The sequence below is a fragment of the Rhamphochromis longiceps genome, linkage group LG1 (genome assembly GCF_057381845.1).
Source record: "Rhamphochromis longiceps isolate RC_006_pf linkage group LG1, R_longiceps_female_GT1.1, whole genome shotgun sequence".
NCBI lineage: Eukaryota > Metazoa > Chordata > Actinopteri > Cichliformes > Cichlidae > Rhamphochromis > Rhamphochromis longiceps.
Genome location: NC_140557.1, coordinates 33,125,240 through 33,269,418, shown reverse-complemented (window position 1 = coordinate 33,269,418; position 144,179 = coordinate 33,125,240). Strand labels below are relative to the sequence as shown.

The following is a 144,179-nucleotide window of genomic DNA, read 5'->3' as shown; positions in this document are numbered from 1 at the left end:
AGCAGCAGCTCTTGCTCTGGGCCCTCTTCTTCTCTTAATCCTTTCACTCAGGCCTCACTTTGGGTTTTTTTTGTTTTGTTTTGTTTTTTTGCCTGCTCTGACTTTGCCGATATAAACGTAATAAACTTCTTGTGCTTTGAAAAAAAAAACAAAAAAAACCCCCAAAAACCTGTTTGCATCCACAAATGCAATTATTTTCTCTAAACTTTAGATATGCTAATGCTTTAGAGAATGTGCTTTAAATCCAATCATTTGTCTATTTGTAGAATGCTTGCACAGGGAAAAGGGTGTGTGTGTTCTCTGCTTTATGAATACTTTACTGTGTTGTAGTGGGTTTGGTTTTCAAATGTCTTTCAGGGGGAATAGAGAACATAAGAGCAGCAAGCCTGGACCTGAAGCTTAGGAGAAAACTGGGTGATGCAACAAGACAATGAACCAAAGCACACAAGTAAATCAATGGCAGGATGGTTGGAAAAATTTTCAACCCAGCTGAGATGCTATAGCATGACTTAACAAGGGCTGTTTAATCAAGACATCCCAGAAATATGATGATGAAATAAAACATTTTTGCAGGGAAGAATACTCTGAAATTTCTCTTCACCCTATGTTCAAGTTGCATAAGAAGCAACAGGAAATGTCTGATGAAGGCTGTTGCTAATACAGGAGTTAAGCAGTTTATTTTTTTCTTCTTCCTCTCATTATTTATTTATTTTTTTTGTATTTAAACACATAAAAAAGTACTGTTTGACTGAGTTAGATCACATTTTAGGCAGAATCATTAGAGAAATCAAAGCAAAACAGCTTCAGCTAGCCAGGCAGAGCCAGTGGTGTGTGCAGTCTGAGCTTGGCATTATCAAAGATTACCAAAAAACAGTAGGGAATATTTAATATAAAGTTACATAATCTCCCAAAAGCCTGGACCTCTTTTTCCTGTCTTTCTTTTTATTTGCTACTTGGTTGGGTTAAAGTACAAAACTACATTGTGCTTGTTGGGTTAATTGGTGACTGCATGGCAACTTGCTAATTGTGTCTAGAATGCAGAACGACATATTGCCATATTTTACCCACACAGCCGATATTTATGAGGAAGAAGCAACTGTGAAATGGTTGGTGGAAACAATTAAAATAGTCGATATCCGATTTAAAATTTCAATGCAGTATACTTCCACTAAAAAAAGATTTCTATTGAGTCATAAAAGTCTATACAATATCCACCAACTGTTTTTATACAGTATAATTTTATATTTGAGCTTACACTTTCATTTAACAAGTAAAAGATCCCTGGTTCAGTCCTGGGAGGAGACGAATCCCTTTTTGGTTGCGGCAGGAAGGGCATCCGGTCTAAAACCTGCCAATTCATACATACAGGCTACTCCACTGTGGCAACCCCTTGTGAATAAGTTGGGGGGTTTTTTTGTGGGGGGGGGGGCGTTTTTTGCAGCTAGAGAAGATAGCTGCACGTCTGTGCGGACTTCATTATAACTTTGGCTTTGAGAACACTGCTTTGACTCTTCTTTTGTTTTCTCTTCAGTTAAGGTTCTTTTCCCCGAGGCTCTGAAAACCTCCTCAAACGGGAAAGATTGGACTAGAAATATCATCAATAAAAATACTGAATTTATTATAACTTTCATGTGCTAATAGAAATCCATAGCTGCCTTTTATTTTTATTACATACAGCAACACCTGTCCCTTATTTCATGGATAATTAGAATGTGCCTAAACAGGGGGAAGAAATGAGCACAGATTACGAGTCACACTTATCATTAATTGATAATGTTATTACGAAATGCCAAAGCCCTATTGGCAGGTCATGGACAGCACAAATTCATCAACTGGATTTTTTCAGGGTCCAAAGCATCAACCTGTTCTATTCTAAATCTAAGCTGGAAATATACATTTGAACAAAGAAAAGCCCATAAATAATACTGCTAAATGCAGCTTGTGCTTTGTTCCAGAAGCAGCTCATGAAGGAAAAAAAAAGTGCTAATCTCATAAAGTGCTTGCTATATAAAACTGCAAGCTGGTTTATAATGTAAATCTGACAGGGCATTATACCAGGTCCATCTTATTGACTTTATGAAGACCCTAAAGCCAAAGTTATGATGTTGAATTCTCCTTGAAAGTGCTGAGGCACACTGCACAATATGTCTTACCTACATTATTATCATTAATTCAATTAATGCATCCTCTCCCATCTCTTTTACAAGAGTAGCAATGTTCCTCTGCAGTTTACTCTTTCCCTGTACTGATCAGCATGTTTAATAAATGCACATAGAATTACAGAGTAAAAGACAGCCAAACACTTCGGATCAAGTCTTGTCTTGACTTGCAAGTCAAACAATAGCCTTAGTCCTTTGTTTTGTTTTGTTTTCTGGAATATATACATGTTGTCAGAAAAAAGAAAATCAGGTGGTTGGTGCTGATTGAAAAAAGAAGCACGTTAAAGCCCCAAATACTATGCTTCAGTACATTCATGAATTACCTAACAGTTTGTTTGTGTGTCTGTGGTTTGGGGTGTGTATTGCAACATGTGTTGTCTATATGATCAAGTTAGTTTGATAGCAGAGGCAGCAAATTCACAATGCCCTCACTCTCTGTCTTTGTCAGGGACACATGTTTTAGCAAATACACCGTTGTTGACAAGAGATTCAGCAGTAGCAACCATGACTGGAGTGGGTCTTTCCGCCAGCTATAATAATATAATATAGTAGTTGGGGTCAGATGCAGCAACAAAACTCTAGCACAAACCTGTCGCCCATTAAGCAAAGATGCTCTAACTCTTTAACCCTGGGTACTTGGCTTTCCAAAGTTATGAAAGTGGTTGACCTATTGGACTATTTCTGCTACCTTATGTTATAGAGCTGATTTGCTTTGGAGCAGGTTATGTTCGAGTCAAGACACAAAAGTACCTCTTCCTGGCTAATCAGGTGTCTGGAACACAGCGTCACCATTCCAGAGTGATTCTTCAGGCCTTGGATACAGAACCAAGCAAGTCTGTAGTTTTTATAAACCCTTCACCTGTCTCTGAGCATGAATGACAAATACAAGCTATTGGCAGATGGTGACTTAATTCTTCACATTTATTTTTTTCTGCTGGCTCCAAGCAGTTTTCAGGCTATTCCACTGTAGTTTTGCTGTATAGCAATATCATTCTAAAAAAAAACCCTTGTGACCTATTTGGGGAGGTTTGAAATTTGCAAGTCAGCAAGTTACTGGTTTTAAATATGGTTCTTTTTTTGTTGTTCTTTACTCGGTCTAAGACAGTTTATTATCACCAGGGTTGCAGTTGAAAGAAGGCGGGTGGAAATGTCTTACAACACATTTATTTAAAGACATTCACAGCTGTAATTACAGTCGGAGCCATGGCCATCAATAAATAGACTTTGAAGAAAGTGCTGTTTAAATAGTGTTTCTTACTATTCGAAGGACTTTACACAACAAGCAGTCATCTTAGTTTTCAAATTTTATGCTTTGCTCTTTGCTTGTAAAAATCTGCTGTTCTGCTGCATCTAGATTTTTCTATGTTTGCTATCATAAACGGCAAACACTGCTTCTTTGTCACCATAGCTAGATTGGGAAACCACGGTTGATAACCACCTTTGTGTAACTGCTTAACATGCTGCTACTTGGTTCAGTGAAGAAAGACAAGGAAAGGATACCCTATGTGTACTGAAAAGCATGGCCCCACTTGCCTGTTGAATTTTCTAAAATAAATTATCACAGTGCATTAGTTGATTTTTAGCATAGTACAGAATAGCAGAATGCAGAATTGCATAGAACAGCTACTATTCAAGCTATACTTGCATACTGTACCTTAATTATTATTTTCTTGCATTCTGCCACTCCGTGTATTTAGTGTACACTACACAACAAATGCTGGCTATGTCCTTGTTGAATAAACTGCCATTTCAAAATGAGGGATTAAATTTAATAACCAAGTGTATTGTATGAACACTGGGAATCCTCCTCCTGACTCATTTAGCTTCCTGGGCATGTGCGTCATTTGCCTCCCCCTCATCACCTCCCCCAATTGAAGCTCAAGGTTCTGTCATGCAAACTACTTTTTGCCAAATCAAATTTGAATGGATTGGAGGGATGACAACCATTCCCAGTGAATGGATTTGCAAGGGACTCAGATCCTTCTTGGCGCACATCCCTGCTTCAAGAAGCAGCCACAAGACAGAGTGCCTATGCAGCTGCCGCCACACATCTCAGCTATCACTAGTGAAATATTCTGTATTCCCGCAGTGTATTTCATACATAATGTGATTGGATACATCCAGCGGAGATTTGGCAGGCTTGCCTCTAATCTTGTTATTTCCACATCTGGGTTAAATGAGCTGCAAGCCAAGTAGATGTTGGATGATACATTGTTTTACACATATTTTATTATCAAAGCAAAACTGGGTTTATCTGACATCTGAGGAATGGAGATTGTTTTCTCTGGTGAAATGATTGGGATGTCTTACATTATTACATTACTTCTTACATTGAACCTTAAAGGTAAAATGCTGTGTCCTTGTATATAGTCGTGGAAGAGCTGCAGACTAGCACATCTGTTCTTTGCAAATTCCTGATGTTTAAACCTTTCTGTTGGAGATGGGGCATTAAACGAACGAGCTATCAACTTGGGTCCGGTTCCACATCATTTCAGTCTCCGAATTCTTTTAATTGATCCCCGATGAAAAATAAAATATTTTTTCCTGAATTTCCAAAGATTTCTCCAAATTGAGTTTATATCAGCATTTTTAAAAATACTGAAAAATTCTGTCGTATGCTGTGATATGGCTTTATTTTTCCAATTTAATTGTTTTGTTTTTATTCAGTAACTTAGATAAATTTCCAGACTGCAAAATTGTGCAACAAAATAACTAGTAAGTAGGGGCAGGCAGACGAATGGGGCAATATACAAAAGCACAGACATGCTTACCTTTTTTTTAATTTATTTTTTAAACAGTACTTCTTTTGTTTAGAATGTGAATGTGTCAGTGTTCCATGGGAAGGGTGTAAAAAGGTCAAGATTGATCATTTTCACAATGACGCTGAAGATGAGTAAAGGTCAAGTGATGACGAATAAAAACAAAAATCCTGTCAGCAAAGGCATTGTCAGCGTCATTTGCTCTGACTTAAAAGTCTCTGCCTCTGCTTTAACAGAAGAACTGCTTCAATAGAAATGCTTTTCTAGTTTTCACTCAGTCACGTATACAGTACTGTGCAAGAGTTGCGCCACCCGTCATTTCTTTATATTTTGCTAGGAAAAAGGGAAATGGACATTTATACCAATTTATTGAAACGTGCAAACATTAATGGAAATACAGCATTTGTACAAATCTAACAAGCTTGAAAGTCAATATTTGATGTGACCACCTTTATTCCTCAACACAGCCTGAACTCTCTTATGCAAGCATTCTTATCATTTCTTTAAGTAGTCTTCATGAATAGCTCTCCAGCTAGCATTCAAAGTTCTTTTTTGGATGTCTGTCTCAAGATGATCCCACGCTGCTTTAATAATATTGAGGTCCAGGCTCTGGGGAGACCAATCCATGACTGATAGCGTCTAGAGACTGTTGGGACCCTAGAGAAAAATTGATAAGAAGCCCTTTCAACCAATTTTCATCACCGTGTGTTATAAGTACTCTGACAGCGCCACAAACTGCATCAGCAGTCTTATAAAACAAGAAGTAAACCATTATTCTAGAAATACCAGATACTATGTTTATTATTTTAGTAACATTGGCCAAGACAAGACAAGAATTGATTGATTATGAAGTGTTAATACTAACAACACAGCACTAACAAGCTGACTGCCAGTGTCCAGACTCTGACTTCAGTAGCACCCGCTCAACCCACACAAATCCTAGATATCAGATTTAAGCACTGTAGGCTTTTGTAAGCTAAGATAACTAAAGTTGAATTAAAGTAAGTAAAAGAAATGATCCTATGTTAGTTGAAGTTACATTATTCAACTGTCTGTCATCCAGATAGTTTAGCAGCATTTAGTCTTTTAGCATTAAAATGAATTGCTGTTATTTGCGCCACTCACCACTGTCTCATTTTTTGAATCATTTTCTTATTTTATTTTTTTTTCTTCCTCTTTTAGATGAATAACTAAATTTTGGTTGAGGGGCTTTCATTGCTGTGATTAGGTTTGTTTAAACAGAATGTGCATTGCCACTGATGTAGCTTGAAGTTTGTCAGCCTTCTGAGGCTTCCCACTGGCCTTGGGAGCCCAAACTGTTGCCTGACTTGCCTGGCGGCATGTGGGAATCCCGGTGTTACAGTGTTTTTTTTTTCTATCCAAGTATCCTTTTACTGCATTGGCAGCGTGTTTGGGATCATTACCATGCTGAAAAATGACACCTTTTCCAATAAGACACTTTCAAGAAGGTACTGCATGGTGAATCAAAGTCTGATAGTATTTTTCTGCTTTCATATTTCTATTCATTTTGACTTTTCCTCAACAATGTTGGCTGAAATGCCACACCAATTCATGCCAGAGCTAAGATATAATTTCAAATTGAATCTTTGCTAAGTTGCCTGTTATGTGTAGACACTGGTTCATCCCTCAAATTAGGTTCCTTTTTGTCCTTGAATTATTCACAGGTCAGTGTTAAATGGCTTAACAAGAAACAATTCCTCTGAAAATGGTCAGGTACAAGATCTCGGCTAAAAAACAAGCCAATGTCCAAAGAAAACTTTTGAAAGACCTTCAAATATCCTGAAGAACTATTGTTTCAAGACCCAAAAAAAGCTCAGGAAAATCCACCTGGAAGCAAAATAATAAAATAAAAAATTTAAATGAGGTGTGGCTCAAGACTTTTGTAGAGTACTCTAGCCCCACAAACATTCTCACTTTTCCATTAATATTACATGGTGTATTTCCAATAATTTCTTTTTCAGTTAAATTCATGTTGTCACGCTTAAGTATGCAATGTATTAGCAAGTGTTTCTCATGGTCCAAGTCGAAATTATAGATTACACTGTTGTTATTGCTTGTTAAGTTGAAATTGTAAATGCTACAATTTTAAAAGTATGTGCAGAAATTATTTTGAAAACCTGAACAAATGTTACAAATATGCATTGTGCATGTTTTTGCGAAAAAAAAATGTGATAGTCTGCCATTTCCTATGTAACTAGAAAGTTACTTCATTGCTTGTGCCATTATTTGTTAATTTAAAACAAAAAAAGTTTCAGTTTTGTTTTTTTTACAGTGTTGCCTTAAATCAATGTGCCTCAGCAATGTACCAAATTCCCCCTCAAATTTATTGAAATGTGGTAATTAAAGGTTTTTTTTTGAGAGAGATTAAAAAACAGAAACTAACAAACAGCTGTAAAGCATAAACAACTCAACTGCTTCTGAAGTTTGTGCTTTTGTGAAAGCCAGCACAGTCCAGTTGTGCACTGCTGGTGCGTTTAGATTTAAGCAAACTGACAGCTCTACTACTGCGCACAATATTGCAGCAATATGTTTGCCTTGCTTAACTGTCAGATGCAGGTCCCATATGCATGTGGCTGCCTCACATTGTTTACTTATTTTTCTTCTTCTTTTCTTCCTGGCTGACTCCAGTGCATCCGTTTTATAAAGTGTAGCTGCTGGAGGTGCCCTAAATGGGAGACTGGGAAGATGATGATTTTTTGTTGCCCTCTGCTGGTTCCTTGTTGTTGCTAATTGCTTATGGGATGGTATTTATAACGATGCTGTAATCTATTTCAGTTCAGTTTAAAAACGAATAGAAGAAAACTATTTCTTGCATTATCACAAGCACTGCAGTGGATTTTTTTTTTCTATTTTATAAAATGCTCTCATTTTATTCAACTAGGCTGAAATTGATATCCTCTGAGCTGTTACCATAAAGCTGCTTTCTCTGTAGTGTCATCACGAGACACATTGAGGCAGACTAGTTTAAGTCTCCGGCCTCCAGAGGTGTGCTTATAAGATGCCTGAAGAATCATTTCATATATGAAAGTGAACATGAGAGGCATTAGACACTTTAATACAAATGCCATTTAATGTATTGAATTTAATGTTCATATTGAGGTTAGACCATTTATGCTGGGGAAAAAAAACACCACTCAGCCTGCATGATTGGACCATTGCACCACCTGCACCATTGGGATTTCCAAACCAGTAAGTGTGGACAGGAATAAAATATTAATACCTAAGTGCTGAAATATCTTGATGGGAAATATATGTATTATCCTTGTTGCTAATATCCTTGTTGTTGGCTGTTTTATGTTAATGATAGCTAGTGATTCCCCATAGTTATCTATTAAACAATTGATTTCTCAACAGCAAATGTTACTGCATGCCAGATCGATGTTTTGTTAATCACATAGCTGCTGTTAATGTGAAAGAAGGCACTACTGACCAAATGAAACCAATGTGGAAATGCCAAAACTGCAGGTCCTCAAATGTGCACTTTAGATTGAAAGCAAGTAAGTCCCCAAAGACCTGTGTTTGCAAATGCTTTGCAACAAAAACCTGATTCAGTTCTTTATTGCATAGCCTCCTCTGGGATTGGGGGATATACACTGTGGGATGGGTTTGGTTGCTCTGAGTGACACCAGGGCGCTGATACAGACTGCTATAGTTGCTCACTTCAGCTGAGTCACCTAACTGAACCTCTCAGCTGTAATTGTAGTGTCTGTACATTCTTTTCAAAGTATTTTCAAAGCAGTTATCTGGCAATATTATGGCCTCCTGTCCTGTTAAGTATGCTAGCACATCTTCCAAGACATCTGTGACTGAAATTCTAGTTATGTTTTATCCTTACATAAACTAAATTACGCATGCAGTCTGCCTTTGCAAGTATTTGTGAAAGAGTCAGTCGTTTCAAAGAGCTCACTGAATTCAGTGGAGGTAATAGTAAATAAACTGATCTTTTGCAATAAGTAAGTTTGTGAAATTTCCTCCCATCTGGATATTAGACAGTCATTGACAAAAATGGTATTATGGCAAAGTCCTGTCTCGGCCACAAAGTGCCAGACAATGTAAAGTTACAAACTGGGTTTACCAACAGGTTCCAAAGCTCCTTTGGCATTAACATCAGCACAAAAAGTGTGCCCTGGGAACTTCATGGCATAGGTTTCTATGGCTGAGGAGCTTCTGTAGGCAGTGGTGGCTCCAGTGTCTGTTGGAGCTCTAGACAAAAATTCACAGAAAGCTCTTCCAACTAGTATTCATCATCATTATTTTATAAATAATTTGACACCAAAAAAAACCCCCCAAACTGCACATTCATCTAGGTCAGGTCTCGGCCAGCAAGGCTGGACACACTAGGTTGCTCTGCTAGCTAAGTTAATTAATGTTAAATGTCAAAGTAAACAAAGGAAATCATGTGTTGCTAGTAGTAATTGCATTATTCAAGTGTTTCTCTCACACAGTTAAAGCTAGACAAGCAGCATTTAGTTATCTGCACCACTCTTGATTGGCTTTTCCCCCCTTCTCTTCTTCTTGGTTCTTTTTTCCCACTCTCAGAAGGATATATATTCGCTCTTCATTTGCACTGAGTGGCTTTTGTTGTCAGTAGATTTGTTCAAACAGAATCATGCACACCATTTGCAGCAGGAGTGGGTGGAGTTAGGTGGGGTTGTCTCCTCCCTGCGATCACTCCAAAGTTAACACATTGCATGGCTTGTCAGCCCTCGGTCACATCTGTATGTGCCTCAGCACTTTTGTCCATATAGAGTATATTAGCACGTTTTAGCCGTTACAGCCGTTCCTTCATGACTTATCTTTAACAACTATATTAACTGGGGTGTTTATTACTAATATAACCTTTAGGGTTAAATGTATTTTTTTAAAAACCCAAAAAAACAGTGAGCTTCAAATATCTTTTAGTCCACCTGAAAACTGAAAAAGGAAACTTAGCTGTCAAAGCAGATGTGCCCATAATGATAAATATTTCTCAATAAAGTGTTTATATTAAAGGAAAAACAAAACAAACAATCATCCTCCTACAATTGTTATGATATGAAAATATGGCAGCAATATTTTTTTTGTACCGAGCCTACTGTAAAGTTGGTCATTTTCACACAGTTGGCGAAAGTAAACTTTATAATGAAGGTTTCATGAAAATGTGCGAAAACGTCCCACGACACGCAAGTGTAAAACCTCTCTCAGAGTTTCAAAGGTAGGATATAAATGGGTGGAGGAAAATCCATGGTTTCGGGACAGACACGCACAAAACCCGTGTAAGACTGCAGAGATTGTTCAGTGTTATGTACTATTTAACCTTTTTCAGATCAGCCTGGGTAATTAAAGAAAATAAAGTCACCATGTAAAAGACAGCCAGTGAGAGCAGATATTTCGTATGAAAGAGCGCAGAGGTGTAGGACATCATTTACACCTTTAATGAAAGAAAGCAGAGGCTTTATTTTCTTACACTTCAAGTTTTCACAGATTTGCGGCCATTCTCTTCATCCTCTTTCTAAATATTTCATTGTGTAGTGAAAGAATCATATCATCTTGAACACTGTGCTGAATATGTACAAAGCACCTCTGGAAACACGCCTCACTTACACAAAGCTTCCACGTGCCCAGTTAAAACAGATCCTGGCTGAAATCTGCATTTCCGCAATTTGTTTTGAAATTTCTTGGCGACTGTGATACCGCAGATGTGCCATGGGCTCGCAGCAAAGCCGCACTTGCTATAACAATGACTTGTTGTCGCCATTTAGTTTGCAAATATATGCAAATCTTTTTGACAGTTTACATTTGTGTAATTTCTCAGCAAAAAGAGAGGCCCACTTTGTTGTATTTTGGACAGCATTGTGCGCTCTATTTTCTCCCACATCAACTTGGCACGCTGAAGCTCCTACTCAGCACCGGCACACAGTGTCTGGCAGATACGTGCGTCTAGCTCACATTTCTGTGAGCGTCCTTGCCAGTTGTACTGTCTAGGGCCACAGTCGCACGTTCGACGGATCGGGGCCCTTCGCTATCCAAGCTCCCGGCAAGAGAGTCTGCCTTCAAGCAGCAGATCACACTCCATGCATGTTTTTATTTATTTCACTTAGATTTTTTTTCAGTAAACTCTTGAATTAATGAGTGTGCAGGAGGATTCATCATTAAAGCTTGTTTGTGTCAAGCATTCTATAATAGTGACGTTGGCTTGAGACCAGCTCTTCAAAGAGCACGAACATTTGCTTTACATACCACTTCTTCATCTGCTGAATCCATATCGCAATGCATCTTGGCAAGTGATGGTAAAATATCTTGAAATATATATGCTTATCATTGGCACCAGAGCAGAAATGGAAAAATAGATGACTTGGGCATCCGAATTTTCACTGAACCTGTGTACAAACAACAACAAAAAAGCACTGCCTTTAATGCTTCGTATTAACTCATCACTTTAGATAAACCTTCAAATGTGCAACTAACATCACAGAAAATAGAAATTGACAGATTTTGTTAAAGAGCAAGAGCCATTCAGAGGAGTGTTGTTCCCTGTAGGTAAATGTTAATTAAAAAAAGGAGAAAGAAAGCTCTCAAGCCTAGAAAACCTAAAGGTCTGCAGCTTTGCTTGAATAACACAAGACCAGGGCTGAACGCTACAAACGGCAGAGAAGCTGAGGTAATAATTTAGACGTGCCGCCAGAAGACAGGTCTTACTGAGCTCTTAGGAAACCATGACGGCACCTCATCCGTCATCTGTCATCCTCCCTTCAGCCCATCTCCTGGGCCCGGCTGGAGAGCATCCTCCGTCTCTCCTTGCCCACATAGACAAGACACGCACACCCTCAAATATGATGGATGAGGCGAACGAACACACAAGCCTTACTCTTTCAACAGAGCATGACTCCATTTACACCTACACCATTACCAGTGAGCGCTCTCTGGCTGGTGGATCCCAGCGTTGTCCTTATCCTGACCAGCCTTGTGAACAAATTCAGACAGATGTAGGGCACACTCGGCTCCATTTTTACTCTTATTCTGTGACTCTAATCTTAGCCCCTGCCATTCTAATTGCAAGTGGATGCATCGGTATCAAAGAGCTGGTGCCATTAAGTGGGAAAAACATGTATTAGCATATTAAAATGTTGCTTCCGGCATCAAAATAAAAAATAAGTTTGAAAAAGCTAAAAATAGTGGCTCACTGTGGGATCCTGGGTTTTGACTGTAATAGGTCATGAAAGCATCTTTTAAAGTGTGTTTCCTAATCTTTGCCTGATTCTGTGTATTTCACCTGAGTTTAAGCCAATGACTGTCAAATTATTCTTTTTTGATCTTTTGCTCAAAGTTTTAAAGATGCCAGACTTTAATTTGATACTTTTGAGCTACTTTAACTTAATGTCCTCCTCACCATTGAGACTGTCAGACTTTTGTGAGGCAGACATGTTGTGAATCAGTCTTCCCATCTCACTTAATTTTAAATATTTTTGTGCCGCTGGCAGCTGTAATGATCTCACTCTTTTAAGAAGCCGTGAGATGCACAGTGCTTTCACAATTATTATTTTTTTGGAGTCTTTGTGATTGCCCACCTGTCACAGACAGGTTTGCTTCACTTTTCCTTTTCCTGAAAACTGCAGATTGTTAAGTGACTTGCAAATCATTCTACTTCGAGTGTTTAATTGCCGTGCCTGTGCTTCTCGTGGCCTTACTGAACTAAAGAGTTCATTTAGTGAGAACAGAGAAAAAATACTTATTTGATTCTAAAACAGCTGTAGTATTTTTATGTTGTGCTTTATAACCAAATCCAGTCATTGCTAACGTGCAAAAAGAAAACAATCATGGGTCTTTGCTCCTGTACTATGTTGTGTGCATTTGTTGTTGATTTACTTTTTATCTAATGCCTTGTGTTGCTTCAGTCTGAGAACAAACTGGGCGATAAAGGGGAACATCTTTCCTTTGTATATATCCTCCATACTGTCTTGTGGAAAATGACTGAGGAATGAATTTGTTGCCATCTGGAGCAAATTAAACAATTTCATGGTGTTCTATTTAGTGCAGTATAACAAAATCATACTTTTTGCTGCATTATGTATCATTGAGGTTTTTTGGGGTTTTTTTAAACTGGTGGTCATTTTTTTCTCTCTCTCTCTCTCTCTATCGCAAATGGTTTGTACCCCTCGAGAACATATGAATCATAGCAACCATGACAGCAATGTCACTGTATTTATAGCACAGGTGGTTTGAGGGGAATCTCATGTCCTCAAATTATTAAACACTGCCAAATCTGTGGGTTTATTAATCCACAAGCAAAAGAGACACCGTTGCACTGAGACTGTGTGTCATCAACAGAAGGCACTAAAACCAAAATAGCACCAAGTCAACAGCACACACAGGGCTAATCGAGGAGCTACCAACATCATGGTAGGCCGTGTCCAAGTGCAGACAAACTATAAGTGAAGCAGTGCAATAAAAAAAAAAAAAAAGAAATAAAAACTGTAGTCACCTGTTTATTTATTTATTGCCAGTATCGAATGACTAGTGCAATTTAATGAATAATGGATATCAATGGTTTTTTAAAATCAGTGTTGTCAAATGAGTAAAACACACGTTTGACTACGACTGAGTGAAAAGAGACGTCTCCCTTCCAAGACAACATGTAAATACTGAACTGAGACCTCCAGCGTGGCCGTGAAGAGACTTCTAAAGCTTTAACGTACTCAACAGTTTCCCCAGGTTTATGTGCTGCTGATTTTAAGATATCTGTGCTGATTATATCTGCTAGAAGCGGGAACAGCGGGAGTAATGTGCTGTGACGTGAATGAGGACTGTCAGGTGGTGCAGTTATGTAATGTTGACTCTTGGTTAATTCTTCAGGTATTCCAGTAAAGCTCCATGTGCCTATAAAAAAACACCTTATTTACCAATGAGAGTCATTTCAGTCACATAATAACAACCGAGGCTTGAAAGGCTGCTATAAAAGCTCTGAAAATGTAAAGCGCTCTGCTCTCGCTAAAATATACTTTTATATACTCAAAATCTGTCAGTACACAGCAGTAACCGGACTGATTAAGTCCTCCCAATTCATGTGTGTACCCATTTTACCTCCTACCCATAATGTGATGTCATAATTCCTTCCCATGCTTTCTAATAATCCATTGTGCATATTTTTGTTACCTCCTGAGTGAGTTAAACTAATCCCCCAATTTTGCTTTATTAATTCGAAGCTGGAGGGTCGTGGTTATTTAATTTGAAGATCTGCCTTTCCCTTTCTCTCATGTCAGGAATACACAGAGGTTAGCTCTAAAGACATCTGTGGTTCTAGTCTCTTTGTCTCGCACAACGCAGACTCCCCTGGTTACATAATACTCATAAAAATGCAAAATCAGTCTTACAGGGATCAATTAAAATTCACCTGACCTCATTAATAACAAATTTTTTATGTTTATTTATTTGGCTTGGAAGGAATATAAAAAACATAAGATTTTAGCATTTTACTGTCATAGATTCGAGTAATTTGTGATACAATTTCTTGTTTTCTTAACTGCTGCCCCCCTGTTTATTCACATATTTACTCCTTTAATATTATTTATTTATTTGTTTTTGCTGATCCTGCTTCTATCGATTGGCTGCACTCTGTTGCGGCTGAAAAGGGATGGGTAGGTGTGCGTGGGCGTTTTATGATCCGTCCTCATCCTCTTTCCATCCTGCAAAGTGCTTAACAACAATCAATCTCAACTCCCCTCCTTAGGAGATAACGTCAACCATGAGGTTGGTATCGATTGGTGAAGAGGCCTCCAGGTGGTCTTTAGTCATTCCGTAAACCTCGCGTATCTGAGGACAGAGAAAAATACTGATTTAGAAGGAATCGTTATTAGTGATGAATTGGGCACAGTAGTAACATAAGATCTGCAAAAAAAACCAAAACAAGAATGTATATCTGATAACCAAGGAGACGTAACTTTCATTAATTAAATGAGTTGGCTGCTGGAAAGAGCAGCTAGATTAGTTTGTTACATAATGAATTGTGTCGCCTGTCTAATTGTCACATAGATTTATGCCTCAGTCACCATTTGAAGGTGAGTATAGCCTTCTGCTTTGACATCTGAATAGGGCTGCTGTGTGGGTGCTCAGTCTGGATTATACCACAAAAGACTGTAACACAAGATCCTGTGTAGTGATTAATACAACCACCTGATCATATCTGTCATCCGGCAGCGGTTTGATAGGATTTCAGGATAGAAAAAGTCACAAAAAAGGCCTTTTTAAGGTGAAATTTTTATTGTTAAAACAGTTAAAGAATGCTCATGAGTTCCATATATCCATGCCCTCTAGGCATTGATTATTCAATACAATTTTTTTTTTATTCAGAGACATTTTTGCTAAGATATAAAATTCAGTACAGAGAGATCAATGATGCAGAAGACTTGCAAGGGCTTGCAAGAAGCAATCGCACAAATGGAAGGTCACTGCTTCAGTCCTTCACAGCACCCACTGTCCATTCTGATTAAGAGAAGCATTGAACTGCTACAGCAGTAAGACAACCAGTATATCAACCTGCAGTTCCATCTACACTGATAACTAAAAACATCTGCGATTTCCTGATCATCAGAGGGTGAACAATTTTCCTATACTTTGGTGAATAGAATTTTCTAACTCTTGAATCTAAAGCAAACCCATCACATTAAAATATTATAACTTCCATCTGAAGGTTATCAAATCATAAAATCCATTATTCATCCGCAATTCTGTTTCACTCCTAATGATTTTAACTCTTGAGAGCATTTCTCAGTATAGAGATGTTTTATGCATAGGACTGCAAACCTGCACATCACATATGACAACATGCATGAGCCGGTATTTTGATTTCTCATTGCTTCATGGGCTGCATATGCAGGAGAGCGTCATTATTCACAAGGCACTGGTTTGCTTTATTGTGGCATGGTATGATGTTTATGGCAAAAAAGAAGAGCACACTAAATTTCCCTTAACCACCATCTTTATGCCTTCCTGTGCAACGCGTAAAGCATTTGCATTAATCACCCTCCTCATGTGTTCAGCATTTTTCTTTTTTTGGATGATTTTGTTGTCTTTTTTTCCGAGCTGTATCTCCGTGTGAGGTGGTAAAACTGTTGAAAGTTGCCAGATAAAAGATATAACACCTTGGCCAGTTTTAGAAGCCTTTCTCTGTCTTCACATTTATGCTAATAAGGCTCCTTATCATTCTTTATAGAAATCTGGGCACCGTACAGGAAGTCACATGACCAGGACTTTGTGCACTCTTTTGGAGGTCATTCAAATTCAATGGGGACCTGGTGTAATTAATCACAATAATGTATTCTGGAGAAACAAGGACTGTTGGACAGCGCTGTTCAGCAATGATGTGGGCACGTACCATTTTTGACTACATGCCAACACATTGCATTACTTTTTTTCCCCTCTCAGTTCTTAATATAAACTTGCTTGCAACCTATGAGAAGAGCTAATATATATATTTTTTATCCTTACCTTTTTCTTCTCTTATGCTCTCTTGCAACATGTGTCACAAAACTCACTTTTATGATTGGCCTGTTGCTTCTTATAACACACTTTGAAAGACCTGTGGCTTCAGATATTTATGCATTTAAGTGCTAAGGTGTCTTAGAAAGAAATGACAAACTCAAATCTGATGGCACCGTATTTTATTTTAAACCTTGTTTTTTATTCAGCTTTTCTTTAAATTTTTTAATCGAATTAAAAAACACTCAACACCAAAGGATCTAATTTAAAAAAATTGGGGGTTTTGTGGCCCAGCATCCAAAGGTCAAAATGACCATTATACATACCATGTCCCATTTTCATGAGAAAAAAAATTATAAATAAAATGTGAACAGGCTATTCTGTCTGACCTACATACTGATAATATTGGAGCCTTTATGAACCATAAAAAAGCAGAACTCATTTTTTTTTTTTAAACTTAGAGTATTTCACTTGCATACTAGATACAATAACCATTGTCTTTATTGACTGGGCACTAACTTGAATCAACCTAATTTTGACATTGGTTTCCTCAAGATTGCTTGACCTTATATTAAAACTGGATGTACCTTTGTTGCCCCCAGGAGCTGCTGACGCTGGCAGCTTTCTATTCACTTTAGAGTTCATTTACATTTACAGTCTGCACACTCATTTCACCAGCTGATTTTTTTTATTCTCCTTCCACAAAGGGGCTTTAGTGTAATATGCATGCACAGAAATGCCACTTTAATTATCTGGAACTGCTGTAATGGTCCATTAATGTTCATCCTCCTACACTGCTCACTGTGATCACTGAATACTAACAAAATAAAATGAAATAAATAAAGCAGAATCCCTTGGAGGTTTTATTTCTGGGGAGTTTTTACTGAGTCGCATGACAAAAAAAGTCAAAGAAGAAAGGCAAGGCTCACCGCTGGACACCAGTCTTAACAACCTTAACCACTGCATTTATAATACAGGTAATATTATACTAAAACCAGAGAGTAAAACAAAAGTAAGTCTGCGTGTTCCTCAGGATCACACTGGCTGTTTCTGTTCATCCAAAGGACACATTTTTGTTGTGTTACAATTTCCTCAAAAGTAATTATCACATACGTATAAAGTTGACCCCTGAAATTCGCAGCAAAAATTAAACAGCAAAAGATAACAAAATGAAAAACAAAGAAGGCTAGGTGAGATAGCTACACAGTTTGTAAACAGCAAAGAATGCTGGACTGCATCTGCTGGAGATCCAAGAAGGAAAGATGAATAATGTTCTCGGATTGGCTACTTTGAAACTTCCCGCCTTGAGTGCAGGAGTATCACGTTTTCCTCCATGTTTGCTTTGTGTTCTCTCTACAGTGCTAAAAAATGTATACATATTATATTTTATATGGAATATTTAGCTGAATTTACATTAATATTTATTAAGTACATTTAAATTTGTAATTTATTTATGAATAATATTGTTCTTAATAATTTAGTGTTAAAATTCATGGAAATTTATATATTGCCACAAAAAAGCTATAAAACAATTACAGAGGATATTTGCCGTTTCCGCAAAGTTCCTGGAGCTACTCAGGAACAATTATTAGAACAATTATTAGTCTAGGTTCTAAAGAAAATTCAAACTTTCAACTGCGACTTTGCGGGAGTGGAAAAAGTTGAATTAAACCATTAACCCCACCACAAAGAAGTAATGGTACTTAAATCATTTTTAAACTACTGTTTGGTCAAATATTTGTAATTGACCTTGTTTGTGTTTTTGACATTTTTTTTTACCACTTTTGCAGGTTTGCAGCTTTTAAGACGATGAGGTGGTTACTTAGCATTCGTATGCCTTGTTCCTCCCTCACACAGTGTTGTGCATCTTGATTGGTGCTAGTATCCAAAAAAGCAACACTGCAGGTGACACACTTTTAACATCTGGCCTCCAGGAGGCTGCCACCATGGGTCATGTTTGCTGTGCCAAGAGATTTTGAGGCACTACAAAGTCACAAACTATGCAGATTTCTGAAAATATGATGGAAACAACAATGTAAAGGATTTATTAGGAAACGACTTAAAACTGGTTGATGTCATGAGACAGCAAGTCTCAGAGTTTTTCCTTTTTACCCTTATTTTCAGGCTTATTGTAATACCTCCCTTAGTTTATTTGCTTTTAAATAAAATACCTGACATTTGTTCTTGGTAAACACTAAAATTACAGACTAGCCTAGTGACATGTATCCCCAAATTGTTCTACAGGAAATTACTCTTTTTGACTTTTTGACAGAAAAAAACAAAAATTGCTCACTGCACTGAGAAAATGCTCATCACATCGATAAGGGCCATAATATTAGTATAATGAATACTTGTGCATTTTTTAAACTAATACATTTTGTTGTAATTTCCTTAAGAATTAGTATGCAAGACTTGAGTCAATGACTTTCTTTTCTTTTTAAAAGATATGAGCTAGCATCGCTGCCATCCCTAAGGTGATTGGCTATTAACTGAGTGCCACAGTAGGTGTGTGGGTTTTCACCAGCTGCTCCTGTTTCCTCCCACAGTCTAAAGATGTGTTAGTTGAAATAGTGATTCTAAATTGCCCCCAGGTGTAGATGTGAATGTGAGTGGTTGCCTATAGCTCACAACCAGAGATTTGGACACCACAATATAACGATGGATGGATGGATGGATGGATGGATGGTCAGATGGTCACTTCATTCTTTATCATGTGATGGTGTTTTTCACAACATATTCAGATGTGTGGTGTAATCAGAAAGCTCTACGACACCCCAAAAGGCAGATACCTCACTGAAACATGGCTGATTCTTTGTGTCAGTCTCCTTGTACGCCTGGGGACCACTACAAAGGTTCTTACTACTCCCTGTTCAGATCATTTGCAAGTGTGCACAGCACCACCTCCATTGTGTCAAAACAGCCTTGAGATCCTTTAATGTGAACCTGTAGTTGTTGGGCACCAGACCTGGCATTTATGGAGAGCAGCAAGCTGTCTTTTTCAGTTTGGGGTTTTTTATCTGACATAACTTGATCTTATATTTGTTAGCAACCTTGGCTAAAATTAAAGTGAAATAAAGTTATTGTGCTGTCAACACTGAGTGTGAGGAGAATCTTTAGACTTTCCTGTTCATGTCACAAAGTCCCACCAGACTATTCTGACCAGGTCAACCCCTCAAAGAAAATACCAGGGACTTCAGTTTGCACGAATGAGCAGAGAGGGCTTTTCCTGTCTGTTGGGATACAGGTAGCATGCTCTACTTGATGCTAATAAGGCAGTCCCTGAGCCTGTCTTTAATAGAATTTAGTCTATACGTGACAAGAATTTGTCACTCTTCAAAGTCATGCATTTAGTTGCAAAGATAGTCTCCTGTTCATCAACTGCTATGGCAGAGATGCAAAAAAGTCAAGCACACTCAGCCTTTGCTCTCTGCGTGGGCTTCATCTTGTGGATATCTGTCTCTTTGGGGGCGGCCATTTTAATATTCAAACCAAGCAGAGAGAACAAGTGCAGAGGGACAGCGGCCATTTGAATAATTGAAGAGGCTCCGTAGAGCTAGAGGATCCTCTCTCTCTTTCTTTCTCTTTCTCTCACCATATTTCCCCTTCCGTGTTTTTTTCTTCCAGCCCAGCTTCTTGAAGTTTGTCCCAGAAAGCAGTCTGGGACTTGTGCTACCACAGCAGCCGAGCCAACATCCCAATAGACTGATGGGAAAAGATAGAAAGGAAGGAAGATGAGGGAAAAAAAGAGATGTCTCACAGAGGGAAAGAAATATAGAGGCCAAACTTGTTTTGACAGATAAGTGGCTATGGACCAAAATGAGGGATAAAAAGAATCAACTAAAGCCATCTCTGCCCATAATTTGTTAAACACTTTCACATAGCTTTTCCCATCTGTGTCCTTCAATTTGTCTGACAGACTTTAAAGCCAGTATCTCTAAATAAGCCAGTGAGCAGTATCCTCTTTCTCTTCCCCCAAAAAAGAAAGAAAGAAAAAGTCTCTGTGAAGCTCTACGAAGCACATTTAGATTCTTACTGTCCTTTATCGTTTCATCATATCTCAAGCAGAAACTCGGAAATTTCATTCAACTAAATTGTTCTCTCAATTATGTGTTTGTAGCAAAAGGGCTGTCAGGATTACCTTCAGAAGCAATTTTTATTTATTTATTACTGGATGAAGCTCCACATTTAAAATATGTGTCACACATCTTTTTCTGTGTTAGACAAGAGCTTTCCATGACTTTAACCAAGTGCTGTGACTGACTAAAAAGGTCCATAAAAAGGCACCGAAGGAAGATATACTGTATAATCAGATATTTTAGTTGAAAGAAACTGCACATTACAACTTGTCAAATACCTGAATGTAAGTATTTAATGGGACTCTGTGCAATGCCTATTTATTCAAAAGCTTTTAGAACCACCTTTAGCACCAATCATTTTAAGCAATCATTTTCTGTATGATTTATTAGTCTCTCACATCAGTGTGGAGGAATTTTGGAGTCGTCTTCTTTACAATTTTGATTCAGTCCATTTAGATTTCTATGCATTCATTCATACACAGTTCTCTTAAGGTTCTGCCATAACCTGTCAACTGGGTTGAGGATTGGACTTTGACTGGTGCTATTGCAACAACTATATTCTTTTATTTTTTAGTACTGATTTGCTGCTGTGCTTGATTGTTGTCCTGCTGCATGGCACATTTTTGACCAAGCTTCAGCTGTCAGATCCGTGGCTTCACATTTGAATACTTTGGAATACAGAGGGATTCATGGAAGACTGAAAATCATCCCAAAGCATTACCTCTCCACCACCATGGTTGACAGGTGCTATTTTTGCTGATAAACTTTGATTTTCATCAGATGTGACCCTATGCATTATGACCAAACATCTCCACTTTGATCTCATCGGTCTAAATGACATTGCTCCAGAAGTCTTGTGTTTTATTCTGATGCAACATTACAATCCTACACTGTGCTGCCATTTTCTCTTCAGAGAGAAACAAATCATACTTCATCTATTTTCTTCTTTCTGAAATCAGGGTTGTTAGCTGCCATAAGGTGAGAGGCAGATGAGAGCTTCTTTTTTTCCAACTGGACTGTCATGACATTTAACATGCTAACTGAGGCTTATAAAGTGTGACTTGTAGCTTTTGGGTTTTTTGCAGCTTCTCCGAGCACTGACGGTCCGACCTTGGTTTGAATTTGCTGGATCGTTAATTCCTGCCTGGAAAGATTATGGCACTGTATTAACATATACCCGAATGCTCCAGACCAGCAAACTGCCAAAACTTCTGCTTTTTTAGTGGCGATCACACTAGCTGATGATCACTTAATCAAGAGCATTTGATTAGCAGCACTCGGTTGTACTTACCCTCTGAACTCTTACGGGAGCAGCTATGGTGTGTTTTTCATAGAACTGCAGAGAGTTGCATAAAGACTTCGTTTTTCATATGGCTGCAATTATCAAAGTGTCCAATACATAATTATGGAAAGTTTGATAATTATTTTCATAGAAATAATTAGATAATTAGCTGCAAAGAAGTTATATTTATATGAGAGACAGGGTTGTACTTTACATTAATACTGTTTCAAATGCCAGAAAAATGATACCTATTGTGATATTGTGTAAGTAAGAGCCCTTTTGGAATGAATATGTTACATTTTGAAAGCTACAGATTATAGAACGCTCAAATTACATGTACTGACATATAGTATCCCAGCTGTTTTAGGCTGATTAGTTTGTCTGAAAAAAGGCTAAAAGAAGGATGACAGATTTACATTTCTTTAAATCCTTCAGAAAAATATAAAGTCATATACACCTGGTCTCAGAAGTCTCCAACCATGCCTTTTGCATGGAAAATAGAAGTAAGAGAAGCTGTCAAACTGTCAAATAGGCTTCTAACGCAGTATGTTGATTTACCACCCAGAAGCCATTTGTGGGCTGAAAGTCTTTGGCACTGACACTAAGTATTGCTGTTGTTCAGATTTAAATAAGACATACAGTATATTTATATTGTCCTTGTATGAAAAACATTCTAATGAGGGAGTACATAGTTAAGGCAGCATGTGGTTGACATTGATTTGATTGTACAGATCTGCTGAGGTTTTGTTTTTAGCAACAAAGGTTGTGCACCCCACCTCCCCACCCCAGTTCCCTCCACCTTTATTTTTAATTTTTTCTGCTCAAGAGAGCTCAAGGAATTAAAATTCATATTTCATCAAAGCGTGAACAAAATGCTGATAACAGAAAATATTTCTGAATGCATCTTTAGTTAGAAGACTGAAATGTCTCTGAGTTTTATGATTGTTGCCAGTTTGGTATTACTGCAGTGCTGTGTAGGAGAATTATACTAAAGTAAGTCGCAATTGTGGCTCAGTATATGTAATGCGAAACTAAAAGGTCCAGTTTTGTGCACCTGGATCTGACTTTACATGAGGCTATGAAAATGAACTAAGGTAAGAGTCCCACTAATTTAGCTCCTCAGAACAGGATTATGTTTAATCAAAGTGAAATTGGCATGTGTTCTAACAAGCTACCGTTTTAGTTATGCATGAAGAGGCAAGTTCTGACTTTCACAGATGTGGAAACTAAAATGTTTTATGAGAGTGCTGAAAATGTTTCTGGTTCACCGACTAAAGTCAGATAGATGTTAACAGATTCAAAAATAGCGCATATGGAACCAGTAATTTTAAATTGTTTTCTAAATTAAGACTTACTGTGGCTAATTATGTCTGACACATTCATTCATGGTTACCGTGTACACTGATGGCTGCTAGATAATTGTTTCCAGCCCTTTTCAGTCACATAAGAAATAAAAGATGTAGTATGATTTAGCTAACACAACTAGTACATGACAAATTAGCTAAATTACAAAATTCCAAAGGTTATAAAAATCATGGATCCAACAAGATGTATGAATAAGGTGCTGGGTACTATGATCCAGTGTTATGAAATGACTCGGTTATCACTGGCATAGACTGTAGAAGTAAAAAAATATGCTGGTTATGCTGGTTAGTCCAACATTTAGACTGAAACATCTTAACATTTAATGGACTGTCATGAATATTTTACAGATATTGAGGTTCCAAAGATGATAGATTGATCTGACTTTGGTGATTCACTGTCTTTTCCTGTAGCAGCACGCAGTGTTACAGTGCAGGATGGACTGCATCAGCAGCTGTTGGATGGATCGCCATATAAGTAAGTAAGATAACCTTTATTAGTCCCACACGTGGGAAATTTGTTTTGTCACAGCAGGAAGTGGACAGTGCAAAAGTATATATATATATATATATATATACTCTGGTGCAGAAATGTCCAGTACCCCAATCTGATTATAGCACCATTATCAGCTCAAACTTTTAATGTGTCTAATTTCTTGGTTCATCTAACAGTTTATTTTTCTTCACAAGCGCTAACACACCATCACAGAACCTTAATGACGATATTGCAGAAATGCAAGCAGTTCACCTGCTCTGACTGGATTTTTTAAAAATATTTTCAAGAATCGAAATCATTATGTTCAGGTTTGAACTGGACAATTGGTTTGATTAATCAATAAAGAACTGAGTATTTATCAATAAGGAAGCTGAACTCATAGAGTGCAACTGTGACTTGTATAATAGCAGTTGAGAGCAATGCCTAAAATACCAGTCCAAAATCCCTTTTAGTTACTCTTTTGATGTGCTGACAGTGAAGACCGTAGCACACAATTCACCTCATTTTCATACCCATCAAGCCGTTCAGTTATGCTTTATGAAAGTGTCACTGTTTTGTGTTTCTTTAAAAATGCATCCATGTTTTTCCCCCGCAACCACCACCACCACCTCTCTGTAGATAAGCTGTCACTATTTACTTTAAACATAGATTCTCTCACAGCTCTCATTCGATTTGTTGTGTGATCAAAACAACATGTAATACAATACCATTATGACTAATTTATATTCATCTTTGTTCTTTCTCCCGCTCTCTCTCTCTCTCTCTCTCCCTGTCTTTCTCAATCTCATAAAACAGCCTGGCTTCAGTGACCAGGAGCCGCTCTGTCACGTAGCTGACTTGTGGTTCATTATGTCATCTAATGAGACAGGCGGTTCATCTCAGATCAAATGAAACCACACTCACTTCTGTCTGTCTGTAGGTCTGAAAGTCACTAAAGCTCCTTGCCTACTATCCTAGCCTATATTTCATCTTATCACTATTGGCAGTTAGGACTCAGTAAATCAGTAAGAAGATGACATTGATGGGAATGATGAAAAGATATATATGTGTGTGTGTAGATATGTGTACTGACTTTAACATGGTGGTCAATTCAGATTCTTTCTGCACTTTTTATGTGGAAGAAAGCTGGTAGGATGTGCACATGTTGAACGGTTGAATGTGGGTTTATTTGTGGATGCAGACCGTTTTGGATGACTGAATAGAGCATAACGCCTGTAGGTGGCAACCATAGGCTACCTCATCAACAACTGAATCACACGTGCGCGCGTACCGACGCGCGCACACACACACACACACACACACACGCAGAGACACACAAACACACACACGTACACGGAGACATTAGACCTGGGCTTGCGTTAATGCTATTGATCCCTGATAATTAACGACCGCTGTGTGATTTAAATGGGCAGATGGACGCGCAGGCAAAGTGGTCAAAGTTAAAGTGGTCCCTAGGCGATTTTTGGGAACACGCTCTCGCCCACACGTGCCCGCACCTGCATACACTTAGTAGCCTAGCTACACGCGCACACACGTGATTCGCTCACACGCACGCGCGCGAGCCAGATCTGTGCCTGGAGACCGTGATCTCAACGTGCTCACTATTCCAGTCATGGACTGCAGCGAGCGGGGGGACCATTAGGAGACGGTGGGCAAGAAAAAAAAAAGGCGCTTTATTTGCAACACACGGAGGATGTTGGTGCTGTCTCACCACCCGGATCGGACACATGCTCCCTGACAAGCGGAATTATTACTAATAGCTGCGCTTATGTAATCAATGCGCCGGGTTGCTGTGTGTGTGTATGTGGGGAGGGGGAAATAGCACCCTGTAGAATCTTCCCATTTGACTTAATAGAGAATACTGTATGCCATATGCTCTTAGAGGAGCCTATGACAACCCATTTGTCCTGATGCGACGCCTGTGATGGTCGCGGTGGGACGGATATCCTTAATTTTATCCAATAGGCGTCCTCAGGTTTTCTTTTTTCTTTTTTCTTTTTTTTTTTTGTAGGACGGTTCTGCACCCCGTTCGTTCTGCGCTGACCTTATCAGCAACGCTTTAAATGGGTAATTGTTAACTGTCAGGTGTTTCCACTGGTTTTGTTCATCTTTATTAAAAATTCACAGCCAAACAGGCATATCTGTAAGAATCAGTCCACTTTTTTCTTTTCTCTCTCTCTCTCTCTTTTGTGCGTTTCCCCCCTTTCTCCCCCCCCCCCCCTCTCTCTCTCTTTTGGTCGAATTTGGTTTGGCGATTTTCAAAGAGGAAACCACCGGTGGGAGTCAGTTTTGGACTGTGACTCGTCTGGAGAGGAAGAGGGGGCCTATTCGGACTTGACCATCTAAAACTCTGCAGGATTTCCTCCTCTCAAGTCCAGAGGAATACCTTCAAGTCCAGGGGGCTACTGCTGGTCCTCTTGAGCGTTTTTCCCCCGCTCGCTCATTGGCGCTCGTTGCATCCGAGGGAATGGTAGCCGCACCGCAGATCCACGCAACTCTTTCTGAATGTTTGGCATTTTTCGCTGGCGAACATTTTGACTTGTGATCGAGAAAAGACGCGGACTGCAGCAGCCTCTAATCCCTTTCACATGGAGATTTGTGCCTCGGTCGTACTGCAAATCTTGAAAACGGGGACCAGGGCCCTGCTGCTTTTTCATTCGATCAACCTCAATTTCTTTTATTCGAGAAAATGCGTAAGTATTTCACTGAATTCACTCCAATACAGCCCGTTTGGTGTGATGTGGTGCTGTGCATCCCCATGTAGACTAATCTCCCATCGCCATTTAACCCGCAATTTGGTTTGCTGGCAGACTTCAATGTAAGGAAAGCTACTTTTTAAATATTCGTTCATACGTCCTTCTTTTCTTTCTTTCTCTATGGGTTACGGTAGCTGTCGCATTCTCTTTCGGGTGTGAGCGATTGTGTGCGTTCTGGATTTGTGTGTGTGTCTGTGTGTGTGAGACATATGGGCTATATAGAGAGAGGGATAAAGATAGATAGGAAAGGGGGTTGAGGAGATGTGGGGGTAACTGATGCACCAAATCGTGTGTTTGAGCGCTCGGTAGACACCGTGAGTCTGTGTAGTCTCCGTTGCCAATAGGACATTAAAGCTAGAAAAAGGCCGACGTCATATGGTAATTCAAATTCAGTTCAGGTATTCTCAGCATACACGTTTGCAGCAAAAACGGCGCCGGATTGGCCAGGTGGGCTGGCTGGTCCAGTCGAAGGGCGCTTTGAGTTGGAGGTTTGAGTCATGCTTTATTGTATAAAATATGCTCGTTTATGTTTTTTGTTCTTTTCCCTGTGCTTATACTGGTGACCCAGTGTATCTCAAACCAAGCAACTCGTGAGTGATACAGCTCGAGCAGAAAATAGGTTTTGATTCTCCCCCTAACACAGCCTGAGCAGGTCAGAGAAAGTATAGAGCAGCATTTTAAAATCTAAGCTGTCAAATCTTGAAGGACTTGTTGGGTTTAAGTAGCTTTAGTAATGCAGTCTTCAAAGAGAAAGCAAATTGAATAGGAGCTGTCCATCAGTGGGAGGTGCTGAAAATGCCCTGATGCTGAAAATACATGTGTGTTGGTTGAAATAGGCACATGGAGCTGGCATTGTTGGTGCAGGCATCAGCTAAAAGCAGTCCACTTAAACCTGAACCGGTTCCCTCTCAACTACACTCATCCACATTCACTTCTGGCGATTTTACAGCATGCCTGTAAAATGAAGGACACGGGCTGAGTGTGAATGAGTCTGTGATTCAGGGTTGGTTAACACAAATTTGCATGCACATATAGGCAGAGCCTTCCCATTATACGATACCTCATATGTGCTGTTGTTTGATGTAACATTTTTCACGAGTAGACACTTAAATAGGCTTTTCTGGTAAGCACTGGTGCAGTTGTTCTTTATGATCAGTAGGTTGCTAAAGAGTCAGGTTGTTGCAAGTGTACTTCCCAGCATGTAGTTTATACAAACCTGCTTACCAGAAAGTTGACTCAGTGTTGAAGTATAAGCAAAAAGGAACACCTATACTTAGCATAAAGACAACATGTCATGTCTTGAAATCATTACAATGCAACTACCTCGTTGCAAGAAACATGGGTCAGGCAAATGTTAATTTTTTTTTCTGTCACCCTTTTTCTTAAAGTTACTAAAGTTTTGAAAGCAAAGTGTTTCTTTCTTTGTTGTATTTTTCCATTTCATAATTTGTTAGTTGTTTTCAGTGAGCCACAGGAATGCAGTTCGCCCTGTTTAGCACCTGAAATACAGAGCTGTGCAACTATTACATTTGAAGAATGGGGTTTGACATTGTATTGCTGAATTAAGCAAGAACTGTCCTAGAAGGCATATGTTGCTCTAACACCTGTATGTATCCTTCACTGATAAAATGCATTTCCAGATGTGCACATTAACCATGCCATCGCAACTTGATTGTGATGGTATTTGTTCATTCAGTACAAGTTTTTTTTTCTTTGTAAATTCCAGTTTTAACTTGGCGTTGTAGATGAAACAACACCACATTCATCGACAGCATTTTTTTTTAATCTGAAATTTGAAATCTCTCCTGCCATTTTTAATATTTCTCAGTTTCAATATTTGACATGTCATGTTTTACTATTGCCAGTCAAATGGGGTTCAGATGATTTCCAAATCCCTCCTTTCTTTTCCCATCTGTTCTTCAAACAGCGTTCCCAACTATTTTGAAATCTGGGTTATTGTAGAGTATACAGTTTGCCCTCTATACTTTAAATATATATATACATACCGTACTCCTTTCTAAGTGATTTGCAACAGTTGTTTTACAGTTTTAAAATTCAAGTTCCTCCATGTGTAGTTCTGTTTGTGAAATCTGGAGATACCCTGTTATTGGAGTGTGCTGTAAGTGCTAAAATTAAGGCCACACACAAGTAAGTGTCTCAATAGGGCATTGGGCCACCTGAGGAGTAACAGCGAGCTCTTAGTTTCTGAAAAAAAAGGAAACCTGAAGCTCAGCTGGAGAGTTGTATTTCCCACCAGAAGTTCATATGAACCTTAAAGATGGTCAGCATCATTTTTATGGGAAAAGCTGTAGTGCTGTGTTTGGTTTCAGTGCTCGAAAGCAATGAATGGGGGGGGGGTCTTAGGTTGTCCTGCAGATTTGGGTTTATCACCTTGTGTATTCCTCGGTTATGAGGCCAGAAACACCCAAAGCACGAGAAATATGATCACCCCGACAAGCATTGTCAGTTCTGGCATTTACCTGCCTACTAAGGGACCAAATGGACATAAAGCATGCCAAGACCAGTCACCAGAGCAGCTCTGACAGAAGCCTTCGCTGTAGGAAATAAGCACTTGGGTGAATAAATTTCTTTTCATGCATGTCACGCATGCATGAAACCACTGGTTCAAAACAGGGTGAACGGTGACTCATCTAACCACCTCAGATCTTTTTTTTTCTCTCCTCGTTAAAGCGATGCATTTGTTCTCATCCAACCTGCTGCATAAAAGAGCTTGTTTGTAATAAGGAGTTTACGTGATTCAGATTCACCGTCACTTCCCTCCTTAAATATCGTTTTGCTAAGCTGCCTCCTTACTCCCCCAACAAACATTTGCAGCAGGTTGAATCATGTTGCCTCGCCTGTGTGGGGTTTTTTTTCTCTCCTTGCTTTTGGAAACGGTGGACACAGCGGAGGCACGCGTGTCTCTGTTTTGCTCAGGCGCTTGTGTTGTTTCACAGTTTTCTCTTTGCATTTTCCAATTTTCAAACTTCATTAAGTCAACTAATGTACATTACAGAAACTCCACAATCTATCCACTGATTAAATGTTTTTTTCTTTAAGCCACAGGAACCAAAATAATGAGCAACTGGGTCTGCCCATGGTTGCTACACGCAGCACTAAGCATGGTAGGATGTTAATCACGGAGTAATTTGAAGGACCAGTCGCACACACCCAAAAACACACAAACACGTGTGGAATAAATGTCTTCTTTTTTTTTTCTCCAGTCTTTTAGATGTTAAATGTCCAGTCATCCAAACTAGGATTCCTAATTAATTCCCCCAAATCCTCAGGTTATGGGTCAACCCCACAAAGTTCAATCTGATTTCAGCATGACATTTTCAAGACATTTTCAAGACTCTGAAGCTGAAGCTACTGCGGTAGATTAATGCCTGTTTTTAAAGCCTTTTTCTTTCAACTTGACAACGGCAAGAAAATAAAAAAAAAAAATTGCTGATTCATTTTCAAATGACTATCTTCTCCATTACACTTAAGCTTCTGGCAATTGATGGAGTCAGTCAGTGTTTTTGAGGAATACGTTTTGTTGTTTCATCAATTTATATCGTCGCCTTGCCCGTCTGCATATATCTCTGCTTGATATGGGAATCATTTATGGCTGAGCTCCTGTCTGGGTAAAGTGAAAAAAACACACACACAGCACAGTCCGCCCCAGGGCTTTGTGTTATATCTTAAATAATACAGAAGGATTGTTTGCTTTTCTATATGTATATTTAAAGCACGTATCCGTGTGACGTAAATATGTAAGTGGGTCGCGGCTGGAGATTAGAATGACTTCCAGCCAGCTCCATTTTGATAGATTGCACTCTGTATCTTTCCAGTAGTACCTCCACAAAACATGTGTTTGTGTCGAGTCAAGAGACAAGGCTGATCTGAGCGAGTTGGACTGCTCGGGTGTGAAAGAGTCCAACGCATGCCAGGCTGGAGAGAGACTTAGTATTCACTGTAGCAGCTTAAGTTATGCCTTTGTGCACCAGAAAGGGGATTATTCAGCGAATCCTGCTCTGTGTCATTCACAAGTCTGCATTTCTAAATCAACAAATATTAGTGTGGTGATGTATGAAGACGCTGCATCTGCGTGTGTGCCTGTAGAACTAACTGCCTGCTCATTACGGCTGCTTGTGGCTTATGTAGAACGGCGGCGTTGAGGCCTGCAAAAAATAAAAAAATTAAAAATCATAACTTATGGCACAAATGTTGTAATTGTTTTGACTGTGGCTGTCGGTGCCTTATTTCACCATCTGTGTTGTGTGCCATGTGTCTGCAGTGGCCTGCAGCAGGAGCCAGCCATCAACTCCATTGAGAGCCTCTGATAGAAAGAGTATGTTCGGGCTACGGGTACCATGTTTCTGCCTGCTAGCAGCAATGAGCCGCTTTCTCGAAATGACATAATGACCTTTACAGATTCTGCTACAGGTTTCTAACAATCTACATATATACAGGTAAAGCTTAAGTCAACATTGTTTTCTGTCATATGAGACGCAGCTGAATTCCACCTCCTGCTGCTGAAGAATACATAATCACCGTAAATAATGCCCTAAAGGCAATTATGGCTTTTATTCAGCTACTTTACTGCTTTATTTATTTATTCATTTAAAAAAAATGTTTCATAAGTATATGTAATTCTGTACAAATCAAGTAAAGGCACATCACAGCAGCCTACAAGAAAGCACAGAACTCTGGAAGTCATTGGAGATGTTTATGGGAATTTGCAGCGATGTTCTCATTAGTGTGTTTATTTCACATCTAGTCCCAAGATGATGAAATTAACCAGTTCGTCAAATTAATTTTTTTTTAATACTCTGTATTTTATTACACTACCAGTTAGCATAGCGTAAAACGTTTTATTGTTCAAACAGCTCTCCCTCAGCACACAGCAGGTAACTTTAAGACCAACCGTAGTCATTAAAATTTGAAAGAGAACCATACATCTAAGAAAATCCAGCTACATTTGGGCCAGTTTTGTTCAAGATATCTGGGCCTCTACAGACTTGAAAACTGCTGAATGAATACTTCATGTTATTTGTCTGGAAAACCTTGAGACTGTTGGAGTGTGATTTTATGTGTGTGTTTATGTCTCATAGTAAAGGTAACTTTATTTTACCTTTTTATTGCTGAAATTGAAACTGGTTATTAGATGTGATAATAGATTTAAAATAGTAATGAACTGCAAGAGTATTCAGAGGACACACCTTCTTCTAAAGATTACAAAGTTTTTGGCAATTTTAAGGAAAGTGATTGGATTTAGCACCAAATTCTAATGGGTGCTATTAAGGATGACCAAACTAAATCCAATCCAGAGAGCGTACACGTTAATGTTCCCAGCTTGTATGTTAAGTAAAAACATGTGCTAGAGTCTGTTTCTATGATGCTGATGCAATATTCAGTGTCGATCTTTTTAAAAATGAAATTAAAAAATGTAAACCTTCTAATAGTCTATAGTCATTCCAAATGGACTAAAATATTTCATTCTCATTTCAGTTTTACTTTTGATGATAAGGGCTACTAAAAATCAAAAATCCTCTATCTGGAATTATTAGAATATTTCCTAAAATCAACCACAGAAGGACTTACAAAACAGAAATGTCCACCTCGTAGAAACTATGCTCATTTATACTTGGTTGGGGTTCCTTTACCATGAGTTACTGCATCAGTGAGATGCAGCATTGAGGCAATCAGCTTGTGGCACTGCTGTGGCTCTACTGAAGCCCACTAGGCTGGCAAATCAAGCGCAATAACAACATGGTCAGCAAAACATTTTCGGCCCCGTGGGCAGCAGCAGAGTCCTGCAGGAAGAGGGAACCAGGCATCTTCATGAAGTTTATCAGCAGATGGAAGCATGAAGTGCTGCATTGACTTTGGACTTGAGAAAACACAGTGAACAACCACCACCAACACCAGCAGATGACATCGCGCCCCAACTCATCACAGACTGCGGAAACCTCCCACTGGACTTGAGACGCCTTGGATTCGGTTCCTCTCCATTCTTCCTACAGAATTCTAGGCCCTTCATTTCAAAATGAGACACAAAATTTACTTTTCATCTGACAAGAGGACTTCCTTTCTGTAACTATTTAACCCACGTAACGCACTTCTGATGTTGTCTCTTGTTCAGGAGTGGTACAGCAATCAGACTTTTGTCTCTTGAAGATACCAGTGCGTGGTGACTTTCAATGAACTGAACCTGTCACTCGTCATGACTCTCTCCCAGGTTCTTGAATTGACTTTTGTGACTGCGGTCACACCTCTTGTTTGTGCACGTTTTCCCACCACATTCAACTTTCCATTACTATGCTTTGATACAGCGCTCGCTGAACAGTCAACCTTTTCAGCCATGACCTTCTGTGACTTAACCTCCTTGTGGAGGGTGTTGGCGATCAGGACAACTCCCACATGAGTGTGGTTGCATGTATTGAAGTAGACAAATATTTTCAGAGAGGGAATTTTTGATTTTCTTGCGCTATGAGACACACTCATCAAAATTAAAATAAAAGCCTTTTTTAGGGCTTAAATATGATGTGCAACCCAACATAACCTGGCCACCCCACTGCTGTTTCCTCCATCAAGTTTCATTCATTTCAGCCGAGTAGTTTGCAAATAATCTTGCAGCCAGATGGAAAATCATCACATAATAAAATAAAATACAGTATTCAGAAAGAGAACAACTCATTTGTTAATGTGATTGAGGTGATGTAGTGTTGTAATCTGTTTAAATTGCTAGTGCTAATCTATAAAGAATTCATTAACTCCTTTGTCTTTTGAAGCTTTATTGGAAGCGGTTGAGCAAAAAAAATAAATAAATAAGGAGAAACACATCAGGACACCAGCTGAAAATTAAATCAGGGACTCTATGTTTTTGCTTATTTGACATGTGCCCTAAGGAGTTAACTGTTAGGTCAACCTAAAACCTATGTTCTGAATATTAAACACTATTCTAGGATGTGTTTGAAGGTAAGGCTTAGTAGAAGACAGCAGCTGTAATTTGAAAAACTAGAGTCATGGGAGGGGGGAAAAGTGTGGAAATATTTAGAATCTTGTAAATTTTGGCCATATTTTTGGCAGTAAATGATGCTAAGAGGAGTCTGGAACATAGTGAGAATATGAAGTGCATGCACTGCATATTTCTGGCCTGAAGTGAAGCAAAAGCTTTTTCTATTACTACATGGTATCTATGAATACATGAAGTATGACTACATGAAGTATTGCACCAGTGAAGACCTTTGCCTCACTATCAGTCATTTTTCTCCCCAGTGTTCATCACACTGCAATCTGTATGTCAACACATTGTACAAAAAGCCAAACAATCACATATGTTGGTCCTAAAAGAAAAGTCTGAGTTTATTATGATTGAACCGCTGGAGATTATTAATGGTTATTCATCCTGATAGTTGCCAGGATCTTTCAGTCTCAGGCCAAAGTGATGCAGCCCAAAAAAATCTTCTGTGTTAAGCAAAGGTATTTAGTCAGAGCCCATCGTTTTATGTCATAAGAAATTTGTGGTTTGGCTCATAGTGCTAATTAGACTGAAAATCACAGAGGTCAGAGAAGACAGACTCAAGTCCCACGCACAAGTTTGTACCTGGATCCATGCTTCAAAACACAGCTAGATAGCAGAAGCCAAAGTAGACCAAAGCGAGCCGTTGGAGTATTCTGCCATTTGATGTATCAAGTTTAGACCAAGTGGAGGTGAAAGCAAGCCCTTGGAAGGGCTTTGCCTCAAAGTGCGGGCAAATCTCATTGTCTGCTTATCAGCCTCAAATTTACTCCGCCTTACTGAGATATTGCCTTGGAGAATTAGGGATAATAGCTGAAGTGATGACTGTCATGATGAGTCTCTATCTCTCTCATGTCTAATACACCCTCGTCTTTCCGGCTCCGTCTTTCAAACTTTCCCTTATTTATCTAATTCCCCACATATTAATATACATTTTATCTCCTGCCAGTTCTTTTGGCTCAGATGTACTTGATGAAAATAGCTGAGCGTTACTTAATTCATGCGTGCCTGGGTTTTCATGTTACAACTCACAAGGAGCAGACAGTGATTCATGATACAATAAGGGGGTGTAAGAATTAAATCAATATCTAGTTCATTAATGCTTTGGCAAAAGGCTCAGATTGTAGTTGCTGGAATACACTAGATTGGCTTAATTGGCAAAACTGAAACCCCAGTAACTGGCGCCAAGTCAAACACTACTAAACTGAGAAGGGAATCTTGTTTATTGTGTCGCTTGGAGTTGCCTCTCCAACCCCTCCCCACCAATCCCACCACTTTTGTTTTTTACGACAACACTTCTTTTCACCAACACGGTTTTCCAGGGTTGAACAAAGCTGGGAGAACATCATGTTCCCTTGTTGCCTCGCACTAATGCATTATTGGTGAACCTCATTGTTTGCGACAAGAGCATTTTGTCCTTCACATTCAAAGGAAAGGAAAGAGAAAAGCCTCTCATGTTGCTTTTCTTTGTGTCTTGTATCCTCAATTATAACACAAAGTCTCTTTCATTTGTTATGAAATGTATTAAGACTTGGCTAAGTATCCAAAGGATACTTAGGATAAAGGATAGTTGTAAAACAATTTGATCTTTTCCTCGTTCCATGTGTCCTGTAATCTTTTTACATCAGTACAGATGGGGACATCCCAGTCATTTTTCTTGCTGTTTTTATTCCAATAGTGTGTTTCCAGTGTTCCTTTGACATTCAGCACAAGTGCATGCATAGCTCATATCAGCTCATATCGCTGCGCAATTGGTCAAATTTGTCATTAAATGTAGTAAATCTGCTTATTGTAACTATGCAATTAGTAAATATCTTTCATTTTCAACAAAAAAAAACAAGTATCCTACAAATGTTTTGTATCACTTTCAGTGGAAAGAGAACTGACAGTCTGACCTTGACGTGGTTTAGAATTAAGCCCCTCCTTTGCTCCGGTTTGATTAAAATTTTCTCAGCACCAGCAGCAAGTAGCACCACTCTTGGTGACCACCTATAAATCACGGTGAAATATAGCACTGAGCAGTAAATGTATGCGCCAAAACCATAGCACAGGTGCTCTCAGAAATAATGTCACCGGCAGCTTTGGTTACTCCCTTAATCCAAATGAGTATTTTGTGTGAGCTGCTTCAGAAGGTGGTTGTCAGGCAGGTTGTTATGAGCAACTTTCCATGGTTCCTGTGTAGTGTTGGGCATGTCAGTTGTGTTTGCCTCTTCATGTAATCTCAAACTGACTCCATGTTGAGAGCGGGGCTCTGTGGGGGTAGTGCCATCTGTTGCAGGACTCCTTGGTCTTGTCAGTGAATGTTTAAAATGTGTATTTCTTTTAACATTATGGCTTTAATTTGGAGTTACCAGGACACCAAAATAAATTGGGACCTCACTGTATTCCTCCAATAAAAGAGGAATACAGGAAAAAAATCTCCGAAATATAATCATTGCTGACCGCTCTGAAAATACTGAGATTAGTGAAGGACATTTTGACAGCAACACTACGTGTGCACTCCTTCATGAGAGTCTACCTTAATTTTCTGCCTGTGTGTGGATGTAAAAGAACAAAAACCAAAATGCATGACAGATAAAATTAAAACTATCCACTCTCTATTTTTCAGGGCGATCACAGAGATCTCAAACACTGGCATCTTGTCAGCATTTAGGCGATATACAAAATGATGTGCACGGGTTATTACTACTTGGGTTAAGCGAAAACAGTATTCTTCATGTGAACCTTTTAGATACATTGCCAAGAATCTACTTCTAAGTGCTTCTCAGCTGCTTCTGTCGCTGCAAATGTGTGTTACACAGTTGAAGCAAAAACACTGCAAGCTCGCCCAACCAGCTCCCGCTGTACGGACTTCAATTATCCGTGCTGGAAAAATAGTGACACGAGCTGAGGTGGAGACCCGAGTCTTTATCGTTTTCACACCTCAGTTATGAATATGATCAACAACGCGAGCCAATTAATTTTGTAAAGGAAGAAGGCACTGCTTGACTACAGTACCTACCACATGTTTTGCAGTTATTTTACTTAACAAGTCCTCTTAGCCCCTGTGATATAAAGACTGGGATCGGCTCCAAGTCCCCCTCCTCATGACCCTGAGCTGGATAAGCGGTTAAGAAAATTGGTGGAAGGATGGCAGTCCTCTAATCTGATTGGGTAAAAATGCTTCTTTGCGCCAAGATACAATGTCTGTTCTGACACGAAAAGTAAGCAGAGTAAACAACTAGATCATCAAGTCAGGTCTGAAAATATCTGATCATGTTTTCTTGTAAATCAAAATCAAAAGGAATGCGAAGGTTGTGTAGGTTGGTTCACGCCATTAACTGAGTGAGCAGTTTCTGTGATAAATGCCAAAGGAGACTGAATTTCAGTTTCACGCGTTTCTTTGGGAACATATGGTAGTAAATTGAATGTTTTTCAGATAAAATAAGCAAACGGGCAAAGAAAAAGACAAAGCTCTAGTCTCTTAAATTTGCGTTTGGTAATTTCCACAATCCCATATTGCTATAAGTTTATCACACAGACAACTCGTATAATGATATATAATGACAGAAATGCACCAAGACCAAAACTAGGATGCAATTTACTTCACGGTAACTGTTGCTATGAGCCAGGCAAACTCTACCAGTATCCCCCATTCCTGTTTCTCATTCTTGTGTAGTGAGGATATGTAGACTATGTATCATGAGTCATTTAATATAGCGTAGAGCAGCTAGGCTAAGGGGCATATGGCCATGTTGGAGCACAGCCATCCGGCTTAAGGCGGGGTAAACGGATGGGCAGGGATTGCTGGTGCATTAGCATTTCAGCTCTGCATCGTGTTTCAGTGTTGTTTCTCCAGTGAGCTTGCTGTTTATCCAACAGCAGTAAATAAAACATTACAATCATATTTTTGCTCCGTGATCATCAAAGTTGGTGGTAAGGAATTGGGACTGTCACACACTGCAAAAGCCACTTGTCTGTGACTGCAGATGAGACAGACAGAAAGGAGAGACAAATGGAGTGGGGAGAGTGCTTGCGTTCCTCTAAAATATCCCTGGTCGACAACGGATGCTGTGTTCACACGTTATTCGCAGACAGTTTGTACCAGCACTAACATTCTGCTGAAGCTGTGATCGGCCACGATTGGCTAAACGCGGTGGAGAAAATGCTTCCGCAGAGCTCGAGAGCCGACGACGGACTATGTGTGTGTCGACTGTTGATTATGGGGAGAGCCTGTGGTTCCATCTATTTCATATTCATGAGCCAAATGGTGCGCGTTGTAATATTCATGGACAAATTAGACGTTCAAAACACCAGTGTGAGCGAGGCCGTATGCAGAATGCTCTCACTTGAACTTCTTCCACCTTATCCTGACCCATCGATTTCCATTTCGCTCCTTTCCATCACCGATCCTGGTGCTGGGTGCTGGGTTCCTCTCAAGAATGTGCTGAACATATTCCATAGATTATTTTTATTGTAGTACAAAATTCCAGGCCGTTGTCTTCACAGAGATACGTTTCCATTGTCTACTAGCACTGGCGAAGCAAAACCACTCTTTTTCTTTTAAGGAATAATATATCCTGTTTACTGTACGATAGGTTGAGAGCGGACTGGCTTGTAAGAGACCAGCTTTGTTCTGCCTCTCTGATCAGCTGGCTTGCTAGCAGTTGGGAGGGAGCAACAGAAGTGTGTCCAATCAAGCTGAGCCCTGTTTTAAAAGGCCCTGCAGTCCTTCGGCAGAGGCCGCATTTATGACCCAAAATCGAGGAGACGAGCCTGGCCCTCTTCCAAGCCCCTCGAGCTCGTGTATATTGTTTGAGCATATCCAGAGGAAAGTGCAACACTGCAAGGAGGCCTCATGAGACACCTGTGCATGTGTAACTGGCTGTGCGTGTGTGTGCGTGTGTGGATAACGAATCTCAGTCTCAAACCTTATAACGATAGCAGTCACATCGCTAAAGTCTAATGATAAAAGCGGGTGAAGAGTGCAAATAGTACCAGGGTTCATTTTTTACCAAGAGCTATTTTACAAGGTCAAGAGAAAGGAAAAAAGTGCACATCCAAAGTGACAAGAAAAAAAAACATTATTGCCATTCCCTAATAAATACAGTCTGCTCACTGTTGATAGAAATTGCATTTGACTTGACAATCAAATTATAAAGCCACTCATTTGCATCAGCTTAATGGGAACCTACAGTCATTTTGTGATTACAGTCCAGTTAGTCTATTACTGTAATGGTGCGGATTTATAGCAGATTTTGCCCATTAGGTGATCAGAGCATTTCATACCACGGTGGGTCTCATCTAATTTAGGGCAGATCCCTAAACTGAGGGTCAAGATCACAACTCAGTTGATTGTGTGCCTGAAATCTATTTTCACTGACCTGTCTGTACATAGATTAGGTCAGTAGTGATTATAAACTTAACCATACTAACGGAGACCAGAAATAATACCTGAAGAGCACTTAGTGTCCTTAAAGTTCTAAATTTTACTCGAGAAATTCTTCTGCTTCACATCATCATTCCTCAAGATTCACCTTTTTAAACACGATACAAGAAATGCGGCTGCCAAAATAGCACAGATTTACCTAAAGTGTTTTTGTGTTGTGTGTGTCTGTGTGTGTGTTGTTGTACTGTAATAGTTTGTTTTCCTTAGGGTGGATTCATGCCAACGTGCCCCACAATTTTATCTTGCTCATGGTGATCAATAGGCATTAGCTTGAGACAAGTGTTTTCTCAAGCAGGTTGTTCACTGAGTGATTGGCATGTCTCTGCTCCTTCACCTACACATCATCATGAACCCTTCTACATCTGACTGAGCAAACACACTTCTCAACCTGAATGAATGAGCGTAACACTCACCGAGCTGTCAGTGCACTTTGCTTCTGGAGTTTAGACTCAAAAATCATTGCAGCTGTTCCGGAGCTTGAAAATTATCCATCAAGGTCTGCTTCTGGATCGGTCTGAGGTGGACTAAAAAGCCCCACTGTTACCTCGCAGGCACAAAGTCCTGGGATCAGTACTCCTAAATAGCAGAGATTAATCAAAGGTAGACTCACGCCCTCCAGAGATAAAGTTTCTGTAATGTGGTACTGCAGCAGCTCACAAAGTTTGGAATTTTCCAGAGTAGGATCAGGCTGTGATCAATTTTATCCAATCCATACCAGCAACATATATTTGATAGCCTATACGTTTTTGCACCCTATTTTACTGGAGCTGCTTTATCTTTACAGACACATCATGGTCTGATTCATAAATGTGAGTTTATTAGCTCAACCTGTCAGTGTGACGTTCATAAAAGAAACTATACCAGGCAACAAAGAAACAGTTGCTGTAATTGTACTGTATTAACCTGAGAGAAGGTATTAAATATTTTTGCTAATAAAAAGAGCTGAGAAAAAGAGCTACTTTTAATATGAAATCCTAAGCTAACAGCACAGTTATATCAACAATCAGTTACCACAAACAATCTGTGGTTCTAACCCAGCCCAGTTTTGACATGCCTTGACTCACACCATTATGTAAACACAATTTTGCAGCATATCTGATGTTTGACACGTTAATCTGCTCATTGCATTCATCATTTTTGATGTGTTTTATAGAAATCCATTACCATTGCTCCATTATAGTCTGTGTGCTCCAGTCTTTTCTCTCTTCTCAATTGCCTGCCTTATCTTGGTTGGGCTGAGTTAGGTGTTTTTCAGTCTTAAATCTTTTAGCAAAAACTAGGACTGCAAGATAGAATCTGGCTTTGTGGAGCTAGATCAAATACTAGCTCGGGTGCTCTCAGTAACAAAGGTGTTTTTTGTCATTCCAAATACAGCATATGATGCAAATGCAGCTCTATCTGAAATTATTTTCTTTCATGCCTCTTTTGCCGTTTTCTTTTTGCAATGACATGTAATAAGTCTCAAACCAATTTGCACCCGTCTTTATCCTTAAGTCTCAAGCTACAGACTTTAATCAAACAAGCATATGCTGCCTATGCGGTTGCCTTTGCTGCATCAGATAGTAGAATAATTCAGTGATTCCCAACAAGGGGTACAAGGATCCCAAGAGCTACTGCTTCAGTAGCTGGGGAATACGTGGAAAGATAATTAATGATCTGAACAAGTTTGAGTGGAAAAGTTAACAATTAACAGAGAACCAAAAGGAAAGAAATGGCATTATTAGCTCCTAATAATGGTTGTTATTGTCAGATCATAGGATAGAGAATACATAATTTGTTGAATAAGCATAATATTTAATTGCTGAAATGCAGTATCTAGCTAAAATTCTGAATTTGCTACTTTGCTGGGGTTTTGTCAAAAATATGACCAACAGCTGAATTGTTAGCTAACAATGCAAATTATTAGCTAAATGTTAAATGGGTTCGCCAGTTTAAGTGTCTTGAAATAAGAAGCTGTTAAGAGCCTTGTAAAAACACTACGGCTGTAGAATGAGTAACCTGAAATCAGTGCAGATCCAGGATGAAAATGTATTCGGTTGAAACACGTGAACACGAAAGATAGCGGAAACATGAAAGATAGTTTGGGTGCGTTACATGAAATAAGGTTCAGAACCAATTTCACAATGGAAAACAACTCACTTAATGCATCCAATTTATTAAATTATAGAGTAGAGGCATTTTCATATGCATCTTTGAATGGACACAGTCTCTGAATTGCAAGATAGAGATGTTGTAAGATACAGCGAATTGGATTTTACACAACAAAGACCTAATCTATCATAGGCAGAGGATGTGGCAGTGGACTAAAAGATGTGCAACAGGAGGGATAATTCAATTATTGAAAATCTTGTGGGCTCTTCCCTCTGCTTTTCCCCACGGTGTTCAAGGTTAATTGTCATAAGTTCAGGCCGGTCTTCCACCAAAGCACGAGGGAGGGGACCAGAGGATAGACAGTAGACCAAAATTCAATTTTATTAGGACGATTGCGCATTCAAGCAATATTTTCCATTAGGCATTGATTGTTCAGTGCAGACTACCTCTAGGCAGCTTCAAAGAGTTTCTCCAATTTTCTACATAAGTTACTGCTTGTTCCCTCGTCTCGCTGACATCACAGCTAATAGGAAAACCAATGTGACACATTTACTGAAGAACTAAGCGTTAGTAAAAGGTTATATGAAATGTCTTCTGAACCTCAGCTTAGGCTTTTGGCTGTGAGATTAACAAAGGTGTTTGGCATTGCAAAGGCACTGTAGATAGATAAAGGCCATTTCAGACACATGCATGTTAGCTTGTCTCAGTCATTTAGAGGATTGCTTGTGTAATGCCATCTGTATTCTGGGGATGAACATCCACTTTTACACCACGATGGGGAGAGGAGCAATATCGACTTCGGCCAACATCTTTTGCTTTCCCTTTATCTTACATTCACTCACCCACTAGTTAGTTCAAATTATGACAGACGTCTGGGTACATTCATTGTAGAAACAGCGGACATACAGTAAAACAACATTAAGCATTTGTGAACGCAGAATGTCAACTGCTATAAAGCAGACAATAGCAGGCCGCAAACACTTTGTTTTTTCTCAGTTATGGACTGAGGTGTACAATTAAAGAAAAAAGAAGACAAATAAAAATAAATCCAAAATGCGTCAGTGCAATGTGTCAGGCAGAAACAGTACTTTAATTATTACATAACCCTAAAGCTGCTTTCACACAGGACGTGGCATGCCTTGCTCTGCTTTTGCTTGGTTCAGTGAGGAAGGCAATCAGAACCATGCAAAATAAGCAGCGTTTGCAAAACTTTCAGTGGGCTGTCATTCTGCTTTTTGTGCCTCTTTCCCTCAGTACTTTCAGAGCTTTAATATAGAGGAAGGTACTGTAAAGAACACATAACAAATCTAAGCTGCATTTATACAAACTGTCTGCTTTCAGCAAGTGATACGAGTGGCAAAACACCTGAAGTGTCTACTTGGATGGAAACCTATTTCCGAGAAAGGTTTTTCCTTCTGAAGTCTTGATAGAAATTCAGGCTTATTTTGTTTATTACAGTAAGTTGCGACAGATGAAATTATCCTTTGTTTTATATTTGTGCTCCATTTTGCATTTTCTTCCTGCTGGAGTTTTGATGCTACCTTCTCTTGTCTGTGCATGCAGTCAAAACGATGGGCAGCAGTCCAGTACAGCTGTGTTGAGCTTTAGCAGTACAGCCCAAGAGCTGCTGAACTCTTGGAATACAAAAAGGTGAATTTTCTTCCTGAAACATTTTCTTAATCTAGTATGTTTTTTTTTTCTTAGACTTCAGACACGCAGAGACTGACTGGTTGGCAACCATGTACCAGTCACTATCACAAGGAAAAATTATATATTCTTTGACTGACTGGCGAATGGTTATTGGGGATTGCTTGATTGTAAAATTAATTGCAAAGACGTATATCGTGCAACACTAAATCCTCCTTGCAGTTGCTTTAGTCACTAGCAAAATGCCACAGTCCCCTGTAGTTTTCATGGAAGATGCCAACTATTCTCCCAGCAGTAGTGAAACTGTAAAAAGTCTGACACAAACCAAAAGCTGAAAGGAGTTAGCAAGTATTTTCAGGCAAGTAGTTGTCTTCCACACAAACTACAGGCAACTGCAGTAACCTGGTAGTGACCAAAGCAATCATACCGAGGTGTTTGGTGCCCCACTTTCTTTGAGACTAGTTGCACTTAGCAACTGCCTGCAATCTCCAGCAAAACATATTTCATACACAGGTCTTCCTACTGGTCCCTTGCCCTTATATATGCATCAATTTAAACAACTGTGGGCAGCTGTTTTGATAAAACAAAACAAAAAATATGATCTATAAATAATAGTGCTGTCAGTGGTAATCTCGTTAAAATGACGTTAATGAGCTAACCATGCTAACGCGTTTTGACGCCATGCAGCCCCACGCATGGGGCAATCCGCGCTAACTCGCTTAATGCTGACAGCACTAATAAATAAACATTAAAAAATCTTCAGATTAATTGATAATTATATTTGAAAAGTATGGGGAATCGTGCACATCATGATGTTTTACCTGTTTTTCTGTGGTAACATATTTGTGTACCGTAAGACACAGCCAGCCGTTTCCATCCAAGCTTTGAAACTACACAATTCCCCAGTCTATTATTGCTATTAGTGGCTACTGATGATGTACAATATGACCTATTATCTGCATATATTAACTAACATTAATTATTTCACATGTTCAGAAAACGCATGTTTGCTAACATTTTCTGCATTCAGTAGGGTTCACAGCGACCAGCACAAACCTGTTTCCAAAAATATACAAATAGAAACCAGACAGCCTTTTAAAATCCCACGAAAGGTTCATAAAAGGAAAAAAAAAACAGGTTTGCAAATTTTGCACAGTATAATAAGTAATTTTCTGCTTTGAGCAGTCAAAGCAGTTTCTCTGTGCTCATATTAGCAGCTTTTTGTTAGCCACAGCCACTTTTTGTTAGTAGAACTTGGGATTGCCATCAAGCTCCGTATTAGGCTTTTTTCCCATTTAGCCAGTCTTAAAAATACATTTACAGCTAAACAAGAGCAATTGTATTGTTTGTTTTATCGACAGCATACTGGAAATGCTGTATCACATCGCTAAAAGGCTCTGACCATTAGATTTGTACAGATCCTGACTTTTTTGTGATTTCATCTTGACCTTCTCTATTATCATGTCATCAGATACACGACGAAGACATTCTGCGTGGCAGTCATATCCTCACTCCAGAACAATTTGTAAAGAGCAGAATTGAGCAGTTTGTAAAAGTGCGTTCACAAACACACACACACATGCACAGCACAAACAAACAAAGGTCTGCTGTGTCTCTGGTGCCTGTCAGGTCGAGTGGTGGTGGTGATGACACTAATGACAGCGGTGAAGGTTGGAGGCTGCTCAGGATTTAAGATGTGACACCTGTCATCACTGTAATGATGAAGTAGTACGGTCCATGATACAGATCTATGATGCCTCCATGTACAAACTGCTGTTATTGATGCTAAATTGTTTCTGAAACACTTTATGTGTCTATATGTGATGACTTTTTTTTTGGGGGGGGGGGGGGGGGGGTTCCTTCCATTTTATTTTGGCAGCAGCTTGGTGATAAATGATCATGGCTTTGTCCAAAAAAACAAAAGGGACTAGCCTTGTTTGTTCCTCAATGTCCTGTCTCATCCTCAAGTGCTTTTCATCTACGAAACTCAATGCGAGTCCTCCACTTTTGGATTCCACACAGTCATTTCCATGTTTAGCAACTCATGTATCTCCATCATTATCCTTTGTAACGTTGCCGCAGGTGCTCGGTCTTTCTGCCTGTTCCAAACTAGCTGCTGCTTCTGGTCTGAGGGAAGCATAAGCTTGTAATTTTTATAATTTGTGTTTTTTTTTTTTTTTTACATGAACTGTGGCTCAATAGACACTTTTTCTTCCACCAATCTGATTTATTATTTCAGGTGACCGGTTTACCTGGGATATGATTAACTGTTGTCTGGTGTTTACTTGGATGGATAGACATGCACTACAGCGGAAAGGTGTGATGTGCGGAAAAGTGATGAATATGTTCTGATTCATTTTCATCTTCTTATCACTGTCTGGTCAACTCCCTAAAGATATCTATCGCCCCTTGAGTGCAGTCGTTGTCGCTCTCGTGTCACTTTTAATTTGATGAGAGTTTGTATTTAAAACTCAACAGAGGAGCAGTTTAGATAAGAAGCTACTACTTTTGAGTAAAGGGCAGAAGCATGCATCCCTGCAGCATGTACAACAAGGCAGCAAGGATGTACATTTGAGCCTAAACTGTCCCTATTCTGACTGAGGTTTTTCTTTTGGGGCACTTTTATTGTGTTTGGGCTTTTAACGTGATTAGAAACTAATTATTAGGACCTATAGCGAATCACTACTAAGTGCTTTTAACACCAAATGTTAATGTTTTCATGACCCGGATATATAGTGAATCACTAATGTATGCATAAGGTGTCAGTAGAAAACAGCACACACTGAAATTACTTTAAATTCTGTTATCTTTTAACAAGTGCTGGGGTTCAAAGAAATATTGCATTACACACATTACCTGTTTTTTACTTTTTTTTACTAACAAAAGTAATTTATTACACTAGTTATATTACTTTTGCATTACTTAGCATCTTCATTTCTGTGATTGCCAATTAACAGTCTAACAGTGCTTTTCATATGCCCACACATCTGCATAAATCCCTCTCCTCATAAGGAAAACATTCAAAAGATAGTTCTTTTAGTAGCCTTCAAGTTCAAGTACTAACATAAAGCTGACAGCAAAGACAGTGGTAAACAGCCAATAGGGCACTTCACAGGAAAAAAAGTGGCTCTGCAGCAAGGGTGAGTATGGGCTGTCTTCTCTGCAGTAGTGACCTGTTGCACACCAGGACTAATCTGCTTGCTTTGTTGGCAGGTTGGGCAGCAGACCATATGAACTAAACAGATAACCAAACAGGGCATTCAGCTCAAGTTACTTTGCTATTCCCAAAAAATAAAATAAATAAAACACTTACGGTACACTTGTACACGCTATGCGAAATTAAAACCATGCACTCATAGTGCACTCCCCGATAAATCTAGGCAGAATTATAAAAGTGCATAAATATCTTCCTTAGATTACAGCGGCAAAGCAGGAAGCAAACAGAAGAGAGATTTTCTCTAAGTGCAGAAGTGGAATAACCACACACTACTGCAGTTGACTGTGAGTGCATGATATCCTCAATACGTTTTTGTTATGCAGTGTTCCAGCAGGGTCATTTTTAAAACTAGCTGCACAAGCTGATGAATGACCTCCTTTTAGTTTCAGAGAGACATGAGGGGTACTTCCCAAAGTCTGACCTGCACAGGCCCATCTGCTAAGTGTCCTCATCAGTCATGCTGGTTACCACAATGGCTGCAGAAGCGCTAAACTACTGTGTGCTGATTAATTAAATTGAGCATGTACTACAGTAACTTACAGGTGATATGGATGTTCAAGTTTTTTAATAGCAAATTGTATCAATTAGTGTAACTTACAGTTAAGGTATATCAGTTAGATGTCCGCTGAGGGGGCACAGTAATGCTGTTGGTTGGGCCCAGCTTGAGCATTACTGTCATGGTGCCATGGTGTCTCACTGCTAGCTTTGCAACAGAGTGTATAAAAGAAATTACAATGTTGCTTTTTACAGACCATATTTTCTAGGGGTGCAACGATACACAAAATTCACGGTTCGGTTCGGTTCGATACTTTGGTGTCACGGTTCGATATTTTTTCGATACAAAAAAATGTTCATGCATTTTTTATTTGTCATTTATTAAAATTATAAATATATATTTTAACTCAAAAGTACAGTTTTTAAATTTAACCCTAACCCTTGTGCGTGTTTTTTATTTTGACAGCGAATGCGCACCTGCGGACGACTTATGTGCAGCCCTGGTTATTTAGCTCATCATATTGCAGCCACAGAAATTCTTTTGTCCATGAAACCATAAAGCTGCACTTTCTTTTTGCCTTATAGTCTGATTTGTCATAACTTCTCCGTTTTGTGGTAAGCTTTTCTTTGGCTGTCACTTCTTCACCCTGACCTGTCTTATTTGGCTCAGCAGAACTGAAATGCTTTTACACACGCACTCACATAAGCTCAGCGATTCTCTGCGCGATCAACCTCTCACATGTTTAAGCTTGCTGCTGGAGATTTCACTTGTCATGTTTGCATAGTAAGCTAACGATTAATAAGACGATGTCAGAGGAATTGGTGCACAAATTATCATCACTCACAGATCAGTGCTGTCGCTCTCTATACACAGTTCGCACGATTGCAAAGTGAAAGCAAAAAAACAAGCGCAAATTCAAACGCGACTTCAATATGTCACATATTGACAGTGGCTCACCGATGCCAATGACATAATTACCCAGCTACATTTCCGAAAGAATGCAAAAGCATTGATATATATTTTTCCTACAATAGCCCGACGGGCAGGGCAGAGATAGATTTTGGTAGCCCGACTGAAAAATCGCTAGCTCCGGGACGTCGGGCTAGCGATATTGCAAGCCCTGTATCTGATTGAGGAATCACTCATCTTTGGAAAAGAGAGTTTATTACAGAGAAATGTCTCTTTCCAAAATAAAAGCTATACTATCCGCTTCTTCTGGGCTATATTCTCAGCAGCATAAGGAGAATCATGTGCTAACAGCTGTCTAAATGACTCGGCTAAAGTTAGCATGCTTGCTTTTTTTTTGTCTGCTTCCACTTGTCTTTGCACTAGGATGATGTCGGCGTAAATGTGCAGTCATATTCGTTGTGTTCCCACTAGTGCTTTCAGGTTAATCTTGTTGAAATGACCTTAACGCCACAACACAGCAAATCTCCGTTAACGAGCTACCGCCGATAGCCCCGTGCATGGGGCTAGACGGCCAACACGTTAACGAGCTAACTGCGCTAACACACTAGTTCACACCAATGTAATTGAGCATTGCGTGGCACATCCAACATACTGTTTTACTTTAGTCCATGACTCGCTTACCTTCAGGGTCATACGTCACATGAAAACCAAAATAATTCCAAACGCCAGATCTGAATGAGGTTCAATTTGCCTGTTGCAAGGAGAGCTTAACTTCTGTCTCGCTAGCTTGCCCTGCGCTCTTCCTTCTGACTATGCTGTCTGTGTTGAGCGCTCAGTGGATCTGCGCTCGACAGTGCAGCCTAGGCGGAGTAGTCGAACGCAGATTCACTGAGCGCTCAACACAGACAGCATCGTCAGAAGGAAAATTGATAAAATAAATTACAAATGTTGTATTGTTCGATACATATGCGTACCGAACCGAAAGCACTGTATCGAACGGTTCAATATTGATACGAATATCGTTGCACCCCTAATATTTTCATAGCACATAATTGTTGATTGTTTCTGGACTGAGCCTCACAGTTTGGTCTTCACCGACAGAATCTTGTCCCTTCATGCAATGAATTAGAATTAACGCCGTAACGCTGTCACTCCTCCGCAGTTGTAGATTGCTCGGTCAAGCAAATGATCTGCAAGTGGGCATAAACAGGCATGTGAGATCATTTGTTTCTATCCCGCATCATAGAGATAATTGAAGAACTTATCTAGTTCAAGTAGCAACATATTTGTGGTTGGAGCATTAAATGACTGCATTTCTAACAAATGTAACGTGATTACAGAAATGCATCACTTTGGAATGTAATACACGCAAAAGTTGCTGAGCAGTCAGAGATTGTTGATCACTTTCATTTAGAATGGATTTGTGGTAAGTTATTATCAATTTCTGTCATTATTACTGATTTACAAACACACAGTATGCATGGATATAGATACACAGACTTTAGCAATGGTATGGGGCTTGCGCATTAATATTCTGATAAGACTCTGCATCGATTGTCACAGTCGATCAGTCTGGTCTCATAATTGAGGAGTTTGAGGAATGCACACGCATACACTTGCACGAGCTACCCACAGCAAGGTTTTTAAATGTAGTCAACAGCTAATAATAAGAAAAAAGAAGCTCGAGGTCATGCCCGCTGATCTTAAACACCTGCCAGAGAGACAATTAGTCTTAAGCTTGGAATAAACAGGCACTTCACAGACCCACACGTACTGTAGAATTATTTTGACATCAACCTTTACCACTGCTGTCAGAACGAGGCCAAAACAAGCAACTTTGTTGTTCAAATATAGCTCAAACTTTTTTTTTCTTTTTCCACTCCCACGCAGACTGAGCTGGGGAATGATCAGCATGCCCTATTTCAGTCTGCTATTAATTGACATGAGATTATTTTGATCTTGCAGCGCTTTCAACGTCCAAAAAACACAAAAAAAGAAAAAAAGAAAAGTTGTTTTTTAATGGAGTTTTTAATGTGTTTTCTATCGAGTCTTGAGAAATGTTGAATTTATAACTCAAACGCAGTAAATAATCGTCTGTTCATATATAAACATTTTTTTTCTGGGTATCTTATGCAACACATTTACATATTTCTATTTTGGATGCATTCTCACCTCAGACAGATGTCACCCTGTGTCCTTAAATGCACCAAGAGAGTCCTGACACCTAGTCGCAGCCTGCACCTAAGCATGATTTATAAAAGCCTGAAGCCACCAGTACTAAAAAACAGTGCTTTTAAATATTGTACATAGAAAACCAGTCTATCATGGTTCTTTCCATTTTGGAGCGGGCTCTGATTTTAATTACTATACATGGTGAATTAGCTAATGAATAATGAATGGATTCCTCACACTAAGTGCTCTGACTGCTAATGCACTTGCGGTTCGCTCACTCTACAACCCCCTCACACACGGCCAATGTTGCTTTCTGATTCTGTCTCTCTCTTTTTTCTTTCCTTTTTTTTTTCTACCCCCTTCTCCCAAGTCTGATTCACACACACACAATTTCTTCCCATCTCTGCTTTTCTCACTCTCACTGAGATTTGATTAGATTTTCTTCTGTAAGGAATTATTTAGTGATGAGAGTAGAGAATGAGAAGGAGACAGAGAAATGCTTCAGGATAGAGGGAGGCAGATAGTGGTTCTCAGGGGAGTGTGGGAGAAGGAGAAAGGTGCTTCGAGGAAAGAGAGTGAAAAAACACTAGGATTAAGGTGCACTGGAGCTGCAGATATGCAGACAGAGACCAAGAAAGACAATGTCCTCCATGTGCTCTTTTGGTAAGAAGAAAAAAACACAAATATGTGTCTTAAATAGTAGGAAAATGGATGTAACACTGAGTCATACAAGCAGAGGATTACTGTGTGCTATTTTTACACTGATGGTGATAATACATAAACTGCATTTTTGTGTGTTTTCCACATGTCTGCATGAGCTTCTTCCATGTGCTTCAGTTTCCGCATGCAGTCCAAAGGCGTTAGGTCATGTTAGGTGACCTAGAGACTCTAAAGTGCCTGTAGGTGCGAATGTGTTTCTCTGTCTATATGTGTTAGCACTGTGATAGACTGGCAGCCTGTCCATCATGGTTCTCACCCATGCATGATGGGACTCACTTCAACTCCCTTAGGCACTTAATGCAACAAGTGTACAGAAAATGGCGTCATCTGTTTCATGGTTTTGCCCCCCCCCCCGCATAACAAAATATTCCCTAGAACGTTTGGTTATAAAAAGTTTCTGACGCTGTTTCAAAAGACTGGGCACAATGGAAACACACAAAAAGGCAAAAAAGAGTCAATAGTTTTAGTAACACATGGTCTTGTCATTACAGCTTCATCTAGTGCCTGTTGTTGTAATAGGTTACGGTGTTGCTGACTGATATCAGAATTAATTCTCTGAGTTTTGATTTTCCATCTCGAAGATAGTTTTGAATCACAGCTGGCATCTGTTTTAGACACACACACAAAATCAAACAATAACACTGACCTACCAAGTACAACAAAAACAAGTAATGAATTTTAGCAGCTATGTGGACATAAAAGCTAAAAGGAAAAACATTATATGCAGGAAACCAAAAGCAACAGCAGATAACCAGAAACACAACCACACAGAATGCTTAAGTTGCTCCAAATCTGCTAAATAAATAAGCTATTGTTGGTTTTCAAGCAAATTTATCATTACCATTTATCAAAAAAGATTGGGAGTTTATGGTTAGATTATTATTGATCTCCTGTATCGATCTATCATAAAAGTGGCACCATCTAAACACAATGCATGTTCAAGCATTTGGAGATGTACTGATTCCTCATAGACCAACGTATTACTTGTTCTCAGGAAATCTGGTGATAATTAGGATTCAATTATTTAGTTTTGTAATTATGCCAATCCAGTGACAAATCATTTTAGAGCTTTAGAGATTATTAAGGTGGTCAACCTGCAGCTGTCATGTTCTTGTCAGCTAGCAGCAAATGCATTTCTAAAGTCAGTGGGGAATTTGCTGTGTCTCCAGCATAATATTATACTGTATAGGCCAACTGTAAGCCTACAGCTGACTGACATAAACTGCAGTCATAAAATTCATCCATATATTTTTCTAGCATCATGAATAATTAAGAGGGCAAAGTACACATTTGTTAACAAATGCAAAGACAAATAGTGTGTCAAGTGGCTACATGGCTGATTCAAACAATCTCACATCAAAGGGTTGAATAACAAGCTACTCAGATGAGCAATAATCAGCATCACAGTGGCTGGACAGCTTTGCCTCGGGGTGACCAGGATTTAATATAAATAATATCAAACACGTAAAGATGACCCAAGGCCATTTCAACTTTGGAAATGTGCATGGCCCATCACTGGTTAATGCGTGTCTGTCATGCGCCGTGGTGCGCGGGCACGAAAGGATCCAGGCGCAGACTCCGAGCTAACAAAAAGACACTTTATTAAAACAACGAAAGGCGACCCGGGGAAAGTAGAGAGCAAAACAGAAACTAAAAATCCGGGGAAACAATGACACGAGGAAGCCGGGATCGGGACGGCGGGGGGCTGCAATAGAAAGGGGAGATGATTACTAGGGAGCCAGGAAGCGGGGAGAACATATCAGGACTGAGTTAGAGTAGGGGCTTACGATAGAACGGAACCGTGGGAGCTCGGGAGGGAAGTGTGGCAGTCCGTGGGGGCAGGAAGTCCGTGGAATGGCGAGTGGGCCAGGTGAGCGCCGCGAGATCCAGTTGAGCCGGAGGACAGGCAGGTAGCAGACGCCGAGTAGAAATCTGGACAGAAGTAGGCAGGTTAAACAAAGTTCCAAGCAGAAGAGAATGCACACTTTTCGTGGAAGTCTGGTTACCACTGTGGGGATGACTACGGACTGGCGTGGAGCATCCGTCAGCGCCAGATTAAGTGGATCTCCGTGTAATCACCGGGATGGAGAGCAGGTGTGCTAGTGATGGCCCAGCCCGGGGGTGTGGCTACCCGAGCATCACGCATTCCACAGACCATGACAGTGTCGGTTAACAACTGTTGCACTTTACAGGTTAACTTAATGTCCAAGATAGAGTGCCATAATTTCATATGCTTCTTAACTCAACGTAAATGTTATTGTTATCACTATAGTGACATAAGGCCAAGCATTAGGTATATTAAATATGTTATATCACAAAAAGCCATGAAAAGAAAGCAATACAATCAGTAGGAAAAGTTTTGTCTCCCCATTAAATGTCTCCTGTGTCAGTTTGTGTATTACATTCATAACTTTGTTCATTTTCATCTGTAGATACATTTTTTTTCTTTAAAGATAAGATTGGAATAAAACTGAATAGAATTTCAAATGAGCAGATATCACATTTGTTTGTGATTGTGGTGCTGTGTCGGCACCAAAGATGCAAAAGAGGAAACAGATAGCGAGGACAAACAAGGACAAACTCATTCGGAAACATGTTTTTGAGGAGATACTAATTTCTGACACAGCACCAATTTGTAACAGCTTATTAGCATACCAGCTGAAACTTCTCACCACGAACAAATAATGAAAGAAAAACATGATGGACTGCCATCTGCATCCTGTCAACACCGGCTACACGCAATCAATCAGCCATCAGAAAGTGCTAACACAGTCCTTTACCTAACACAACCACAACTAGTCTGTTCAGCAAAAGGCTGGATATATGAAATAAGTTAACATGTCCTCAACCACCTTAAAAAAGGAGGCAGCAATCTTTAGAATCCAGCAATCCTAATCCAACATGGTAAATCCCAAGTGACCATATAATATATGGCTCATGAGTATTTGTCATCCTATTGGTACATCTGGGCCTTTGTGCAACACTTTGTGCACAGTGTAGATCCACTTTTTACAGAATAGTTGACTGCCACTTGAATAACAGCATTTTCCCCGCTTTGATTTCTGCCTGACTGTAAGACGGTCTCCCACCAAGCGCAATGCATTCACTGCTGCATTATCAAAGCAGATTAACATAGAGGGAAGAAAAGAGAAGGCAGAAGAGGGGAGGAAAAAAATCTAAATCATTCCACTGAGAAAATGTCTGCTCTTCAGCTTTCATTTATTGAGTCCAAATATATTGGATGGCGGTTATTTTTAAACAGACCTTAATCCTCTGCTCACCCTTCACTGTGAGGTAGATAATTATAGTAATCTGGTCGAAGGGAATTTAATTTCCAAGCTGAAGATCGTTGCAGTGGGATGGACTAGCTGCTTTATGAAAGGAATTTAGTGTTCTATAATATCAACAGCTACACATATGCAAAACGCAGCATTGTTCAGGGTCTATTTTTGCAATTATGATATATTAATTAGCACTAATGGTGGCAGGTACCCATATGTGACCACAAGGCACATGGCAGGTATATACTTTGAGAGAAATCACTGAAAATTACCCATTGTTCTTTCTGTTCTGTATAGAGGACTAGATTGCCTTTAAACTAAGACAACCGCATAGCGCTCTCCTAATATTCACTTTAAAGGAAAATCAAACCTCCACTAAGCTTCTCTCATGTTGAAAATTTCTTTGAAGATATTCCAAGTAGAAGAGATTTGAGATGGCCCTTCCACTGTAACCACACAGGGAAGTGCTTGTATTGCACATGTACTTGTCCTGCCCTTGAGCAAGTCAGTGATTCCCCACAGACTTGCTGCCAGCTCCAGGGGCGTTTTCTGTGAAGATGACCCTACACTCCGACCTCCCTGGGGGGAGCAAAGTGAAAAGAGAGCTTCACTGCAGGGATCAATAGAAGTATCACGCTGTTGTCACTTTATTCAAGTCAGTTAAGCAATTTAAGAAAGAAGGGCTTAGCTTGCGCTTAATCCTTGACCAAGATATGCACACATAATTTTTTCTGTAACTAGTACGGGATTTAGTGCAAAAACAGTAAACGTGATTTACATTTTCCATGTTCTCTTCTCACAAAGTTGTGGTATTTTGTTTCATGCCTGCATTCTTCTCTTTGCTGAAATATTTAATTGTGTAATGTTGTATAAACAGCCGACTTACAGCCTCGCAGGTGCACATTGCATGCATCTATCATGGAAGCATGTAGATAATTGGATGCGTGTCCACTTTAGAATATTCAGATGATGAAGCCCATTAAATATACAGTACATATGTTTCCTTGTAGCTTTCATCTTGGACATTTTCTAAGAGTCCAAACATGATAATGAGTGCCTGAGTCTGCCTCCAGAGTGCATGCAGATCTGAGCCCAACCAAAGTCTCACACGGAAGTAATTCACCACTCTTGAATCAAAGCCGTTAAATCCTCTTTAAATTTTTTAACAAAGTTCTGTTCAAAATTATATATTAATGCTAGTCAGGAGTTGTGTGTCAGCTAAGGCACGTCAAGAGGAGCAATTTATTTCTGTTTGTTTCTATGATTTCTTTATTCTTCTCTCTGAATGAAAGCTTACTGTGTGACGGTTTGTTGAGTGAACATGAAAACACTGCAGCCATAAAGATGCAAATGTAGTTTAAAATTTGATCCATAGCTGATGCATGTTATTGTATTTAAATGCAATCTAGGTATAATAACAGACATTAAAAACCAGAGAGAGAGAGAGAACCACTATTAGAGAACTTCTTCAAAAATCAGAGTGCTTTCTTTTTAAAACCACCAAAACATTAAACCTCATCCAGTTGTTTAGCAGGCATATCGCTATTGTAGTGAACATGTGTCAAAATTCCAAAAGAGGTTGACATTTGAAAATCTTTCATATAATCTCCCATACTGTATGCAAACCCTTATTTTATTTGCAATAGAACACAGAAAATGTATCAAATTTAAACTGAGAAAAATCACCATTTTCAGAGAAATATTTGCTCATTTTGATTTTGATGGCACAAATACAAGACCAGTTTCTGGACTGGGGAGAGGAACATTGTCCCTTTCTTGTCTGATATTCTGACTCCTCAGCAGTCCTGGGTCTTCTTTGTTACATTTTTTGTTTTATGATGAGCCAAATGTTTTCAGTAGGCAAAAGGTAGGCACTGCAAGAAGGGCCGTTCAACACCCAGGCTCTTCAGTTTTGAAGCCCTGTTGTTGTAATAGCTGCAGTATTTAATGTACAATTCCATTTCCAGAAAAATATGTTTATGTGAAATCTGTGAATACCTTTCAGCATTGATGGTGCCTTTCCAAATGTGCCAGGTGCCAAGCTAATAGAGACAAATGCACCCATATACCATCAGAGATGTGGGCTTTTGAACTGAGCACTGATAACAAGCCGGATGGTCCCTCTCCTCTTCAGCTCAGAAAGCAGTGCCCATGTTTTGTTCACAAACATTGATTTCTGTAAGTGTTCCTGAGCCCATGTAGTGATTTTCATGACAGAATCATGACTGTTTTAATGCAGTTCTGCCTGAGGGCTCAAAGATCACGGACATCCAATATCGATTTTCAGCCTTGTCTCTTACACATAAAGATTTGTTCAGATTCTCTGAATATTTTGATATTATGTACTGTAGCTAATTCTTCACAACTTTATGGAATATTATTAAGAATGTGTTCACAATTTGTAGATGCAGTTTTCTGTCCACCTTTACTTCTGAGAAATTACCTATCAAAGATGCTCTTTTTATACCCAGTCATGTTACTGACTTGTTGCCAACTAACCTGATTAGCTGCAAAATGTAAAATTCCTCCAGCTGTCTTTCTAGTACCTTACATGTCCTTACATGTCCAGCCTTTTCTTGCCCCGTATGAACTTTTTTGAGATGTTGCACTGTCATCAAATTCAAAATGAGCTAAAATATTTTATAAAATAAGTTGTATTGTGAATAAAGCATTTTTTAATACTGAAATACTGAATAGTTTTACAAGATATGTCTGTTATTTTGGGGGTGTCGGATCATGGTATTATTCCTAAACCTAAATGAAGCCATGATTTCATGAAGCTGTACGTAGTTAAAAATCTAAAATCTAACCTGCAGGGTTATATTTTGAGGGAGAATCCGTAAATGTTTTAAGCATTTTTAAACAAATCTTATGATTTGATACATTCAGTTCAGTTCAGCTGGACAACTAAGACTTGAAACTTATAAATTGCAGAAAAGGAATACAATTAAAGTTTGGAGAGTAGTGAGTAATTATCCACATCCAGAGCTGGTGGTGGATGCTGGGGTGGCGCAGGGATTGAAATCCAAGGCAGTCACCCCACTTGAGTGTCACTGATGTGTCAAAGGGACAGACAGGGAATATTCATCATCTATACACCGCTGTTTTGGAGGGGAATATTTGGTATATAACACATGGCGAGTGAGACGTGTTAGGTGTGTGTGCTAGGCATGCTTTGCTCCATTTGTGGCTTTTGACCCATTCATTTCAAAAGAAGGTTGGTTTTGTCGGCTCAGAATAACTGCCCAGAGGCTTTCCCAAGATCGATGGCAAGACTTGCTTATAGAATGGCTTGGATAATAATCTCTAGTAGGGAGTAAAAAAAGAGGCATATATTCAGTGGCATCTTTTCAGTCCTGCTACTGCTGTTTTGACATAGTGGTTTTAGGCGTTTGTGGGTCTGTGAGCAGTTACTTTTTTGTAATATTGATGTTTTATTCCATCAATTAAAACAAAAATAACTATATCAAATCTGGGCATCTTTTTTAAGAGTGGTGTTTCTATGAAAATATCTTTAAATCTAACAGAATAGCTGTGATTCTACACAAAGCCATAGATTTTAAAGACTATTCTACAATTATACACTATTAAAGTAAACTAAATAGTAATTGTGTGCCCACATATATTCTAACTAGCATTTTCTGCTAAAAAAAAAAAAGAACAAAAAAACGTGAGACCAATAATAAGACCAATCTCAATACCAACTGTGCCTCAGGATAGGGACCTGTGACCACATAATGGTCTCGGCTTTTCGCTTATTAGAGATGTGTGAATGACTCCTCACATACCCACAGACAAAGGCCAGAATCCATGGAAGGGATTTCGAATGAAAAACAGTAGCACACTGATGGGAAGCAATCTTAAACAAAAGAACAAAAGACTGGCCCACGTATAGTGTCATCTGTTGTCGCTATCCTTTTGCCCCAGTGTGAACACAAAAGCTCCCGAGAGAACTGCCTGCAACTTCTGCTATTCAGTCAATTTGCAAACTAGAATGGCCGGAATTCATTGGCAAAGAGCTGTGACTGAACAGAAGACACTTCAGTGAACTAATCCCTTCAAGCACTCTGCATTTTGGAGGGAGTGGCAACCTGCCAAGACTGGCCAATGAAGCTACATCGCTATTGTGTCATTTTTAATGCAACACTGTTGTCTTTCTCAATACTAACAATGAATGGCAGCATTTTAGAGGCATTAGAATACCACTATATTAGTGATTTCCCACTGTGAGGTAGAAATCTCAAGGATTCTGGTAAATTGCAAACTTTATCCATGTCTGTGAATATTCGCACTTTACAGCGTTACATAATTAAAACACAGTTTCCTGGCCCTCTGCCTTGAGCCTACAAACCTAAAAGAAATTGCGTTCACTTAAAACATTTGGAAATGCATACAGTGTAACAAGAGCATCACTGTAATGTGAAACCTTTTTAATGGTTCCTCTTTTAAATGAAGAAACAAAATCATTCTGTATTCTTTTGCTGGTAGCACAACTTCTCTCCTTACTACATCACTGCTCACACAAAGAAATCTTATGTCATACTGTACTAATAAAGGAATATATGAGGTTTGTGCAGATCCTTATTCAGTCACCAATGCTGGCTGTGTGTAGTCAGCCAACCTAGCACAGACTGCTACCTTCCTTTATGCACAGCATGTGGAGAGAATCTGCTTCTTCACAGTTTTCTGGTTACCAAATCTATTTTTTTCCAGTGAGAATGTTAATCCATATGTGTGCAACCAAGTATCAAGACTGACACCACTGCTTGAGTCATACTAACATACTGCACTGTGCCATGTTTTCATTTAGTTTAATCATCCCCGACTCTGCCCCGATGCCCTTCCACCTACAGTTGGCCAGTCCTGCAGATCTCTCTTTAGAAGCGCAGTCATGGGAGCAGATTGGTGGGTTAGACAAGTGACACGAATACTAAGAGCGCCCTCATATTCAGTCAGTCTGCCACCTAGGGCATCCTGTCTTAAGCCCTTTGCAGAGACCAGACAGAGCCTTGGCAGAGTGCATTTGAACATGGAGGTCCCTGCAGATTATTTAGCTCATGTAATTATTATAATGGAGGCAGCATAAGGTAATACGTGAATAGGGATTGAATTATCACTTGAAAGGTGTTTCTTTACCCTCTTGCTTGGCACATGTTAGCAATCTTCCTCTACTTACCTGAAACTGTCCCTTTCTGCAGAAGGGACAGGGACAGAGCCGTGACCCAACCAAGGTTCATGTTTTTGAACTGATTGTGGCTCAAGAGTTGGCAGTTCGTCTTGTAATCGGAAGGTTGCCAGTTCGAGCCCTGCCTCCGACAGTCTCGGTCGTTGTGTCCTTGGGCAAGACACTTCACCCGTTGCCTACTGGTGGTGGTCAGAGGGCCCGGTGGCGCCAGTGTCCGGCAGCCTCTCCTCTGTCAGTGCGCCCCAGGGAAGCTGTGGCTACAATGTAGCTTGCCATCACCAGTGTGTGAATGGGTGGATGACTGAATGTAGTGTAAAGTGCTTTGGGGTCCATAGGGACTAAGTAAAGCGCTATACAAACACAGGCCATTTACCATTTTGTTACTTTGTATACATTTATTTAGTTGAGTTAGTATAGTTAGTTATGTGAGCCCACTGAATAACATTTATTGACATAATGGAGTCCTATCATCATCATATGGACCGATGTCAATTAAAAATACCACTGTGGCTTATACTTGTTTTCAGTTCTAAAACCCTGTCATACCTCCTGTAGTCGATGTGAAAGGCACATACAAAACTCTATATAACAGGACACTGTTTAACAACCACAACAGGCATTGTGGTTACATGAATAACTGCTGCAGTTAACAACAGTCACAGAAGCAATCTTTCTTAAGGCCTTTAGACACTGGACGCGGACTGTTCTTAATGCAGTCATTCACTCTGACTGATTTCACTGGACCAATTTGCGCCATTTATTTTTTTCGGCCCAAGCTGGATTTGTCAGTTCCAAATAAACTCATATAACCAATCATACCACTGCATTTGGCAACAAGTGCGCGCTTAGCTCAAAACACGCACCATTACTGAAGACACAAATACCTCAGACTCACAGCTAGATATTGCTCTGGGTCATTTGGGTCTCTGAAATAATTTCTCTACCTCTTTAGATGCGGTCCCAACTCTGCCATCAAGTTCAAACTGCCCCACTGACATCCTGAAATATGTGTGTCTGTGATCCTGGATCAGACCGTGAAATTCTTCCTGCTGCTTTTGAGAACTGGATGAATGCAGAATTTCTATTTCTTCTGTTTCTTGTTTAGAAACATGTATTATTAACATATGCTTAGAATAATGTTTATGATTAGGGATGGGTATTGATAAGATTTTAACGATTCCGATTCCATTTTCGATTCTGTTTAACGATTCGATTCCTTATCGATTCTCTTATCGATTATTTTTTTTAAAAAGGAGAACACTAAAGTCAATTAGCTTAGAACTGTGTTTTATATCTTCTCTTTGAACAAGATAGAAATTTAGGAGTAACATGGCCTTACAAACCCAACAGTGAGATCTTAAGAGATTCACAGCCTACGGCTCTTCAATGGGGTGTCACAGGGTCCCCAGGAAAAAAAATGTATATGTAAAATAATAAAATAAATATTCTCCTGTAGCAATAACAAAGTTTAACATAAATTATTCTGTAGCAATTACACAAGAATATCCAGTAATGTCCCTGCCTACAATTAAACACATTCACTTACCAAAGTGAAATCGGGGGCATCTGCTGCGGCAAATGGGTGCAAGCCTTTGACCACAAACTTAGACACTGCTGGGTGACATTCGTCTATCCTGGCCTGAAAGGAGACGCTACCGGTAGACTGCAGCGAGAACTGCCAGCATCTGAGCCAGCCAGACTCTGTCTCTCTCATCATGGTTATCTAAATGCAACGCACAGTAATAGCAGGTTTTGTAATAAGGTAAATCGCGCTAACATAATATGCAATGCTAATTGATTAGTTACCTGCAGTATTAACGGGAGAGGATGTGGAAACGCTACCGCTGCTGCTGGGTTGAGCTTCGCTAGTCCGGAGCGGATCAAAAACACGACATTCGTTGAAAGCAATCGCGTGTTTTTTGAGCAAATGCTTTTGCATATTCGTAGTGTTTCCTCCCTTTGATGAAATCTCTACTTTGCAAGTATTGCACGTTGCCCTGTTGTCATCCTTTCTCATAAAGTGTAACCAAACTTTTGAGCGTTTGTGCCGCTCAGGCGCCGTGTTTCCTACTGGGTAAAAGACGCTACTCAACGTGATGACGTCATTCGGGGCGACTGGAATCGATAAGGGAATCGTTTTTAAAAGTGGCAAATGATTCCAAGGAATTGAAACAGTGGGAACCGGTTCTCAACAAGAACCGGTTTTCGATACCCATCCCTATTTATGATTATTGCTGTGAATGAGCTAATGAGCTGCAAGACTTTTAATTTTTTATCTTAAATCTTTGTGTAACTTTGATACACAGAGGATTTACATTTCAAAACTCCTCTTATACAACACGTAACAAATTTATTAGACCACCACCCAGTTTTAAGTTTATACCGCATATATATACATATATATATAATTATTATTATTAAGATGCTTAATTACAGTTATTTACTTGCATTCCTGAACAGAAAAATTTGTTTTAATGGTTGCATGTTATACTTGATTAATTTCTGAGTACTCAGAGGAGCCCAGTGTACCGTCTCAAAATTGAGTATAGAACTGTGTGACTGAGTTCAGGGAGTTTAGTCATTTTTAATTTTAAAAACATTTTTGACAGATTTTAATGTTTGTGTTTTCTTGTTTTTATAACAGGTCAATTTGACACGCGATACAAAATCTCATCATATCAGTTATTTTACGGCACTTTCAGAACTGCAGTTGCAAAGTGAATTATGCTAATGCAAACAAATTGTGGACAGACCAGAACTCATACACCAATCATCAGTCTATAGGAAAAAAAGGGCTGGTTTCCTGATAACTGTTATCACATTCCTCACAAGAAACAACAGATTAATTAGAATTTTCTTTTGTTCTGTTTTCAGAAATAATATCACCACACATTGCCTGATGGCAAAGGAAAGTGTCCCTATATGTTTCTGTCCCCACAGTGATTGTCTGTCTAACTATAATTCCAGATGGCAGTTTGATTGGTTTCAATTCTGCCTTTCTTTTAATTTAATCTCTTCTATCACAGACTGGAGAAAATGAGCCTGGTCATAAAAATACGTGATGATTTTCAATAATATGATGCCATCTGGGAGCACCGCTCCCCCTGAAGGGATGGCAGAGGTTAAGCTTTGGGTCAGAGGGTCAACTGTACCACCTTTGCTCTCGTGAGACTGAGATTGTTGTCCGTTTCCATTTTGTGCACGGAGCAATCAAAGCTTGCTTAGATGGTTATAGATTAGATTTTACCTACATTCACCAAAACACTGGTGACATTTATGCAAGGGTAGAATAGAATAGAATAGAATAGAATAGAATAGAATAGAATAAAAAAAGCCCTTTATTGTTACTGTACATGTACAACAACATTGTGGATTATTATAATTGTGGTTATTATTGTTGACTAAAACAGGTTGTGAAAAATATATATAAAAAAGTATAAAAATTAACACAAATAAAGACTTAAACTAAATCTTAACACTTTCAGATAATGAACCAAAAAAACCAAAGAGAAATAAAACTAATGATAAAATGCAGTCGTACTACAACTTTGTATCTGCGTTAATGAATTACTATATTTGTAGTGCCCTCGTGACCTTGAACGTCAGTAGATGGATAGGTTAATAGATTCCTCGGGTTTTGTGTGTTAAGTCAATGTGTTTGCAAGCTTGTTTTGATTTTTCTTCTCCATAGAGGCCAAAACCAATCAATCAATGCTGCTTTAGGATGAAAAAGGGGTCAGTGTGAACACATTTAACTTTAATAAGTCTAGAGTGCTCCTGCAGTCATCATAACATCCTTTACCCTATGGCTACATAGAGTCATTCCATCTAACGCCCTGTGCTCGTATCTCCACATAAGACTAGGAAGAAAATCAAAGCTTAACCTTCTACTACTACTTTTTTTCATGTCTAAAGCAAATCTGCAACTAAATGTGCTTCTAACACAATGTGAATGATGTGAATCCCATGCAATCAGAAACACATTACCTCAAACCTACTTTAAAATGTTATTTTGTGGCTTCATATCGTCATGGAGTGCAGTTTTTTTTTCCGGGATGTTTCTTCCATCACCTGCCCGTTCCACCAAATATATTTACATTTTGCTTAACTCAGATGTGTGTCTGCCCTGTTCTGTTCTGGCCATTTTACTCATGATCTTGAAGGTAATCCAGAATAAAGGGTGTAAAGAAATAATCAACATCAAAATGTGCTCTTTCTGTTTTCATGACTCTGACTTCACTGTATTGGGAGGAGTGGATTGGAAGTCAGAGCAAAGAGCTGCTTGGTCAACAACTGACCCAGCCAGGGTGGTGGGTGACAGATGTGGTGCTAAGCAATACATGCAACATCTTCAGCAAGGCCATATCCTAGATACAAGGTTTAAAAATCGCTACATCAAGCAAGCTAGAAATTATACCAAAAAACATATTGGATCAAACCAATAGAGTGAAAAATGTTCAAGAAAACATTTCTCTTTCAGTGCTGAGACACAACCAGCCGTCATTTCCGTTCCTCTTGTAAGAACAGCATATGACTGATAAGTCAGCAGCACCCGGCAGCATGTGTAGATTTATTTCCCTAACACCAGCACTGAGAGCACCGAGGCCAAAATGGAGGAAGGCGAATTGCCTTTCTTTCAGGTTAAGCGAAAACTGGAGAGTGAAGCACTTCCAGTCTGCATGTCAGTGATGGCCGCTGGTTATGATGGCCTTCAGTGCCAGATTTTAAAGCTGCCCCCCCTCCTCCCCTCCTTATACCCTCTGGGACAAAAAATGCATGCCAGCGTGCACACGCACTGCAGCAAAGAGAGAAATGTTTTATTATGTTGGATTTAAAAGTCTAGTAGTCTTCCTACTGACAATATGTAGTGGCACAAACACAGTCACGCTTGCAAAAATCTAATTACTAACTCAACATAACAAGTAATTATTTTCAGGATGTTTACATATACGTATAGGCTACTAATGTTTATGTCTGATCAGCATAAGAACACTTCAGGCACAACACTGGATGCCTCACTGGATATTAGCACACATTTCACACTGTATTCCAGTCATTTATCAAATGGGTCATTGTTTTAATTATTATTTAAGCTAAATATCACTTTTTTCAGTTCACAGTTTTATTTATGACATGTTAGAAAGTAAAGAACATTGTCCAGACCCAAATGTTCTGCGGTCAGCTTGTTTTAGATGTTAGTATTGTTTTAAATGATCAAAGTATTCATTAATCAGTTGTCACTCAAAATATTTTGGATGACTACTGAAGAAAATTTGACATGTTTAATTTATTAGATAATTTGCAGAAAGAACATAAATCATAACAGATTACAATTCTGCAAATAATTCATATACATGTAGAGAAAACAGTCACAGTAGGTATTGTCATTGTAGTTTTAACGGTCCACTCTTGATCACTGTTTGAGTAAGGTTTGCAAATCAAAGAAATGTTTCTGTATGTGCAAATGGTGAAAACTTTAAACAGTAAAATTTTACAGATATATCATTACTCGTCCTTGGAATGTGTGGAAGATATTTATGAAAATGTAAATTTCAAGTTCAAGTTCAAAGTTTATTCGTCACATGCAGTGGCAGATTGCCCTGCAGTGGAATGACCCCCCCGAATTTCTAAATCCATATCATCCTTGTTTAGCATACTGATGTGTGTTATGTTGCTTATGGGGTGCAGGTTGTTGTATACAAAGCATATGCTAATGTAACACTTTAATAATATGGCACTTTCAAACTGTTTGAGACTTTCAAACACTGTTTGTTTTGTCCATGTCTAAGGCACATTGTCTATGCTCAGGTCTTCCAAGACCCAGATGGCCTGTGAGGTTACACAGCAGCACAAATGATGTTAAAAGCAAGAGATGCAACAAACGTATGCAAATACAATGAATCACTAATGCATTGAATGAATTAAGAAGATGATATTCAGTTCATCAGACAGCCCTGTCCGTGGCCACGGGCGTCTTTTATCCAGCACAATGAGATACTTGCCACATTTCATATCACTCCATATTTTATCCACTCTATCAATTTCATATAGACCAGATCAACTGCAAATGGCTGATTAGTAATTGTCTAATGAACAATGTGACTTCGTTTTTGGTTTGACTCACTCTTCCCTAATGCAGTAAGTTAATAATGCAATAATATAGAAGACAGTTTTTTTTATTGTTCTTTCAGCTGGCTTTAGTTATTGTACCATTACATTTAATAAAGAAAAACTGAAAGTGTAAATAACACACAAAGTGAAATCAGCTGTGGGAAATCAGTGTGATGATCTTAAGACAAACATGAGATCGACACAGCGCTTAATGAATGTGAGCTTTTATTTTTTAATTTTTTTTTGTGGAAAAGTGGAAATGCAAATGTGCACAACAATTCAAAGTTCCCCCTTACAACTCAGAGGGGAACAGCTGCCAACAAATGCAAATGATCCGTAATGAAACGTTTCTTGTTGCATTTCATCCTCAAAGATTCCCGTCAGTTTGATTTGTGCTGAGAACTTTTAACATATTTATTCTCATATTCACTAATTTAGACTACAAAAGAGATTATTTTTTCCAAGTAGTACTAAATTTCTTGACTGGAAAGCATTCAGTGTCTAGACATCTGTGCCAAGCTTGCTTCCCCAGCGTGTGGAAATGTCCGCTATAACACATTTTCCTAGTCAGAGTAAAATGTTGTTGTTTCAAGTGTGCAACACTGACAGACTCTAATCATCTGACATTGTAATTTAAATGCTCTCCTTGCTGTGTACACCTTGATTGAGACATATGTTACCCTAGCACTTTTCCAACAAACTCATTATAACAAATGCATTTGGCAAATCACTGTGGTGTCACACACAATGCCAGTGGCGGCTGGTGCAGAAGTAAGGGTGGGTGTGTTTTTATGTTGCTGGCAGGATTTTAGATGTAAGCAGCCACTGCTTTTAGTGAGTCTGAATACATGTTGAGCGAGCCTAGATGAAATTAATCCATGCAGTGTTGCAGCAACAAAGGCAGGAAGGATGTTGGTAGCGTTTTCCTTTCCTTATGCAATATATGTCCCATCTCTTCATGGAATGAGACATCCTGTGCTGATAAAACTGGTTTTAGATCAAGTGCTTTATGAATAAGGCATGTGACCGAAAAGTACAATTGCTCCAGGAGTGGCAATGACATGCTCTTTTCTTTAAGCATTCAAGTGGAAGTGCAAACTGTGATGTTTTATTGACAGCAAATAATCAGTATTAGTGTGTTTGCCATGTCTGACATTTTCTTCTCTTAGGTGGCAGTGCAGGGTTGTTGTAATTCCAGCCGAACAAAATGAGCTCCTGCCAGTGGGAGGCCTTATTCGATCTGATTCCCCAGCAGAGGCACGTCTCTCCACAGCCTCACTACATCACAGCTATCATGACAGACTGGCTGGTGCAAAACCAAGCCACATGTAGACTCATTGCTACTGATTAAGTCAGCCACTCATCCTCACCGGAGAACATTTCCGCCTCAGTTAACAATTTTTTACAGTTTAGAAAACACCTGTCATAATATACTTGTTTCTCCTTGCTCGTGGGTTGATGGAAAGAGATGATTAACAGATAACTTCACTTGGAAGAGCCAGGAAGAGACAAGGAGAATACTTAAATCTAAGGAACCAGTAGGCAAGGTTAATGTTTTTTGCAAAAGTCAAGAGTGCTTTGCTGTTGGTGAACCCATTAAGTGCAGTGAAGGATGACGTGTGTATCACTTAACAGCAGAGGTTGACACAATGTTGCCAAACCTATACTTTCTCCACATGTCGGGTAGGTTTGTTATACTGCATGTACAACTTTATTGTAGGGTACCATCTTTGGGGGGCAGAGTTGCAATAACATCATATCCACACTGCAGTGTAAAAGTGGGAGGTACAGGCTGTGCTGTGCTGTATGTGTATGAATCTTGTGGTCTATTTTTATCTTCAGCATGCTCAGGCATATTCTTAAAGTAGATCTATTGGGTGACTGGATTAATATAATCCAATTTAATCTAATCAAAGATAGCAGAGTAACGAGTTTCTTGTTAGTCATTTGATTTTGGATGTAAGAAATTTTGCTATAGTTATTTAATGACAGTATAAGACCTCTTCACACTCTTGAGCCATACATTGGATCATAATAAAATGTAAACAGGGCTGGAACGCTGCTTTAAATGAGGAAAAAGTAGTAATTGTGTAACACTTTTTTAAAGCCTTACTTAAAGATCATTTTCAAGCTTTGGAGTAAAAACAAAATTTAATTAAATGAAACCTGCTGCGTATCATATAACCTATAGCACATTTTTAACCAAGAAGAAATAGATTTTTTTTACATACCTTTTTTTAGTAGTGTTTTGGACAGAAAGTAATTTTAACTGTCGTTCATATAGTGTGTTTGACAGTGCCGTGCCATATTCACTGAGCATAATGCCTTGGTGTTACTGACTTGTCTTCCACTGAAAAAAAAAATGACTCCAGTGGATTGCACTTCTTTTGAAATTTTTATGACTAAGGCTTTTTATTCTATTAAATAATTTCTGTCTTATGATGCCAATGAGAAGGGGGCTTACAAGAAATTTGCAGGTCGGGCTCTGATGGGATGCAGATACTAAGTTCTCATTTTCCATTTTCAGTCTCCTGTGTAGATGTGTCGGCTTCTGTGAAGCTTGAAAATCTGGGACAGTCCAGAGTTAAGGAGCTAAAAAAATACTTGTGTTTCAATACACAAATGAGTAATACTGACAATTAATTTAGGCTTTGAATTCTTGATCTTGTTGTTTCATTATTCTCTGCACAATGTACTGTATAAATTTATTCAACAATTCAGTCCAAATGCCAAAAAAGAATGAAAAACAAATGCCTATTACAATTTCTCAGAGCTTGAAGTTCCACCTTTGTGCCATTTATTTCATGTGACCAAACAGTCTAAATATACAAAGATATTGGGTTTGCCTTCATACATGATAACAACATGTGCAATGTATTGCCGGCTACTTTTCCTGGTACTTAATGTTATTCTTTTTTGCTTCTTCTCGTTACAGAGAACACAAACAGCGGATGAACTATGAATGCTGAACACAATGATCTCTTCCCTCCAGCGCCAGACAATGAGAGGTCGTAGGCTGAAGGGGGCACTATCCAACCCCCTCTTTGTGCTGCTTTTGGCCCTTCAGATCCTGGTGGTGGCTGGGCTGGTTCGTGCTCAGACCTGTCCTTCCGTCTGCTCATGCAGTAACCAGTTCAGCAAAGTCATATGCACGCGCCGCAGTCTAAGGGATGTTCCAGATGGCATTTCTACCAACACTCGCTACCTGAACCTCCAGGATAACCTCATTCAGGTAATCAAGGTGGACAGTTTTAAACATCTGCGCCATCTGGAGATCCTACAACTGAGCAAGAACCACATCCGCAGCATTGAAATTGGCGCCTTCAATGGGCTGGCCAGCCTCAACACCTTGGAGCTCTTTGATAATCGGCTCACGACAATCCCCAATGGAGCATTCGAGTACTTGTCCAAGCTGAAAGAATTGTGGCTAAGAAACAACCCCATCGAAAGTATACCATCTTATGCCTTCAACCGGGTCCCCTCGCTTCGAAGGCTGGATCTAGGTGAGCTCAAACGTCTCTCCTATATTTCTGACGGGGCTTTCAAGGACCTGAGCAATCTCCGCTACCTGAACCTGGGAATGTGCAATCTCAAAGAGATCCCCAATATCTTACCTTTGGTAAGGCTTGAAGAGCTAGAAATGTCAGGTAACCAGCTTTCTGTTATAAAGCCCAGTTCATTTACAGGGCTAGTGAACCTCCAGAAGCTGTGGATGATGCATGCCCAGATTCAAACTATTGAGAGGAATTCCTTTGACGATCTTCAGTCACTGGTAGAGCTCAACCTGGCTCATAACAATCTTACATTTCTACCCCATGACCTCTTCACACCGTTACATCGCTTAGAGCGGGTCCACCTCCATCACAATCCTTGGAATTGCAACTGTGATATTCTGTGGCTCAGCTGGTGGCTGAAGGAAACTGTACCAGCCAATACCAGCTGCTGTGCACGTTGCCATACTCCCTCAGCGTTGAAAGGTCGCTACATTGGAGAACTGGACCACAGCTACTTTCAGTGTGATGTCCCTGTTATTGTGGAGCCACCCAGTGACTTGAATGTGACCGAAGGCATGGGTGCAGAGCTTAAATGTCGTACAAGCTCGGTGACCTCCATCAGCTGGCTCACACCAAACGGCTCACTGGTGACTCACGGGGCCTACAAAGTGCGTTTGTCTGTCCTCAATGATGGGACGCTGAACTTTACTAGCGTCACAATGCAGGACACTGGGACTTACACCTGTATGGTTAGCAACACAGCAGGCAACATTTCTGCCTCCGCTGTGCTTAATGTCACTTCTTTGGACAGCAGTGGGGTGACCTATTTTACCACAGTCACAGTTGAGACCACTGACATGATGGGGGAGGATAGCCAAACACCACTTCCCCCATTTGGCTGGGTGTCTTCCTCAACAACAAAAGGTACTCCTGTTTCCACAAGGACCACAGAGCGGACTTACACCATTCCAGTTCTTGATCCGGAGGGAGAGGGATCCCTGGATGAGGTGATGAAAACCACTAAGATTATCATTGGCTGCTTCGTGGCCATCACACTCATGGCTGCTGTTCTGCTGGTTATTTTCTACAAGATGAGGAAGCAACACAACCAGCAGGATCCCGATGGCCCCGCCTCCTCCATGGAGGTCATTACCGTTGAAGAAGAGCTGGCAGGTGTTGCTGCCATGGAGAGACACCTATCGCTGCCCCCTCTGGAGCACTACAACCACTACAACACCTACAAGAGCTCTTATCACCATCCTCCTATGCTCAGTACCATACACAGCTCAGCCACACAGGAACCTTTACTGATTCAAGCTTGCTCAAAAGACAATGTACAAGAGACCCAAATCTGATTTTAAATTTGACTAAATGTCCAGCATCAGCCGTTACACACTTGGAGTACAATGGACCAAAACGCAAAGATAAAAGAAATTGAATGCCATTGACTTCACAGAGTTGATGTCAATTATGGCGATTAGTCAGCATTTGGCAAAGGGACGACATATGAAACTTTAAAAAGTGTCTTTACAAAAACAAAGATTATTTATTAAAAATATGTCTAGTGGCTAAATGAAGAAAAACAATTTGTGATAGCTTTTTAGCTCACTTTATTTCTCTCTCTCTCTCTATCTCTCTGTGTAATACCGCACAAGGGAAAGAATGGTTTGCTAAAACGGAAACTGAAAGGTATCAAATGCAGCATTCACTATTTCCATTGGCCTTAAACTCTAATGCAATGCTCTTCATTCACTACTTACATTTTATCTGATAACACGGTTTATTGAAGGACAATGCCGTATTTACAAGCATTTATTTAGTAGTGCAGCACACCAGTTCCAATTTGAAGGAAGTTTATGAAACGTGAAAACATAAAATGACTTTTTCTTTTCCTCGCCATGCTATTCTAGCTGTCACTCAACACAAAATTAGATCTTTTAATGGCACGGCTCTGGATGATATCACAGCGAAGCCAGCGTGCCTGAGGAGCAAAGCTGCCAAATGAGTAAATGTGCATTTCCCCTGTGGCTTCTAAACAACAGCCATATATCCTTCACTTTAATTAAGATTAAGGTCTTGCTCCCACTCCTCCTCCTACTTTTTCTTTACACTCTTGACGCTTTACCTTGACTGTCTTTTTTTCCCGCCTTCACCTCCCCCTCCCTCTTCATACCCCCATGAATTCTCCATGTTGCCGTTTTACCCTCTGTCTTCTTTCTCCTCACTTTCTTCTCCTCCATGTCCTCTTGCTTCTTTGTCTTGCTGTCGCGTAGCTCGGGCACGTTCCTCACCCCTCGCCATGTCTCATTTGTCTCGCTTTATCTACCGGCATGTGCCGCACGATGGCAGAATATTGCTTAGGAAAATGACGGGAAGCATAAGGCTGTGGTCTGTAGCCTCCCTGTTAACCCAGTAATGATCTACGTCCACTCAGTGTCGCATTACCTTGCCATCACCCCAGGGTCACACAAGCTCAGGCGCTGATAGTCCATCTGTTAGAACAGATAAAGAGGCAAATGAGGCTGCTTTGTAATGTAGTGTGACCCTGTCAGACTAAAGCAGACGGAGCTAACATAGTCAGTGAAGCAGCTAGGAACCTGCAACAAAATAAGGGAAGATGGGTTATAGCTCATTAATCTGTATCAGCAGTTCATTTGCAGGCTAACAGAGGAAAGCTGATAAGGAAACAGCACGAGACTTTTTCACTTTCCCTTTACCCAACATCTAACAGGGGGTAGAGGCCTTTGATATTGAAGCGACCCCCACTCGGCTTTTTTTCTTCGAGGAAAACAAACACACACACTCTCTTTGATGATGCATCATTTATAGACCATCAAAACATTGTCTCTCCTGTAGTCTGTTTACGCTCCGTTTTTTCATTTAGTCTTTCAACGGAGAAGGCTTAAGGAAAGGGGAAGGTAGAATTGAAAAGTGAAGAACAGCAGTTGGGTAGAGGGAGTCAGACCTATAATGGTCACGAGGGGTCTTCAAACAGAGATATTGCAGATATGAAGAGAGAGGAGTGAAAAAATAGATAAGAAATAAGGAGGAAAAACTAGCCATCAGCCTGTCGCCATGGAAACAGTGACCTTGTACAGAAAGTAAGAGGAGGTAGATATGCCTTTCGCTTTGGTGTCTGTGCAACAAGCATATTTTAATGTGTCCCACTGGCCACTTCACAAATACATCTAATCATCGACAAAACTGGCAAAATGAAACGTAGTCTTATATTTACAGATGGCTCTGGACGGGATATGACCCACACATGATGTCTCTGCGTTTGAGTTATTTAGTGTAAATCGTCACATGATGTAACCAAAAAAAAAAAAAAAACAGTTGACAATATAGCTGTCCAGGCAGTTCCGCTTGCCTTTTTAGCTTTCATCTCTGTGAGGTCTGCTAGAAGTATGAGGGGAACGGAGTGCTGAATATTCAGAAACCTCTCCCGCTCTCGCTCTCTCTAAATGAATTCTTTTGTTTTCTACAATAGCAGTTAGATGGCGAATAACAAACATGACGGAAAATATGCATTTAAAGACTTGGTTATGAGAGAGAATCAGTAACTTGTTCCCCGTCAGGGTTGGAATTTATTGATTGGTAATGCCAGTGAGTGAACCATTCTTTCCCTTTCCACTGTTTCATTTTTTTTCAGTGCTCAATTCCTTTTCAACGCTTTTGGTGGCTTAATGATTCAATGTTGACGCTGGCTACAGTGAAAAAAACAAGGTTCAGATTTTTTTTTATATATATACTTGGGTCGAGGGTTGTGAGTTATTCAGAATGAATGGAATGTCTCTGTATTGGTATTTACTTTAGTTGGACAGTGTAAGATTGAAGATCCTTGAAAGCCAGAATGGATTTAGGACTGAATGCAGAATGTTGGACTTGAAATACCAGCAGAGTGAGCTTGATTTTTGTGCAAAATCGTTAGCCAAGGTGATTCCAATTCTTGTGTGTTATTCTGCCAACTGTCCATGTATGGGGAGGGATACTTATATGTTGGGGACATTCTCTCTCATTTTCAGAGAGAGTATTCATCACACGGTTAAATTTCTACAAAAGGAAAAAAAAATATTTTCAAAAACACATTGCAAAAAAGAAAAAAAAATCAGATCATAATTTTACATGTGCTTCGATTGTTTAAAAAAATGACAAAAAAGAAAAAAGAAAAAAGAAAAAAATAACAAGAGACTGTGCTTGTAAGGAGTCCAACTAATTTCCCTGAGGATGATGTTCAATTATTGATACATGAGATTGTAGTTCATACTGTACATGAATACAAATAAAAATTGCAATTCTTTTTTTTTTTTCAATAGATTCCATGGATATATTATTACCAGACATCTTGTCACCATTTTTGCTGTCTTTGTCCCATTTGCACATGAACACATGTAAAGAAAGACTCGAACAAAAGCGATTGCTAAGCAGCTCAAAGAAGTCTGAACTGACAAGAATGCGCTGCAGAAAAAAAAAACCCAAAACTAAAAAGTACTGTAGCTTATTTTATGAGGTCAGAGGATGGAAGGGGATCTGTTTAAAAGGAAGTGCTTTTTCTGCATTATACATAGCCTTTTGGATTCTTTTATCTAATATGAATCATCCCATCTGTCTGACAGAATCATTTGATTCACGCTGTCAAATCTGAGAATTCCTTAACCAATAGCGCAATAGGCTATTCCTGCTCTCTCTGCTGACTCAATGTGGTGAATAAAGGATCTCACAGAACCTTAGAGAGTCAGAAGAATACGCTAACAATAGCCTGCGCTACTCTCACTGGCACTTGTCAAATCCGTTAAACCAAATCTCCACCAGAAACAATCGTGGTTGGTGTGAAAAATTACAATAATTCAGTGAAGAGACCGCTTGTCATTATGACACCCACAAATAGCACAAAATGGCTTACAGTCACAACTGCCTTTGGGATTGCTCCATTTCATTCACAAAGTGCTTCTGATATGGCTGCTCACGTTGTGGTGCAGGAGTCATTCAGACAGGCTTGTACGATTCATCTCGAAAGCTAGAATGTCTTTTCTGAGATTATAATTGATTCATTCACCTAATGATTAATTTATTGAGGTGAAACACTCAGATACAGTGAAATGATTTCAAATCCAGTTCTGAAACTGAAAAGTGACCCCATTAATTTCCAGGTTATGTATACTGTATGAAGGCCATTACTTTTTCTTTTTTTTTTCAAAAACAGTGAAACAGATGATCATTAATTGAAGTGTGGTTTAAAAAACAGAATACACATGCTGTGAAAACAGGGCTTTATTTTTCACCACACTTGGCTGAGCTCTTTGTCCAAAATTAGGGGAGATTCAGTACGTTGAGCTTAACGAGGAGGACTGCTCCCCTCTTGCTGGTGATGTGTGTGGTGCATTCACGGTCTTCTAAAATTGACAGTCTGTTGAAGAGCATTTACAAAAACACTTTGAGTGAAAGAAAATCCTGGAAAACCTCACTATGCTTTCAAGGATAGCCTTTGGTTTTATTTGTTTTGGTTTTTTTAAGAACCTTCTGTTTTGTAGTCAATAGTCCAGCCTTAGATGTTGAAGATAGCTGTGGTAAATACAGAAAAAGTAAATGCACAGCCACACAACTAGTGTGCGTAATGCACAGAACAGCTTGCAGATAAAAGGAAAAATGGGCTTTTAGAAGTGAGAATATTACACATCAAACACACACACACATACACATACCCAAGGTTGCCTCAGTGTGACCATGCTTTGCCATGGGACACAGGTAAATAAGTTAATTAAATATGAGACACCAAGGCCCCTCTAGGTTCATTAAGCACCAACATACTCCTTGGTGGTTAATTAATCCAGGCATGTCTTGAGGAGCCACATTATAATCGATCCTTAATGGTCACTTTAATCTTTCTTTCAGTGCTTGATAAATATCATAAGAAATGTTTTTCTTCTTCAAGGTGATATTGACATAATAGGATAGCCAATTATAAAAAATCCCACATCTTTGGCACCTGCTGTCAGAGGATCCAGTGGCTTTGTTATCCTGCAAGGACGCATTTTGATTTGGTTACTGAGACAACTTGTCCACCTTAGGCTTCATAGAGACCTAGAAACCATTTAGTGACTTGTGTATGTGTACTCCCTGTTGGGTTGGTGAGTAGTTTTTCCACCTTTGCAATGGGAAATTGGTTGCAAATAAGGTACTGCACCAAAATTCTCTTTGCAGTTGCTTTGATTGCTAACAGATTGCCATGTTCACTCATAGCCTGCATGGACGATACCAGCTGGTCTGCCAACACTTGCTGACTAACTTAGCAGTAGTGAAACTTGAAAAAGTGCCATGCCAACCAGAAGAAGCCAATCGTTGCCTGGCCAAGTAAAAGTATGGCTGACCACAGGAATCTGTTAGCAACCAAAACAATTCCGAGGAGATTTTAGGTGCAAAGGCAGCTGATTTCACCAAGCAACAGGAAACAACCTCAAGCAACTACTTGCTGGTCAAGGAATGCAAATGTTTCCCTTGAAACCAGTGGTAACCAGGCAGTCGCCAAATAGTCTTTAGTCCCGTGTACCTGGGGCCTTAGGGGAAATGTTAACTGCAAATCAATGCAGAGTTGTTCTGGGTGATTACCTGATGCTTATGATTAAATCTTTCAGATGGAATGTTCTCTTCAAATATGACAATGTCCCCATCCATCACTAAACGGTTCAATGAGTGTGAAATAGATGTGAGTCGCACTGTAGCTTTTGCACTCACCAGTGCTTAGCACAGTTAAATACTTCTGGATTTTGGATATTAGACTGACATTTGAGACAGCATTCATCACCACTATTACTGCCAACATCAACACACCTAATTAGAGAGTATTTTTTGTTGTTGTTGTAGTTGTTGTTGTTTTAGAAAAATGCGTTCAATCTGCCAGCTCTAATTCCAAGAAATATTCGAGTTGTTCTAGTGGATCATAATGGTCCGACGCTATCTTCATTTTCCCTTGAATTTTTTTTTATCCCTTTTTACAGAATGTAAAAAAGAATGTAAAGAGAGCTCAACAGTTATAATCAGTGCTTTCCTAAAAACATCTTCACCTTCATCCTAATCTCTCAATTATAATAGAAGACGACTTAACTACTCCTTTCTTTCCAAGGAGGTATAACCATATATGTTGATGGTATAAAGGTTATGGGTATCTAGGTCATGGTTCTTTTAAACACTGACATTTCTTTTTAAAATAAATGATTAATAGTACTGTTTAGTTATGGTAAAACATAATGGTTTGACAAATGGCGTAAACATAACTTTTACACTGTTGAATAGGGAGAGATAAGCAAGTATCAGATAGAACTTTATTAATCCCTCGGGTGGGTTCCTCTGGGAAATTCGATTTCCAAAAAAGCACAGCACCGACAGAAGTTACAGAGTTACAGAATATTATATATATATATATATATATAATACACACACACACACATATATATATATAAATACAGAGACAATATAAATAAAATATACGAAGGGGATAAATAGAATAAATAGGAATAAAAATAAAAATACAAGTGAATTGCACATTTCAAGTATTGAGTCTATTGCACCGTTGACTATTTACAAAAGTATTGCACAAAAGGTATTGCACAGTGAGGTGAAGAGGCACTACAGCTTAGTTGTTCCCCCCTCCTTTGTCCTCCTGTTTCCCCTCCCTCTCCCCTCCAGAGAGGAGTTAAACAGTCTGATGGCGTGTGGGACAAAGGCGTTTTTAAGTCTGTTAGTTCTTGTCTTTGGGAGAAGCAACCTGTCACTGAACAGACTCTTCTGGTTGTTAATGGCCGTGTGCAGAGGATGTCTGGCATTGTCCATAATGTCCATCAGTTTCTTTAATGTCCTTTTCTCTGCCACTGTCACCAGAGTGTCCAGCTTCATGCCGACCACAGAGCTAGCCCTCCTGATCAGTTTCTCCAGCCTGGATGAGTCCCTCTTTGCTGTGCTGCTCCCCCAGCACACCACAGCATAGAAAAGTACTCCAGCAACCACCGACTGGTAAAACATCCTCAGGAGCTTCCTGCAGATGTTAAAAGACCTCAACCTCCTGAGGAAGTACAGTCGGCTTTGGGCTTTTTTATACAGGTGCTCTGTGTTGCATGACCAGTCCACTATTAAAGTTTTGATTATAATGGCATTTTTCTTTTCCTTTTGATTATGAACCCAAGTTCCAGTTTCACTTTGGCTTTCCATTCTCCTCTGAGCCAGGACATCTTTAAACAAGTGATCATTTATTTTTTATTGCCTGAGGGAAAGTGTTCACACATTTTCTGCTGCAGAGTTTGTGTGAAAGCTGTCTCACGTCATGTGCCCATTGACCCGTAACAAACTGAGACCAGTTACCATAAGATTACATAGAGGGGGAGAGGAAGAAGGGCAAAACTGGTATGTCTGACATTTGTAATTGCTTTAGCTCCACAAATGAAATTATTTTTATTTCTCAGGAGATATTTTTTATGATAAACAGCCAGTTTTGTGAAGTGGGCTCACTGCATTCTTCTAGAGCATGCTGCATAAGTGTTTCATTTTTGTGAGGTTGTGCAAAAACAGATTTTGTGGTAATGAAGAAACAATGTTTTTATCTATTTAAATTCAGTTCACAGAAAGAATACAGTGCATCTGGAAAGTGTTTCTCTTCACGTTATACATTTTAGCATGTTACAGCCTCATTCCACAAAGGACCAAATTCATTTTTCACCTCAAAATTCCAAACTCAATACATCATAATGACAAAGGAAAAAGGTTTACTTTAAATTCTAGCAAATGAAATGTTTTTAAAGTATCCACGGCCTCAATATGTTGTTAAAGCACCTTTGTCAGCAGTTACAGCCTGAAGTCTTTTTGAGTGGGATGTTACAAACCTGGTGCACCTATTTTTTGGGCAATTTCTCCCATTCTCTTTCATAGAACTCCTCAAGCTCCATCACCTTGGATGGGGAGGGTAGGTGACCAGACATTTTCAGATCTCTCCAGAGATGTTTAATCAGGTTCAAGTTTGGGATCTGGATGGGCATCTCAAAGGCATTCAGTTGCCGAAGCCACTCCTCTGTTATGACAGTGTCCACAGTGCTCTGGAGCAGGTTATCATCAAGGATGTCTGTGCATGCGTTCATGGATTTTACCTCCACCCTGTCTCTCGCAGTTCCTGCTTCTGAAAAACATCTCCACAGCATGATGTGGCCACCACCATGCTTCACTGTAGTGATGGTATTGGCTAGTTGATGAGGGGGTGCCTGGTATTCTTTATGGTATATTCTTCATCAGACCAGGGAAATTTCTCATGGTTCTAAAAGTTCTTAAGGTGCCTTTTGGCAAACTCCAGATGGGCTTTCATTGCCTTTTATTGAGGATTGGCTTCTGTTTGATCACTCTACCATACAGACCTGATTTGTGGAGTTCAAAAGAAATTAATGCAGTAAGGAAGTAAGTTTATTTATTAAGTGCTTTACATAGACAGGCAGTCACAAAGCGCTGTACACAAAAGGCTAAAATAAACAGAAAGTTAGGTACCAAAATAGACAGTATAGACAATACAAAAGTTTAAATGTAATACAGTAAGATTAACAAGTAATTTAAGATAAAACAATTGATCAATTTTAAATAAATAATCAACAGAAGGCCTGTTTAAACAGAAAAGCTGTCCTTCTGGAAGGTTCTCCTCTCTCCAACCAGAAATGCTGGAGCTCTGTGAGAGGGACCATGGCGCTTCCCTGATTAAAGCCCTTCTACTCTGACTGCTCAGATTGTCCAGGCAGTCAGCTCTAGGAAGAGTCCTGGTCCTGAGTCATTCACAGATGATGAGACCACTGAGTTCATTGGGTCTTTCAATGCTGCACAACGTTTCTGCACCCTTCCCTGTGCCTTGATACAATCCTATCTCAGTGGTCTACAGACAATTCCTTGGATTTCATGGCTTGCTTTGTGCACTGATACTGTCAGTTATAGGACCTTATACAGACAGGTGTGTGCTTTTCCAATTCATGGTCAGTCAATGAATTTACCACAGGTAGGTTCCAATCAAGTTGCAGAAACATCTGATGATGAAGATGATCAGCAGAAACAGGGTGGACCTGAGCTCAATTTTGAGCATAATGGCAAAGGTTGTGAATACTTATGCATATTATTTTTTAAAAATTTGCAAGAATCTCAAGAAATCGTTTTTCCCTTTGTCATTATGGGATATGTTGAATTCTCCCAATTCTTTGAATCTTTGGGCTGAAGGAAGGACAATACTCGGTGTATAAATGCTCAATCAACAATCATTTATTTCCATACAATTCAACAATAAGAGCATTACAACGTCCGGACGGGAGAGATGCTACCAGAGGGTCAGGCACATGTCTCAAAATGGTGACGGGTTGCTCAGCTTTTTATAGTCTCTAGTGGCCCCCAGCTAGTCGTAAAAGCCAAAACATCACATTTTTTCTCTGTTACAGCGCCTAAGTTATGACCTCGGCAGTTGTTTCTCTGCTTTCTGTAAGGTGGGGGTGTGGAATGTGGTCTGTCTATCTCCCCTGTCTTTAGACACAGAGTCTCCTGCTTACAACCTTCTCTTCATGATTCAACAATTAAGCATGTCAAGAAAACAGTGTAACACATTCACAGCAGATCAAGGATACAGAGTGATGCACATTTATCTAATGAACTAATATGTGAATATGTTCTGTTAACTCAAAAGTATAATGAGAACTAAACTACATACAGCTCACACACTCTATATTAAAGGGTATAATGTGATCTACAGCAGTATTCTAATTCAACTACTTTGATTACATATATAAGGTAACATATAATAACAGAATAATCTAATAATTCCCCCTTTTGATCTCTGAAAGAGATCACTTACAACATGCACTCCAGGGTCGCAAGGTCCAGGTTTTCTTGATCCTGAGGCCCTCTGTCCCCCTTTAACGGGTGGACCATATGTGGGATGACCTCTGTGTTCACGCAGTTCAGATGCAAGCAAAGTTAGATTTACAACCATAACAGCAGTTACAGATGACTCTCCCATCACTCCCCAATTCTCCCACAGCTTTATTTTGGTGCTCCAGTTTTCCACTCCCATTTTAATGCCCCCTTATACCTTTCAAATGTACTTAGACTAGAACCTCTGTCTAAGGAGCTTTTAACCTTTATTTTTATTGCTGCAGCTACCAGTGTCTTCCAGTTGGGTGATTCTCAGCTTCTTTCTTCGACCTCCGGGGTTAGACCACCCTTTAGTCATTGCACAGTTCTGGGGATTATTCTGCCCCGATTTCAAACAAAGATCTGTGTGTTTTGGGATCACCGCCGTGTCCCCCTTTTTGCCAAGAGCCTCTTGAACCTCGTTGGTCTGGTGTTCCTGGTTTTCGCCAACCCCTTCATGGTTATTGCTGTGTTTGTGGGATCCATCTTCTCCAGGAGCCCAAACGTCATGACACTTGACCCCAGTTGCTGTCTCGGCAGTCCCTACATCTGTCCCTGCTGTGAAGGGTCCTCACATCTCCGGGTCCCCGTCTGGTGTCTGTTCCTTTCTCTGCAAGAGACAGAAAACCAAAACACCTCTCTCCCTAGCCTTGATAATCTAATATTGTTATCCATTGTTCTTCTAATGATTCAAATTTGGTTTAAAATATTATGTTCAGAACCTATTCTAATCATAATCTATGTGTGTGTAAAAGAAATCAAAAATTAGTGAACCCTTTCTAAGTCTAACACATTATAAGCTTAAGTTTTACCATAGCTAAATTATTAAACACACAAATAAAGTCATAAAATGTTCATAACACCATTGTTTGATGTTCGGACTCAACTCCCCCTTTTTGACACACTCCCATGTGTCAATTCATTGGAGCTAGACACTTAAAAGAGAAGGTTAGTGACATCATATCTGGTAACTGGTCCATCCAGAGCTGTAACATTTTGAAATGTACATACAACAAGCCAAACCACACCTTGGTCACACCAACCCTTTTCTGCCCCGAAGATGTCCAATGCCATCCTAGTATGGACTGTCAAAAGTGGCTTTAACGCTGACTATCCTGACAATCCATTTTATAACGTTTCCTGGTCAGATTTGCCAATCTCTGCACCAGGGTTTTAAACTTTTCGCCATTTCCATTAGTTGTTATTTTTATTTAGTTTCGACTCCAGATTTTCAATTTTTACCAGTTGTAATTAGTTTTTACCAATTCTTTGCTAGTTTAGTGTAGTTTTTATTTTCTGAAAATCCTTAGTTTCAATTTAGTTTTATTTGTGTTTTGCAAAAATTAAGTGTAACAAAATCCCAGTTCCATCATATCAGTCATGCTCTTCTGGTTATCCTTGGGTGTTGAGACTAATAACTATTAACTCTTGCCGCACCGTGTGGTCCTAATTTTGGTTGAAGTGAATTGATAACCTTTTGAAGGCGATTGTTTCACACCTTTATTTAGATGTCCCAGTCCTGTTGTCTCAGGATGCATCACGCTGCCTTATCTGGGGTTAGCTGTTTTCTGGGGATGCGGGTTGAGTGGGTGAGCTCTTCAAGGAGGGGGAGTGTGCTCCCCCTGATGAGGTCTTCTAGGTAAGCTAGGTTAACCTTCTTGTGTGAGCTTTTCAAGTGCACTTTAAGGTTAGTGGGACTTTTAGTTTTATAAATGTCCCTCATGACCCCCTGATGACCCAGTACTTCATTTTTGCACACTGTAGTACACATTTTAGTTTTTGCTTGTAGCTCGCATACTCTACTTGCCACTCCTCTAAGTCCTGATGTTTCTTAGAGAGGGCAACAGTACCTTTAAAATTATATCACATGTGTGGGGGTGTGGCCTTGCCAATTGTTTTGCCCACCTTTTCAAAATGGCTGGCGTGCCCACAAGCACATTTCATGGAAAAAGAAAGGTAAGCTTGATATTTACATTTAAAATGTTTTGTTAAACTCAGATTTTTATTTTATTCTTTTTGCAAGTACCCCTCCTCGGTGGCGAGAAACTGTTGGTGTGGTCAAGTGGGTGCTCTGGAAACAAACGCTCAGGACAGAACAGTTATCAGTCATGTACTTCCTACAAGTTTTGCATATGTTTTATTCCATATTGATCCTCTGAGTGTAATGGTACATTTTAATTTGAATTTATCCAAACTAAACACAATATTTTCTTTATTTACTTTGCTCTTGTTCTTTTGCAGTACCACATCCTATCAAATGTCCCTGTCGATTATATTCTACATTTAATAACTTACTATTTCAAGTGAGAACCTAAATCATGTGGACCAATGTTTATTCTTGCATATCTCTATTCTGAATGTGGCCAGTCATTCATAGGTATTGTTCAATTTTGGCGATTTTCCTCTATAAAATTTAATTGACTTTTTTACAGTGGCCTGCTGTGGTTAATAGTAACATATTCCAGTCATGAGTGGTATCAAAAGTCTTCTCCACTGTAGCATTTGGCATTCCCAATAATATAACATGATACCTTACTCAAAACACAGCTAATATAGCACAGTTTTCTTAATGCAAACATTGGTAACTCAAAATCAGCAACCACAGTGTTAAGTCTGCAGTTCATACTTATGTGAAGCTAGAGTCTCCTCCTCCAGTCTCTCTTATCCTCCTGCTCCTGAAAAAACAAAACAAAACAAAGCGAAGCATCCACCCTTCTCTTGTCGGCTGGGTGAATTGTTTATGAATTGTTTATTGGCATTTACTAATCCTAAAGTGGGTGCAGTCATTGTCTCAGTATCAAGTCAGTCAAAACTTTTAGTCGTCAGTCCATCACAGTCCATTCACATGCATACCTCCATACACATTCATACCAGATGTTGCTGATAATGGAGTCTCCCGCGCAACCTATTCGAGCCTTCATCACCAGCAAGATGACGTCATCATTTTAAAGGAAAACAATTCCTTGTTGTTTTTTGGGCCGGATTGACTCGGTGCAATCCTTTTAGATCAGTGTTCCCTATAAGTGAATTTCTCCCAAGCCAATTACAATCATGGAGAAGCACACTTTGCAACTGTTTACAGTAATAATATTTTATAGCGCTTTAAATTTCAATCTTTCAGGCCTTGTTTAAAGAGCTGATTGTTAAATCATGAACTCACAAAATATCAACATATCACCACCGGTGGATCACACCTCTCAGATGTTTTTTCTCCAGTGCACTGTAACAAAAACGAAAACAGACATAACCAACAAAATACTACTAAAATAACACAAACTAGGGCCCGTTGCAGACATGTCCAAGCATAAAACTATCCCTCTCTCGCTTACGAGAAAGAACACAAGCCAAAGCTCACTGATAACATCAAACTAGCGCTAAACAAAACCAAACAATCAACCAGAAATTCACAGGAACATTTTGCTTCCTGCCGGGACAATATTGTGTGGGAATGAGAACCTCAGGTGCCGTAACACCTTTTGTTCCTCCTTGAATTAAAACTCAGTCACAGAAAATGCCGTACTCCGACCTAAAACTTACACTATTAATTCATCATTTTCACTCTGTGCCACTGTTCCTCATCAGGGCTGTGTGAAGCACAGCAAAGAATTCAGTCAAGGCCTTGAGCCATAAACAGACATCACGCACAGACATTGTTTTCATAACCAAACCATTTTAGAGCTTATTCCTAAAATCTACATAAATGCCTTCTAGGTGACATATAACACATTCTAAGTAATCAATGGCTCCTCATAAAAATTATGCATTGGGATGTTTGTGTGCAGCATTTTGCATATCAGCATAAGCAAAGCATTCTTCATTGCATCAGCGTGTGTGTGTGTGTGTGTGTGTGTGTGTGTGTGTATGTGGATCACTCTTCATTGCACAAGCGTGTGCATGTGTATGTGTGTGCATCACTTCTCAGTGAATCAACATTCCCGTGTGTGTGTGTGTGTGTGTGTGTGTGTGTGTGTGTGTGTGTGTGTGTGTGTGTGTGTGTGTGTGTGTCATTTCTCACTCACTCAACGAGTGCACGTGTTCATGTGTGTATTTCACTTCATTCTGAATCTGTGTGTTTGGAGACGTGTGTGTGTGTGTGTGTGTGTGTGTGTGTGTGTGTGTGTGTGTGTGTGTGTGTTCATCACTTTCCTGTTCTGGTGTTCTGGGTAAACCACGGCCTGAAGCATGCCCTGGGGTCCTGCCCCCCCTCCTTTTCAGTTTGTTTGCGACCATTGCTGCTGCTGCTGCTCAAAATTCAGTCCGTCCTGGTTCTGACCCCAATTGGGGCAGTCCTTTCTCCAGTGTCGATGTTCACCGCAGGTGAAACCTGCATCTTCTTCTGTGTTTTTGTCCATTCTGAGGTGCCTTCTGTCCTCAGTTACTCCTCTTGTCTCGGTCACGCCCTTTTTCGCCACCCGATCATCCGTGTTGGTCCATCACTGTCCTGCACAGTGTGAATGCAAAGTTATCAAGGTCAGCATTCTTTCGCTCGGCCTTACTTTTCATTCGGGCTTGGCGGGCGTCTCGTCACAGCTCTGTCAGCTGACGCAGTCTGGGAATTTTCCCCCGTGTAGTGAAACGGGCCTTAGGTTTAGTGCTCTCCGTCTCGGCTGCATGAGATCACATTCCTGCAGGTCTGTTGACATTCTCAGGTCGTTGTTGTGGGTCCAGCTGTTGCAGCATTTGGTCAGTGTCACGTATGGGGGAGAGCAGGAGTCCAGTCAGCCTCGGCTTTCAGGGCCGGCAAAGCAGCCTGTAATTAAATATGTATAGAAAAAACAAAAACAAAACAAAACAAAAACAAACGAACAGGAAAATGATGTTGTGTTCGCTGTGTTATTCAGAGGGGAGACACACCGGGACCAGGCCCTGTGTCAGCCTTCTCTCCCCCTTTTTTTTTTTTTTGTTTTTTCTCTCCCGATATAATCAACTCCTAACCCACCAAGTTGACAGGACAACACAAGTACATATTAAAATTCTTAAGATCATGTTTAAAAACCCAAAAAAGGAATTTTCTTTCATTCAGTAATCACTTTTATTAATCAATCAACAGAAAACATGTCACAATTTGACTCTTTTTACCACTAAATTTGTTGCGTCTTGCCTGGTTGGTTAGACCAGTGTTCCTTTTTTTTTTTTTTAGTTAAATTGTTGTCCTGCAACCCAGAGGGTTTCTTTGTCAGTAATGTATAGACTTCATCATTTAAGTATGTTAATTTTTCTTTAACCTTGCTGGAAAATCTTCACGTGTTCATGAGTGTAAGCTGTTTCTTCATTGCGTGTATGTGCATTTGTATAAAAGCAGGTTAATTTTATCTTTTCTCAAACTAGGCGTTACCTTAAAAGGAGCCTTTCTCTCAGATTTCTCTGCTTGTGTGTTTTTGTTTCACCTTTTTGTTGTGATGCTCCGGACGCCTTCCCAACCTCCACAAGTCCGTTGGCCCCAATTTTATGTGTTAAAACTTCTCTTAATTTCTCCTCTAATTCTCTCCTCGCTGCTGTCTTTTTCACAGCTGCTGATTCGTGCTGGGTGTGGTTCCCATTACCTATAATTTTGCTTCGGCCGCTGTGCTTGTGGGGGCAGTTGGTCCAGGTCCGCAGCTTCCTGTATTAACACACTAAGAGATTTATTTTAATTTCATTTTCATCGCTTTTAAACCGATAAGCAGGCAACACGCCTACCTTGACAGCGTAAACTGTACGCCAGTCTCCCAACACATTCCTCTCTCTACTCCTCCATAATTCTCCACTGCACACCTCTTACTATCTCTCCTTTTTATTTTTATTACACCACAGAGTAATACACCCAATTATGCCCGTCTATCTCCATGTGGCTCCAAATTCCCTCTTTATTTTAATTTCACACTCGTCAGGGGACAGGCACACAACAATTTCAACCACTGAAACGAGGAATTCAACCTTTTTATATTTCTTTACTAATCTAGACTCAACGTTTGTTCGCAAAATGTGTCTTGTTCTAGTCCGGAATAAATGTGAACCCGTGATTACACGGCCGTTCCAGTGTTATTTCCGTAGCTATGCGGGGGCCCTCACCTCCCCAAGTCACCACCTCGGCACCCGGACGACGCCGGTCCTGGCCACGCGTCCACGGACAGGAGGGTCGCCACTCCTAGGGCAAAATGTTCCACAGGTACACTAGGCATCAACCTTTGATCCTAAAATGTGTATTTGCTCTAATGTCCTCCTAATCAAACACATCAACCGTCACTGTCACTGTGTTCAGACTTCACACACACAAAAAGCACACTCAGAGCGCGCCTCACCCACGGCCAGAGCGCGCCTTACACACACAGCGCGTTACACCATCAGTGTGACACACAGAGAGCGCCTCTCATCAGCAGAAATTTGCACAGAAACCTCTGAGCTCAACTATTAGATCTTCTTAAAGCACACTGCACCATAGACCAAAATACCCCTTTCTCTGCGCTTATGACCGCCACCACGGGGCAAAGTCGCATCATAAAAGTGATGCTTGCATCCCCGAAGTTATACCTGACATCATAAACCAGGTGTTGCTATGTACTAAATTTTTACTTTGTATTATGACCGCAGCCCTTTATACTCGACTGACGCCACAAACCACCGTCAAAACCTCTATCCAGTGTACTAAAACTAGCACCAACCACTACTGCACTTCACGGCCGCACCACCGGAACACGCCGTATCATAAACCAAACCTACGGACGTGTTTCGCTCTCGCGTTGCCAGCGTTCAACTGCACCGTGAAGCCAGCATCTGCTTTTCCTTAAATCAACTTCTATTTCATAGCCGGCAAAAGCCAGGACGTCACTGACACCATAAACAAAATAAACAAACCTCGACTTCAATGTACTGGACTAATGGCCGCGTCTTCAGAAGAAATTCTAACGTATTATTGCTACAGAAGCCAGTATTAGACAAAATTAAATGTGGAAGGTAAAGTGGCTGCAACTAGCTCAACGTAGTATCTTATTAGTTTCTCGGTAGAAGCAGTTTACTGCAACTAGCTCAACGTAGTGTCTTATTAGTTTCTCGGTAGAAGCAGTTTATTTAACACACTGGAATTCAGCCTCAACTTATGTTGTTAGTATCTTGCGCCAAAAACCAGACACCGACAAATTTACTGTGAAAATACATGTGACTCAGTGAACAGATTAATTTGGAAAGCCCAATATGCACATTTGGTATTTATAATACAACAGGCTGTGCTTACCTTTCTGTTTTAGGCCGGCCTTCTGTTCACTTTGCCCCACGATCTCACCAAAGGCCAAATCTACACCTCCTCAGCACACCAAAGATCCGGGTCACGGCACCAAGTTGTTGAATTCTCCCAATTCTTTGAATCTTTGGGCTGAAGGAAGGACAATACTCGGTGTATAAATGCTCAATCAACAATCATTTATTTCCATACAATTCAACAATAAGAGCATTACAACGTCCGGACGGGAGAGATGCTACCAGAGGGTCAGGCACATGTCTCAAAATGGTGACGGGTTGCTCAGCTTTTTATAGTCTCTAGTGGCCCCCAGCTAGTCGTAAAAGCCAAAACATCACATTTTTTCTCTGTTACAGTGCCTAAGTTATGACCTCGGCAGTTGTTTCTCTGCTTTCTGTAAGGTGGGGGTGTGGAATGTGGTCTGTCTATCTCCCCTGTCTTTAGACACAGAGTCTCCTGCTTACAACCTTCTCTTCATGATTCAACAATTAAGCATGTCAAGAAAACAGTGTAACACATTCCCAGCAGATCAAGGATACAGAGTGATGCACATTTATCTAATGAACTAATATGTGAATATGTTCTGTTAACTCAAAAGTATAATGAGAACTAAACTACATACAGCTCACACACTCTATATTAAAGGGTATAATGTGATCTACAGCAGTATTCTAATTCAACTACTTTGATTACATATATAAGGTAACATATAATAACAGAATAATCTAATAGATATTATGTGTAGAAATTCAAGGTGAAAATGAAATTTATATATTTTGGAATAAGGCCCCAACATGAAAAAAGGTGGAACAAGTGAAGCACCGTGAATATTTGTAGATGCACTGTACATAACAAACAAATCACTTCCATTAAAATTCAGAGTGAGAATAACTTGTCAGAGCTGGTGTTTGGGAACAAGGTTTATCTAACATTAGCAGCATATTGTTATGTCTTTGATAAAGTAGTCAGGCTGAAGGCTCGTGTTATCTCACGCGCACTCGTTTTCTTTCGGCACAGTGTGAGGGTCCCTTTTGTCTTTTGCTGATTTTTTGTTGACCTCCTGTGCTCACTGTGTTGTTTCTCGGAACAAAACCAAAATGTCTAGCACAGGAACTCAGAAAATAGTCCAACACAAAATGTCCATGAAAAGCACAGGGGCCCTGGAAACCATTCAAAACAAAACAGGCGGGCCAAGAACAACCATGGGTTGCAGGGAATAGAGTCCAGAAACATAGTTCAGGGGGCCGACCCCGGTCCCGTCAGTACAGGAGCCAAGGGGAAAGCATTTCAGGGGGCCGATCGTGCGGACGGCAACGGCGGTGACGGGGAAACAGTTCTGGGGGCCGACCTCGACGGCGATGACGTCCAGCTGGTGGCCCGGAAAGTGGCCGGCGATTCCGAGGTGCAGAACGTGGCATGGGCGGCGGCGTGGCAGCTGCAGGACCAGACGAGGCCGACGCAGAAGCAGAGGCTGGACCAGGCGAAGCTGAAGCAGAAGCCGAAGCTGGAGCAGGCAAAGCCGAAGCCGAAGCTGCAGCCGAAGCTGGACCAGGCGAAGCTGAAGCAGAAGCTGAAGCTGAACCAGGCGAAGCTGAAGCAGAAGCCGAAGCCGAAGCTGGACCAGGCAAAGCAGAAGCAGAAGCCGAAGCTGGACCAGGCGAAGCCGAAGCCGCAGGTGGTGGAACAGAAGGAGGCTGGACGGGCTCCTCGGGCCCCCCAGCTGACATGACGTGAAGTGGTGTGGCTGCTGCAGGGTGCCGGGTAGGCACACCCGGGCATCCAGCAGCAGACGCAGGATGAACAGTTATGGAGGCCCCTGGCTGGACCAGGAGCAGAGCTGCCACCTGGGCAGGGAGCAGAGCTGCTAACTGCGGTAAAGGCTAAGGAAAAACAGGCTATTGAGGCATAAGTCCACACAGAGAGAGAGCAGGTGAAAAACAGTCCATAGTGCTTACTATCTTAGCACAGGAGTCCATGAAGTGAGCAGTGTTAATGACCACCAGTTCTGAGCCAGCAGTCTTTAGGTTCTCAGAGTCTGCATCAGTTTTAATTGGCTTAAAGGCAAATGGCCCAGTCTCTGTAGTCACAGGAGGAGTCAACATAAGCTTGTTGGACCTAATCAATGGCAGTGTAAGGCTCAGAGGGGCTGGTTCAGCCATACGAAAAACAAGAATTACCACCTGACTCAAAAAAACAAGACAAGACCATTAGGGTGAGGCTCCTGGACAAACATTAAATACTCAGGTATGGATCTAACTAATGGCATGTTAATAGCATGACTGTGATATGTTGGCCAGACACATTTGCTTGAACCCACACCCGCAGTGATCTGTGGCTTCAGAGTGATAACTATATGGAGTGGAGCAGGTGACACTTCAGGCTGTGAGTGAGTGGTAACACCATTGTTCAAGGTCAAAATCTTATCTAGTGATGAGTTCACAGAGACAGGAGAAAATGGTGTCACATTAACCCTGATCTCAGCCTCCATCTCCTGATTGGAGGTAATGGTGCTGGAGCAAAACAGTTCAAAATCACCCTGTTTATTGCCTTCAGGAAGACAGAATTCATGTTGTGACGTTACACAGTCCAGGTTACCATGATCTGCATTTATGTTTTCATCTTGACGGATTAACGTGAGTTCATGATCGGCATTCACCGTTTTCAGTTCATTAAACACAAGAGTAGCAGGGAAAACAGGATCACTAGTCATGTCACACTTTAATTCATGATTCGCCAACTCTGCAATATCCTTGCTTACTGTGGCTTCAGAGGGCCCCGGAGGTGAGAAAACACATTTCTTGAGGTCCGGCTCAGACAGAGACACACCTGTTGGCCCATCAAAGAAGGGTGTGGCTTGGGAGCCGGTCAGCTCTGGTACATTTGAACCTTTATTTTGAACATGGTCTTCAGACATGACCTTCACCAGTGACTGAGTTATACTATCATTACCTTCATTAAGTGACTGGTGGAGGAGCTGAGCCGACTCAGGAAGGAAGACATTTGCCACAGATAGTTTAGACTTGGATGTAACCTCAGACATGGTAAAAGACACAAAAGGAAACACCTCCATCCCACTACTCACACTATTAACATGAGAATCAGTGGAAGTCTCTTTCAGTCTATGTGTAGATTCTGAGGTCCCTACAAGATTGAGTGAATTATTCATGATTGACTGAGAAGAAATGTCTCTAGACTGTGGCTTGGTTAATAGTTCATTACTAGCCATATCTCCAGCTAAGTCTGTATTTACTTCACACTCCTTCCACTCAGAGGTAACTTGGGGTGACAGAACACCTTCACTCACCTCCGAGTGTTGGGCGGTGTGACGGCGACGCGAACGCCGCTTTTTCTTGGCTGTGGACCTCGTTGAAGTAGACGGTGGAGCCTCTTGCAGCGTCGCAGAGGCTGGGGAGGCGAGTGTTGGCGGAGCAGTAGGTGGGAGCTCCTGGCAACTCCGGGGGCCCCCAAGAGCCAGGCGTGTACTGTGGAAAATCTCCTCATAGTTAGGAGTGAGCCGCGGCTTCCACCGGAGCTCCTTCTCTAGCTGAGCACATGTGGCTCACTGCCGCTCCACAAGGTCCAATTCCATGATCTCCACAGCATCTTCCTGTCGCACTGTGGAGGGCGAGACATGCCGTAGCGACGCGCGACGGCGACGTGAACGTCACTTCCCTTTTGAAGCGATCGTGGACGAAACTTGGATCTCTGTGGCGGCCGGCTCCTCGTCCTCCGACCACATCCATGCCAGATAGGAAGCAGGAGACGAGTAGTCCGATCGAGGCGGTGAGGGTGGGCAGCAGGTCTGAGGTGGGGCGGCTGCCGAGAGCTCCTCCTCAGAGATGAGCCAGGGCTTCTAACAGAGCTCTTCCTCCCTATATGTCCGTAACACCTGCTGCCGCTCTTCCTCACCAAAGTCTATTGCATCTGACATTTCCGTGCGCCGCATTGTGCAGTCAGACGGTGGCGAAGATGCGGAAGCCGATGAAGCGTGAGCCGATGGTGTGTCGGCGGTGAGCCTCACTGTTCCGACTCTGACTGCTTCTGGCTCGCGAGGCAGTGGGTAAACAGCGCAACAGCATGGCTCTGGTGACAAAGCACGCACACAGGGCAGCTGCTGTTGCTGGCGGAGTTGGAGAGTGAAGACGAGAAACTCTTCCCGTTCCTCCTCTCTGCAGCCATTTGCTGCATAGCGACTCCACTGTCTGGATGATCTCCTTCTCTTGTGTCGCTGGGTCTGGCATGGTCGCGTCGTACTGTCACGGTCTGTGGAGACAGGCCGTGCGGTGGTGTGTGTGTGGTGGACCCAGGTGCGAACACAGGTGAGGAGACGGGAGTGAATTTAAACTGAAAGCGAGCCTTTATTACGGCTGATGACATAGAGGCTAAACAAGGCAGAAGCACAGTGACTAAACTTAACTATAACTAAACCGGGAAACTGATACTGCAACAACCTAGAAAGACTCTCACCAAAGACTCTCAGATTTACTCTCACCAATAGAAAATTCTGAAATTTTCATGGCATTGACCTTAACATACACAGAAACCATGCCATGACCTTAAAAAAAGCAACCACAGTTACTTGGACATTGATCTAAAGACAACATGAAGTCAACAGTACTTTACAGCAGCCAAAATGTGCGCCATATTAGTTTCTTTTTCTCTCTTTTTATTTAAAATGTAAATGATTTTGCTTAAAAGACACATGACTCCCGGACTCGGATTCTTTGGGCTGTTTGCTTAAAGGTGGAAGCATTTCCTTTAAGAAAAGCTCTGCTGAGGTGTTGAGGGAGTCTAGCTCTAAGAGACAAGAGAGCCAGGTTAAACAGACCACCAGCAAGCTGTGAAACAGATGGTTTCCCACTTGACTGCTGTTGTCCATAATCAAGCATCTAATAACACCTGTTACACTTATGAAAGGCAGTTGGAGAGACAAGAGGAAAGGTTGAATGCACAGCCTGAAAGGTGTGGCTCGGACAAAAATCCTCTTATAGGATAACTTCTGCACTGCGCTGGAGTCTCAGATGCCTAAAGCGCGTCTACACAGTAGGATAAGTGTGAGCGACGTGTTAGCAGAGCAGCAGCAGCAGCAGCAGCAGCATGGTGCTCTGTGTGTGTCTAAACAGGAAGCAGGCAGAGTATTGTTGTGTAGGTCACCCATGTTTTAGGAGTGCCCAGAGCCTGAAAGAGAATCACTGCAAAACTAAGTCTAAGTGTGAAGATGGGCCTTGGATGTGCTTTATAGGTAGATACTGCAGGACAAGCAAAACTTGATCCATGCACAGCTTGTGTCGACGGCTGGATTGTTTAAAACTGGTGCGTATATGTTCTATCAGACATGCTTTTGAGAATTACGACAAAAAAAAAAATGTGGCTGAACCACAAACCATGTGTTATTGTATTATCGGCTATCAGCTTTTTATTATTTGTTATTTGTTATTTCGCAATAAATTATCCACTAAACAGGAAATGTTCAATGAGTACTACTTGAGAGAAAAACTATGGCTTTAAGGGTTTGCTATCACACCACTAACAGTCCATGGAAAGCAGATGTATGCTAAGGGCTAGAATTGCATGTTGAGGAACCGATGGTCATTCCTTGCAATTCCTTGGCGTCTCACATGGTTTTGGCAGCTTTTGTGCTCAAAGTTGCTGCAGACATTTGTTTGCACAGACTGGCTAACAGAGCCAGCCAAGTATCTTCTGATTTTATGAGGGAGAAAAGAGGAAAATAGTCATGTGGCCTCAAAGTGTATGTGTGCCTTGTGCATTGTGTATGCCTAAGGTACCAGATGCTTTTTTATTGGGTTTGATTAATATGCTAGTTAATGGATAATTTATTACCAGGTTTGACAGAAGCAAACTGCTGAAAAAATACTTGAGCAAGAGGGAGAAAAAAAACACATTAAAAGGTAACAGCGTTTTATCTTTAAAGGCTTATGTTACAGCAGAGACACCGTTTATGTGCTGTTGTGATATTCAGTTACTGCTGAATGTGTTTGCTGTCATCACACATACCGCAGAGACATGGAAGAAAAACAAGTTAGAGACCTGATTATGGTAACATATCTGTTCTATTACACCAGGCGTATAGGGATGTAAAGTCCTCGCGTGAAATTTAAAGGTAAAAGAAACTGTTGCGTGTTGGCAGCACAGTCCTGGAGTGCCTTCTTCAAGACAACCAGCGATGAATCAAAGAATCCTAATGTTGATTTCAGGAAACTTGCTCACGCAGCAGAGGCATGTGGTTTCCACCTGAAAGTGTTACACTCTCCAAAGCCTGTTCGACTCACGTGGGCAGAAAACCTAAAATATGTTTTGCAGTTCCAGAAACGGAGCAAGGGAGAGCTTAAAAGCAGCATGCTGATGTCAGCCATTATTGCCCTTTGGGTTGGAAGAAGACATCTGTTTTCCTTAATCTTTAGTGGTCTGTGTGGTTGCTTCTGCAAAAAACGAACAAAAAACTAACAAACAAAAAAGCCTGATGAAAATCGAACAAGGTCACTTATTATCTGATTAAATAATAATCATAATAAATGTCTTTATATATGACTTTTCAACTGTAAAGCACCAAAAGAATTCCAGCATATCCCGTTGAAGATCATGTGCTGCGGTATCTTGGATATTTCATTCCTTCTGTGAGGGAGTAGAAGGAACTTGGCCTCGCTAATTGATGATGACAAATTGGAAGCAAGTCACACATGACGAGATTGACACATTATGTGGAGGACACACTGCAGTAAGACCTCACATGTTGTGCTGACAAATCAGAGAGCCATGTACCCAATTATATATAAACACATCGAGTAGATGTACATTTAAGACTGAAGTGTGTGTGTGTGTGTGTGTGTGTGTGTGTGTGTGTGTGTGTGTGTGTGTGTGTGTGTGTGTGTGTGTGTGTGTGTGTGTGTGTGTGTGTGTGTATCATTTTGCTGGTGTTGCAGCTTTGGCATGGTTTCAAGCAGCACAGGCACAGCTGTACTAGTGCAGTGTGTATCTAGGTTATTATATAGAAAAAGCTACAGAGAGCTCTATGAAAGCTGAGAGCAGAGAGCTGTAGTGCTGAATAAGGTTTACCTTTATCTGTAAGGAAAAAAAGAAAGGCTTCCTCTGGTTGAAGCTTTCAAATGTGATTTTACAGCTTCTCTCTTTTCCTTTCATATCAGTGTCAACTTAGTATTTGGAGATTTTGTGTTGATTGGTTAAAATAGGTGATCTGATTGCTTTGGGCCCTGGTGCATTTTCACAGGAATTTATGACCATGTCTGACATTTCACTGAGTAGAATTATCTGATTAATTAACAGTTGTTACTCACAGGGTTAGGCGTGTGTTTTGGCAAATGCTCAGGGCTGTATGTTTGTGGTTTTAAGAGCCTTACACAGTTGGTGGAAGAGTATGACTGCTGCCTCACCGGTGGCTGCTGTGAGCTCAGATGCACCAGAAGTGACTTGTGCTAAACAGGTGGTTACCTGCTTTGGCAGAGGCGACTGGCAGAGGCAGCGATATCCTCTGCCCTTTTCCGTGCTTTGATGAGCTGGCAGCAGACCACCTGACTGTTCAGCCGTTCAAATGACAAGCTGCTGCTTCACTCCAGCACTTCTAATGTAAGAGTGTTAATCTAGCGGTGCCAACCACCAGATTGTCCCAGTTGTTTATAATGCTATGAAGGCAAAGCCAAAATGAATTATCGATTAGCACCCCCGCTCTTACATGTACTTGATAAATGCCAGACTATTGGTTCAGTAAACGGTGTACCTGTGCACCGTATGCAAGGTTAACAGCAGAATGAAAAACTGTGCACAGTTGTATTCTGCTGAATTGCAGAAGCTGCAAAGACACGTGTGTAAGACACGAGTCCTTTTGCTTGCATTAGTGTATTCTTCAACCTTCCATATTTAAAGATAGAGATTTTTGTTGTCTATAGCTGGCTATCACTGATGCCAGGGAAACTGACATGACCTTAATATGGTCATCTCATGCTCCCAGCTCTGACTATGAGTACAGCTGCTTTCAAACCTTCTGTTTGCCACAGGCAACCAATTAGAAGTATGTTCACTCAGAGGAAGGACTGCTTTAAAGGAGAAGAGCTTACACACATTAGAATAGTGTAAAACTGAATTACACAAAGAAACTATTTAGAGTTGCGGAATTATTTATTTATTTATTTATTTATTTTTTTTCTAAATGACATCAGAAACAGCAGTATGCGACATTACGTGATGGCAGAGCTTCAGTTCATCCTTTGTCATTTTTTTTTTTTTTTTTTAAATAAATAGGACAGGGGGAATGAATGAGAGAGAGAGGGGGAGAGAAAGAAAGAAAACCAAAGGGGAGAAGAGACGGTGAGAAGGGGGGGGAAGAGAGAGAAAAAAAAAAAAACTCCTGGGTCACCTGTATGGAGAAAAAAACAAACAAACAAACAAACAAAAACAAACAGAGGAGACAGCAAACAACAAAGAGCAACATAATAATAGAGAAAACAAAGCACCATCACAATAAACTAGCTAGTCATAGATATCAGTATTTACTAAGTAATAAACGATATTGTGCAGCACGCAAGATAGACAGCACACAGTGTGCTTTGAGGCAGCAGCCAAGAAAGCTTTAGTCCGCGTCTGTGAATACCCATGTGTGCATACCTGTGTGGATCAGCATGCTTGCATTCCAAAGGTTTCTCCATGTAATGATCTGCTAGGGAGTGTGGGGGGGCCACAGCCCCGTCCTCCAGGGTGTGAAGCGGGTATGGAGGAGATCAAAACTCCAGACATCCAGAGGCCCCCAGAACACAAGAGACCAAGGAGGACCAGACTTGCGGAATTAAAATATGGATCAAAATAAGCATAACAGGTCAACTTTAGATACCAAGGATGATTTTATCATTTGCCCTTGATGACAAAAGCAAAGCTGCCTATACTTTTTAATGACTTACGCTAGAAATGTGAAATAGTCAGGCTGGCACTGCCTGGGAATCCTTGAACACCTTCTGTTAGATAAATTAAAACATTTGAGAAATGGCTGCCTTGTCGAGACTTAAAAGAAATCTGCAGAATCTCAAAAATCTATTCAAAGCCTGGCAGGCAGCTATGTTCAGGCATAAGACAGCGGTAATATTGGGATGTACGGCCACACCATAGCAGGTGGGCTGGAGAACAAAAGATTAGAGAAGAAAAGACGAAGAAGGTGATAAAACCTCACACCGGATGTCAAATATTAGCGAGATGAAAATTGTGTTGCCCTTCTTCTTAGGCTGTAAAAGGACCAGACTGGCTGAATCAGCTGTTTTTTGCAGTTCAATCTCTAATCCAGATCTGGCAATTATTTTTATTATTTGACAACCAGTACAAACAGTATTTGCTTGAAAATATGTGACCTCTGCTTTCACCATTTAAATTTGTATTGTTATTTTTATTATTACTACTATTGTTATTATTATTATTACAATGCCTCATTATCTGTAGGGAAATAAAAAAATATGACTTGAATTATGAAAACTTTATGCTCTAATCTTTCAGTTTTAGCTACCAGAGAAGCACACATTGCTCCTTAACATGTGACTACAGTCGCACCATATGCCCCAGTAACTTCCACTTGCCATAGATTGCCATTTAGGTTTGGGGTAATCAAATTGCACTTACACTGAAAAATGTTTTTGCACCACACATTGAAATTCACCTAAATTACTCCACGATGCAACATCTAATAGCCTATTCACTCACTGCTGAATACTGTTTTTTATGTAAATATTAATTTTCTAATGCAGCCATGAGTTGTTGCCTAGCAACAGCTGCTGTAAGTGGAAGAAGACAGATGAGTGGTGGGAGGACAGACGGCGGACAGAATTTTTAAAAGGCTATGCAGGAATCCATAGAATATCCGATAAAATGTAGTTTCATTGGGGAAGTTTTGTGAAGAGGACCCACTATGAATGAAAACCTCAAAGGTAAAGAAAACACACACACACAATAATAAGGGTTAAGTGTTGGTCTCTAAAATAATATGAACACTGTCTGGATGGTTATTTGAAAAATTTTATGTAATATGTAATGCATGACGAATGATTTTCTTAAAAGAACACTACACAAGTTACAATTCATAAGACTCTGGACTCTGGCAGTTTGTGTGCTGTTTCATTCACTGTTTGAGTTGTGTGAGTGAGATCTTGCTCCCATTGCTAGGATATTTGCTAAACTAAATGGTGTGTGTCTCCCAGACACTACTTTTGACAGGCAGAAGCAGTTTTAACTAAACAGCACCATATGCCGCCATGGGAAACTAAAGTGGTAAGTAATAATACTAGATAAAAATAAATAATTCCCCTCTCACCTCTGCGGGTGGTCTATCCTTCAAGCTCGGGTCCTCTACCAGAGGCCTGGGAGCTTGAGGGTCCTGTGCAGTATCTTAGCTGTTCCTAGGACTGCGCTCTTCTGGACAGAGATCACCGATGTTGTTCTTGGGATCTGTTGGAGCCACTCGTCTAGCTTGGGAGTTACCGCAACTAGTGCTCCGATTCCCACTGGGACCACTGTTACCTTCACCCTCCACATCTTCTCTACCTCTTCTCTGAGCCCTTAGTACTTCTCAAGCTTCTCGTGTTCCTTCTTCCTGATGTTGCTGTATGGCAGCAAAAATTACACAATATTCAGAATATTCACAATTTTCTGAATATTCAGAATCTAAATCTTGTGATAGAAATGTATCACCACTCTCAGATGACATTAACAATTCTTTGCTGTTATTTAACTGGGTTTTTTAACCTGCTGTGTTAAGTTTTGGCACATCCATGCTTTTATAATGTGGCTCTAATCCAAAAGTGAAAGTATCACTGGGGAGACTGGGGAGTGATCTGTAGAGAATTGTACTAATGGTTTATTCATTAACCACTAAAATCGTTCATGGAATACTTACTTTACATTAAAGAAAGGGGACAGTGCCACTCAGGATATACTGTACAGTGCTACTGTAAATCCATATGCATGATACCAAAATAATCCCCTCACAGCTAGAGAGAGCAGATGAGTGAATGCACAGAAGACGGAGAGTGAGCAAAGGGGGAAGTGGGATCAGAACACAGTGTTCACCTCCAGAACCTGGAGTAAGCACTTTTCTTGTGTTAGAGTGTGGAGCCGTGCCAAGCTCTAACCAAAGACCTCATCACCTTTTGAAAGGATTACATGCTTTGACATTTTGACATTTGTATACATACATATTGCATCTCCCTTTCTTTTTCTCTGTGGTTTTGTTTCCTGCCAAGTGCACATGCAAAGCTAGGGTTCAGTGTCCAGTTGGATTAAAATGTGCCTGTTTGTTATTTGGGTTATTTAATATATAAATCTACATACCAATTAAATGCTATGCCATTTTGACATGCTGTACATATGATCAAACAAACTGATCCTGATTAAACAAAAGGAAGATGAGTGCAGTCTCATTTATTAAACACTTGATGGTATGGCTGATTCAGTATTAAACCGATAAAACATTGCTGGACTTAATAATTCACAGTGGCAACTTGAAAACTTAAAACCCTGGTTTTAGAACCTTTTTATGAAAAACAAAAACTGAAATTTTTATCTGCAAATGTATTCAGACCCATTACTGTCTCCAAACTATGGTCAGGTGCATCCTGTTTGCTTTAATTATCCTTGAGATGTGTCTACAACTTGATTAGAGTGCTTCTGTGCTACTTTGAACTGATTGGACAGAGTTTAGGCATTCAAATACTTGTCTATATTTTATCCCATTTCACCGCATTCATTTCAGCTCACTTCAGTTCAATTAACTTCCACAGCACCAGTTCACATTCGTTGTCTGAAGGCACTTTATATTGTAAGGTAAATACCCCACAGTTATAGAAAGAGAACCAGTGACTCAGACAATCCCCTGTGACCAAATGCTTGGTGACTGTGACTGGCCCAGTAAAAACTCAGACTTAAAACCCTCACATAGCATCAGCTAAAAGACCCGATGCTGTTATTACAGACACTACCCATCCACAGACCATGAGAGAAACTGCCAGAAAGAATGGGATGAGCTGCACAAATCCAGGTGTGCAAAGCTTGTTGAGTCTTAAACCTGTAATTACTGCCAAAGGAGCTTATACAAAGTACTGAATAAAGAGCTTGAATACTTACATAAATGAGAGATTTCATTTCCTGACTTTTAATGCAGAACACAATAGTGCACAAAAAAACTCCTATCAGTTTATCTCTTTTGGGGTTGCATCAGGAAGGCATCTGTCGTAAAACTCTGCCAAATCAAACATACTCGGCTACCTGCTGTGGCAATCCCTTGTGACAATGGAGCAGCCAAAAGGAGCGCTTCCTTGTATACATACTTTAAATGTAACATGGTTGTTTGTGCCAAACAGACTGGTCTGAATATTTCTAAAATTGCAGCTGTACTGGAATCTCTCCTCCGCAGCCACCCTGAGGTTTTACAGAGAATGGTCCAAACAAGAGAAAATATTCAGTGAGCTGCAGATCACTAGGTGAAAATGCCTCGTTGATGCCAGAAATCAGAGGTGAATGACTAGTCTGCTTTGAGCTGATGGGAGGATAACAGCAACTCAAATAACCACTCACTACAAGGCACACAGAAGAGCACATCGAACCTTGAGGCAGATGGGCTACAGAACAGGCATAAGAGCATGACACCTGTGCCACTACTGTCAGCTAAGAACAGGACACTGAGGCTACAGTTCACTAAATCTGGACAACAGAAGCTTGGAAATGGCTGTGTGGTCTCATGAGTCTTGATTTCAGCTATATTCAGATGGAAGGGTCAGAATTTGGCCTAAATAACATAAAAGCATGGATCCAATCCCCTTGTATCAGCTGTTCTAGCTAGTGCTAGTGTTGTAATGGTGTAAGGCTGTTTTATTGGCACACTATGACTACAATGCGCCCTTCTTCTGATGGATGACTGATTCAAGCAGAATAAAATGCTATGTCATAAAGTTCAAATCATCTCAAACTGGAAACATGACAGTAAGATCGGTGTACACGAATCCAAAGTCAACTGATCTCAGTCCTATAGAGCACCTGTGAGATGTGGTGGAGCTGGAAATTCACATCATAGATGAGAATAGGTACAGGAGTAATTCGGTTCAATTCCATTTTATTTATATACTGTGGAGGTATGTAATAACGACAGGAGAGGTCTCTGTGTCTCACTCCAACTTTATTAACTGACTCTCAGAACTTCACATATATTGAGCGCCAAAATCTCCACCCCAACACTTCCGTTCAACTTGGGTGTGAGTGGAGCCACCTGGTGGTCCGCCACAATACCACCAAATTACCTCAGGCAGGAATTTGGGAAGGAAGTTTAGTTGCTGCTGCTCTTAACAGAGATCTTATCCATATCTGTATCATGCATCAGGGTCAGCAACAGTCACCTGAGGCTTGTGTAGGTACTTTGTTTACTTTCATAATTTTACTAAGAAAACAGTGGAAAACATGAGTTTGAGAGATGTTTTGGCTGAGATAATTATTTATCACCTCCTGTTTACTGTTTTTACAGCACATGTGTACACATCTGGGGGTCCACAGTTACTGTAACTAAAATAGCTTGGCATGCTGCTTTTACTGTCAAGTGCTAAGTAATGAGACAATCGTTTGCATACATGAATCATGTTTTTCATTTAATTCCATGTCTTGGAATTAAATGATTTAGCGTTAATTCCAGCTATCAAAATTATTTTTTGCCCTTGACAGATTTTACTGCATGTGACCAGCACTTACCCACTGAATTCTTCGTGCCTCATGTGCGCACATGAAGGATACTGGTTTGAAGTGCAGGATATGAAAGATTCTCTGTAGAATTAATTAAACACCATGTTTCCAAAGAGTTCATATTCACATAATAGAGTGAACCAGTTAATAAGCACTTCACTTGACCTGACCTGCTACCGCCTGCTCTGTAACAGGTGCAACATCTGTGCCACTGCCACAAGTGGCCATAAAGGTCTTTATCAGCCTTCATCACCTCCAGTCTCTTTGGCTTCCAGTCCCCCTCATTTTCACTAACAATGCACGCCTGAAGCGAGAACACAATTAACACTTGAAGGGGGATGCAACAGAAAGCTTTAAACAACACGTTTTCACAAGCTTGCTTTACATGCAAACTTTGGCAAACCAGCAATTAAAAGATAAGAAGACTGAAGTATTACACAAAAGGCAGTGGCTTCATACAGTGTGGACACTCCTGCTTTTTAAAAATTATTTTTAAGAGGCTGGACTACTCAAGCGAGAACACCTGTATGTGACTAACAAGTATACTTGTAACAGTTGTTCACACTACTTGAGCTGATCATTACTATTCTGTCAAAGAGACATGTGAGAGGCAAAAACTTAAAAAAAGAACAATAAAACTTCACAGTTTCTGATTAAAGAGACAGTAGTTTATTCATCTGAAAAGCAGCGGGATATTAAAGTTAATATTGCGGAAGTGAATTTCCAGAAAAGCCGAATAGGATTGCACAAAGCTTGATATTGTTTTAAAAGGCGTCAATAGTAATTTTCTTTCTTTATTTTATAGCAAACTGAAAGGGACTGCCTCCCTATGGGACCAACCAGCAGCCAAAAAATGAAACAGAAAAGGCACTAAGGCTTAAATTTATGCAAAAATTAAGGACTACACGCCTTTCAGTGACAGCTGATATTACGTTTCTCTTTTTATTATTCAATCTAAAGAGGTACTTAGCTGTTATGTTTTTACAGGAAGTGGATTTTGGATTTTGCATGCATTTTGCATATGATAGTAAATTAACGGTTTACTTTAAAAAAAACACATTTAATTTGCTATTTTCATATTAAGTCCATCTTTTAATCTGAAAAAAAAGATTCACTATTCCTTTTATTTGTCTCGTTATTTCTGTAAGACAATTTGCATTCATTCATCTCTGATTGAATGTTACGCAAAATATATTGCCTTATGTTGCTTTTCTACAATGGTGTTTAATGTTATTATAGCTGATTAACACTAAACTGTATTCTAAATCTTGGTGAGAAGAAAATTTTTTTGGTGAACTGAAATAAAAAATAAAACCTAGGGTTCTGGGACAAAGAGAACTAACTGAAATGACAGTGTGTACTCTTCGGTGCAATTGTTTATTGAGACATTTAAGGTCTGCAAGACTCGGAGCAAACTGCCGTTACAAAGTATAGTATAGTATAGTTCAATTCAATTCAATTTTATTTATATAGCGCCAAATCACAACTATAGTATAGTGAAAAACACTATACTATAGTATAGTATAGTGTTTTTCAGCCTCTCAAATCTGCCCCAAAAGATACCCTTCCCATTACAATAAGTAAAAAAAATGTTGTAAAAGCAATTCATTTTGCTTCTCACTTTATGTAGATCCAATGATGCTGTAATTTAGAGCAATAACAATTTTATGATGTAACACTCAGAAAAGCGGTGTTAAATCACACCACAGCCCCATTACAGCCTGTTTTTTGCACTCAAAAAACAGGGCAGATAAAAAGTCTTTGTGGTCCTATGCAACACAGCTTGATCATCTAATTAAGAATTAAGAAGGAACTATGTTAGTATTCAATGCTGTTTCCTTCCCGTGTTTCTAAGAAATCTTAAGTTACACTTGTGCAGCTTGCATATGCTACACTGTTACAAAAAACATCTTAAAAAAACGGTAATATTCCGGCAGCTGGGGCGCCAAAATACTACCATAAAATAACAGAAAACAACTTCCTCATAAAAATACGGTTATTTTCAGTAATGAAAATAGAGTTTGTTGTGCTAATTTTACATGGGATTCTGCCTTAGGAACATTTTAACATGATCAAACAATGAAATTTCCTATAAACAAGGTCAATGAATGTGGCAATATGAATCATAATACGTAAATGTACAGAAATATACAGTTAACAGTTGAAAGTAATGCGAAAGTGGCCACTTTCATGAGTAATCACATATAAGTTTTTACTATTTCTTTTCTGTATGGGTATAATTAGCACAGCGTGGCCGTGCAATGTTTTATATGTTTTTTTTTAGTTTTTATTCCTATTAATTATATTTTCACTTGTTACCTCTGAATTATTGAATCAGACCTAGATGACATGACATTTTCAGCACAATTATAATTCAAATACTCCTTTAATTATTGATTATTCTCATTAATTTTTGATCATTTTATATATTTTTCCATAGTATTACATTTGGATTTAACAGATAATTCTCTCACATAACAGACAAATATTTGTGAAATTATGATACATTTCTGAATGTATTTTTACAATCTAAATATCCAAAAAATATATTTAAAAAAACAAGTAAATTGTGTTTTACTATATGTACAATGATATTATGTTATTTTACCTTTGACATGTAAAATCAGTCTACTTATGTAAATTTCATGATATTCTAGAAAGACAGTACAAAACTGTAAAATATACAGTAAGATACTTTGACATTACTATTTTTTGGAACAGTGTAAATTTCAGCATAAATTAAAAGATCAGTTACTGACAGGTTTATGCACATCAAAGAACAACCTCTGCATCTTCCTCCATTCCTCCCTGAATGTAACCTCCACAAGCAGGGAGAACCTGAAGTAGATAAACTGCGCATTTAGAAACTAAGGTCCACCCTCTTCAGGGATATTATAGAGGTGTAATTCTATACAGCCAATATAATACAATCAATCACTGCCTCCTTCATAACTGCCTGGCTCCCCAAATGCTTCTGCCAAGTGCAAGAACAAACTGCAGTGTATCCTAAGTGGAAAAACTGTGACTCTCCTTCTGCTGAAAATACACATCACTTTAGTGCAAACGGGGAGGTTCTGTTTCCTCAAACAATGAATATGTTTCTATGAGTTTATTTATTATTACAATACCAACTATCATTTAAATGAATAAACAAACAGAATAAAACAAAGGAAGAACTAACTAAATTTTAAATATTCTTATAAATCATTGTTTTGTTTTTTCCCAGCTGAGCCATAGTGAAAATTTGCATATACGTTTAATCACCCCCCCCCCCCCCACAAAAAAAAAGAAAAAAAAGAAAAAGAAATGGTTTGAAGGACATTGTTCATTAAGCATCCATAAGTATGCAGTAAGCTCCTAGTTTGGGTAGCTTAAAAAGAGGCACAACTAGAGAGCATCTTCCAACCGGGTTACACCAGCTGCACTGCTTATCAAAATGCTGATATTTCAACCCATTAATGGTCAGTAGTCATTAGTTATTAGGTTAGTACTCCGTTCTTATAAATTAGCCTTTCAAAATGGTCTTTGTGATGTTTCCCACTACACTAGGAAATTCGTGGATCACATTTTTTTCCATGAAGACACTTAGATACAGACAGACAGACTCACAAGGTGAAAACAATATCAGCTACGTGATCACGGCTGGTGAAAATAATATATTGATGATTAGCGGTAACGAATGCCGTCCTTAGCCACCAGACTCAGACTGAAGGTGAAAACTAAATTGAGTGTGTTGCTGTGGGCAGCAACCACACACACGCTGCATTAAAGTGAGACAAGCTGCAATGTTAAAGCTTCAAAGTAAATCCAGGGGTATCTACAGCACCTCAAAATGAATTTAACAGTACTTAGCAGGATGACCTCCTCGCTTTTAAGAAATCTCAAAAGGTTTACTCGTTATATAGCACGATATTCCCCAGTACAACTTCAAGATTGTGTTTGGCCATTTTATCTTCACATTCTTACTTGAGAAACGCTCTGAAACTTTTGTTTTAGAGCGTTTTTGTTTGTTTAACATTTAAACCTATTTTCTGCACATTCCAGCACAAAATTTTTTATTTTTTTTTTGTGTTAACACTCACTCTTTCAAATAGATGCAAGTAAAACACAGCAGAAAAGAAATAAAGTCAAAGACTAGCGGTCCTTTTGCTCTATTTTCACCTGTAAAGCAGGAGTTGGGTAGGCGGAGGTTTACCCTGGTGCAGGTGTGCCACAGCGGTCAGTGGAAAAATCCTTGAGTTTCTCTGGGAATTTCCCATTATGTGGTAGCGCACTCGGTGCTTGCTTGGAAGTTTAGGGGGTTTTTTTCCGCTGTAAAAAGAAGTTTTCTTCCCACGCACGATGGACACTAATGTTTTGGTCACTTTTTATGGAATCAAACTCAAAGTAAGGTCAGTACTTCCACGCTTTAAACGCTGCACGCTCATACTCTCTCCCGCACTCGATATATGATCCATTGTTGATCTGTACACAGCTGTTGTCACAAACGTTGCACTCGCTTACGTCACTGTCATGAGACGCAAAAAAATCATGGTTTTAGTAACGCAGCGATCCTACAGAAAAGTAACGGTAATCTATAATTATAATAACCACTGCAGCCAATAGGAGTGCCTGACGAGCCCAGTTGTAAGCAGAGATGGGCAGTAACGCGTAACGCGTTACTGTAATCTGATTACTTTTTTCGAGTAACGAGTAAAGTAAGGGATTACTATTGCAAAAACGGTAATTGGATTACCGTTACTTTCCCGTAGGAACACTGCGTTACTGCGTTACTAAAACCGTGATTTTTTGCGAGAATGTCTCACGACAGTGACGTAAGCGAGTGCGCCGTTTGTGACAACAGCTGTGTGCAGATCAACAATGGATCACATATCGATTGTGGGAGAGAGTATGAGCGTGCAGCGTTTAAAGCGTGGAAGTACTGACCTTACTTTGAGTTTGATTCCATAAAAAGTGACAAAAACATTAGCGTCCGTTGTGCGTGGGAAGAAAACTTCTTTTTACAACGAAAAAAAACCCTAAACTTCCAAACAAGCTCCGAGTGCGCACCGACGTAATGGGAAACTCACAGAGAAAGTCGCGGATTCTTCAACTGACCGCGGCACACCTGCACCAGGGTAAACCTCCGCCTACCGCAGTGCTGCTTAATAGGTGAAAATAAAGCAACAGGACCGCTGAGTCTTTGACTTTATTTATGTTCTGCTGTGTTTTACTTGCATCTATTTGAAAGAGTGAGTGTAAACACAAAAAATATTTTATTTTATGTGCTGGAATGTGCAGAAAATAGGTTTAAATGTTAAACTAATTTATTCAAGTCAGAGAACGTTGCATATAATTAAATTTTTGCTTGATGCATAAAGTTAAAAGATTAAAACTGATAAAACAAGTTAAAAAAAAGAGATTTTTCCATTTGATGACATTTTGTATGATGGATTATGTAGAAAAAGTAGAACTGGGCTGAAAGATCTATCGCTTTATCACCTCTTCAGGTTGTAAATCGGCTCCTCGGTGGAGCCTGCTTGTCCTGTCTTGTCTTATCTTGTTTTTATTAAGTAGGCTTACCTTTTTCTGGTTCGCCTGGTTTTATTCTATTTTATTCTGGACTGTTGCTCGTACCCACGCTTCTGTGATTGGGCTGAAGCAACCCTCTGCCTGAGTGTCGTGCTGGGACTTTAAATCGCCTTGGTTGCCGGTCCTAGCCGGTGGGGAGCCAGACCGGCTTGCGACTGAGAATAATTACTACCAGCACGAGTGGTAGTTTGACCCATGAGGTGGGTGTTTGAGTGTGTGATTTCTTTTATTAAAGTGTGTTTTAGTTTTTTGATCTGTAGCGAGCCTGACGCTCGGTGTCCTTTTATTTTTTAACATTTTTCTGTGTTTTATTTCAGTGAACGGAGGACATGCCAGTGGCCCTGGGACTTCAGGTGGTGGGTCGTTTTCACACTTTCTTTTGTACAGCACCGGGTGGGCTGCAGTGATTCTTTTTGTGATTTTCTTTTGGTTCCACGGCTGCTGGTAAGTCCAAGTTCCATGGTTGTTTTATTTTCACTTTAGGACACTGTCAACAATGATGCTACATCTTCCATCCATCCATCCATCTTCATCCGCTTTATCCGAGGCCGGGTCGTGGGGGCAGCAGCCTAAGCAAAGAGGCCCAGACCTCCCTCTCCCCAGCCACCACCTCCAGCTTATCCGGGGGAATACCAAGGCGTTCCCAGGCCAGCCGAGAGATATAATCTCTCCAGCGTGTCCTGGGTCTGCCCCGGGGCCTCCTCCCGGTTGGACATGCCTGGAACACCTCACCCAGGAGGCGCCCAGGGGGCATCCTTGTCAGATGCCCGAACATCCTCAGCTGGCTCCTTTCGATGTGGAGCAGCAGCTGCTCTACTCTGAGCCCCTCCCGGATGGCCGAACTTCTCACCCTATCTCTAAGGGAGAGGCCAGCCACCCTTTGGAGGAAGCTCATTTCTGCCACATCATCCGCAAAAATCAGAGATGAGATTCTGAGGCCACCAAAGCGAAAGCCCTCCGCCACTTGGCTGCGCCTAGAAATCCTGTCCATAAAAATTATGAACAGAACCGGAGACAAAGGGCAGCCCTGGCGGAGCCCATCGCCCACCGGGAACGAGTCCGACTTATTGCCAGCAATGCGAACCAAGCTCTTACAACGGTTGTATAGGGATCGAATGGCCCGTAGCAATGGGCCAGACACCCCATACTCCCGCAACACCTCCCACAAGACACCCCGAGGGACACGGTCGAATGCCTTCTCCAAGTCCACAAAACACATGTAGACTGGTTGGGCGAACTCCCATGCACCCTCAAGTATCCTCGAGAGGATAAAGAGCTGGTCCAGTGTTCCGCGACCAGGACGAAAACCGCATTGTTCCTCCTGTATCCGAGGTTCGACTAGCAGACGAACTCTCCTTTCCAGCACCCTGGCATAGACTTTCCCAGGGAGGCTGAGGAGTGTGATCCCCCTGTAGTTGGAACACACCCTCCGGTCCACAGGTACTGCCCCTGATCTCCACGCAACATTGCAGAGGCGTGTCAACCAGGACAGCCCTACAACGTCCAGAGCCTTCAGGAACTCGGGGCGGACCTCATCAACACCAGGGGCTCTGCCACCAAAGAGTTGTTTAACTGCCTCAGTGACCTCGCCGCCGGAAATTGGCGGGTCATTCCCCTCATCCCCAGACTCTGTTTCCTCCTCGGAAGACGTGTCAGTGGGATTAAGGAGGTCCTCGAAGTATTCCTTCCACCGCCTGACAATTTTCTCAGTCGACGTCAGCAGCGCTCCGCCAGCACTATACACAGTGCAGGTAGAGCACCGCTTTCCCCTCCTGAGACGCCTGACGGTTTGCCAGAATCTCTTCGAGGCAGTCCGCAAGTCTTTTTCCATGGCCTCTCCGAACTCCTCCCACACCCGAGTTTTTGCTTCAGCCACTGCCCGAGCCGCATTCCGCTTGGCCTGTCGATACCTGTCGGCTGCCTCCGGAGTCCCACAGGCTAACCAAGCCCGATAGGACTCCTTCTTCAGCCTGGTGGCTCCCTTCACCTCTGGTGTCCACCATTTGGTTCGGGGATTACCACCACGGCAGGCACCAACCACCTTGCGGCCGCAGCTCAATGCAGCAGCTTCGGCAATGGAGACACTGAACATGGTCCATTCGGACTCAATGTCCCCAGTCTCCCTCGGAATGCTGTTGAAGCTCTGCCGGAGGTGTACGTTGAAGATCTCGCGGACTGGGGCCTCTGCTAGATGTTCCCAGCACACCCTCACTACGCGTTTAGGTGCACCGGGTCTGTCCAGCGTCCTCCCCCGCCACCTGATCCAACTCACCACCAGGTGGTGATCAGTTGACAGCTCAGCCCCTCTCTTTACCCGAGTGTCCAGAACATATGGTCGCAGGTCTGGTGATACGATTACAAAATCGATCATCGACCTACGGCCTAGAGCGTCCTGGTGCCACGTGCACTTATGGACACTCTTATGTTCGAACAGGGTGTTCGTTATGGCCAAACTGTGATTAGCACAGAAGTCCAATAACAAAGCACCGCTCGGGTTCAGATCAGGGAGGCCGTTCCTCCCAATCACGCCCCTCCAGGTCCCGCTGTCGTTACCCACGTGAGCATTGAAGTCTCCCAGCAGGACAACAGAGTCTCCAGGTGGAGCACCTTCCAGCACCCCCCCCCCCCAGGGACTCTAGGAAGGCTGGGTACTCTGAACTGCCACTCGGTGCATAAGCGCAGATGACAGTCAGGACCCGTTCCCCGACCCTAAGGCGCAGGGAACAAACCCTCTCGTCCACCGGGAAAAACCCCAACGTACCGGCAGCAAGCCGAGGGGATATTAGAATACCCACCCCAGCCCGCCGCCTCTCACCAGGGGCAACTCCAGACTGAGACAGAGTCCAGCCCCTCTCCAGGAGACTGGTTCCAGAGCCCAAGCCATGCGTAGAGGTGAGCCCGACTATATCTAGCCGGTACCTCTCAACCTCACGCACTAACTCTGGCTCCTTCCCCACCAGAGAGGTGACATTCCATGTCCCTATTGCCAGTCTTGGCAGCCGGGGGTCAGTCCGCCAGGGCCTCCGCTCCTGGCTGCCACCCGACACACAATGCACCCGACCCCTATGGCGCCTCCTGCGGGTGGTGGGCCTGCGGGAGGATGGGCCCATGTCTCCTCTTCGGGCTGTGCCCGGCCGGGCCCCATGGACTAAGGCCCGGCCACCAGACGCTCGCCCTCGGGCACCCTCCCCGGGCCTGGCTCCAGGGCAGGGCCCCGGTAACCCTATCCCGGGCAGGGTAAACTGTTCCCTCGATATCCTTTTCATAAGGGTCTTCTGAATCGCTCTTTGTCTGGTCCCTCACCCAGGACCAATTTGCCATGGGAGACCCTACCAGGGGGCAAAAGCCCCCAGACAACATAGCCCCTGGGATCCCTGGGACACACAAACCCCTCCACCACGATAAGGTAGCGATTCAAGGAGGAGTGCTACATCTTGGTTTTTAATATTTTATTTATTTTTACTATAAATAAAACTTTTAATATTGGAGCCAACCTGCCTCAGTGTGCATCCTTGAATCTGTGCGGCCTCCTTTTATTCCTTTGATCCATTTTTCTTAAATATATTTCCTGGGTGTGAAATTCCCCTAGGTGGCGCCCCTCCGACAGCCAAACCCATCTGTTCTCTGATTGGATTGTTACATTTGTGATTGACATGACATTGACCAATCAGATGAAGGGTAGAAAAATAGGGTCAAAAATCCGTACTTGTAACTTGCAGGGGGTTTTTTTCTAAGTCCACACACAAATCTTTTTTACGCACACACAAATCTTTTTTACACATACAAATCTTTTTTACGCACACACAAATTCTTTTTACACATACAAATCCTTTTTACACATACAAATCTTTTTTACGCACACACAAATTCTTTTTACACATACAAATCTTTTTTACGCACACCAGAGGCGGAGCCAGACATTTGAAACACCCGGGGCTTAGCCCTAAAGGGTAGTATGCATGTGGGATTTTTTTTTTTTGGGGGGGGTGGGGTTAGAAATGACTGAAAGACTAATTGGCTCTGTTTTGAGTTTTGTTCAAAAAAGAATGACTTCATATAGGGAAATATATATATCACACATGCAGGACACCTTAAACTAGTTTTTTAATTAAGCAGCAAGACAGAACGAAGTCGGGGCTGTATCAAGACACAGGGACTAAACCCCAATTCAACCAGACCCAGAACTGATCCAGAATTAAAACAGGACTACAACAGTTCAAAATCAGGACTACTGAGGACTTAACCAAGACAGAACCAGAATCAGAACTAGATGATAGTAGCACTAAAAATCATCATAGACCTGCACTACACTTATTTATTTAATTCTACCAAAGTACAATATTTAGATTGAGAAAAGTTTATATAATTATTTTGGCCTTGTTGTGCAAACAAGCCTGCATAACTTAATAAATATAGAATTTGAAAAATAGCAAACCTAAAAAGAAACACTAGGTACGAGATACATGAGTACCTATGATACGGTGATACTTTTGGCAAACGACCATTTGACTAACATGTGTGTCTCACCTGCTCTTGTTCATCTGTTCTGTCCTCATTCTGCTCTCTCTCTCTCTGTTCCTCTCTCTCTCTCTTTGTGCTGACAATCATAAAATATACAGTTGAAACCAGATATTTACAAACTCTTCAGATCAAAACAAACACTTTTTTAATTGTAACATCAAATCAGACTAAATGTTTATTTTTTTAGATTGATAAATATAAAAAACATATTTGTTAACTTTAAGAGTAAAGAGAGAAACTATCTGTATTTCTTAATTGCAAATGGCACCAAATTGTATTCAAACTGAGCCACACTTATGGAGCTCCACAGTTCTTTTCCTGGTGTTTTGGTTGACATCTCTTGATTTTCCCATGTCAAAGAAACAGGCTTTGTGTTTTGCCTTATATGCATCCACAGCTGTGCCACCAGTTTACTCACATGGACTCTACTAACCTATCAGAAGCTTCTTCAGCTCAGAATGGAATCTCTGGAGTTTTCTTATTAATTAACAATAAACTTAGTGTACATGTACTCCTACATTTGATGAAAGTGATAAAATAGAAGCTCTCTCTCTCTTTATTCTGACATTTAACTAATTCAAAAGATATTTCAATATTTATCTAAAAAAAAAGTTTACTCTAAATTGATGTTGTACAGTAAAAATGTTTTATGTTTTCTCCCTAAAGTGTATGTAAATATCTGGTTACAAATGTGAATATCCTGCTGTGTACTGAAATCCCTCTTATTTTGCATAGAAATATACTGAACAACATACAAAGCATAATATATAAAATAACATTTACCTGAGTTTTTCCTTTGAAAGAACCCTCTAATGTCCATTCTTATATTTCAGTACATAACTGAAACCGATTTAGTCGGGGAGGGTAAGAACTGAAAATATGAAATAAACACACGTAAGCTAAGACTCTAAAAAATAGCATTTGTTCGGCTTTTCATTTCGCCATTTGTTGATTCACTTGAAGAGCAAGTAACGTAATATTGGTCAAGTGATCAGTTTGATATCAATCTTTCGTGATGCACCGTCATATTTACATTATTTGTACGGTACGAATGATTTGCTTTGGTACCTGGTCAAACTTAAGCTCTCCTTAGTATGGCTGGCTCTGTTTCTCCAACAGCGCACTAACAGGTAGCAGCTGCCCCGCCCCCTCGCTCAGTCGCTTAGTGCCTGAGCTCGGATCATACCAATATCAGGGGGGGATTCACGCACAGTCGTAAATTCCCACAGTGTGCACTATGTGCTTCGAATATTGTGTGTACTTTTTGTTTTATACAGTTGTCAGCCAGGCATCTAACTATGAAAAAATTACACTCCAAAAGACCCCGGGCTTCTGACAAAACAACCCGGGCTTAAGCCCAGTAAGCCACCCCCACGCTCCGCCCCTGACGCACACACAAATCTTTTTTACACATACAAATCTTTTTTACGCACACACAAATCTTTTTTACACATACAAATCTTTTTTACGCACACACAAATTCTTTTTACACATACAAATCTTTTTTACGCACACACAAATCTTTTTTACAAGTACAAAATATTTATGACCACATTTTGAGCCCATAACTTTCTGAATCCTTTATCATCTGCAACTGAAAATAGTTGTGGATGATCACAATAACTTTCTAATGTGATGTTTTTGTCCCTGGCTCTCTTTCTCTCTCATTCCCTCTGGCTCTGCTCCTGCGCTACTGTGTGTAACTACCGCCCCTCCCCTCTCTTCCCAGCGCAAGCACAAGGCTGGCGTGCGGAGTGAAGCGAAAAGAAGTGCAAGAGAGAGGGTGAGAGAGGGGGAAAAAAAAACAACAACAACCCACAGCTCCCAATAAGGAGCCGGCTCACGTTGTTCACTTCAACGAGTCGGCTCTAAGAGCCGCTTCGTTCACGACTGACACATCACCAGAGGTGGGTCGAGTATCCAAAAAATTTACTCAAGTAAGAGTAGTATTACTTTAAAACATTATTACTCAAGTAAAAGTGAAAAGTAGTCTTCAAAAAAGTTACTCGAGTAAGAGTAAAAATACTTGATGAAAAGACTACTCAAGTAGCGAGTAACCGTTTGAAATGTCCGATTTATTTTATAAATAAATGCTATCAGACAAACAAAAGTAAAGAAATATACAAATTTTAGTATTTTCAAAAGGAATATATGTAAAAAGGTCAACAAAATAAGGCACAACAATTCTAATATCAGATTTTCACAACATTTTTCAAACAAGCTTTTTTTCACCAATACCTACAGTAAATAATAAATATATAAACAGTGCAAACAATTTCCAGTGACAAGATATGCTGTGAACTTTAGATTCATTTTTGCTCCAAATGGCACAGCAGCCACAGAGAAAACAGAACGAGGCATCTTCAACGCATGTACATACAAGGCAGCTCAGTTTACCATAAATTGTATGGGTGTGCATCTATTTCTGCATATTTAGCAAAAATTTACCATTTCTTAACTCAGTGAGGTGATGGTTAAGCTTCAGCAGCAGTTTGCTCTCAAGGTTCTTTCTGTGAAGCTGTAACTGTTTAGCAGTGAACAGGAGTCCTGCATGACTGAGAAGTCCTTCACAAGCTCCAGATGCAGGAAGAGCTGTATTGATTTTGATCAACAGCTTCTTGATGTGAGGAACGCCATGCAATAGATCCACACCTCCAGTGAATGGACATGAAAGGTACCTCTCCAGCTCCCCTGCTTCTGGCTTTCCTGACCCCATGGATCCATCATCTTTGTCGGTTAGGCTGCTGTTTGCGCTGGCCTCATTCAGCTCTGTTTCTAGGTGATGTCTGAAGTTGAGACCTGTGGAAAGATATATGGTTTTCAAAAGAATTAGGTCTGGTCATTATAGTGCTGTATACAATGCAAAGCTGCAGATGTTTGGCAAGAAGATTTGATCACACTAGAGAGATTTTTTTACTAACTCTTGTAGAAAAACAAAGTCTTGTCATTCATATCCCGCACAAACAGTTTGCAATGAATTCCAGATTAAGTTTAAAATAAGAATGCGTGCAAGGCTAAGCAGTGCTAGCCAATAGATCTTCCTGTTTGGCTGTTACTCTGGGAAAAGACTAGAAAGACGGTGATGGAAGCGTGACTGGAGCTGCGATGTAGCCTATATAATATTTCTGTTGTTCAAACTTGAAAGGTATATTAATAGAACAATATACTTTTCACTTTTCTATTTTTCTTTTGCCTGGGTGGCAGCTCTACGCTTCCGTATCCAAGGCTTTTCAATGTGACCTCAGAAAATTATCACGACTACAACAACCATGAAAAGAGTTGGATGGACATTGCTGCTCAATTGCAGCTGCCTGGTCAATGTTTTTCATTAGTAATTTAGCAAAGTTGACGGTGGTGGTGTGTGTGTGTAAGACAGAGAGGGAGAGACAGATTTTGTATGATAAGCTTCATGTTATGGACGCACAGTTTGAGCACTCAGGTCGCATCAGAGCATCAGGCCGTATAGTGTGAGACCCTGCATCGTGGCCTATGAACTTCTAACCCCTGCTATTCAATTGTACAGTTTGAGCAGGAGCTGAATAAAGCGACTGAAAAAAATCAGTGTTTGTCACGGCGAGTGGGATGAGCCGTGTGGAGGAAATGAAGGAGGATCCAAACGCAGGCAGTAGTGGAGAAGTGAGGGTGGTTTATTGAGCACAAAATAAGGACAAACAGCAAATGGAGCTCGAACTAAACTATATTGGGATACAACTAAACTATAGCGCAGAAACCAGAACATGAACATGAAGCAGGGCGAGCAGAGGCAGACGATGGTAGACAGCAGGGTGAACACACGAGCGAGACACGGTGGTTACACAGACGGACCAGCAGCTACAATGACGGAGGACACAACTTAAATACACACAGAGAAACACGGGCATTACACACAGGTGGTGGACACAGGAATCAGTAAGATGAGACAGAGGTAAAACTGAACACACTCACATGAGACGCAGACCTTCACAATAAAACATCACACGCAGGCTCGTGTGACAGACATCGAGAGACAGACAGGAAATGACATATGAAACTAAACCCACATCTTAAACCCAGATAAACAGAAACATGGAACTCTAATAATAGACATCATAATCATCACCATAACACGACAAGAGAACAAGAACACAATCCCTGATGCAAACTTAAATCAAAACACAATAAACTCAAAATACTGGGTCCAACGGACCCAGAACCGTGACAGTGTTTGCCCAGCTTAATGCAGACTGTTTAAACTAAACAAGCTGGTGTTTCACATAAACCCTATCAGCCGCAGTATTGCCTTCTGTTTTAACAGTTAAAGCAGTAGAGACGAGCTGTTTGCATGTGCGTGGAACTCTAGCGTCATTAATCATGCTAGCTGTTAGCTTATAGCTGATGCTAGCTAACCAGCGAGCACTTAAAAGGACAGCCGAAGCTGCACAAAACACCCACAAACGTCTCACTACAACGTAGCACCAGAAATATGACTCGCAGCTTGAGCTCGACACAGCTGCTGTAACATAAGACTGTCATCCAGCTAACCACAGCTAAAAAGATATTTAGAGAAAACTTACCGTTTCCTCAGGTTACACGAGTTGAGTTGTTTCACGCTGAAAAGTTTGTTTGTTTTGGCTCTCACTGAAGACACCAACGCTGAAGACATAGCTGTTCTTTTGTACTGCTTTTAAGCGAAACATTCTTTGTATGTGAGGCCAAGGGTGTTCATCCTCTTCAGCTCTAGCGTAGACGAGTGGCTCTGCCATGTTTTTATGGGTTTCTTCTTTCCGTGTGTCCGCTATTTTGAAATACTTGGGCCGCTCTGCCCGCCACAATTTCAAACTGGTCATGTGACTGCGTGGCCACATCTGATTGGTAAAAAAGTTACCGGAAACTCCACTGGCGGCATGTTATCTAATGTGTTAAACTAATTATTTTTTAAAAAGTAACGAGTCAAATTTTGCAAATTTTGCAAATGTAGCGGAGTAAAAGTACAGTTTCTTCTCCACAAATGTACTCAAGTAAAAGTAAAAAGTATCGTGCAAAAAAAGGTACTTTAAAAGTAAAGTTTTTTTCAAAAACTTACTCAAGTAAATGTAACGGAGTAAATGTAACTTGTTACTACCTACCTCTGCACATCACTAGTCCAGACGTCTTTCAGAGTGGCTGCTCTCTGCAGTTTTACCAACTGACCCAAATTTGAGTGGCTGATCGACGAGTGGATGTGACGAGAGCTGGGCCTCTGACTGCTGTCTTCAGCAGTTTTCAGCTGAAGAGCATAGATTCAAAGCCAGAAAGTAGTGAAACAGGTGAGACTCAGGCTGTGCATTGTATTTTTGTTGCTCTGAGTGTGACTGTCAAGTTCTACTCTTAATATCATGAGTTATCTGAGAGATAAAATGCAGTTGAAATGATAGAATAGAATTCAACTTTATTGTCATTGCACAGGTACAGGGCAACGAAATGCAGTTTGCATCCATCCAGAAGTGCTTTAGTGATATAGATATATTACAATATATATTAACAATAATATAGATATGTAATATGATTTGTATGTCAGTGTGCTATTTGGTGTGAGCCCACTGAAAATGCAAGAGCTTTTTGGCCAAACCAAAACATCTTTTCCCAACGCCTGGGCCACTGGTGAAGTTTGCATCCTTGCAAATTTATCCACTACCCATAAATGAAAATCAAGCTGAAGAGTCACTGTTTGAACCACTGGAGGTGATCTGTTGTTTATTACTGGGCCACAGGTTCACTGAAAGTTATAGCAGCTGCCTGGCCCAGAGAGTCCAGAGATAAACAGAAATATAACCTCTTTGATCACATTTATATTCTTGAGGGTACATTTTATGTCAGTTTAAAATCTAAAAGAACCAACTAGATATGGGGGAAAAAAAGTCCAACTGTACTCATTCCTCCTCGTAAATAAATGCAGGCCATTTATTTAAATGCAGGCCATTTATTTACCATAAATATATAGTACAATCCCAAAAAGTTGATTCTGTTCATCTAGACATACCTTTTTCAGTGGGAGAAAGCCATTTGGACGTAACGTTTTCAGCAGGTCAAATGTTTCATCACTTATACAAGTGACTTCTTCAGTTTCAGCTGACTGCAGGTTTTCCCAACCTTATAAACAGTATGTTTGCATAATGACTGAAACTAGTACTACTTGCATACGATGGGCTGTGAGGTCAGGTTCGTGATCATTAATATGCAGATTATTGTTAGTATTGCTCAGCAACCATTAATCGAAGACCACTGATCAATGGCCATGAGTACCCTTCACAGAGAGTTGGGGAATGGCTGCAATCACAGCATTGTAAGATGGTGACAGATGTACCCTTAGGCCCCCTCCTCAATTCAGAGATGGTCTTTCCCTTTTCACATAAATGGCCTCCTTGACTACGCGCTCAAACCAGCTTTCCTCATCATTGAAAGAGTGTCCACTGGCCTGTAGGTGTGAATAGACTGCTGAGTCCTGGCCTTATGAGGTAGCTCTTTTGTGTAATGCCATCCACTTGGGCAGAGGTTGTTTGGGTTCCCTGATGTATAAATCCTGGCAATCCTCCTGGCACTTAACAGCGTACACTATATTACTCTGTTTGTGACAGGGGACCGAATCGTTGGGTTGGACCAATTTTTGGTGCAGCATGTTTTGGAGTTTGAAAACCACAGAGATGTGGTTGTTAAAGAAAATGTGTCCCAACTGTCCCCATACTCCTGACACATAAGAGATCAATAAGGGTTTTCACTTAGGCAGCATTTGTTCTTCTGTCCTGGATCGGCTGGAGCTTTCTTTAGGTGCCTTCCCAGCTTTGGAAAATGTCCAATTGGGATAACCACATTTACTCAGGGCCCTCATGATATGATGTTCTTCTGCTTCCATGGTTGCTAAATCTGTGAGGATGGTGCTCTCTGTTAGAGCTGGGCAGTGTTGGGTAAGTTACTTTAAAATAGTAACTTAGTTACATTACTAGTTACTTCTCTCAAAAGTAACTCAGTTACTTCAAGTTACTCGTTACTTTCAAAGTAACTAGTTACTAGGGAAAGTAACTTTGGTTTTACTCAGAATTCTCTTGTTAATGTGTTTCTTCCATAACTTTGCCAGTCTTCTAGCTTGCTTACTTGCCACAAGTGCACTGTGCCACCTACCAATAGAAAGGAAAAGATAATGTGCATATTTCCACGAGAGAAATCCCACGCCTGGACCGTCATTGACTGCTGCCATGATTCTAGCCTACGTCACAGCGTCATGTGCGCCTTTTACATCCAACACAAAAACTGCAGTCGTGGTGCTTTCGATTGTACTCAGAACTCGGAAATTCTGCCTTCTGAATAGGAAGATGTAGGTAACACCAGACTGCAGATGAGCTGCATACAGGCTGGACTGGGACAGAAAATTGGCCTGGACATTTTGACTAGAGACCGGCCTACCATTATAGGAAAAATCATAAAGCCTTTGAATGAAAATAAACACTGTTGTGACAGTGATGTTCACTGTTTTGATGGTATATATGCATCAATCTATCAATCGTTTGTTGTAAGATTCAGATAATTATTTTTTTAAAAGCTAGACATTTTAAATGAGAATAAGAAAGAAAAGTATTTCTTTGTGCCCCCCTCTCCCTGTTAATGCCCTACCTGGCCCCCTGGCAACACTTTGCTAGATCCGCACCTGCACAGTTACCAGCTGTCAGCTACCTAAAAAAGGATCCTGGGGTTATTTGTCTCTCAGAAACAGTTCATAACTTCACTTCAACTCATTCATGTCACCTAAAAGGTAAACCTGTTTCTCCATCACCTGTTCAGCTCTGATGATCCAGTAAGGACATCTCCTGGTTTCATCTTCATGTTTCCCTCTCACCAGATAACCAAACCATATCATGACCAGCAGCTTTTTTGCAGCTGTGGCTCCAGCAAACATCAGCTGATACTAGAAATTAATATTAAATAAATTCTAACAACAGCTGATCAAGCTAAAACATGCTGCTGTTGTTTAGCGCGACATCCGCTGGTTTCCTCTTTCGGCGCAAAGTGAGCGATAAACAAACAAGAGAGCCGATCAGCTGATCATTGATCAGTTTCATGACTGAAGTAGAAACGGGAGAGGGAGGGGGGAGAATGAAAGAAGAAGAGGCAGCTGTGCAGCAAAGACACAGAATAACTCCAGCTTTGTGCCTTTTTCATTGTAGCTGAATTACGGGACAAACTGTTCCTTTTCACCTCAATAAGAAACGCGTAATATTTTCTCTGAATACCAGACGGGACGGTTGGCAACTCTAATAACTTATGAACAAAATAAAGTTCAACATCATTAACATTATAGCACCACCCAGCTGTATAGAAACTCCGTCATGCTAGCTAGCACGCAGTACGGGAAAAGTCAGCATAACGAAAATAAACTCCACCTAAACTTGGTTCATATCTGACCCAGAGAGACTGCAGGTCATAACTTCTTACCTGAAGTTCAGTTCACACTTGGACCGGCGGCCGCCTCGGGTCTCTTTTCCTTCTGCGTCCCCTTTCCTTCATCCACCTGCTGGCCTCCACCACTTGCTAATGTTACTGAATCTGTGGAAGCTCCGCATGGCATAATAACTAGTTACCGTGCTCGTTACCACAATAATAACGTAGTTACTGTAACGCGTTACTTAATAACGCGTTAGTCCCAACACTGGAGCTGGGCGATATAAGAATTTTTTTTTTCATATCACGATATGTTTTTCATTTCAGGCGATAACGATATATCACGATATAAGCCAAATAACTATATTTGTAAGATTTAAATGTGCTGTTGCTCACAAGTAAAATGTGAAATAATCAGCAGCTTGTTTTGATTTAAATATGTATTTCCCATAATAAGTTCAACAGGGTAGATGTACTTAAGGAACAAGAGACTAATATTGGCAAATATTGCAAACTACACAAAAGGCAGACGCTAAAGTGTTTAAGTTTTCTCGGTTGATTTTTCTCTAGTCGGCACACTCATTTCCTCCATATTACCCAGGCGGCACAGCAGCTGGCTGCTTCCCAAACAAATACACATGTGCGGCTTGGCACTTGTGCTGTACGTAACAAGTCACGTGATGTGACGCTGCGGCTGTGATTGGTTCGGCTCTGCGCTACTTAATTTGGATTGGCTGTTTTTTTTTTGTTTTTTATGGTAAATGGACAAGAGAGATGAGGCCTATCGCAATAGTTTAACTTTTCTATCGAGAAAAAGTTATTTCGCAATACATATCGTTATCGTTCTATCGCCCAGCTCTACTCTCTGTTGTAGTGTCCTGATGACACCCAGTTTGTGCTCCAGTGGGTGATGAGAGTGAAAACCTTAAATACCGATCCATATGCATTGGTTTACATATCAACTTTAAGTGTCCCCCATTACTGAAGGAAATCTCACAGTCTAAGAAGGTTAACCTGCCACTTTTCATATCCTCCCTGGTATACTTGGTGTGTTGGTCAACCGAGTTGTGGTACATCCTGTGATTTAATTTTCACCCAGGTATCATCCGCATACCTGAACCAATGACTCAGTGGTATTCCAGGGTGGGATAACAGAGCCATCTTTTCCACTTCCTCCATGTACAAGTTGGCCCCAATGGCTGAAACTGGGGAACTCGTGGTACATTGCTGAGGTCCTGTAATTTCCTACCTCCCCTGCTTCAGTGACTGGAACTCAAGTAAAGAGACGTGTAATATCTCATGAGACTGTGGTTTCATCTTCCACCATTATGACATCTTTCACCTTCACAGCCCATTGCTCCTCAGTGGTGCTAGATTCAGTCACTATGCAAATATACTGTTTATAATGTTGGGGAAACCTGCATTAAGCTGAGACTGAAGAAGTCGCTTGGATGAGTGATGAAACATTTGACCCACTTAAAACATTACATCCAAATAGCCAGAATCAACTTTTTGGGATTTCCTTAACTGGATGACTGAACTAGTGATGCGCGAATCATGAACGAATCGTTCAATACCCGAGAATCACTTTACTGACTCATGAATCATGATTCACAAGCCCAACTGACTCATCCCTGTTACTGTTAGCAGCAATGTATCTAGCTTATAATTAAAATTGTGGCGAAAAACACAACATCCAGTATCTTAACAAAAAAAATCCTGCTCTGAACTGGAAGAAAAAACCCTGAGTAGAAGCTCACATCAAGAAAATAGCTCCTCGGTTCACAGTAGCGTCGCTCTGCTAACATGCTAACAGCACATTTGAGCTACTCACCCCCTCCCTTCCTGTGCTGAATCGTAAGCGTAAGCGAATCACCCAGGACTCGCTCACCCCCTCCCTCCTGTGCTGAATCAGAGCAAACGAATCACTCACTCACTAACCCCCTCCCTCCTGTGCTGAATCGTAAGCGTAAGCGAATCACTCAGGACTCACTAACCCTCTCCCTCCTGTGCTGAATCATAGAGCGAACGAATCACTCACTCACCCCCTCCCTCCTGGCTCACAGCTTCTTCTTCTTCTTGGTTGGCAACCAATGTTAAGGCGCATTACCGCCCCAGGCTCACATTTCAGTTGACATTTAGATGAGGAAATATATATTTAACACATTTAAGGAAAATACTAATAAAATAAACAAAATAAATGTTTATTAAGCAATTTTGATAGGAAATTGCTTAATTTTAGAAATGTTTCTGCTCTTTTTTTGCTCTATAAAATAGTTGTTTGTTTTTTTTAGAATCATTCATCTTAGCACTAGGATTTACATGAAAAGAGAAACTAAGTTTGAGTGAAAATGTACATTTTTTGCACTCTCTGGTCAACTGACTCAGTGAAGCGAATGACTCAAAAACCCAATTCACTTTGGTGAGTGACTCATTAAAACTCGATTTAGTAAAAAGAATCAAATTTACCATCACTAGACTGAACATGCATCAAGACATAATAATAATAATGGATACTTTATTGATCCCCATGGGGAAATTACTTGTTTTTTCTCTGCATTTGACCCATTCACTCAGTGAAGCAGTGGGCAGCCCACTAAACAGGCGCCCGGGGAGCAGTGTGTAGGGACGGTACCTTGCTCAGGGGTACCTCAGGGTAGCCGTTAAGTGGATTCGAACCGCCGACCTTCCGATCATGGGGCGACCACTTTACCTACTGAGCTATCCCTGCCCTATATGATATACAATATAATCAATTTTTTAAAAACGAAAGTAATTGCCTTTAAAAACTGGAAAGTGAGGCTTTTAGCAAAGATTACATGAAGGCAGATTAAGCACTGACTCAAAATTAACCATAGTGCTTATATAATAAAAAATAAAAAAAAGTCAGCCACATCAGTCACTTACTGACATATTTTTAATAGTTCTTAGCGTATTCCTCAGTAAGTCTCTATGTTTTTAGATACACCTGCAGACAGAACAATACAGAAGTCCCTTGGGGATATCTTTTAAAGTGAACTAGATTTAAAAACTAGTTTATGCTAGCTCAGGTTTTAGATTAAACTTTGGACGTATTTACTGATGTTTGATGGGGGTCGTATGTGTTTTGTGTGATTCTGTATCTTTTTTTTCCTGTGCTACTGTTATCACTGTAACAAAATCGACTTCTCTGGTGTTAACAGTTCCAGAGTTCCAGTTTCTTCTTAACACTTTAGCTGTGCCACTAAGTTGAAGTGTACCATCGATCCAAGACACATTTACAGGCCAGCAGAAGGACAGCTGTGGTTTAAAGATTCACACATACCTGCTCTGCTGCTGTTATCTAATTACACTGGTATTACAGCCATCTGAATCTTTTCAGTACAAACACTATAATTTCTTTGCCAATATGTCTGTGTTCCTCCATTAATGCTTTGCCAGTAAAAACATCCCGAGCTTCTCTTAACAAAAAGAGCATGTTTTTGAACACATTCACTGCATTTTTAACTGCTGAGAATATACATACTGTTCATCTGCAGTCTGTGAATTTTTGAATTTATAATTGACTACACATGTGAAGCACTTTTAATGCATTGCATATTAGATATGACGGATAATATCAATCTGCAATTATTATTTAAAAAAGCAATAATGTCCTGTGCTGTGCTAAGACTCACAAATAATACGTAATCTTGACTACAGTGTTTAGTCAGAGTAGAATTATAGCGTAACTTTGATTATCTTATCTATCAACATAACACTGGTCCATGATATTTAACTCTGTGGATGTTATGTCAGTATTTTATCCAATAGTCTGCATGTGCACAGCCTGACTGTGCCTACCTTCAGTCAGTGTTGGGTGTAACACATTCCTGCAATTATGTTTCAGTAACGCAGTAATGTAATGCTTTACTGTGCTAAATTCAGTAATCACATTACAATTACAATTTGTAATGCAACTAACAGCAACATTACTTCAGCTATCAGTGTTCCAAGTGGATTGAAAACATGTGCTGGAGGAGGACAATGGTGGAACAATACAGCGATACACTTTTTAAGGAGTGGAGATGTGGAAATTACTTTTATTTTTGTTGCACAATATAATAAAAGTGAAAGTATAAACTGCATCCAGGACAGAAACTTCTGCATTGTACTGCTAACACAACTTTAGCTCTTTGCATCTGCACAGACAGCATGCTAGCAGAAGTTAGCCAAGAACACAGAGTCTTTTTAAAGTTGAGTGCATGATGACCCCAGCCCAGCAGCCAGGCCCTGATCTTCAAAGGCAGTGATGAGCAGTCAGGCTGCAGCCTCTGTTCTTCATGTTTCTGAGGTAGAATCACCTTGGCGATAGCTTTGAAGTCTCTTTGGCCTGCTTTTAATTATTGCTTTGTGTTGTTGGCTTTGTTTTCCTATCTAAAAACTAAAAGAAAGCTCATACATGTGTTCTCATTAAGATAGGGATTTGTGTTGGTGTGTGGTACTGTAGCCTGAAGGTTTATATTGTTAACTGATAATTTTGTGACAGTGCATTTCGGGCTATTTTATGGAGTAACCAGAAAGCAATGTAACAAGTAGTGTAACAAATTACTTTAATTAACTAACATACTGCATTACTTTTAAGAAAAGTCAAGAGTATATATTACTTTTCTAGAGTAACAACCCCAACACTGCCTATGGTGTATCTGACATACCAGTTTTGGTGTTGTGTTATGTGGACATAATTATGTTTGTCCAGGATCAACTTTGCATCTGACCAATCATGTTGTTGTGATGTCTTTGCTTTGGAATGTGGAGGAAAAATTAAAATAAAATAAAATAATTTTATATATAGTAAGCATAGTAATAGTAATACTTGTATATCATCAAGTTAGGTTTCCTCTTAGCCCAAGTTAGCTACACATGTTGATTTGCAAGTTACAGTTTTTACTAGCACAGCTAACTTCTTGACTAATGCTAATTGAACGAACAGACAATTGCTAATATTATTATGATGACAACACCAACAAGTGGATATCAGATTCTGACCTACACAGTGTACATTGCATACAAGCATGCAGGAGAGCTGCTAACAGCCACCAGTGTTAGTGTTCCTAATCATGAAAGGCAGCCTTAGAAACTTCACATTTTTCTAGGGAAACAATTATTATAACTTTTTTAAACTATTACAATTGATGGCAAATTGTGTGTCAGTAATGAGAGCCTCAGTCCATCTTCTCAAATGTAGTTCTTTCAGGCAGTAAACACGTAGTGGTCTATATGTTGCTCAAATTGAAATTCAAATATGAATCAGAATGTGTGGATTGTTTGTTTATCATGTTTTTTTTAATTATTATTGTTATCTACAGTTTGTTGTATTTTTTTTTCTGGCTATGAAATTATTAAAGCCTGTTCTCCAAGCTCATTGCAGTTGCAACACCATACAGAGTGGCATTTATTTTAATATATCAGATAATAACACAGAGAGAATCTTCAAAACCCTTTAGGAATAAAGCAGAAGCGACTGCCTTTTGCTTTGCACTATGATGGTAACATTTATTGCGCTGTCATTTAGAAATGATTTGAAGACTGCTACTGCACTTTGTACTTTTCTACATACTTTCTCTCTTATAGTCACTCAAATTCAGTATTTTTTGTGCCTGTCACGTACTACAGAGAGACATAGTGACGCCATTTTGGTACAGTTTATTATAAAACTTATAAGAGCTGAGGGGAACAAAGGGCTAAAAGGACATGAGGCCTAAACTGAAATAAAATAAAATAAATAATAATAAAAAAAAAAAGATCAAACAAAGTATTTGAAGCTAAGATGTTTTGGGCTCTTTGAATGAAAAGTTTACATCCAACTGAAAGCCTCAGTTGCCTAAAACAGACAGCCTGAGCTTTTTCTGGTGGGCTCCACTAACTAAGATAAGGATGTAATGTTGAAAATGGCTGACTTCCAAGAGATGAGTGAAGTAAGCTGAGCCGGAAGATGTGATTTAACGGGTAAGTGTGAAACTCGGAGAGTCACTCTTTCAGAAGGCTGACTATTACTGTTGCACTCAGAGAACGGCGAGGGTACCCGGACATAATGGTTTTTGTCACGCGATGGGGTGCAGACACACTTTGACAATTTGCATGCCATTAAAATTATTGGTTAAAAACAGATTTGACAGAGCAGATTTGTGCTTCTCAAAGCTGTATCAAGTTCCATTTCTTCTCAATGAAAACCTTTGGTTGATTTTTTTTACTTTTTTTTTTACTTTTGTATTACTAATTTACCCATGGGCAGTGGTTTCCAAAGAGTGTGTATTACATTTTTTTAATCTGCCCTGTAAAAAATAAATAAATAAATAAATAAAAGTCATAATTTTATCTGCTGTGTATTTCTCAAATTGAGTGTTTATAAAGTGGCTACATTCAGGCCACAGGGTATGTTTTTATGTGGGTGGCGAAATGAACATCAAATTTCTATTATCCCAATATCAGAATCGCTGTTTATTTCATAGCTCACCATTGCTCGTTTTAGCAGGTAGCGCTTTGGCTTTCCAGCCCAGTGCCCACAGAGGAATGTGGAGTTTGTCAATCAGGGTTCACAAATATCTCCTGCTCTTGATCACGATGCGCGAGTCCGAAAGGTATCCAGGCACGCTGAGGTGGAGGAACGTGTGTGAGGGGAAAACCTTGTCTTGTCAGCACCAGTAAAAGTCTGCAGCTTTCTAAGAGTGCGTCAATCAATGTGAGGCACAGCTGACAGGGTCAAGTGATCTGTTATGCAGCATGTGCACTTTTCAGGCAGACCCATGGGATGTGCCAAGGGTAGCTTAAGAACAGCCTTGCTGTTCACAAGACTGCCAATGACCTCTAAATCTCATCTGCTTTTCCTGCAAATTCCATATATGCTGTAACTAAACACAGTTTGGTGCACAGGTTTAAACTTACAGTCAGCAAAAAAAAGTAGACTTGTATTTAATGGATTAAAATATCTGCATGTCTAATCAAGATATTTCCAGGGCACTGTTTACTGACATCTTAACATCTTAATCTGACATCTTTTTATTTTTCAATTTTTTAAATCCTAGAGTTGGAATTCATGAAATAGACCTCAGTGAAAATCCAGCCTTATATTTCAAAGTGCATAGAAAATTGATCTTATCATTAAAGCATGTGTAGTCAACCAGCTTTCACTTATGCAGCTTGAACACACGCACTGCCATTGAAATCTAGTTTACTGGCGTGATGTTGTTGTTTTTTTAATCCTTCTACTGTACAACCTAGTTTGTGGGTTTACAGTTACATTTAAGTGGGTCAACAAAAAAGTTTGGGGAACTCAAGTTACTAAAGGCTTAGAGCAACACACAGGCAGAGGAGGAAGGCAAACAGCTTACTCCCCTATCTTTCTCCACTCTCACCCACACTGGATTAAAGGGAGATAGGGAGGTTGGGCACGGAAATGAAATGATTTATTTAAGACAGGTTGCTCCACCACGAGTAAGCAGTGTCCCTGGGGATATCCTGATTTCTCTACATTGCTCTCTCACTCCATCCCTCTCTCACTCGCAGCACATGCCCGCACATTTTACATACGCATTTCAACGAGAAAGAAGTAATAAAGATGCAAAATAGAGTGCAATGTGATAATCCATGATGAATGTGTCTGCCGGGTTGTTATAGTCAGCTCATTCTGACTTATTTACTGTCGTTGTGATTTATTTTCATGCTGCCACACACTCTCCAGGTTTGAAATCTTGCTTGAGTGGCTTAATGTGTGTCTGAATGAAATTAAGCCTATGTGCATATATGTTTTCTATGCAGATGTAATGATTATTCTAATATGGGCAGATGATGACATGAGTTGTCTGTGTGCATGTTATTATTGTTATTTTTTTAATCTATGCATATTTTTGTCGCACCGACGTGTTTATGCTACAGATGTTTCCTCTAGGAAGAGTTGCATGCTCCGCAACTCGTTTTGCAAAATCTACACAGTTGTTTGCGGACTCTAACTGGCAGTCTGGTTTGTGTGCACGCATTTAGCAAATTGCAATATGGCATTTCAGTTTCCATTTTACAGGTTCTGCTGCAGACACATAGCACCGTTTCACAATACCACGAATTATTTTCATAAAACTGCTATTACTGAAACATCCTGCAGAGCTGCTTTTTCAGTGAGAACAACAAGTTAAAAGCAGATCTCACAAGCCATTACGGTCAGAACAGTGCAGATTTATGAATCTGGAGTCTCTAGTAAAACAGAGCACAACCCAGACAACAAAACACCTACGACTTAATGCATTCAAAACACTAGGAACACCAAGAAATGGAAATTAATAGCTGCACAGTACACTCTGTACATCCTGTAAGCATCAAAGTCTGTCTCATTCACTACCAGGTATAAGGCTTTGATCACAAATGACAACATAAACCTTTAATATTCAACTTGACTTTCCGCATATGCTCTGTGCCTCTGAAATGCTGCACGTCTACTCGTTCTAAGCCTATTTAGCCACAAGTGACCTCCTAGCAGACGATCCTAGTGTGTATCTGCTACTGTCCCACCAGAAGTGTTGCCTTTGGTCCTGTTATCGCTAATTCTTAATTGTATTAGAGATTTTGTGCAAATTGCAGACACAGTTGTTAATTGGTTTATGTTTCATATCTCAGAGATAGGTTGTCCTCGCTTTCAGCAGTCACTCTATAACCTCCTCAGAACCATTTAACTGCACTGTATTTTCAAAGGTTTTCTTCCTACACTTGATGAACCGGAGACATTGAGAGATTTCAGAAACATTTTGCTTTTTTTTTTTTTTTAATGATGCATCAAATGTTGGTGAAGTGGGCCTATACTGGAAAAGCAATATGGATGGCTCAAGGTCAGAGGGTAGATATTTCTAATTTGGTCGTGTCAGATGTACAGCTATGGCTGTAACCCTCCTTTCCAAATCTTGTGTTTGCAAGGGGCAGCCAATAAGAAGAAGGATGACTTAAAAGGGAGGGGGAAGGGAACAGCTCGGTTCAGGCAGAGGATGAATTGAGGGACTGCACCAAGGCTCCGTGTAAGATAAATAAAGAATATTTAGAAATCTGAATAATGCAAAGCTACTCTGGTAGAGTCCAACGATCAATCCATGGAAGAGGAAATTAGCATAATAGGTTTCCTCCTCTTTCAGTCATCAAACTGAAGTCTGATATAATTAAATCTATATGGAAATCGTGGCATACTAGCAGATATGTGGGCAAAACGGTTGTTATTAACGCTAATTTAGAAATCTTTCTTTCTTTCAGACAAAGTTGTTTTTCCCCTCTCGTCTGTGTCATTAAGTACAGTATCGTGCTTGGCATCTATTGGAGCAGAAGATGATTTATTAACAATCAGAATCAGAATCAGAATCAGAATACTTTATTGATCCCTGGGGGAAATTATTTTTTGTTACAGTGCTCCATTTTAAACCAACATTAAGACAAGACAGACAATACGCTAACTAAGAATAGTACAATATATACATATATATACATACATACATACATAAGTCACTTATAAATAAATATTTGGAAAAGAAACATGTGTAGTTGTAGCAGCAAACAGTGTGTTAAGTGGATGCGTTGTACAGGGAGATGGCCACAGGCAGGAATGATTTCCTGTGTCGTTCAGTGGTGCTTTTCGGTAATCTCAGTCTCTCACTGAACGAGCTCCTGTGACTGACCAACATGTCATGGAGTGGGTGGGAGGTGTTATCCAACATTGTCTTTATCTTGGACAGCATCTGCCTCTCCGACACCACCTTGAGGGAGTCCAGCTCCATCCCCACAACATTGCTGGCCTTACGGATCAGTTTATTAAGTCTGTTGGCATCTGCGACCCTCAGCCTGCTCCCCCAGCATGCAACAGCATAGAGGATCGCACTGGCCACAACAGACTCATAGAAAATCCTCAGCATTTTCTGGCAGATGTTGAAGGACCTCAGTCGCCTCAAAAAATAGAGACGACTCTGGCCCTTCCTGTAAAGTGCTGTGGTGTTTTTAGCCCAGTCCAGTTTATTGTCAATGTGTACTCCAAGGTATTTATAGTCCTCCACAATGTCAACACTGACCCCCTGGATTGAAACAGGGGTCAAGCGTTTCCTGGTCTTCCTGAAGTCCACGATCAGTTCCTTGGTCTTTGCCACGTTGAGTTGCAGATGATTCTGCTCACACCACGTGACAAAGGAGTCGACCACAGCCCGGTACTCTGTCTCATCATCCCTGCTGATGCATCCAACCACCGCAGAGTCATCAGAAAACTTCTGAAGATGGCAGGTCTCTGTGCAGTGGCTGAAGTCTGTGGTGTAGAGGGTGAAGAGGAAGGGGGAGAGGACAGTCCCCTGTGGTGCCCCTGTGTTGCTAATGACATTGTCAGACACACACTGTGGGAGACGTACATATTGTGGTCTTCCTGTCAGGTAATCAACAATCCAGGACACCAGAGAAGCATCCACCTGCATCGCTGCTAACTTATCACCCAGGAGGGTCGGCCTGATGGTGTTGAAAGCACTGGAAAAGTCAAAAAACATGACCCTCACAGTGCTCGCCGGCTGGTCCAGATGGGTGTAGACACGATTGAGCAGGTAGATGATGGCGTCCTCTGTTCCGAGACGAGGCTGATAAGCGAACTGAAGGGGATCCAGATGTGGTCTTACTATGGGTCGCAGCTGGTCCAGGATGAGCCTTTCCAGGGTCTTCATGATGTGGGAGGTCAGTGCCACGGGCCTGTAATCCTGGGGGCCACTGGGACGAGGCGTCTTTGGTACAGGGACGAGGCATGATGTCTTCCACATCACCGGGACCCTCTGCAGACTCAGACTCAGCATAAACAGTTTATGAAAGACTCCACACAGCTGGGGGGCACAGGTCTTGAGGACAAGGGGACTCACTCCGTCTGGTCCAGCAGACTTGCCTGAGTGAAGTCTCCTCATTTGCATCTCAACCTGGTATTGAGTGAAGGTGATGGGTGCGGGAGGGGTGTCAGGAATCTCACAGGAGGCAACATGTGAAGAGAGAGGCTGGCACAGTGGTGTGGCTCTGGATTCCAGGCTGACTGCAGGTGAGGTTGTGGGGGTGGGAGCAGACACTGTGGTGTCGAATCTATTGAAAAACAGATTCAACTCGTCGGCTCTATTCTCACCTCCCTCAGCTCCCCTGCTGTTGGTTGGCCTGAATCCAGTGATGGTCTTCATGCCCCTCCACACCTCTCTCATGCTGTTCTGCTGGAGTTTCCACTCCAGCTTCCTCCTGTAATTGTCCTTAGCCTCTCTGATCTTGTCCTTTAGTAACACCTGGATCTTCCTCACCTCCTCTTTGTTGCCCCCTCTGAAAGCCCTCTTCTTGTTGTTGAGGAGGGCTTTGATGTCCTTAGTCACCCACGGCTTGTTATTTGGGTAACAATGAACAGTCTGAGCTGGAACAATGGAGTCGGTGCAGAAAGTTATGTAGTCTGTGATACACTCAGTAAGCCCATTGATGTCCTCGGCGTGAGGCTCACAGAGTGTTTCCCAGTCGGTCACCTCGAAACAGCCCTGTAGTTCCGCTATTGCCTCCTCTGACCACCTCCTAACAGTCCTGGTGGTCACAGGTTCCCTCCTCACAATTGGCACATAGCGGGGGGTGAGGTGAATCAGGTTATGATCTGACCTACCAAGTGGGGGGAGGGAGGAGGAGCTGTATGCATCCTTGACGTTAGCATACAGTAAGTCTAAAGTTTTCTCTCCCCTGGTGGGACAGTCCACATATTGTTTGAATGTTGGTAGTGTATTGTCCAGTGATACATGGTTGAAGTCACCCGAGATCACAATAAAGGCACTCGGGTGCTGAGTCTGTAGCCGAGCTATGGCAGAGTGGATAGTGTCACATGCAGCTGTGGGGTTAGCAGAGGGGGGAACATAGACAGCCACCAAGATGACGTGAGAGAATTCCCTGGGTAAATAATACGGCCTGAGTCCAACAGCACACAGTTCAGTGTCCGGGCAACAAATCCTTTCTTTGATTGTTATGTTGGCAGGGTTACACCACCGGTTGTTAACTAAAACAGCAAGCCCACCTCCTTTACGCTTACCGCTAGTGATGCTGTCCCTGTCCGCCCGAACAGTGTGGAAGCCTTCCACGGAAGCATTCTCATCGGGAATGACCTGGTGCAGCCATGATTCGGTGAAACACATCAGGCTACACTCTCGGTATTCCCTCTGACTCCGTACCAGTGCTGAGAGCTCGTCGATTTTAATTGCCAACGATCGCACATTTCCCATCACGATAGACGGCAGACACGGTTTAAACCTCCTCCTCGCTTCGAGCCTCCGCTGTCTCACCGTCACCTTTTTTCTTCTCTTCTGTCCTTGACCTCTGCATCCCCGATGTGTTTTCCTCCAAATTTCAGCTGGTACTTCTGCGGGCCTGGCCAGCGAGCCGGCCGGCATCAGGGCGATCAGCTGATCTCTGGAGTAAACAGTCCGTGCGTGTAGGAGATGTGCCGTGGTCCCGTTCCATGATAAAAGTAACAGTTCCACGGCCACCAGAAGAACAAAAACTCTCTCAATCCACATGATTGAGTAAGAGATAGAAAACGGAGGAAAATACAAGTCAGAAAAAAAAGAATACGTAAGAAAAAAGAGCTAAACTAAGAGAAAAGCAGGAGCGACTGTAACAGGCTGCACGCTGGTTGGCGCATGCGCACTGAAAAACAAGCATGTATAGAAGAAGCTTTTGTCTTCAATCTGATTATTCTACCAGGTACCGTGTAGCAGCTGCGTTTTGTAGTCCAAAAATGTTCTCTTTGCAAAGTGAGTTCATTTCTAGTGCATGCATTAACTGATTTTTTGGCTGCTTATGTCCTGTAACATTAGCATTAATTCAGAGTTTGTGGCCCTCGGTTGAAATATAATATTTACTGTCCTTTTTTCCTCTGTTAAACTCTCTGAAATAATTTTATAGTTCCTTGCTTCGTGTGTGTGTTTTTTAATTGGATAAACCCTAAGCAGCAAGAAGCAATAACCTGATGATGGTCATATAAAATAGAACTGAAATTGCTAAGGTGTTCTTTATATTTAAGTACACTACTTGAAGAACCCCTTCACACTAAACAAATTCATGTTGCCTATCCTTTTTATAAAAACAAATGGACATTTTTGTTGGGTGTAAGTAGGGGTGGGCGATATAAACGATATACGATAGAAACGATATAAATTTGGCCAACGATAGAGATTTTGACTGTATCGCTCTATCGCGATAGCGCATGTTGATGATGTCATCATGCTGCGCTTGTTTTGGTCTGAAGCATCGCAGCGGCTAAAACCATTATCATCTGCAAATTATGCCGGGCGACAGTCATAGCAAAGAGATGAAGCACTTTTGAAATATGGGGAAAGCCAAAAACTGTGCTTCCTCCACTTCCGTAACATTGATTCATTAATGTTGAATTCTCTCGCAGCTGCTCTATTCCCATGTTGTTGCAGTATATTAATGACTAACCTTGTATTGTGGATGGATTATCTCAGTTGTTCTCCTGACTGAAGTTTGGCCCGTGTATAGCATCCTGCTATGCGATTGCATTTGTCCCTAACCACCAGAATCCCTCACGTTAACTTTTATCGAGTGGAAAAAAGTTGGCATTCATCCTCCAGCTTCACTGTGCTAATGTTATGCTAACATAGCTGTGTTGCTAGCAATCACGTAGCACAACATTATATACCAGGTAGTCCAACTTCAGTAACCCTGCAAACGCCACTGCTGTTTAGTTTTCTGTCTTCATTTATGTTGGAAGTGATAGCAGAGCTATACGTTTTAATTCGTTTCAAAACTCTCTGAGTCAGAACATGGTATGAAATGTTTAGTTGTAAACGAGCGAGCTAACTTCCTGTTACCTTCTAACTCCGTTAAATTTAATAAATTCTGTTTTCATGGATGCATGGATGTAAAACTTAATTGTTACACCCGATAAAGCAGAAACACTGATGATTTAATTAAAGATGAAAGAATTTAGACCGTTTTTAACTCTCAGTGTTTGTTTGACTTTGGGACCTGAAGTGGACGGAGTTTTGGACCCAGATTACTCCACGAAGCTCCTCACTACGGCAGCCGTTATGCTCTGACAATCCATTAAGCAGTGCGGCTTACCAAAGTTGTACTAAAACATTTTTTAACAGATTTCTGCACACCCAAATTGGTTCGAGGTCAGTAAGCACAACCAGAATTCATACTCTCGATTTTTGAGAAAATTAAAGGATTGATTTTAAGTGTGCCTTATAGTGCGGAAAATACGTTATACAGAACAAAGGAATATATCGCGATCTATATCGTTACCGCACGTGCTTCAAATTATATCGCGATATGAAATTTAGGCCATATCGCCCAGCCCTAGGTGTAAGGATCTGAATGAAGTGTGTGTACAGTAACACTTTACACTGTAAAGAAGAAAAGGAAACGATCAGCATTATCACTTGAGTGTCAGGGGAGGATTGTCTGGGAACTGAAGGCAGAAATGACAGAACAGTTACATGCCACAGCCAGTGGAGCTGCCAAACTGCAAGACTTAACACAGTAGGATTTAACTGTTGGCAACCTCAGCTCTCCTTCCAAGGCAAAGGATTTCCTTGTTGTAAATGTTAAATCCAAAGGTTTGCAATGAGAAGTTATTCATGCATAAAACAGTGTCACACTGTTGGAATAATCTCATGTGCAGATTGTGTATATTTAAAATATGTATAAAGAGAGGTATGGAGAAATTCTTCATGTACAATGTATTTTTAAAAGTGTACTATAGGGGATGTTTGTTTATACATCACTTGGCATTTAATTATCAGTTATTATTAATCTCTGACTCTCCTCCCACCTCCCCTTCCCAACCTGTAGCGGCAGATGGCTGCCCCTCCCTGAGCCTTCAGGTTTCTTCCTGTTAAAAGGGGTTGTTTGATTGTTGGGGTTTTCTCTGTAATATTTTAGGGTCTTTACTAGGGATGGGTGCCGGTGGCACCGGTTCTGACATAAATGGTAGTAACCAGACCGAAAAGCAGCGCACATTTCGGTGCTTTATTTCGGTGCTTTTTTTTCCCCTGATGTGTCATAAACTTTGGATTCTAGCCAATCATTTTAACTTTGCAAGGATAGTAGGCGGGCCCAGGTACATTCGTTCTTTTAGAGCAGAGCTACAGATTACAAATGCCCAAGGCAAAGCGGTCAAAAGTCTGGCTGTACTTAACAGCAAAAGATGCAAACTCAGCAGCCTGCAACAAGTGCTTTAAGGTGATACTGTGCAAAGGAGGAAACACCTCGAATCTGATGAAACACCTGGCGACGCATAGTGTTTTTTTAAAAGCCCAGAAATGCACCGTATTTGATAGCTTGCTGCAAGACTGAGCACCGAGCACATCTACTGCGGGTGTGGTACCTGTTATCAGACCCGGAGTTAGCAACATCCCCCAAGAACCCGAAGAGGAGAGTCCTGGCCCCTAGCCCTGCCAGTGTAGCTGAAATGATGATGGATGGATGATGATAGTAGCAGCAGCCGTTCTTCTCTGCGTGAGTAGCTTAATGTTGTTCTTGTGTAATTTACGTTGAGTACGCTAACCACGTTATTAAATTAATGCATGTAAGGTGAACTCGCACACAGTCATAGTTACATGCGGCTGTCTTAGTAAGTAACTTTATTTATTAAGCGCTTTTCACAAACAGACAATCACAAAGCGCTGTACACAAATATTAAAATAAACAATAAAATCAGTAGACATTATATGCAGTGTAAAAGATCAAATATAAATAATGTAAAAAAAAAAAAATAAAATATGTAGATCAACAGAAGGCTTGTTTGAACAGAGGAGTTTTTAACTGTTTTTTAAAAGAATCCACAGAGTCAAGCAAACGTAATTGTAGTGGTAAACTGTTCCACAGCCTTGGTGCAACAGACTGAAAGGCTCTGTCCCCTTTTGTCTTCAGTCGTGTACGGGGAACAACTAAGAGATTCTGAGTCTGCGAGCGGAGATGACGAGCAGCAGTGTATTTTATAAGAAGCTTGGATAAGTAATCTGGAGCCTGGCCATTTAGTGCTCTGTATGTTAAAACAAGAATTTTAAAGCGAATTCTAAACTCTATTGGGAGCCAATGTAAAGAATATAAGATGGGAGTGATGTGAACACGCTTGGTAGAGCGAGTTAGTAGTCTGACTGCTGCGTTTTGTATTGTCTGAAGGCGAGAGAGAGATGATTTATCCAAGCTAGTAAAAAGGGAATTACAGTAATCTAAGCGTGATGACCCAAATGCATGAATGAGTTTTTCCAGTTCAGCTGAGGAAACCATATGTTGCAGTTTAGATATGTTTCTTAAATGATAGAAACAGGAACGAGACAAAGATTTTACATGAGAGTCAAGGCCCAAGGTCTTCTTGTTTGACGGCAGACACTACCTTCACCCTGGCCAAAAAAGCTAAAATGACCAAAGAAAAAGTGGAAAACAGCTAAACATGAGAGGTTTTTGGACAAAGTTTGTGTTCTCCTTTCTTTAAGCACCGGTTTGAGCACCGTTTAAGCACCGGCACCGTTTCAAAAGTACCGGTTTGGTACTGGTTTTCGGATAAAACCTAAACGATACCCATCCCTAGTCTTTACCTTAAAACATAAAGCACTGTGTTTAATTGAACTCACAAGGAATTGCTATCTTTAGCTTATATAGCAAAAAAAAGGCTTTAGTTTTTTCAAAAACATAAACATGAAATGTTGGTTTTCAAGACCAACAGGTATTCCAGCTGAAATAAGTGGAGATTAAAAGAGAGCGGCAAATTTCTTCATCAAAAAGTCTTTATTCTGGATACTTTTTTGAATGCTTCTCTTCTGAAAGTAAGGCACATTAACCTCATGCCCAGTAGCTCCACGACAGAGCCTTTTTTTCTTTTTTTTTTTTTTTTTTGGCCTGTCCCGTTTGGCTCTTTTGCCATCAGAATTGTTGTCTAAAGGCAAAGAAAGATGCCCAACGGATTTACTTTACCAAACTGACCATCCCAGCCTTGCCGTAATGGTCCATTTGATTCACCTTTTATTGTTTATTTTATTTTCACATACTGAATACGGGACAGACTTGACTGGGGGAAAGAAGGGGAGAAAGAAAGCGGGAAAGAGAAACAGCTGAGAAGAGGGACGGGGGAGAAGCGCAAAAGACAAAAACCAACAGAACGGGCAGAGAAAAAAAAAAATGCATATATCAATCACCTGGATCACCTGCTGAGAAAGAAAAAAGAAAGCAAGCAGAAGAGAACAAGAGTAATAGAATAAACAACATCACAATGATATATGGGAATATGACAGTAAATACTAAATATTAAACATTATTGTGCAGCACATAAGATCAACAGAACACAGTGTGCTTTGAGGTAGGAGCCAAAAAGGGTGTAGTTTGTGGGTGTGATCACCCGTGTGTACACCTGTGAGCATGGACGCGCTTGTTTTTTGTTTTTTTAAAAGGTTCCTTCATGTAATAATCTGCTAGAGGGTGTGGGGGGGCCACAGCCCCGTCCTCCAGGGCGTGAAGCAGGTGTGGAGGAGATCAAAACTCCAGACATCCAGAGGCCCCCAGAACACAAGAGACCAAGGAAGACCAACAGAGGGGCAGCTGCGCCACTGTCCCGGAAAGAGCTGAGGAGAGTCCCAGATGAGGGCTCACTCAGCAGCCACGGAGCAGAAGCCAGGGGGAGTTGCAGTGACGCGCCCGTGAGCTCCGCCGGCAGCCAGCTGCGCCTGAGTGACCGAGCCCCAGGCCGAGAGGCCGGGGGCACCCCACCTCCGAAGTGGCCCGAGCGAGCCCCAGGCTCCAGGCCCCGATAAGCGGCCGCCAATGAGTGAGCCGGTGTGTACCTGGACGCCCATCCCCGGACACAAAGAACCACCAACGCACCGATGTCTGAGGGGGTCCGCCACTGGCAGGGGAAGTGGTGGTAGGGGGAGATAGGCCTCCAAACCTTGGAGGGCCTGAGATGTCCCCAGAGAGGTGGCGCCTGACACCCAACCTGACATATAGACACAGACATACAGGCACACACAGATACAAACATCCATTCCCACCCTCATGCTCTCATATGCACTTACTCCACACTCAACCAACGTGGAGACAGACATAAAGAGACGTTGTACACACGATCACACTCCCCAAGCGTACTCTACAAACCGGGTCTAGGTGCCCCCGCCCCTGGAGGGGGGAACTGCACCCAGACCCAGGTGGTGTTTCCCTTTTCCCTGCGGTGGGGGGAGGCAGACCGCCCCGATTCCGCAGCAGCAGGAAGGCTCCACACTCCAGACCGCAGTCGGACGGCCAACTCCTCCTCCTAGTCCTAGCCCCCCTGCTCCAGCAGGTCGCAGAGAACGGGGGTGAGAGAAGACTCCGAACCTCCCTCCACCCGCTCATTGTAATGTTGATGCATGTGTGTTCTAAGGTGCATTTAAAACCCAGGAGGGCATGGAGCTACCTGCCAGAGAGCAGCAGGTAAGCGCATGGTCCCTCCTGCTAGCCCTCAATGTCTACGTGTATTTAAAATTGAGAGGTGAGCAACGATGCCAGGGGTGGGGTGTACACCCTGATGGTACTTTGGACTCCGTGTATCGTGCCCACCCCCAAGATCCTATATGTATGTGTAATGAGAGTGTGAGTAATGTGAATGTCTAAGTTGTGGGATAAAATTGAGGCAGAGGCAGCCAGAAGGGGACAGGGGGGGGGGGGGGGGGGGGTAGCCTCCTCTGCACCCTGGTGACATACCCCTACTCCAAGGCCCTGCATGTGTGGGTGGTTGTGGTGGAGCGGGAAGAGGGAGGCAGCTGGAGATGGGGAGGGAAGGAAGGGAGGGGCAAGTGACCCCTCCCTGGGGCCAGCTCCCCCGCTGACCCCAGTAGGCACCCCCATACTCCGCGACCCGCCAGGGAAAGGGGGCCCAGGCCCATCCAGACCGGGCCCAGTGCAGCAGCGCCGCCCGGCCCCACAGAGCCCGGGACAGTCCACCCAACCCCACCACAGAGAAAACTGCACCCACCCCACCATCCACTCATCTTCCAGACTACATAAGACAATAAACACCCAGGCTGAGATCTTCCTCCACCTCTCCTGTATCTCCCCCTCCTGCAGAGGGAGCTCCTGAGGAGAGGAAAGCTCCTGCAAGATGTGACAATCTCCCCCACCAGTTGAAGAGCCCCCCAGGTGGCTCGACGCACCGGCGGCACCCTGCTCCAGGGCTGGGCCCCCATGCACCCACCCGCCCACAACCCCGGCAACACACCAACCAGGACCCAAGCCCCCGAGGCCCGGTCCGGGTCCCAGCCCAGAGACGGAGCGCCCCCAGAACCTCACGCCCATCCCGGACCCACCCAGGGGCAGCCAGGCTACAGAGCCTTTTTTTCAAGGCCACTGAGCTGCTTCATAGTTAGGCAGGACAGTAAAAGCTTCTCTCAGAGCAATCTGAGCTGTTCTTTAGTGTTTCATCTTTCAAAATCCTGCAGCCTTTCTACTTTACAAAACAGTGTTTTTTTTACCCTTTCACCCTTGATTTTAACCCAGATTGCAGGCCAACCTGAGCTAGCAGGATGTTTTCTGTGGCATCAACCTACTGTACTAGATTATTCACATTAAAATTGCAAAGGAAAAAAGGGCATTTCTATTGTACTGACAAGATATCCATTGGTTTTATGTGAAAACTTGAAACTGAGGCTTAAATTAGCTTTAACCTGTGTAGGTTTAAACAGAATCCACAATGTGTTTGGGCTGGCTTTTTATAACCAATCAAAACTCTCCATCATCTATGCCTGCTTACACCCCCAAATAGTATGAGTCAACTGCAGCACCTAACACACAGCTGCTCTCCTAAATCTGCATTAAGAGCACTAGCAACCGCATCTCTATGTGACTTCCTAGTGGTCTGTTTGAGTCTGCTGACTCACAGCTGCAGAGCTAGTAGAGCTGCAGGAATGTGGAGGACAAATAAAAAGTACGGCAGACTTTTATTCTATTTTTAATGAAAGAAAAACGTCTATGACTGATTAGGATCTGACCACATCTTCAGCAGCTGTTTTCAGCGCTTTGTGCTACAGAATTGCAAACAAAGAAAAGATGGAAAAATGATCTCCTACTATTCTTCAGCACGACAGGAGAGCATGTGTATTAATATGTTAACAGGAAAAGTAAAGGTTCCTACTTTAGATGGATCAAGAAGCACCTGAAGGACTAAATGGCCACACTATAACAATGTAAAATCATAAACACTAATCTACGTTATAGTCATGGAGGGCTGGAGCCTTATACAGATCACACTAGGAAAGATGTGCAGAGCACCCTGATCAGGACTCCAGTCCATCTCAAATTTACCAGAAAGACAGACACTCACATTGAGACCTTCTGCAATTTTTTTCCCTTTATTAGACTCAACTGAACTAATATGCGTGTGTTTGCACTGTGGGAGGAAACCAGAGCACCACAGACTAAGAACAAATCAGGTCAACACAGAAAGACCTCAGATGGACCAAGCTGCAGCATCTGGGACTCAGCTCATCTATGTGTCACTGGATCTCCAACTTCCTACCTGGCAGACCACAGGCAGTAAGGATGGGTGGACATGTCTAAGCCTCCACCACTCTCAGCACTGGAGCCCCCCAGGGATGTGTTCTGAGCCCCCTGCTGTACTCTCTGTACACATATGACTGCGTGGCCACTACCAGCTCCACCACCATCATCAAGTTTGCTGACGACACCGTCGTGGTGGGCCTGATCTCTGATAACAACGAGACGGCCTGAAGGAGATTAGGAATCTGGAGAACTGGTGCCAGAGGAACAACCTCCTTCTAAACGTCAGTAAGACAAAGGAGCTGATAGTGGACTTCAGCACTAAGCAGGAGAGGAACTATCAGACCCCTGTCATCCACGAGTGCCCAGTGGAGAGAGTGGACAGCTTCAAATACCTCGGAGTTCACATCACGCAGGACCTGTCATGGTCCTGTCACATCAACACCGTGGTGAAAAAGGCCCGTCAGCGTCTCTACCACCTCAGACGCTTGAGAAACTTCCAACTGCCCTCCAAGGTGCTCAGGAACTTTTTCTCGTGCACCATAGAGAGCATCCTGACGGGAAACATCTTAACCTGGTTCGGGAACAGCACCATGCAGGACAGACGAGCTCTACAGAGGGTTGTGCGGTCAGCTGAGCGCACCATCTGCTCCGAGCTCCCTGACCTGCACTCAGTCTACAGCAGGCGGTGCTGGACCAAGGCCAGGAAGATCGTGAAGGACCTCAGCCATCCCAACAACGGACTGTTCTCTCTGCTGAGGTCAGGAAAGCGATTCCGCTCCCTGAAGACCAACACAGAGAGACTGAGGAGGAGCTTCTTCCCGCAGGCGATACGGTCTCTCAATCACACCACCACACAGTACTGACCCACACATACAGTTCTTACACACACACCGGACATTCTGTTTTCACTTCATCACTTAAATCACTTTAAGCATATTTGCACTGCACAAGACATAATGTGGATTGCACAACACTGGACATTATATTCTTCATTTCCAGTTAATACTTGTACAGCTGCTGTTATTGTGTATATATATATTTATATTTCTTCATACATTCTTATATAGTTCTATACTGTGTATTGTGTATTTTGTTGTACAGTTATCTTATTTTAAACTTTAATTTATATATTTTATCTTATTCTTTCCCAGTTAAATTTACCCTTCATTCTAAATTGTGTTGTACAGTTATTTCATTTTTAACCTTAATTTATATTTTATTCCTTCCTAGTTAAATTGACCCTTTTTAATTTTTCACATTTATTTCCTATCTTATTCATAGCCTTTTTTTTTAGGTCACGAGCAGTTGTCTAAGCAATTCACTGCATATCGTACTGTGTATGACTGTGTACGTGACAAATAAAATTTGAATTTGAATTTGATGACTAGAAGGTTTAAACCCAAAAGCTTCTAGCTGTGAGATGACACTTCAAGCCACTCTATCAACTTTCCATAGAATTTTAAATATAATTTTCCTTAAAATTAACCGTGTAATGACTCATTGAAAAACTGGCAATTCCTGAAAGATAATTCACAAGGTGTTAGTGGCCCCAGTGAAGTAAAGGCAAGAATAAACAACTTTTAGAATTATACTTCACACTTAGATTTTTTTTTTTTAATTATGTAATTGTTATCCACCCATCCACTTTCTTATGCTTTTCCAGTTCAGAAGTACACCCTGGCCAGTCTGTCATAGAGACAGACAAAAATTCACACCAACAGCCAGTTCACTAGTTATTCTAGCAAGTGTGTCTTTGGACTGTGAGAGGAAGCCAGAGTACCAGGAGGGAACCTACACAAGCCACATGGACACCATTCAAACTCCACAGAGAAAGGCTCCAGCTGGTCAGTGGATTCTTGCAGCAACGGTGCTAACCACTACACCCATGTAATTGCTAGTTCATTATATTTTGCAAAAGTACTAATTTCCACGGTGGTGTTTTGTTTGAACCCACCAGGTTCAAACAATCAATTTCTATCCAAATCTGGTGCCTGTGAGTTCAAAACTGGTCAGTATTTTTTTTACTAATATTCATAACTAAGAAAAGATATTCAGAAATCTGCTCTCCCTGCTCTACCTAAAAGTGCCTGAAGAGCCTTTTATTATGGTTACCTTTTAATCCTCAAGTACACCTCAAGGCTTCCTGGATTCAAAGCAAGTTTAAGAGAGCATGCATCAAGTCTCTATCTTTTCTGTTGAAAACTAAAAAGAACTAAGACTTAATACCCAGGCCTATTCATTCTGCATTAAAAAAAAGGTCATTTGAAACTAATTTAACCTCATAGGACCTCTTGTCCACATATATGGACATCACATTTTGGGTTATTTAGACTAAAATACTTAATTTTGCTCTACATGAATATCCTCATATGTGGCTCTTATTTTTCTTAAAAACAAAAATAAGGTAAAAAAAAAAAACAAAAAAAAAAAACACAAATCTGGTAATTCTTTGTTTTTACATTCATCGGGCCCCAATATGCCCAAATATCAAAGAGAAATTAAAAATGCATGTCGTGGAAGAGTTCAGGTCTTAGGAGGTTAAGAGAAATAGAAACAGTGTTTACATGGTGCACTTCCAATTAAGAAATTGCAATCTATTGCTAGTGTAATCTGCAGAGCTGTTTAGCTGATAAACACTTTATTGGCGAAATATGTAGTTTAGTCAGACAACTTGTATTTGAAATGGCTGATTTTGAGTTTTACAGCAGCAGAATAGTTAGGACTTGGCATCTAGGCTCCCTATCTGCACACATGATACACATAGAAATTGGGAAGTGATAAGTTAACGTTCCCCTGGAGTCTACAGGTGAATGCTGGGATGGTGAAGGGTTTGAAACAGCAGGCAGGGATGTAGGGCAGCAGCACAGACATATCAGAGGAAGAGATGGGAAATTATACAGCTTAAAGAAAAACTACCGTAGTAGGTTTGTGTCTATGACATGGGAAGATGTGGGGAATTAGCTTTGCTTAGACATGTGCAAACAGCAGTCATCAGGAAAGCTTATATGGAATTTAAATTTTTCAAATAAAAATGATAATAATAATAATAATAATAATAATAATAACATGATAGAACTGGCAGAGCTAAACCAACTGATCTTTCTTTTTGAAAATATACCCACAGGTCGTGTCCAAATTCATGGGCTGGATCCTCCTGAGGCCGTATTTGTAGACCGATTACGTCACAGCGACGCGCCAAAGGCTGTCCAAATTCGTAGACTCCTCTGAATGCAGCCGACAAATACGTCCTCCTTTTCCCCGAATTTGAAGGATGGGTCGGGTGTGGCCTTCGTGGCCCACCATATCCCAGAATTCATAGCGCGGCCCAGCCAAACTCCAGTTTCCAACAATGGCGGCCGCTACTAAGTTTTAAAATTACTCATACTAATCTTTCTGGGTCACAAAATAAACTTTTAACATATTTTCAGGGGAGAAAGTAGCTGTGCAAACATCAAATATCTGCTCGGTTTATCAAGATATCGCATATTTGCAAAAGTGCTTCGACATTTTCGGAGACGTCTGCTACCCACCAGCTCGATAGCTAGCCGGGAGCTCGAGGGTTACTGATGCGGCCGAGGACGGCACAACTCCCGGCACATCATTTTCAGATCACCGCAGACTTTCACTGCTCAGGTTAAACGTAATATATAAGTCACTTAGACAACCTAAAAATGTTATTGTTGGGCTTTTTTCAGTGTTTTATTTGTTCGTGAGTAAATCGGTTTGGCTGAGATTAAAGTTATTAGATTAGATAAAATAAAACTTTATTAATCCCCCGGGTGGGTTCCTCCTTGGTTTTTACACAGCTGACTAAACGTCAAACAGAAAACTGATTAAACAGAAGTATGAGACAGTCGAGAATTTACGCCAGTGTCCTGTTATATTTTAGATAGCAAGGAGCAGACGGCTGAGTTTAATAAACTCCACCGAGACAGCGGTGACGCTAATCAGAAGGCTAGACCGTCCAATTTCACGGCCTACCCGACCTTCTGAGGACCCGGCCCACGTAGACCGCAAAGGCCAGGTCCTCAGGAGGATGCAGCCCATGAATTTGGACACGACCACAGTATCGAAATCCAACAGTGATGTCACCATAGCCTGATCACTGTTTATGCTGGTGCTAAGATACACTAAACTGGTGTTACATCAGTGCAGATTTGATAGTAGAACAAGTCAAAACAGGAAGCACGTGGATTACTGCGTTTGTTTGTTTTTTCAGCATTTTGTTCAATCTTTATTTATAAAGCATTTTTTCATACAAAAAAAAAAAAATCTAATCTTTCAACTTGTTACAAAGTCACCATCTCTCCATAATCTGAGAATCTTTGAGCTCTGTTACTGATGTAATATGGTCATACCTTCTAGAGGTGACCATACGCTGGTGGATGTACCTTATATGTCTGAGAAGTGAAGTCACTGTGGAACCTGCATTCTTGCCAATAACCTGCAGCAGGTCACCTCTGTGTTGACAGAAAGAAGCCCAGGCTGTCTATAAGCTACAAATGATCCTCAACTCTTCTAATCTGATCTCATTCCTTTAGTTTATAGTCTCAGTGACTACTGATGCCCGTGAGAAAACAAAAAGGATGGTATTTTAGAGTATGCTATAACGTGTGACCATCATTTTCCTTTCCCTGCATCCTCCAAAAATTCACATTTTTTCCAGCTTATCTTCCTGCCTGTTTTGCCACTAAGTTATAATGACAAATGTCCGGTGGAGTTATGCACAATACACCAAAACACTCATTAGCCCACATAGGGCTGGGCGATATATCGAGTTTTTTAAAAATATCGATATATTTTCATACAAGATATAAGATGTGACAATATCGTTTATATCGATATAGTCTATGTTACGTTATAATTATACGTGTGGAGCCGCAGGTTTGCCTCTCTTTCGTCCACTTTTGTCTCTACGCAACGTTACTCGGCCTCGCCTCTCCTTCACTGAACACAACTCCCCCTCCCCCATAGCTTCACCTGCAGGCAATGACAAGATGAAAGAGGAAAATCTCCGTTAGTGAGTTACCGCGGATCGCCCCGTGCATGGGGCTGGACAGTGTCAACGTGTTAGCGAGCTAACCGCGCTAACGAGCTAACCGCGCTAACGACATGCAGCCCGGAGGGGCTGCACGGCCTAAAATCCTTTCATTTTCTCAAAAATCGACAGCGCGCCTTATGTATGAATTCTGGTTGTGCTTAC

General features: G+C 40.8%; 1 protein-coding gene and 1 long non-coding RNA gene across 3 annotated transcripts; one reads left to right on the top strand and one right to left on the bottom strand.

The window, feature by feature from the left end:
* The first annotated feature begins 25,921 nt into the window (after nucleotides 1–25,921).
* Nucleotides 25,922–72,386, top strand: lrrc4cb (leucine rich repeat containing 4C, genome duplicate b). Its single transcript, XM_085412106.1, has 2 exons — nucleotides 25,922–26,301; nucleotides 67,566–72,386. Exon 2 carries the CDS (start codon nucleotides 67,593–67,595, stop codon nucleotides 69,477–69,479), a length of 1,887 nt encoding a protein of 628 aa, XP_085268232.1. The 5' UTR covers nucleotides 25,922–26,301; nucleotides 67,566–67,592; the 3' UTR covers nucleotides 69,480–72,386.
* Nucleotides 72,387–82,869: 10,483 nt separating this feature from the next.
* Nucleotides 82,870–86,343, bottom strand: LOC146679046 (uncharacterized). 2 transcript variants are annotated; one of them, XR_014911806.1, is made up of 2 exons: nucleotides 86,249–86,343; nucleotides 82,870–84,653 (listed from the first exon to the last, which is right to left on the bottom strand). It is a non-coding gene; the product is annotated as an uncharacterized LOC146679046 (long non-coding RNA). The 2 variants fall into 2 exon arrangements; XR_014911805.1 differs by having other exon boundaries at nucleotides 82,870–83,788.
* Nucleotides 86,344–144,179: the final 57,836 nt, after the last annotated feature.

Excerpts from the sequence above, each read along its gene's own strand:
- lrrc4cb (XM_085412106.1), top strand. The coding sequence starts at position 67,593 with ATGCTGAACACAATGATCTCTTCCCTCCAGCGCCAGACAATGAGAGGT.